Genomic DNA, 144179 nt, shown 5'->3' with positions numbered 1-144179 from the left:
AGAAAATACATCAAGATTAAGAACATTAAAGAGTCGAGTCTCCTTTTAAAATGTCTGCTATCCCATAATTTTGTAATCTCTAGAATTCATCTCAAAACAATCTTTTGTATGGGAGAATGAGTGAGGTTAGAGGTGAATTGAGAGATAACATCTATCAGTTGGTCATTGCTGAAGCTGAGTATAACCTGTCATCTAAACTGGCACAATTTGTGGGGTGGAAGGAGGTGTTGGTCATGATTATATTGGAACAGGAGGCATCACCTGAATCTCCAAGACAAACTGTAGTCTACTCCAAAGATACTAGGTAATGGGTCCTTGTGGTTTAATGTAGTATGTTCTTTAATTTTGTATATTTTCCATTACAAATGTCTACTGTTTTGTAGTGTTGCTATTTTATTAAAATAGGAGGCTTTCACATTAAACATTGATGTTCACCATTAGTCAACTTCAAACACAAAATAAAAACAGAGAATATCGCTGAAGGATAAATCTATTGAGTTGACTTATAATAATGAGATAAAAATCCTAGATTCTGCCACTGGCACATCCAGCAAATGGCATTTCAGTTGACAATGTTATAAGCAGATTTATAGTTTCAGTTTATGCAAAGAAGACTGGTTCTTATTGTGAATTAAATCTAGAGATGGTATGGGTGAGTGGAAGTAGCCCTGGAAAGAGCAGGTCTGCTGAAAAATGAGTAGGACCAAGAAAGCAGAGCTTCTGTTTGCAGAGCAAGTCCACAGACTCACCTGTAACTGTCCTGGTACCTCTCCTAATGAGGTCCTCTATGACCTTTCACCTGCCAAAATGTTTTTTTTTTAAGTGCGTCTGATTTTGAGAAAAAAAGGTTTCTATTCCCACTCTGTAATTCCCATGGTACAGTTATCACAGGATTTAGTGACGTATTTTGCTACTGAACCTGCAAGATGGCGTGGGGAGGCGCTTAGACACTGCTGCAAGGTCTTTCAGATGTCAGTCATTTTGATTCTTCCAATCAGAGGACATTGGTGGCTGTGGATCGGGAGTGAGGTTCTTTGTGCCCTGTTCAGGGTGAGGCCGAGGTGGATGAGTGCCCAGCTCCGATGGCAGGCAGCTAGATGGTACCTGGAAATGAACCTGGGCTGCCAGGGAAGGTGCTTAATCATTAGGTGGGTACTTTCAAGGCTAGAGTAGGATCAGATACCAATTTTTTAAAAGATGATTCGTTCTGATGCTGTGCTGCTGATACTCTTCATTACTGCATCCCCCTCGGTGTTTAATAGAACGCTGTTTTATTTTATTTACTTGTATTTTTAAAGTCAAGCTCATTTAGATATAATCTGCATACAGTATATATTTTTTCTTCCCTAAATAAAAGTTCTATGACTTTTGAAAATATGTAGTCATGTAGCCATCACTACAATCAAAACTGAAAAAAAGTCTCCTGATGACCCTTTGTAGTGAACTCAGCAACCACCCATCTGGCTTCAGTTTTGCCTTTAGTTCTGACTTTTGCATAAAGCCATGTAAATGGGCTCATACTATGTAGCCTTTTGCACCAGGCTTTTTTCATGTTGCATATTTTGTTTTGAGATTTATCCTTGCTGTTACAAATATTAATAGTTCCTTTTGACTTCTGATTAGTATGCCTAATAGATGGATATACAATTTGTTGTTCATCCATTAAAAGATATTGGGTTGTTCCCAGTTTGGGGCAATTATGTCTCTCGAGCCATACCATACATTGGCACATAGTTTTGTATGTGTGTGAATGTAAGATTTCAGATCTCTTGGGTAAATCTCTAGGAGTGGAATGACAGTGTAGTGTGATAAGCCAGTGCTTAGTTTAGTAAACAATTACCAAACTGTTACCGCAGTGACTGCGCCAATTTGCATTCCTAACCAGCAGTATAAGAGAGTACTAGTTACTCTACTCTTTGTCTTATCAGTCTGTGTTTTAAAATTCTAGCCTTCTTAGTAGATATAGTAGCGTATGCTTTCAGTTTGCTTTCCCACAGTGATCAGTGGTGCGGAGCATCTTTTCATATGCCTGTCACAGCATCTCTCTTTGGGTTGTGTGCTTGTCTTTTGAATATCAACAAGGCTCTGCCATTCTCAGACAAACCATGTGGATGCTTCCTTGATCTCAGAAGCCTGCAAAGTGAGGCGTATGTGGCGGCACATGCCCGTCATCCCAGTACTTGGGATGTAGTGTCAGGATTACAGGTTCAAGGTTGGACTCAGAAACTTAGTGAGACTCTGTCTCAAAAAATAAAAAAGGAGCCAGGTGTGGTGGCACACGCTTGTAATCCCAGTACATGTGAGGCTGAGACAGGAGGACCCAGGTTTGTAGCTGGCCTCAGCTACTTAGTGAGGCCCTTTGCAACTTAGTGAGACCTTGTTTCAAAATAAAGAATAAAAAATTGGGCTATGGGTATAGCTGGGGGTAGAATGCCTCTGGGTTCAATTCCCAGCACCACAAATAAAATAAATAAATAAATAAATAAATAAATAAATAAATAAATAGGGTCAGAGATGTAGCTTAGCAGTTGAGTGCTTCTGGGTTCAGTGTTTAGTTCTAGTAAAACACATATGCCCATCCCCACGCCGCTGGCAGCACTGTACCAGGGGGCCTGTGGCAGGCTGTGGGGTGTTTCCTAAGAGGAACTTGACATTCCAGGATGAGGTGGGGCTGTGGGTTGTGAAGCTTCCCTCCCACACAGGCTGCTTCCCCTGCTCCTCCCTGGAGGATCTGTGCTTTGCATTCTGAGGGGCTTGGTGTCCCCTAGGGAGGGAGAGGGGAAAGAGGAATACAAGCTGCAATACTGATTCCATTTTGTTTTATTTGCTTACTCCACGTTCTAGTTTTTATGCCTTTAGATTGGTAAATATTTTTTAAACTTAGATAAGTATCTCAGATAGCCTCACTATTTTTTTTTGGGGGGGGGTGGCGGGGAGGTAGGGGAAGAGAAGGGAGAGATAAGTGAATAGATGTTTGAGAAAATGTATATTCAAGTTTGCTGGCGGTCTACTAGCAACAATAACAGTAAGGAGAGACAGAAGCTAAACACTCAAATGAGTAAACAGGACCAAGGTTGTGCAGAGGAGAAATCAGGCAGTCAGAAGGAGTGACAGGAGGTGGTTCTGCCAGCCACGGTCCCAGGGGAGGCTGGTGGGTTAGTGGGGAGGTGAGCGGTACGGGCAGATTGAGGGCGTTCTCATTGTGTTATTCGAGGCTCGAGGGGATGAGTGGGTGGGAAATGATGCTGTAGAACATCATGTAAGCCAGGCAAGGGCCGACTGCCTGGCCATGGTAAGAAATCGCTTGAGGAGGGTGCGGAGCCTTCAGAGGGAGTCTGTTCTATGCAGTGCTATGCAAAGGTCAAGTGCCCAGGCACAGGCCAGCAGCAGGGCTTTAACCAGCCCAGGATCTGAGAGGTGAGCAGTGGGGGGAGTGAGGGGCAGAGGAGCTTGGGGTCACTGCGAGGCAGTGGTCACCCATCTGGACTGATTTAACCCGAACAAGGAGAGACGAGACGAGAAGACCAGAGTTTGGGGGATTGTGAAACGTGAGTAGGAGGTCTCAGAGATGTCGCATAATTGTAGAGGGGAATACCAGAGCAGGTGGGCTGGAAGGAGTGGCCAAGGAGTAGGGTATTGACATCCAGACGTTGGAGGTAGTGATCTTGCTGGTGATGGCAAGATCCGGGGCATGGCCATGGGAGGAGGTGGCTGGTGTTAGATGCCATGGACCTGCAAGGCTGGTGTTAAGTGGATTGCTGGGTGGGTGTGGGAGCTATTGGGAATGAGCTAGGATAGTGACAGAGAAGAGCATGGTCAGCCAGGAGCTGATGTCCTCAGAGATTGAGAGGAGTGGCCAGAAGTGTGGAGAAGAGGCACAGGATGGGTGGCGGCATGTCAGTTGGAAGAGGTGCGCTTCCAAGGCATGGGGTTGGTGAAGGAGTGGAGACAGGCGGAGGTGGCTGTGGGGCACAGGGAGGGGGTCCCCCAGGGGTGGGGAGAGAGTGCTGTGGGCGCAGTGTGCTCAGTGGGGAGCCAGGCTTTAGCTCTTGATTTTCACATCACAGAAATGGGTCTTATGTCACAAGATTAGGGAGCACTGCAAAGAACTATGGGATTGTTTAATTCTGTTGGTTTTCAAGCAGAGGGAAAGTAACCAAGAGGGCATCACTGGCTTTGGGCTTGCTCAAAACTCAGTTAAGAGCAATTAGCAGTCTCTGGTGCTGTTTACCAAAGTCCTCGTCTCCTGAGGGATCTCCAGCAGCTCTTGTGAAGAGCAGTAACGGGAGGAAAAGCTCGCTCTCTGGAGGCCTCTTGTGTTTTCCTGTCTCTAATTCCTGCATCACCCACAGCCATAAATCTCATGGAGAGGACAGACGGCTGCTGTCCCTTTGTGTCACCATCTTGCTCTGCGATGACTCCCTTGTCTAGCCTTGCTCTGCCGATGGTGACCGTACAAAATGCTTACAGGAATAAGGAGAGTGGATGGGAAGGAGGCGCTTTCTCCTGTTTCATGCCTCTGCATCAGTAAAAGACATCTTTGGAGGAGCAAAGCATACTATGGAAGAGCGTGGGCAACTTTAAAAATACATGGCCACAAGTCTCAAAAAAGCACCCTGCGCTAGCTACCTGGCAATTCTGAGGCATTTACTGTCCCACTTCCCAAAATGACTAATCTCCTCCCTTTTCCTCTGAATCTCTTTCCCCCCCACCCCTCCCACTCTGGTGGGTTCCTCTGACTTCACTGAGAAACAGAAAATGAGCCGAGAGCTCCCCAGCTTCCCACCACCAGCCCCACCTCCCCAGCTGCTGCTCGGGGTGAGTGGTCCTGCTCTAGGGAGCATCCTTCCTCCTGGGCTGGGAGCCCCTTTCCCTCTCACCTCCAAAACGCCACTCTTACAATTGCCCTTTCTGCATCAGCAGCCGCTGCCTCGCTCCCATCTGCCTCTCTCAGTTGCCACGTCCCCATCCTTCCCATCCTCCCCATCGTGCTCTAGTTAATCTCCCACCGAGCATCTCCAGGCACAACTCCATTTAGGTTTTCTTTAGAGTCTCAGCAAGGTCCCTTGCACAAGTTGCCTTTGTTTCTTACCTCACATCCTATCCTCACCAAGTCTCCTGTGCACACTGAACTTCTGCCCCTTCTGTGCCACTGAGGCTACTTTCACTGAGGGCGCCGAAGATGAAGATGATGATGCCGATGTCCATGCTGGCAGGTGGAATGGCAGTCTTGTTCTTTTCTTTCTCCGCCTGTCAGCAGCATTCAGCTCAGCTGACCACTTCTTGCCAGTGGCCTCCTGGTTTGTCCTTTGCCTCACTGGTGCCTCCTCCTTCCCGTGCAGTTTCCTTTTCCTCCCTTCAGACCTCTAAGCGTGAGCGGGCCCAGACTCTGCCCGGGCCACCTCCCCTCCCTTACACACTCTCCCTAGGGGCGCTCACCCAGGCCTTAGCCTGAGGCTCCATGTGCATACAGTTAATTCCAAAGTCTCTGTCTCCCCAGAACTCCAGCTCAGTGCTTCTCAAAGTTTAATGTGCATACTGATCACCTGGGGAACCTGTGGGTTGTCGATTCCAGTTGCGCAGGTCTGGGGTGGGCCCGGGTCCTGCATGTCCCAGGCGCTGCTGATGCTGCTGGGCATGGGATATTACTTATTACTTGGGACTTTTAGTGTTGAGTAGCAGGGCAGCAGACTTCTAGACCGACTGCTTCCTTGACATCTCTACATGGGTGTCTTAGAGGCATCCCAGACAAACCTATCATGGCCCCTTTAGAGCTCTGTTTCTTTCCTCAAACTTACTTCTTTCTGTATTTTCCTTGTATCATCCATCAAGCCAAAAAATGTTGGAATTGTCCTTGGTTTCTCTCTCCACTTTCTCATTAATCCATCAGCAGATTCTTTTGGCTCAGTCCAGTATCCCAAATCTCAGTACGTATCCCAAATCTTTCCACTTAGCTCCAGAATAATAATAGTAGCTGATAATTATTCAGTGCTTTCAACATGTCAGACCGTGTTAATGATATACATTTATCTGTATGTGTGCGCGCGCGCGCGTGTGTGTGTGTGTGTGTGTTAGTTACTGGGGATTGAGTCTAAGAGCATCCTACCCCCGAGCAACAACCCCAGCCTCTTTATTTTTTGTCTTGAAACGGGGTCTTGTTAGGTTGCTGAGAGTATTGCTAAGTTGCTGAGGCTGGTCTTGAACCTGTGACCCTCCTGTCTCAGCCTCCCAAATACTGGGATTACAGGTGTGCACCACCATGTCCAGCTTATATTTATCTTTATTTATACTGAAAGTCTAATAATCACAATTACTTTAAATTATATTCATGAGTAAATTATATTAATCTCATTTTTTTTTTTTGCTGAGAAAAAGATCCAAAATGGGCAGTAAATCTTTATGGAATGAGTAAGTAAATAAATTTCTTTTTGGGGGGACACTAGGGATTGAACCCAGGGATGTTCCATCTCCAAGCCTTTTTTAATTTTTTTAAATTTTATTTTGATGTACCAGGGATGGGATCCAAGGGCATTGCACCTCCGTGCTACACCCTCAGCACTATTTTTTTAGTCTTTTATTTTGAAACAGGATCTCACTGAGTTGCAAAGGGCCTCGCTAAGTAGCTGAGGCTGTCCTCAAACTGCGATCCTCCAGTCTCCACCTCCTGAATGCTGGGATTACAAGCATGTGCCACCACACCTGGCTCCCTAGACCTTTAAAAAAAAATTTTATTGTTTGGAAACAGGGTCTGGCTAAGTTGCAGAGACTGGTCTGGAACCTGTAATCCTCCTGTCTCAGCCTCCCAAGTACTGGGATTACAGGTGTGCAACTCCATGCCCAGCCGTGAATACATTTTATAACATAATTAAGTAACTCTATATAGTCCTGTAGTTTATGACTTTAAAAAACCCAATTAATTTTTTGTTTTATTCTTATTCTTCATTGTAAATACAATAATGATACTATTGATATATAGTAAGAGAATTAGGGAAACGGTCTCTTATTTTAAAATTCCTATGCCCTTGCTAGGCACAAATGACACTGCAAATGCCAGTAGGGAAATGTCCAGAGGGTTTGAGTGTTATAGAATTTATAATCTTTTTGGTTTCACCGAGCTGTTTTTGACAAGGACTGCATGCATTTAAGGTACTAAAACTACTTACGTCTGCTAATTACAATATTTCGATGCCCCTTACTAAGACATGACTTCTGTGTCCTTGCGAAAAGCAGGGATTCTTCTATTTTTCATGACATCACTGCATTTTCTGAGGCCTGTGTGATATATTAAGAAAATGACATCCAAGCTCCAAGCTATGGTGCTTTCCTATGTGTCCAATGTGTTCATCCATTTGGAGAATACTGTGCTGTGTGCTAGTCAGCCCATTTAGAAAGTATGACGAGAAATGGTTCAGGAAAAAGCAACTTCTGTGGTCATGTGGGTGGAACACAGTTCATATGATGAGAAATTCTAAACTCTTGTCATTTAGGTTAAGAGCCTGAGTCAAGCCATTGCTTTGTCATGCCATTTATTTTAAAGGAAATCCTTAGTAAACTTGTTTATACAATAAAGACATCTTTGGTAATGTGACAATTTTCCTAGTTTTATAACTGTAAACTTTCTCCTAAGAGTGGGGAAGGAAGACACATTTATTTTGGTCCTAGAAATTTTGATTCTACCCCTCTCTAAAGAATTACTCCTCTTTATTAGGGCTTCTAATATGCCAGTGCAAACTTAACCCCAAGCATAACAGTGCATTCCTTCTAGATCAGCTCTAAGAGATACCCTAGGAAGTAAGACTCAAAAGAAATTCTTTTTTTTTTTTACTTTATGATAGTGTAAAAGACATACACAATTGGTAGAAAATTCCCTTTGGAGCGCCATCTTTTCCTGGGCTTGCAGCACATGGTTCTGTACTCTCCCGAGATGCTGGGTAGAAGTAGGCAGCTGCGGCTCCTGACCGGCTGTGTGTTCACAGCAGGGAACAACTGACACTACTCTCTGTAGTGTCTCTATTCAACAAATTATATGATTATAAGTCTCATATAAGTTAAATTATATGAGACAAAGAACACCTTACTATAAAATAGGCTTTGTGTTATGTGGTTTTTAGCCAACTGGAGCACATTTCAGGCAGGTTGGGCTAAGCTATGATGTTTGGTAGGTTATAGGCATGAAATGCATTCTTGACATAATGATATTTTAAAATTCTGACGAGCCTGTTAGGATGTGACCCCACTATAAAGGGGGGCACATCTGTAAGGAGTAAGCTCCAAGGGAGGCTAGCATTAGCCAGGGCTGGTTGCTCAGACTTGGCATCCCAACCAGCCCTGCCCCTCTTTATGTTTCTAACTAACAGGCATCAAATGTCAGGCATGTGAAACATTCCCAGTAGACTTCCAGATGTCAAAGCGGAAGGGGCCATCAAATGTGCCCATCCAACCCTTAGTTGTAGAGATCAGACAAATGAAGCCAAGAAAACCGAAGGCATTGACCCAAGGCAAGGCAGATAATTAATGGCAAACCCAGGGCTCCCGGAAAGCTGTTCTTCAAGGCATTATTATTTAAAGTCAACTTTCCCATTCTTAATGTCAGAGTTTTCAAGATGCACTTTGATCTCAAGATAAAGTGACAACAAGAATATATATTCCTTGCAAGAATCTAAATTCTGATGGAGGAGCAGGGTGGGGAAGGCTGGCTCTCTAGATGGCCAGGCCTCAACACTGACCTTTAATTCTCCTTCCTGGACACAGGAGAAATTTACATCAACTTAGACTTTGTAAGGTGTTATAAAATGTATTAGTTTCTTGCAGCTGCCGTAACAAAGTATCACAAACTAGAGGGCTGAAAACAACAGAATTCTATCTCTCACCATTCTGAAGGCTACAAGCCTAAAATCCAGATGTTGGCATAGACATGCTCCCTTTGGGGGTGTAGGGGAGAATCCTTCCCTGGATCTCCCTACCTTCAGGTTTTGCCAGCTTCTAGGCATTCTTTTCCTTACAGCTGCACCATTCCAGTTTCTGCCTTTTTTTTTTTTTTTTTTTTTTTTTTTTTTTTTTTACCACATGGTTTGCTTCTCTGTGGCTTTGTATGTTCAGGTCTCCTTCTAAGGATGCTGGCCATTCAATTTAGGACTCACCCTAATCCACTATGACCTCATCTTAACTCGATCATCTCTGCATAGAGCACATTTCTAAATAAGGATAAATTCATAGGTATCAGGTGGACATAAGTTTTTGGCAGACACTCTTTAACCCCGTTGTATGCAGTCACAATGGTTGTATGTTTCATTTCTGACTAAGAATTTACATTTGTAGGTTCTAGAAAAACACATCATTTCTTTGGCTGAGGAAAGAAGAGAGAAAGAGAGAGAGAGAGAGAGAGAGAGAGAGAGAGAGAGAGAGAGAGGGAGGGAGGGAGGGAGGGAGGGAGGGAGGGAGGGAGGGAGAGAGAAGAACACATGCACACTTGAAGCACTATTTCCCAATGTTTGGTAACACTATTTCCAAGAGATGTAACGTGAAATAAAGGTTTCTGTGGTTAAAAGAGTTTGAGAGACATTACCCTCTATCCCTGGAGTATCACCAGGTGGCTAGGACATAAAAGGCTCAGAAGGGTCTGTGACAAGAACCTGTATTTACCCTGCTGAATCTAAAGCGTGTTGTGTCACCAGAGAAGAGATGTTACCACCTGAAGAGGGTCCTGAAGAATTCTCAGAGAAGGGGGGACTCAGGACAAGTGGGGTCCTTGACATATGTAGCAGAAAAGAACTTCAGCATGTGTTAGTACAGGCACAGAGATTTATTGGGGGATGTAAGAAATACACATTCAAGTGAGAATGCGGACTGTCTCAAGAGTGCAAAATGTGCTCGGGGCTCCCAGCTTCTCTTTTAAAGGAAACTTGGTGAGGTTGGGTATGAGAAGGTATGTGATAATAGCATGAGTCTGGCTATACTTAAAATCCTTAGGCTGATGTGATCTCCTTTACCTGATTCAGTAGCTAACTTGGAAAGTCCCCTAAAATGATAGGCTTCCAAAAATATCCTATCTCTCTTTGAGCAAATATTTATTGGTGGATTGGTGAACAGGACACAAGGTGATTTTCTTAAGTAGGTGAATATACAGGAACTTTTTGATTTACAGATTTTCTAGGAATTTGGGAATAACAAGACTGGAATAGAGACTGCCTTGGGAAGTGACAGGCTTGAAAAGTTATGTGGGACTTGAAATTAAAATTATATTTCATTGTCCTTCTTTTACATCCCCTTCCTACTTATTTTTAAAATTTCTGTATCCTGCCTCAGTTGGACAGGGAAACTCTTTGTCTGTTTAACACTCTGTATTGGCTAAGACTTTCCTCCAGCTGAAACCCAGCCATAGTGGCTTAGCCAAGTAAGGGTTTATTTTAGTCACCTAGAAAGTCAGCTGCCAGGGGCTAAGGAGAGTGCTAACATGCAGGGCTGCTATCTCTCTGCTCCGTCATGATCAGCAGGCGGTGATCTTCCTCTTGGAGGTTTGCAAACCAACTACTCCATTTCCAGCTTCCCATTTACCTCCCAGACAAAGAGAAGGAGGAGGCTACAGCAAGAAGGGATAGTATTTCCATCAGAAAATTAGACTTTCTCAGAAATTCTCAGCAGATTTCTGCTTGTATGTGACTGAATCAGGACTATATTAACTGGGTGCACCTAGCTTAGGGAAGGGCAGGAAATGCAGTTTTTGTTTTAGTGTGCATATTGCTCCCTGTACAAAGCCGAGGTTCTGTTAGGGAGGAAGAAGGGGAGGTGAATGTTACTTAAGCTTGTGCCTAGATGCTAACCTGCAGCCCCAAGCATACACACAGTTAGGCCTGGCACCAGGGACCAGGAGGCTGCCCTTGCTAAACATTTGTCCTGGCTGACCTTCACAAGAGAGTACTTCTTCTCGAATTCTATTTTTCTAGCATCAGCCTCCAGGTTTAATCCTGCCAAACATTTGAGCTTAGTACATCTCAAGTAGTCCAAGGGTGCCCATGTTTGTATGGATCCATGCTATACTAAGAACTATTTAAATTATTTAATGTTTTGATGTGTGTTGCACTCCTAAGCTAATTTGGTTTTCTTTAACGTGCTCTAATGGAATTTGGAAATGGACTCTCTACAATCCCTCCAAATCTCTTTACCACAGTGCCACCATGTTCAAAGTAATGCATTTGGAATGCATTATAGAAGCAACATGGTTTCTGTTGGTCAACATTTAAAGCAGGGAAAAGACAGAGGCTCCCATCTGCTCACACGGCGGATGCTTCAGCATGGCTCAGGAGACCTTGTCGGTGGCAGAGTCTCCGGTGATCACTCCTGGACCACACATCATAATTACCAGGAGAGTCAAAGGGCAAGCCTTCATACCCAGACAGGAAATACTTTGTTATGGGTCCAAAGTGGACCCACAGTGAGGAGCCTATCATGGTAGGAGGAGCCTTTTCCATTTGCCACTTCCCTTTTAAATTTTTGTGCAGTCCGGGAAGCCATACAAGACCGAGAAGAAGGAAGCTGGTTATTGTAGCGTAACTAAGCTTCCCTTAACCAATAATAATGCCGAAGAGGATGATACAGAGGCATAGAACAGATTCAAAAACTGACTTCCTTTTTTATCTGTGTACAAGTAGCTGACATTTTTCTGTGCAGCTCTGGAGACTTGAGTGAGGACGAGGGCAGGACCCAGGTGATAATCATGTCATTAACCTGGAGGGTGGAGATGTTCTCCCCAAGTGAGGGCGTGGTGCCTCCAGGGGGACCATCCTGGGATTGTGCCACTCTCCATACCTCGCTTGCTTTACAAGCTCTTTCCTTGGATGTGGGTGGAGGTAAATGAGCAGGGGCAACAAAATATCTGCTTTTCCTATCAATATACTATGTCGAGATTTTTAAAAAGCTATTGAAATTTCACGCCATTATGAATTTCTAGGAGAGCACAGATCACACAGGCCTCACCTCCACAGGCAGTAGCTGGAAAGACCAAATGCCCTATTATTGTTTTGATAGTTGATTTGCTATAGAAAATCAAATAATTTTCAAATGGTAATCCCACTGAGCACAGAAAAAACAATTTGTTTATCACTGAGTTATGTTTTAAAAAAAGTCAGTCTGAAATTGTAAGTAGTTCCCAAGACACTAACCCATAAAAACATACTATCCCTGGAACATAAAATATGTGTAGAAGATACAAAGAAAAGGATAATGCGGTAGAAGATAGGGTGAATTTACTTCTCTTGCCTGTGTCTGTGCTATGGCATGATGGGAAAGTGTTTGGCACAATAGAGCACAGGGCATGAAGGGAGGGCACAAAGCATGATGGGAGAGCACAGGGCATGATGGGAGGGAATTTACCATACAGCTCTGCACTGTAGTCTTGAGGTCTGGCTTCCCATTTGAACCAGTGGTTGGACTCTCAGCTCCTGGAATGCAGGCGCTGTTTGCTAAATTGTTTCTGTCTCTCAGTTCTTAACTTAGAGCCTTGTTGGTCTTCAAAAATGGTGAGGTAAAACATTAGGAAAGCAACGATGCCCAAGTAAATCCATCCAAAAACATTTGTCTCATCAAAAACATTTGGCTCAGCTGCTAATCTGGCTGCCCCAGGCTGTGGGTCAGTGGTGGGAGCCCAGGCGGGGGCTGTCGCCATCTTACCAGTGAGCACAGATGAGACCTGGCAGGGAAATCCCAGAGGCCGGGGGACTGGGTGAGTATCCCAGGATGACACAGCCCATTCAGGACCCCAGGTACTTTGCCTCCTAGGCCAGTGTTTTCCCTCCTTCCCACGTGGGGGTGGCAGAGTCAGACTGCCTCAGAAGCCAGCTGTCCCCAGTTACTAGCCATGTGACTCTGGACTTGTCTTCTCCCCTCTCTTGCTCCGATTCCCTCATTGCAGTGGTCCCTACTTGAGCAAGGCAATTGTGACAACCACCAGGTTAGTGCACGCAGTGTGTGCACCGTTCCCTGGTGCCAGTGGCTGCAAGCTTCACTAGTACCGGTGCTTTTATATTTGCATCTCCTTCAGAGCTTCAGAATAAAAAGGAAGCCCAGTGAGTGGCATGCTAGGTACTGTAATCAAAGACAGCCGCCCGAGAAACTTACCAGGATAAATAATTCCCACCAAAGAGCGCCCTAAGAGCTCAGAGGAGGAGGCCTGTTAATTCTGCTCCAGAGATCAGAGAAAACTTCACAAAGGGGCTGGCATTTGAGCCGGGCCTGACAAAGCAAGATGCACTGTTCCTGCTCACTTCTGTTCCTTCGTGGGAGAATCCTGTCGGCCTCAAAAACCATTTCATTTCTCAGGCGTAATTTTATAAGTGGTAATCACAGCTGCAGGCTCACGAGCTCATTACTATTTGGGTTCTGAAAAGAGGATATCTACCATTTACAGCCTTTCCCCAGTCATTTACATAACCTCATAGTTGGTTTCACAATAAATTTAGGTGAGACTCGTCTTTATTTTGGATCAAAATATAATCTATAGCAAGAGATGCTTAGGTAATACACACAGTTACTTGTCTCTCTAAACATTTGCTACCCGGGTTGGATTCAGTTTTTCTGCTCTCTGCAGGGTCTTTTCGTCGTCCTTGGATACTCACCTCACATATGTCCCCGAGTACGTGCAACTGATTAATCATAAGAACTGTGACATTCCTTGGGGGTAATTGGACATTATATAAAAAGCATCTGCTGTGCTTTCTCGAGAAAGGGACAGGCAATCTACCAGTTAGCACAGACAGCTGCTCTCCTGGGAGGCTGTGCCGTGTGCGGCTGGAGTCTGCCTTTGCATGGGGATCTGGTCCCCGCCCCCCTTCCCTACCCAGGCAGATGGCGTTTTCCTGCTTTGTGCCGGGATGTTGAAACTCTGTGCAAACCTCAAAGATGCAGCCTGGGTCTCAGGAGGAGACCAGCCCTTTTGCATCTAAGGATGATTTCTAAATGCTGAAACCCCATCCAGTTCCCCAGTGTAGATGTGCGCCGTCTCTGATTCTGTACATTGTGTCACGGCTCAGAAAGGAGTTCGGGAATAAGAAACGAGTAAAAACAACAACGCTCGCGTCAGGGTGGGGTGGGAGTGCTTTAGTAGTTCACCTTGAAGTCACAGGCTCAGTTCCATTCACTGAGCCAAAGCTTGAGGGAAGAGAACCAGAGAGCACATCCAGGTCACCACCAAGACCCGCTGGGATTTTTGTCTCAACCCACCGTCCTCCATCGCCCCTGTGCCCCAAGTCCAAGCCCCATCACCCCACACTTGTATTTTTCATACTGCAGCCAGTGTGAACTTTCAGTATGCAGATTGGACCTTGCCATCCTCCTGGTTAAAGATCATTAGTAGTTTCTTAGAAACGCATTAGTTATTCTTAGAATAAAAGGCAAAATTCCTCTCTGCCACTTGACTCCTGGCGACTCAGCTTCAGGCACACTGGGTTTCCTTCTCATTCAACTCAGCAAGTGCTTCCTGGCCCCGGCACCATTGCGCATGCAGTTCCCTCTGTCTGAAATCTTTTTACATGGGGTCTTCCTTGACTAGGTCGTTTTTGTCCTTTATTTCTCAACCTTTTACCTCTTCAGAGGGCTTTCTTGCTTGTACTCTCAATGTTTCTATATGCATTATACATCATGCATATATGTGTATATATATGATAGATGAGATCACATATATATTACATATGCTTGTATATATGTATGCACATTATTTATGCCTATACATACATAGACACACCTCTGTATACACACACATACACAATATTTCCTGAACTGTTTCAGTGAAATGCACATATAATGCCACTCAACCCTGAAGACTTTAATGTGTTTCCTAAAAAACAAAGATATTCTCATATAATTTTTGATCATTGTAATCCAAGCAATTAACATTGGTACAATCCTATTATCTAATCCAAACTACCTTAATAATTTGCCAGTTCCACTAATATTCATAGCAAAATAAAATGACTTTTTTAAAATCTGGTCTGTTCCTTCTGAGATTATGCCTCTCTGCTTGAGCCTGGAGCAATTCTTAGTCTTCCTTTATCTTTCATAATCTTGGAGTTTTGTTTTGTTTTGTTTTTTTTTTGTTTGCAGTACTGGGGATGGAACCCAGGGGCATTTTACCTCTGAGTGACACCCCCAGCCCTATTTTTTTAAATTTTAAAACAGGGTCTCACTGAGTTGCAAAGGGCCTCACTAAGTAGCTGAGGCTGTCCGCAAACCACGATCTTCTTGTTTCAGCCTCCCAAATGCTAGGATTACAAGCGTGCCCACCACGCCCAGCTCCCTTGGAGCTCTTTAAGGCACCCAGGCAGTTCTTCTGCTGCGTGGCTTTTGCTTTGGGTTTGTCTGGTGGATTCTCACGAGTCTGGTAGACTCAGAGGGCATGCTCTGGGTGGAGGTGCAAGAGAGGGATGCTGCTCTCTTCTCTGTGTGTTCTGTCTCGGGCACGTGTTGGCTTTACTTGGCTAGCGCGGTGTCTGCCAGAGTGTTCCACAGTTAAGTTACTCTTGACCTCTTGTGGGGAAACGCTTTGAGACTGTGCAGTTATCCTGCTGGTCATCATAGTTCTGTCCACTAGTTTTTGTATTCCATGATGCTTCTTGCTTGAATTAGTTATTGCCCTGGTAGTTGCTAAGTAGTGAATCCATCATCCTGCTATTCCCTGTATAGCAGCTCTTATCATGCTGAGTTTTCAAAAGTCTGATGTTGATTATTCGTAACTCTGGAAAACCAGCTCCTTACCTGTTGCGTTCACTACCAACCTCCCCTAGTATTGGAGTAGTGATTGACACATACAAAGTTGTAAGTAGATATTTGATTCATGAACGAGTAAATGGCCGGATGACCCAATATGGTTTGGCTTCCGTGTGTTGCTGTCCTGGCTCCTGTAGGCTCCTTGGCTCTGCTGTGTCTTCCTCTGACTCCTCACACCCACCACACTCTCATCCACATCGGGGCCTTTGCATATGCCAGTGTCCAGGCCTGGAACACTCTTTTCTTCCAGTTTCATTATTGACTCTTACTCTTCCCTGCAACATCAACTCAAGTGTCACTTTCTCAAAGACACTGTTTCTGACCCCTTAGCAGGGAGGCCAGACTCCAATGACAGCATAACATTACTGATCAACAGCAGATCCCCATTTGCCATGTGGCCTTGGCGTGCAGTGGGCTTTACTCAGCGTGTGTAAGCGCACTCCATGATGTTTGCACAATGACAGCATCACCTAATGACACATCTCAGTGTATCTCATTGTTAAGAGATGCGTGACTGTGTAGGCATTCTGGGTGCAGATGCCCAAACCAAGCTGGACCTCTCATGCTCGCTGGGCTCTTGCCCGGTTCTACTTGCCATTGTACTTTCTGCATAGCGCTCTGCCAAATGCCTTTCCCCTCTCAGTTAAATCCCTGGAAACATCTGATAACAGCTTTCATTTCTTTTTATGCAAGTGTCCAGTCTGGGTGTAGTTGATTGAATGAGTTTCTCAGCCAATTAAATCATCAGTATTTGGTAAAAGGTTCTTTTCCATATGCTTTTATTACTTCAAAATGTTCAACAGTGCTATTAAATTTTTTCTTAGCCTTTGCTCAGATATTTACCCAGGGTTTGCAGTTATCAAATGGATTGTGTTTGGAATGTTAAGTCTAAAGATTTCATTGTTGATGCTGGCTGAACTCATGAACAGGTAATACTGTGACCCTAAATTGCCAAATTATGCTCATTTGGCTTATTAAAAATAGCAGCATGGTGTACAAGCCAGTGTACTCTGTATGTTCAGAGATACTTAGCTAAGAGGTTCTCATCAGGAAAATGAATTCAGAATGGGCAATTAATTTTATAATGGAAAATAAGTATTTTGGAATTCGCTGCCCAAAGCAGTACAAGCAGTTCTGAGAAGCAAATCATTTAAAGCCCATGTCTGAACTTGCTTGGCAAGTTAAAACTCTTGATTTGAAAGACACGGTCACCTTCCTGATAGGTGTGCTTGTCTTTATTTTTTGTTTTCTGTACTAGGGATTGAACCAAGGGTGGCTGTACTATAAAGGTACATCCCCATTTCTTTTTTATTTTTTGAGACAGGATCTCATTAAGTTGCTGGGGCAGGCCTTGAATTTGTGATCCTCCTGTCTCAGCCTTCCAAGTCACCGGAATCAGGCGAGTGACACTGGGCCCAGCTCATGCTTGTCTTTAAGGGAGACATAGACACAACTTCCAGAAAGCTGGTACTCCTGAGGTTATTTAAAAATCTTTCAGAATTTACCATCTTATTTGAAATTTTACACAGTTACTGAGAGGAAGAAAGCATTTTCTTCTCTTCCTGTATCAGCGTTAAGTGTTTGGAGGCAGGTGTCGTAACCTTGCGAATGGTTGATCATAATGTACAAAACGGTAGCATGGAGAGAACCACAATCTTAAGAACATTTCACTAAGTTGTGGAGCAGAGGTACCTTCTGCTTACACTCCTCATGGCAATCCAACTCCCAGAGAAATGTAGAAAAATACAACCAGATTCTATTTTGTACATGTCCTCTTGTGTGTCAGATGGTAAAGCACACATTATGTAATCTCTCTCTCTCTCTCTCTCTCTCTCTCTCACACACACACACACACACACACACACACACACACACACACCTGTGTAGGATGAAACATACACAGCCATACTCCATTCTTCATGGACATTGAGATGTTCCAGGATTATTCTGACCACAGTCAATTTGACCTAGTTGGGACTTTGGACTTTAACCCATCATAAGATGTGACTTTGCTATAATAATTTTGACTTAGTTAATTCATTAGACACACAGCCTTTGATCTCAGGTTGATTGTATCTGAAAACAGTCCTAGTATTTTCAAAGCAGGCTTTTCACTTACATGCATAACAAGGTCTGTAGATAGGATTTAATAAGCTGTTCAAAAAAAAGCATGTGTTTTACATGCATGGGCAAAGTTAAACATACACTGGCAAACTTTAATAATATATTTAAAAATAACATTAAAATGTTTGTTTTTGTATACTAGATATAACCAAAGACCTAATTTTTAGGTTCCATAGGTCTATTCAAATGATACTTGATGATGATCAAATGAAGAACTTTTTGGGGGGGGCATTACTAGGGATTGAGCCCATGGGCATTCATTCCACCTCTGAGCTACACCTTAGCCCTTTTCATTTTGAAACAGGGTCTCACCAAGTTGCTGAGGCTGGTCTCGAACCTGCCATCCATCCTCAGCCTTTTGTGTACTGGGATTACAGGTGTATGCCACCACACCCAGAACATAGAACTATTTTGCTAGATTTCTTTACACAAAGTCCTCCAAGGGCTTGAGTGGATTTTGTTGCTCTAAGAGGAGAGCCCAGAGATACATAACAGGTGCATATTTTCTTGTTTTTGAGTTTTTATGGCATTCCTCTCCTGCCTTTCACTGTTCTATAAACAACAGTTGAAGACCAATAGACCACTGGAGTCTGACTTTGACCTTGATAACTTTGATCAAGTTCATCACCGCATTTTCTTTCAAAATTTCCACTCTTTAACCTGTCTCTGTCCTTTCTCTTCTCTTCTCTTCTCTTCTCTTCTCTTCTCTTCTCTTCTCTTCTCTTCTCTTCTCTTCTCTTCTCTTCTCTTCCCTTCCCTTCCCTTCCCTTCCCTTCCCTTCCCTTCCCTCCCCTCCCCTTCCCCTCGTACTGGGGATTTAACCCAGGGACATTTCTACCTCTGAGCTACACCCTTAGCCCTATTTTTTATTCTTTAGTTTTGCAATAGGATCTCACTAAGTTGTGGAGGGCCTCACTAAGTAGCTCAGGCTAGCCACAAACCTGCAGTCCTCCTGTCTCAGGCTCCCAAACACCGGGATTACAAGCATATGCCACCATACCTGGCCTTTTTTTTTTTTTTTTTTTTTTGTACTAGGGATTGAATGCAGAGGAATTATACCTCCAAGCTACACTCCAGCCCTATTTTGTTTTTATTTTGAAACAGAGTGTTACTAGGTTGATGAGATTCTCACTGCTTGCTGAGGCTTTTCTCAAACCTGCAATCCTCCTGTCTTAGCTTTCCAAGTACTGGGATTGCAAGCATGCACCACCACGCCTGGCTCCATTTCTCTTTTTAAAGATCATTATTTCACTTTACCTGAAAGATTCTATATGCATAAGCATTAAAATCAGATAACACCTAAGACCTAGTTCACCCATGCCTAGTTCAGGCTCTGAGTAGATAGCCTGGCTGTTCACGGTGCTCCCTGGGCAGGCCGTGTATTCTCCTGTGATGGACTTGCTTATAAAGTTTCATGTGAGCAGACAGGAGGAAGTTTATATTTGTAGAAAAGAACCAGTTCAGAGATAGAACTTTCTTAACCAAGGTTTTCGAACCTGTAGAGGGAGGAAAGGAAACTTTTTCTGAAGTCAGAGGAAAGAGGAATTAGCACTAGGGATTGGTAGTTTCAAATGTACTTGAATTAGGAATATTAAAGGTGGGGTTTATTATGGTCTTTCTAATGGTTAAAACAGATTGAACCAAATGCTTTTAAATCCCCTAATGTACTTTTTGGGAACCTTGAGTGTTCTTGGAACATAGTTTGTAAACTTCCAATCCAACATCTTCGTTTTATTGCCAATTATAGAGAGATCAAACTTGGTTAATGGATTTGTCTGGGAAGCCAGGGCTGGGTGAGGTGTGTGCCCTTGGTTCTATCTATAATTGATCCGGGTCTCCTAGCCTGAGGGGCAAGGGAAGGGAGAAAGTGGGAGAAGCCATGCAAAAATAGGAAGGAGGAGGGATGGGAGAAGAGAGAGGGATGTGGAGTAGAGGCCGCATAATTTTAGTTTGAGCTGCAAATGATGTTTACTAGTTGGATTTTAAACAAGGGTTCAACTTGGAAGAAGGGCTTGACCTGACCAGTCACTAGAGGAAGAATTAGGGCCTAAATCTAGACCCTCCGCAGAGGGCTAGCGCATCCCTATAGTACCATCCAAGGGGCAGGTGTCCCAGGGGGGCTGTGGCTGGGGGTACTTTGTAAACCAGTTCTAGCATGAGGAGGTTGTCCTGATCCAAGCCAACGTGGTGTGTGATGAACCAGTCATAAAAACGTTTGTTTCTTTCCTGCCCAATAACTGCAAAAGCAGAACTGGATTATTTTTTTTTCTAGATTTAGAATTTTTCTCCTTATAGGCTTATTATGTTTGGGGCTTATAAAAATTCTGACCCTCTAGAAGTTGCCGGATTAAATGTTAACATCTGGTGCATTTTTCTAAGGTAAGACATCATCTAGTAACCTCTCCTGTTACAGATGCCTCCTCCTGTGCCCTTTCCTTACCTTTCCCAGCCCTCAGAGATATTTTGTTTCATGTATGTATACTTATTTATTCTCATTCCCATTTAACATATTTGCTACTTTTTATTGATTTGCTAAGATTATTTCTATTTGTTTATTATTATTATTATTATTATTATTATTATTATTATTTTTGGTGGTACTGGGGTTCCTGGAAACCCTTCTACCTCCGGGCTACACTCCCAGACCTATTTTATATTTTTATTTGGAAACGGGGTCTCTTATGAACCAGCGCGATCCTCCTGTCTCTTCCTCCCAAGCGCGGGGATTATAAGCATGCACCACCAAGCCTGGCGATTATTTCTATTTATAATCAGCTCCTAGGTTTATTAGTTTCTTCTTTTGATTTTTCATTAATTACTATTATCTTAATTAATTACTTACCTCTTTCCTTAGGTTTGTTCTGTTTTGTCTAATTTTAAAAATTGAAGCCAGGCATGGTGGCACATGTTTGTAATCCCAGTACTTGGGGGGCTGAGACAGGAGGATCACAGGTTTGTAGCCAGCCTCAGCTACTTTGTGAGTCCCTTCACAACTTACTGAGACCCTTTTTAAAAAATAAAGAATAAAAAATAAAAGCTGGGGATGTAGCCTCTGAGCTACATTGAAACTTGGGTTCAATCTTGGTATATAAAAAGGAATGTTTAGATACTTTTATCTTGTTAATAAAAGCACTAACGATTGTAAGTTTGTTTCTAAATATAATTTTAGCAGCAGCCCCTAATTGTTGATGTATTGTGTCCCCTTCATTATTTGCAGTTTAGATCTCCTTTCTGAACAAACATTACTTAGGGGAACGTTTTAAGATTTCTAGGTGGCAGATTTTGTTTGTTCTGGTTAGAACATATTACGTAGTTTCAATGTATTGTAGTCAGCAAATATATCTTTTCTCAGTTTTTAGGGTTAATGAAAGAGTACTTTGTAGTCTTATTTGCAATAATCGTTATCAATGCTTCATTAACGTGTGACCCAAATAGATCTGAGACCTCCATTCTGTTTTTAATATATAATTTTCTTTTTCTTTTCTTGCGGGTCTGGGGATGGAACCCAGGGGCATTCGACCTCCAAGCTATACCCCCTGCCCTACTTTTTTTTCTTTATTTTGAAACAGGGTCTCACTAAGTTACGGAGGACCTCACTAAGTAGCTGAAGTTGTCTGTGAACCGTGATCCTCCCGTCTCAGCCTCTGAAGGCTGGGATTACAAGCATGCGCCACCACGCCCGGCTTCTTTTTCTTTTAATATGCAGTTAAAATGGCTCACACCCCTCTTCTGTGAACTGTGAGGAGACGGGCACCTGTCAGATTCTTGGTTAAGGATGAAGGGGCTTGCACTGCTCAGGTAGCTCTCAATAGTTATATTTATTTTTGAGTCAAGATCTTGCTCTGTTGCTCAGACTGGTGCAGAACTGCTCCCTGAGTGATCCTCCGACCTCCTAAGCAGCTAAGACCACAGTCTCACAGCATTATGTCCATCCTTACCTCTTACGCGGTTACTGCTGCAGCTCACCGTGACCTCGCCCAGGCTGTTGGCCGTGACGCACTGGATTACAGTGCTCTACCAGGCCACCCTGTGATCTCCATGGCTCAACACAACACATGTGCTCCCGCGGCGTGTCTCTTGAGTTCGGATGAGGGTCCTGTCCCAGCGTTTTCTTCCTGACACTTAGCTGATGTAGTTGTCAGCCTCTGGAATTTGCTCGTGGCTAATGCAGGGGGAAGGGCTCGAAAGTGCTTCTTCCCAGCAGAACTTCTGTTCATATTTCATCTGTCACAAAAAGACATGTGGCGATGCCAAACTGGGAGGGGATGGGGAGATATCCTCCTCCCTACAGGATAAAGTAGAGAGGGAGCGGAAGCTGGTGAACAATACTGTCTGCAGTTCAGAGCTTGCTCGCAGCCAGGCTGCCCTCTTTGTTAACGCATTTGTCCTTTCTCCTCAGAGAAAGGTTCTTCTGCATGCCAGCCATTTTCCCCCCCAGTACTGGGGATTGAACCTTGGGGTATTCTACCTTTGAACCATACCCCAGTCCTATTTTTTATTCTTTGTTTTTGAAATAAGGTCTCACTAAGTTGCAGAGAGCCTCAGTAAGTAGCTGAGGCTGGCTCCAAACCTGTGATCCTCCTGGCTCAGCCTCTCAAGTGCTGGGATTACAAGTGTGCACCAACATGTCTAGCAACATGTCAGACTTTTAATCACAGGATAGGGCATAACAGAAGGTAGTTACACACATTATTGTTATTATTATTAATTATTATTATTATATAATTATTATTATTTGTGGGGTCACTGAGGATTGAACCCAGAGACCTTCTACCTCAAAGCTAGTACAAGGCCATTAACATTTAAGTTAAATGTCAGATATCAATGGTTCTCCAGGTTTATTGAGTATTCTCCATCACAAAAATTTCGTACCGGCTGTTCCTTTCTGTGAGACTGAATTTTGACATGTTCTTGTCTGGATGCCCTCGTTGTTCTTCCCTTTTCCATTGTTTTCCTGTTTGTCCTTGGTACCCTACATTATTTTTTTTGTGTGGTTGTTGCTACTTTTTTGAAGGGCAATCTGTCCCTTTGTTTCATCTTCTTCCACATCAAGGCTGCTGAGGGTTTGCAAAGGAGGCAGAAATGCGCTGTTCATATTTTAAATGGCTCATTAAAAAAAAAACCCAAAAAACAAATAAAACCAAACCAAAGCAAAATAAAACCTCCACCATCTCTCCCTGAACAAATACTGCTTTTTTTATATAAGAAAAGTTTTGCTGAAGTATTTAACTGGCATTTTGCTTTGTCCTAGGCTCTTGCAGTGAAATTGCTTACTATGTTGTAAGTGTTCAGTATATCCCTTCATCTCTAATCTGTGAGGTTCCTGATTTTGTATCATGAGAATGTGTAAAATGAACAATACTTTTAAATATAACTAATGAATCTATTAGGGTTCTTTATACCCTCCCCCCTTAAACCTCTTTAATCTGTGAAGGACTGAGAACCATATTAATGTCACCCATTATATTATGATCCTACTATTTTCTCAGTGAGTTCTGTAGTTTTTCTTTATATATAATACAGCCTATGCAGGTAAATAATTATTCTATTTAATTATATAATTATTCTATCAAATTAGATAGGTACAGAATTACTCCGTGATAGTTTTTGTGGAGGATTTACTATTTTTCTAGATAATCTATAGCTGTATTTTACCTTGAATAATAATAAAATAACACCTAATTTTTTTTTTTTTAGCTACTATCTATCCAGCTGATTTTTTTTTAATGGGGTACTGCAGCTGGAACCCAGGGCCATTCTACCTCCAAGCTACACCCCCCCAGCCCTATTTTTTTTATTTATTTTTTTACTTTGAAACAGGGTCTCACTGATTTGCAAAGGGCCTCACTAAGTATCTGAGAATCTCAATCCTCCTTTCTCAGCCTTCCAACAGCTGACTGTTTTTAATCATATTATATGACTTCATCACAGAAATAGCTCTTTATTAGCGGCCGGAGGTGGATATTTGTCCAGTTCTTACAGCCACCCTGGCACAGCCAGTTCACATTTGTGTCTTTGAATCTCTGGCTGCAACACAGCACTGGAGTCCCTTTCTGTCGCTGACTACGTCGCATGACCACCACTGCGGCCCTGGTACTGATGAAGCACAAGAGACGCACACAGGGGTGGTGTGGGTGTAGAATGGTCTGGCCTTGCAAAGAGTGGCTTCTGCATGGAGGTGGGGTGCTGGCTGAGGGTCCTGGGGTACCGCCCATGAGCCAGGAGGAAGGCGACCAGCAGGAGTGCAGCATCCGAGGCCTCGCTCCTCCACGCAGCTGCTTCGGTCACTAGTCACGCCCCTCCCATCAGCCTCACGGGTCTGGGGATGAGTCATTGTTCATCCATCATCTGGCTCCAAGAAAATTACCAGCCACCATTTTTGGAGCTCTTGTGAGCTCTGCTTGGATTTTGCGTGCTAGTCGATTGACATTGGTTTTTACCGAACAGGTGTGTAGGATGGTGAGTCACAGATGGCCGGCCGCATATCACCTGGAACCAAAATGTATTGTGATATTTGTGATCGTTTTAAAGATTTGGATCATTTCTCACTGGATATTTGTTTTTGCTCATTGATAAGCCTCTTAAGTAGTGTTTAACTTACCTAAAAAAAAAAAACAAACACAAGTTTTTAGAAACATCTGGGGTCCTCCTAGGAGACTGGGTTTCAGCATCAGATGCACCCAGGTCCAGGGCTCAACTCTCCTGCAGACAAGCTGCGTGTTCCTGAGCAAGTTCCCTTTCTATAAAATGGGAATATAAATTGAACTCTGAAGAGTGGTAGTGAAGACCAGAGGCAATTCATGGTGTGAGAGATAGGACTTGCTCTTTTTTTTTTTTTTTTTGCCTAGCAGAGATGTGAGAAGCTGCATCACAAGCGAGAATTCTGAGGGAGAAGGAACCAGGATGGGGAGACTGGCTGAATGAATGCTTCATACTGTACCGGGGGCGTTTGTAGCAGGGATGACCTTCCTCACTCCTGAGCTGTGCTTTTATGGGCATCCTAGGTGGACTGCTGATTCCACCTCCAAGTGGATATTATTTCAGTATTTATTCACTGTTTCTAAAGGCGAGAGTGTGGAGAAACAGATTTTCTTCATATCTAAAATGAGGAAAACTTTAATAAGATTTTCTGAACTGGTAGCTTCTTCAAAGGCATATGAAAAGTTCCAGGAGTTATATAATAGTCTAAATAGCTTATCTCGTTACGTAGAACTGTGTCAAGGCTTAATTTGGTGTAAAACTGTCAACCAGATATGGTGACAGACTTCAGAGGACTGTCATGCTTAGACCATGAAACCGGGAGAAGGGGTAGCATTTTGCAAAAATACTTAAAAATTCTGGGTCAGCACAGGCAGGGAGGTTCTTTGTCTCCGCAATAGGAGCAGAACCAGCTGGATTTCACCACCATGTGAGGAGTCCTGCAGAGAACCCAGAGCTGACTGGTGCTGTTTCTGCCTCACACTGATGTTTTAGTGCTGCTCCCCGACTAGAGTTCCAGGTCCTTTTGTCCACCTTCCCCTCACTCCCCACCTCTTTAATCCAGCTCCAGTCCAATCTCTGCCCCTCTGACAGTCTTTCCTGCCTGTCCAGTTCTTCTTCCTTTTGACACAGTATGAGAGGGGACGAAGGTCACCATCACCTCGTGACCGTGTCCTGCCCCTGGGCTCTCCCGCACTCAGAGACTTGAGTTTTGTGTGTGTGGCTGCGGCCTCCCACAGGTGTTCTACCCTCCTGAAGGGGGAGGCTGCGTGCCCGTGTGCTGGAAAGTGGGGACAGACAGGGCCTGGGAGGAAGGTGGGCGTGGTGGGGAAGGAAGGAGAAACTTTACATTTGCATAGTGATATCAAGATTGTCAGGAAAGAGTGAGGGGAAGGAGGGAGGATGGTAGTTTAAGGAGGTGGAACTGGCTGGGGAGTTTAGGGAGGAGAGATGGAGGCTGGAGGGAAAGACCTGTGGGTAACTGTGCATGGTACGCAGCAAGTAGAGAAGAAAAGGGGAACTTTGAAAGGCACGGTGGCCCTTTTTATTTTTCATGGCGTTTGAGAAATTCTAGCAAAGAATTTGAAATGTTGCATGAACTATGTCCCCGTGTCTACAACATCCCTCCCTCTAGGACTGACCCAGGTGTGTGTCTGCCTAATTAAAGTCTAGCCCTGCTGGCCAAGGAGTCATTTTCTCTTCAGTTAATTGTTATGCAAAGCTCTGCCCCGGAGCATCATGTCTGTTTGGGCTGGCAGGATTTCAGAGGGCACTCGGAGCCCCTTCATTTTCTGTTCAGGTGTCTCACGGAACTTCCCTGCGCGGACAGAAATGATCACTGTCAACCACTACAGTAATAGTGACCATAAGGTGAGAGCTGTCATTGGGATAGTTGAATAAAACTCCAGTAGAAATGAAAGTGTTCACCCAGCTAACACTGTGAATTCTAGAGACGGAACTCTTGCAATTCTTTCCCACAATCACCTCAAAATTCTGAGCACTTTTCTGTAGGTGATTTCACAGCATCTACATAAGAATTCATCCTCCACCCGCCCTAGCATGTGCAAACTTCCAGGGCTACAGAGGGTGAAAAGATGGGCCATCCCAAGGTTCCTCAGGCCCTTTGGCTCAAAAGGACAGATAACAGACATATTCAAGTAGGAATAATACAAGGTGGGGGCATCTGAAAAGGGCAGAGACACACGTTGGGTCCGGGAGTTTAGAGAATCATGTAGAGGCATATGTTGCTTAATGGGGGGACAGGTTCTGAGAAACACTTTTAGATGATTTCATCATTGTGTGAACACAGTCATTGTGTGAACACATCACTGTGTGGGTTTGCACAAACCTGGGGGTATCCTGCTGTACACCGAGCGTGCATGGTGCCACCTGTTGCTCCCAAGCTATCAATCTGGGTAGCATATCACTACTGAATACTGTGGGCAGGGGTCACACAATGCTATTTGTGTATCTACACATAGAAAAGCTACAGGAGATAGACCAGCTGTTAGCTTTGTTTCTTTTCTTTTTTTTTTTTTTAAGCTCCATTCTAATCTTATAGGACTACTTTTGTACACATAGTTTGTTGTTAATGGAAATGGTACACAGAACGTGGATATAGGTGGCTCAGGAGTTCAGTGGCTCAAACTCATGGGTCATATTTTGGGGCAAGACTGTTCTCAGCAGATGTTATCTCCGTGCAGCCTTAAATTCATTTCCTACCCATCGATCCCGTAGAGCAAACCCACAGAGACACGGGTCACCTTGTCCCCCCTCCTGCCCGCAGCTGGCTTCCTCCTGTGTCTGTGGTTTCCCTTCTATCTGGACCCTCCCTTCCTTGGTGGTAGTGGCATTGGGTCGCTCTCTCTCCATCCCCCAAACCCTTGTATTACTTGTGGCTCTCTAAATATCCCTCGCTTGAGGACTTTTTTTTTTTTTTTTTTTTTTTTTTTTTATCCCAAAGGCTTCTCTGGGTCACATTTCCTGCCTCAGATCTTGGCAGCAGGTCTGGCCCATGGGTGGCTGCCAGTGGGCTGAGGCTCCTATTTGGAGACTCGAGGGGGCAGATTTTTTTTGGGGGGGGAAGTGCTGGGCCTGCACTGTGTCGCTAATTGGGCTTCTCTAAGCCATTCCCAGTAACATGGGTCAATCACTGGTCCTAGACCCTCGCCAGTTCTTTTCTTTCCTGTATAAAGTCATTTCCCACCATGGGTATGTTTTTGTGACCTGTGTACCTGTCCCCTGGTTGGTTTGGGCCATCTATGGAGCCACCACATTATGTTATTGGTTGGCTAGAGGTTTTGCTAGAGAAAGGGACTGGTGCATCCAGGGTGTGTGTGGGGAGGGTGGGGAAGAGATGCAGGCTCTATCAGGAGGAGTGGGTGGCAGGCTCTGCGGAGGCCAGGCCCAGCCTTTCTAATTCTAGAGCTAAGAACAGACTGGTTTCCTTGACAACAGAGATGAAGTCTGCTCGTCTGCTGCTCAGGGTGGGCTTTTTGTGTGTCTGTGGAAAGCTCTGGGACTTGGGGACAAGAAAGGCAATCCTTTTTTTTTTTAAATCAGTGCAGCAAGCCATTTCTGAAAACATGCCAACCCTTTACTGTCTTATTAACGATATTAAAACCTTCCCAGGTAGCACAGTGACATCAGTTATGTAATTCACAAATTGGGAGTCCAGATATAGAATCTTCCATTTCTTTCAGCTACCTCCTGGATGTAGTTTTACCAGACCCGCAACACTTTTTTGATAACATAATTTAGCATGTCAGTCAAATATATACTCAGCCCTACTGCTTGGGAAGGCTAAATCAAAAGCATCTTTTCCTTCCTCAGCTAGTAATGACTTGTGTGGCCAGGCTGCTGGGAGAAATTAAAATTAGCACTTGACAAGCCGACATTGGCTCGAACCTGCTCTTGTCAGATGGTAGCCTCAGAAAAGGTTTTGGGATCCAAACCCTCATTCTTGATGTAAACCAGAAGACTGTAGCTAAAAGCTGGCCCCTTCGTTTTAACCACCAGGCTTGATTTCAAGGCAGCACGTCTTGGTAGTGGCTTGGTGTTTTATTCATGCCCCCCCTTCCCTTCCTATGCATTATTAAAGCCTCCTTTAAAAGCAGCCTGGGGATCACTGGGGAGAAGATGGGCCAGCAGTGATTGCACGTTTCCTTGCAAGAAGCAACATCTGCTACTGGAAAAACTCAGAGAAAAGATTTTGCAAAATTGTAACCTATGGCAAATCCAACAGAGAGGGCCCCTGGACCTTTGGCTTAGGAAAGCGGCTAATTTGATCAAACGTGTCTCTCTCCTCTGTGTCTGTGTCAGTGTACTGGATTCTTGAGTGCTAAATAATATAGATGAGACGCTGGGAGCAGGATGTATGTGCCAAGAACGGCTGAGATGAGATGAGAAGTGATTAGCAGGGAAGATGAATCAGACAGATGTGTGAGCAGACACACAGAGCCATTTCAACAATTTGGGCATTCCAACAATTCTTCTTGTGATGGTCATAGAATAAGGGCTCAAATTTAGCTCCTGGATGTCCTCCTGTCCCCGGTAATCAGGGGTGAACTGTGGCATTCTAAAGCCCTCCACACAGATCCTTTGTTTCCTTCCCGTCCCCAGAGCAGAGCCACTGACTCCCCAGGCACACGGCGGGCTCAGCCTGGAGGCAGCTTCAGTCTGCTGAGCTCTTTGTCTGCGACCACCTCCCTCCCCTGGGAATCTGCTGCTCTGACTCTAGACAGACAGGATCTTCCTCTCAGTCCCACTGCCCCCGCCCCCGGTGCCATCTGAGGATGAGTCCTGGGGATCCAGGACCAGACTCCGTTCTTGTGAGTCTGTCTGGTGCCCCCAGAATGCCCGCTTAGTGTCCCTGCTTCCCTGTGTGGTGTGTGGTTCCATTACATACCCAGCGATAGAGAAAGCTTCTGCTTTATACATATACTATCTCCACGGGTCCAGATATGCATGGCAATAAAATGTTTCTTATTTGGACAGAAATTAATGGATGACTTTGTAGGGTCTTTGTAGAGGGGCCTTTAGGAAGGAATGTCACTGGGTAAACCCAGAGCTGCTTCTGGTTGGTTGACAAGTGGCCTTGTGAACTATAAAGATGCAAAGGCCTCGTAGCACACATTTCATACGACTCCAAGGTTTGGTTACACATCGCTGCCTTGCTCCACCTTCCTACAGAGTCATGGCTGCCTCTCACGGCTGCCTGGTGCCATTCAATGCCATGAACTCTATGGAGCTATGACCTGCTCTCCCACGGCCATATCTCACGGCCATGGGAAAATACGACCATAAACATCACCTAGAAGTGTTGGGTCCGACAGTTTCATTTTGCCTGTGACAACTCAAAGACGAAGGGTGGAAAATTCCCTAAAGAGTTTCTCTTAAGTGTCTTCCAGAGCAAAGCCTGCTGCCTTTTGAATGATAGAAAGGTCGGGTTCAGGGAAACTTATGGTTGGTAGTGCACAGGATAGACACCTCCATCACCTGATGTGGCCCGTGTGGACTGGCCCTTGTGCACACGCTGCCTAATGAAGGCAGCACCCAGGGAAGTAGCAAAAAGCTGGTGATGGCCTCCTGCAGGGACTGCATAAGGCTCTGTCTCCCCAGCAAGGGACTAACCCCGGAAAGGACTGCGCAGCCATAAATATCTGGTGGACGCTGAAGGATGACAGTGTGATTACAGGGGCTTTAGGGTGCCACCTCATTGCAGTTTGTGTGTACCACACTCTTCATGAGCCGATTGTCACTGAGAAACAGTGATGAGGAACGCCAGGCGAGGCTCTTCCGTCTCAGAACTTTCAGTCTAGTGACCGTGAGAGCCTCCTGTAGTTTTTCGTATATTTAGAATTTTAAGAAGCACCTGTACAATCAACTTTCCCCCAGTTACACACCGTCTCTTGCAGTTACTTTTGTCCCCTGCTTTAACACCAGTCTTATTGCTTTCATCACCTTCTCCCCCCACAAAAAAAGAGGAAGCAGTCCTACAGTGGTAGTAGGTGTGGATAGTGGCACCCTGCCCAGGCAGGCGGTCCCAAGCAGATCCTGGGTTAGGAGAGTTTTTCTTTTCCCTCCATCTTTGGTGCCCATCAATCTCTAAGGACCCTGGTTTCTCAACTGCCCGAGGCCCCACCTGTTATAATAAGTAAGGCATCCTTGGTCCTTTTTACATTCCCAGCTTGTCAGTCTTAGCTATCTGCAAAGCACTAGGAAGATCTCGGTCTTATGTCATGTTGGTGTCAGAAGGATTAACAAATATCTGATAGACTCTCCCAGGAGTGCTCACTTAAAAAAAAAAAAAAATAGAGGGAGCCAGGCGTAGTGGCGCACACTTGTAATCCAAGCATTTGGGAGGCTTAGACCGGAGGATCTCAGCTCATGGACAGCCTCAGCTACTTAGTAAGGCCCTTTGCAACTCAGTGAGACCCTGTTCAAAATAGAGAATAAAAAATAGGTCTGGGGGTATAGCTTGGAGGTAGAATGCCCCTGGGTTCCATTCCCAGTAACACACACACACACACACACACACACACACACACACACACACACGAAGAGATATATTAGCCAAATAAATCTCCAGAGGCTTAAACTTCAGGCAAAGAGGAGTTGGGGAGGATGTTTAGGTAGCATGGTGACCTTCTGGGCAGGATGCTCCAGCTCCCCCTCCACTGCTGTGGCCAGCTTGCCTGGCTTCTCAGGCTCACATAGACCACATCCATATTGCCTCCACACACACAATATGTGCATGCATGAGCTCATGTGTACGCACACACCTTTTTGTTAGGTGATTCCATAATGTATCTTGACCTATGTAGGCCAGGGGTAGGGGGCCTGCCCTTGAAGAGCATCAGCATTCATGGGCTCCATGTGATATGCCCCCCTCCAATTCCAGGGAGTCACATTCAACATTTATCACCACTCCGTCCACAGGAGGGGGAGAGATAAGATGTTTCACATATACTATCCCAGGGCTGCTATTTGGGAAAGAAATAGGATTCATTTTCTTGACACTATCTTTCACCAGTTATAAGCAGTAACAATTGCCTATGGGACTCTTGAGAAATTATGAAGTGTTAATTAGCAGAAGCTCTGTGTATTTAAAATATATGGCATACTTAAATAACTATGAAATTCAATCTACTTTGCAAAGTTGCAAAACCATCTGGTCCCAAAATGTGAGGACTTGAATTTTTGCTGCATATATTAAGAGATATTTTTAAATGCTTCTGGAAGTGATTATTTTATATTACTTTTGTTCCCTTAGATAAGGAAACCCAGGCCTGGAATCAGGGACCTGGTTACTATGGCCGTAGCCTGGAACACTCGGATTGATCCTATTGGTCACTGGATCTGTTCAGACAGTGAAGGGACTAGAATGAAGGCTGCAGTTGTTGCGAAGACAATCAAAATTCTTGATTCCAATGACTCTGTACTCTTTTGATTTCAAAGTAAGAAGAAATGTTTCCTGCCATATTTTGCAGAGGTGTAGAGGACAGAAACCAAGAGGCCCAGTCCTGTCAATGATAGCTATTTTTTTTAAATCACATCTCTATTGGCCTTTATTTCTTCATAAGTTTAATGAAGAGGCAGGAGGAGGTTGGACTATATGTCAGCCAGAATCTAATAACTGAAACAGAAACTTCTTCAAGTATCTCAACAGAGGGAATTGAATGCAGGGAGTTTTCCCAGGTAATGGAAAAGCTAAAAACATACAGTATGTAGGGTATGGTGAGGTAGCCCAGAGACATCTTCTCTAAACTCCAAGAAGAGCCTCTTTGCCTTGGTGGTTCTTACAGTCTTTCTAATGCAGAATTGATGGGCAAGGGCGATGGGGAGAGAATAGGAGGCTGGGACCTTCAAGGAAGTACATGGGTCCTTGTGTGAGAGAGGAGAAGCTTTGTGAGGTTTGAGGACACCAGGTGACAAAGAACTCATCCTTTTTTTTTTTTTTTTAAATCAGAAACTAACTCCTGGGATAACTAACCCACTTCTAAAATAATGGCCTTAATGTATTCATGAGATCAGAGTCCTCAGGACCTAATCAATCACTCCTTAAAGGGCCCACCCCTTAACAGTATTACAATAGCAGTGACATTTCAACACAAGTTTAAATTTTTATTTAGTTACTTATTTTTAATTTTGAGACAGCGTCTTGCTATGTTGTCCAGGCTGGCCTCTAACTCGGGATCCTCCTGACTCAGACTTCTGAGTAGTTGGGATTACAGACATGGGCCACTATGCCTGGCTTCACCATAAGTTTTTGTAAGAGACATTCAACCATGGCAGAGGAGAAGGGTCTGAAGAGAGTGGACGAAATGGAAATATTCACACACTAATCATTTTTGTCCTGACTCACAGGTGGGTAATTGCAGAAAAAGAATGCAGTGTGGTGATGGTGAGAGGTCTTATGTCTGAGGAGGGGAGAGAAAATTGGGCACTGGGGATTGGAAAGGCCTTGGCCAGGGGAAGAAGACAGGCTGGAGCTGAGGCCAGCCGCACAGGCATTGCTGGCACCTTGGGGAGTGTTGGAGCTGGTATGGGGGAGGGGAGGTGGATCCCCTTTGTTTGGAATGTTTCATGTAGAAGAATGGAAGATTGGTACCGAGGAAAAACCTAAATAAACTTTCTTGCTTCATTTGCTTTTAATGGACTTAAAAATCACTGATTTTGGAGGTCACACAGGTGGCTAATACGTTATTAGTCCTCTGCTGGCTTTGCTATAGCTCACACCTCTGATGTGTGGACTACGATGATAACGGTTGCCTAGGTTACTCTTCAGGGACACAAATGCCACTTATTTTATTTTTAAATTGTTTTTTAGAGCCGGGCGTGGTGGCGCACGCTTGTAATCCCCGCGCTTGGGAGGCGGAGACAGGAGGATCGCGCAGGTTCGAAGCCAGCCGTGCTGGTGTAAGAGACCCTGTTTCAAAAATATAAAATAGGTCTGGGAGTGTAGCCCGGAGGAAGAAGGGCTTTCAGGAACCCCAGTACCACCAAAAAAATTGTTTTTTATTGGTCATGGTAATTGTACATCATATTGAGATTCATAGTGATATATTTACATACATCCACCAGATCATTTGGTCTGTTTTCCTCCTCCCTGTCTCCCCCCACACACATGATACTGAGTCATAGAGATACATTTTATATATATATATATATAATGTACTCATATATATGCATTTATATATATATGTATATATATGAATTAATGTTATACATAGCATTATTTGGTCTATTCGAAGACAACTGTGTGTGTGTGTGTGTGTGTGTGTGTGTGTGTGTGTGTGTTACTGGGGATTGAACCTAGAGGCATTTTCTCTAAGCTATAACCCCAGCCCTATTTTACTTTTATTTTTATTCTGAAATAGGTTCTCTCTAGGTTGATGAGCCTTACTACTTGCTGAGGCTGTCCTCAAGCCTGTGATCTTCCTGTCTCGGCCTCCAAGTACTGGGATTGTAAGCATGCACCTCCATATCAGCTCAAACGCCATTTTTGCTGACCACAATGAGTCTCCCCGTGGGCCTGCAGATGTTCCCTGGGTGCCTGGAGGGGGATGAGAGGGCTCAGCATCTCTGTCTTAACATGTGTCTGTCTCATTTGCTGTCTTAACCTTGGGACAGATTCTGCTCAGCACTGAATGTAGATGTAGTGATCATCTGAGATATGTTTTGTCCAAAACTATAATAAAGGGTTAACTTGATCTATATTTGCCTAGTCTCTCCTCTCCCCATTTAAGGCTAAAAACACCTGCCAGCCATCATGATCAGAAAGACCAGACCCTGAAAGAAATTCCTCCCTTTGTTAGCCTCTCCTCTCCCTCATTATTCCCTTCTTATACCTGTAACCCCTTGACTCCCTGGCATTGAGAAGCCGGTGTGTGCAACTCCCACTCCTCTGTTCTTTGGGCACGGAATAAAGCCTGGCTTCCCCTCAACATTCATTTCTTAGATGTTATTTTTTTTCCCCCATGGGACGAGCCTCCAAACCTGGGTTTGGTAACAAGATGACAGGAGCTTGAAAGCCAAGATAAAGACATCATTTTCTGCTGTCCAGAAAGCAGAGGCCATGTGCCATCCTCCCTGCTCTGAGCCCATTGGGACGATCTTGATTATGGACAACAAGAAGTCATGGTGATGCTTTGTGAGGCACTTTAGAAATGAAACCATGTGTGTGGGATGGAGGAGGGCATGGGTGTGGTTGGAGAAAGAGACCAGTGGGGAAGTGCAGTGAGAATTTGGGCTAAGGGATACCTGAATCTTCTGCTGATTCTGCCCTGGCTCTGGGGGACCAATGTTTTATTTTGTTTTCCTTAAACATAGGTTCTGTTGGTATATTAAGCTACTGGTTCCCATCCTCATCCTGGGGCATTTATGACAGTGGCCCCTCCTCCCTCGTTTGTCTACTGAGCTGAGTTTCTCAGCACCCACTCACATAAGAACCCAGCCCATGTTAGAGGCAAACTCCATCTTCTTTTCAGATCAAGTGATTTTCTCCCCCAAGAGACATTATGGCAAAGATAACGGTTTATTGTTTCTGTCAAGTTCACTGAGACTAGGAAAGTAGGATTCTATCACTAAAGTGTTCATTTTCTTAGAAACCGTCCTAACCTCTGTACATCAGGGATGAAGAAGTCTTTTTTTCCCCCCTTCTGTCAAAAAGGATGAGGCTGTTCTTGGTTGACCCTGTTAGAGAGTGATGAACTGGAGCAGTCAGACCCCATTAGCGCTGCCCGAGTGAGCTGCTGTTCAATTCAGAAGCATTGATTGAACCCAGAGACAAATGCCACTAAAGGTCAATGACTTGCATCCACTCTTTATCCCACAGCTAAAAGCTGAGCTTCCACCCACTATCTCAGGGGCCCAGCATTAGGGCTGATTGGATCTACAACCTCTGCCCCTTTGTTTCGTGGGCCCCTTCATCGTCACGAAGCTGCTGATGACAGTAGGCTCTTAAGCCCTTGGTACCCAAAGTGGGGTGTGGACCAGCAGCATCAGCATCATTGAGAGCCTCTGAGGAATGTAGGATCTCAGGCCCCACCCAGATCTGCTCAATCAGAATCTGCAGTTAGCAGGTGCTCAGGGCATCTGTGTACATGTTAAGGCCGGAGAAGCATCATGGCACTCTGGAGGGCAGAAATCTGAAATCACAGCACTGGCAGGGCTGCACTCCCTCCAGAAGTCCAGGAGAGGTCTTTCTGACACTTCCCGTCTCTGGTGGCCCCAGTTCCTTGGCTTGGAGTTTTAGCACTTCAATCTCTGCCTTCGCCTCTGAGCAGCAGTTTCTGCTGTGCTTATGTCTTACAAGGACACATGTGGTAGGACTTAGGGCTCATCTAGATAATTCAGGACAATTTTGTCTTGAGATTCTTAATTATGTTTGTAAAAGTTAGTTTTCTAAATAAGGTCATGCTCATTGGCTCTGGGAATTAGAAGATGAATGCTTTTTTTTTTCTTTTCTTTTTTTTAGTGGGTATCACCATTTAACCCATCATAGACCCCCCCCCCCTTAGAACATTTCAGATGGGGTTCTTCCCAGCCTTTGCCAGTCCAGTCATTTTTTGACTTACCCTCATTTGGGTAAAACTGCCCAAATAAGTTGCCGAGTACTTCTGTGACAGGTGTGGTCCTAAATGTTTTACGTGGATGAACCCACTTGATTGCTACAACACCTTGGGGTGGCCACCATAATTCTCATCCCTACTTTATAGATGAGGAAGCTGAAGCACAGGGACTCCTGTGGGGTGAACCTGGGCTACAGATTTGACAGTCTGCACGGTCTTCATTTTTTGCCGTTATATAACGATGCTTTTGAAATGTGAAGGGTTCAAAAGGTCATCTTCCAGGCAGGAAGGGGAGGAGATGGGGGTGAGAAATGACATCAGAGGCCTTTGTGCTACTTCCCAGGGATATTTGTACACAAAGAAGGCCAAGATGTGCTGTGATCAGCTGTCCTGCCCATTTCTGTCACTCCCCAGAGGTTGGATGGCCCTTATTCTGTTTGCACCTGGAGGATGCAGAGCGCAGCCCACTCGCCAGTGAGTGGCCAGCACCGTACAGTGCCTCCTGTCTGTGACAAAGAAAGACGTGGTTGGATAGGAGATGGCAAGGGACTCTCCACCACCCAGCCGCGGGTGGATGCATGGGGCTTCTGAGGATACAAAGCTGAGTCCTACAACCAAGTAAGAAACAAAACAACAAAAACCCTAAAAACTAAGATAGCTCAACAGTGAAACCAAAGGGAGATAGCACAGGCCACCTCCTGGTGTGCTCATGTGAACAGCTCAGTGATCCACACAACCTGGTTTGAGCTCTGAAAGGCCCACATACAGGGGTGTTGGACTGGGGTGGAGGCCAGAGACACACTGACCCCGGACAGGTACACGGCCTCCTGGGGAAGCTGGCAGATGAGTCTGATTCTGAATCCCTTGTGAAGAGTCCACCAAGAAATACAGATGGGAGTTTCTCAGTGACCGGTACTGTTGTGGCCACCACATATAAATGCACCCAGTGATGGAGGGACTTGCCCAAGACCACACAGCTACTAAGTCCCCTACCCCACAGGCTGAGCGGGCTCGGGACTAGCAGGCTCATGGCAGGACAGTGCCTAGTATACTGGCTCGGCATAGCAGGCACTCAAAAGTATCTAAGATTACTTCATCCCAGGAGCTTTTTCACTTAACACAGTGTAGGTTCACGTTTCCATGAGATGGCGTTTAATGGTTTAGTGCCATGGCTGCTGGTCATCAAAGAAGGTTGTTAGATGAGTATTTAACGTGTCTCTATCACTGGCATGTTTGATCTGTTCCCTCCCTGGGCATAACACATTGCATTTGTTAACCAATCAGTATGTGATGCTTCATGAAAATGCCCTTATTTTGAGTGGTGAGAGGTGGGGTCTCTCTTGCATTGACCTTTTGTATACCATTCATGATTTTCAGCCTTCGTTTGTAGACCTTTGCTGCTTTTATTTTACTCACACTGTAAATCCCCTTCCTCTTGACTTCCAAGTTTGACTTCTGAGAAGAGCCAGATGCCCTTCCCATGGCACAAAGGTGTCATGAGATGGCCAGGAGCAGCTTTTGTGCCTATGGTAAGTGGTCAGGCCACAGGAGCCATGGAATTAGCTGGAGATCCCTGTCGCCCAGCACAGGGATTCTCTCTGGTGACTCAAGCAGCATCACAGCCAGCACTGGAACGCTAGGTTACCTACTCTTCTCCATTTTCTGCTGCTATAAAGAATATCAGAAGTGGAGTAATTTATCAAGAATGCAGATCTATTTGGCTTTTATTTCTGAAACCTGGGAAATTCAAGAGCATGGTGCTTATATCCAGTGAAGGCCTTCTGGCTGCATCGTAGCACGGTAGAGAGGGAACAGGTGCAAAAAAGAAATTAGCCAAATCCATCCTTTTATAAAGAACCCACTCCTGAGATAATAGCCTTCAGCTGTTCATGACGGTGGTGCCCTCATGACATATTGTTATGATGACAATTAAATGTCAACATGAGGAGTGGACATTCAAACAAGGGCAAATGCCAACAAGGAAAAGTGGAATGAACCATTTAAAATGCATAGTGGCCAAAAATCTATCTGTGGCTTCAGTATAGAAATTCAGCAGCAGGCATAACCTGCCTAATTTTATTGCACTCAGTCTCATAGATTCATTGATGCTCCCTTGAGAATATTGATGGGGCAGTCAGCACAGATGTATGCTTTCTGGCAAGATGGAATCCAGTCAGCTTTTAAAATTTTTTTAATTTGTTGGCATGTGTCAATAAAGCATAGGAGAGATGATTTAATAGTAGTACCCAACAGCTCTTGAGTCCTTAGTATTTGTCAAGCCCTGTGCAAAGTCTGTGCTTTCACAAATTATCTCATTTAATCCTCTAAGGAAGGACTGTTCTCCACAGTGTACAAACAAAGAAAGTGAGGTCTAGAGAAATTAAGTAATGTTCTCAAGATTGTAACTAGGAAGATGCAGAGCTGGCACTCAATCCTGGATCTTCAGTGCTTGGATTTTCAGCCATAGTGCTGTGTGGTACAACCAATTCCGTGTGCCTTTTGGGAACCTAAAACTATTACCATTCCTCCATAGTTCTTAATTTTCTCTGCTCTCTCTCTCTGTATTCCCAACATTGGGAAAATACAGGGCAGAATCGAATGGCAGATCTGGGAGGGTTTGGCAAGGGAGAATCCAGGGATAGGAACTACTATCAACGGAGCATCTACCATGCACTAATCCCTCTGGAGAACATTCTAGTCATTATAATATATATGTTTATATATATTTTATATATATTAATATATGTGTTTATATATTATATATAATATATATAATATGTATTATATATATATTATATATATATAAACTATACATAGTATAATATATATGTTTATTAGTTCAGCAAACCAGAAATCCGAATAGTGGATTCATCTCCACTTCCATCCTGTCTCGTCTTCTCATTTGACCTTCTCATGCTAGTCTAGTTTAGCCTTATGACATCGTGCTGCTGCTTCATTGAGCAGGAGGAGGCCTCCTCATCAGAACATCACAGTGAAACCTGTTTGGGAGCTGTGTGTGCATCAGTCTGCCTGTTATCTTGGATCTCAGAACACAGAACTGGACAGAAGTAAAGACAGACAGCTAGCAAACCTTGTCTTCTGATAAGGGAGCTGAGGGGCTCTCCTGAAGCCCTCATGGTCTGTTTCTCCTGGGTCATCCCTTGATTCTCTCACCTAGCAGAGGATGCACTGCCCATTGTGTGAAGGATAGCCCCAAAGTTTATGACATCAACTTCTTTTTTAATTTTTATTTATTTATTTTTGGTGGTACTGGGGTTCCTGGAAGCCCTTCTACCTCCGGGCTACACTCCCAGACCTATTTTTACATTTTTTTATTTGGAAACAGGCTCTCCTAAGTCAGCGCACACGGCTGGCTTTAAACCTGCGCAATCCTCCTGTCTCTGCCTCCCAAGCGCGGGGATTACAAGCGTGCGCCACCACGCCCGGCAGATGACATCAACTTCTAACATGGGTTCTCATATGGTTTAGATCTGGCGTGTCTCCCCCAGGGATCATATATTGAAAGCACGGTGCTCAGTGTGGCAAGCTTCAGAGGTGGGGCTTTCAGGTGATGATCAGGTCAAAAGGGTTTTCACCTTATCAGTGTTTTAAGCCATCAAACAGATGAATCCATTGATAGCCAAATGGACTAGTGGGAAGTGGAACTTAGCTAGAGGAAGTAGGTCACTGAAACTGTGTCCTGGAAGGGTTTGTCTTCCCAGCCCATGTTTTTCCCAGCTGCCATGAGCTGAGCAACTCTCCTCTGCTACACCCTTCAGCTATGATGCCTAACCTCAGGCCCAGAGAAATGGAGCTGGCTGACCATGCACTAAAATCTCTGAAACTGTGAGCCAAAACCTCTCCTCTTAAGCTGTGCTTGTCAGGTATTTTGGTCATCACAACAAAAAGGTGACTATTACAGGTTCTCATACTTTATCAGTTACATACTATATATGTTCCCCACATTTTAACATCTCTGACCTTGGGCTATGTCTTCCAATAACCGATGACATGTAATTGTCAGTGTTTTTTCTTTCTTAGTAATACACACACACAACACACACACACACACACACACACACACACACACACACACACACACAGTGGTACTGGGGTTTCTGGAAGCTCTTCTACCTCCGGGCTACACTCCCAGACCTATTTTATATTTTTGAAACAGGGTCTCTTAAACCAGCACGGCTGGCTATGAACCTGTGCGATCCTCCTGTCTCCGCCTCCCAAGCGCAGGGATTACAAGCGTGCGCCACCACGCCCAGCTCTTTCTTAGTAATATCTTAATTACTGGTATATCAGTGGCTCTGTGTCTTAGATTTGAAGAAACATGTTGGTGTTAATGTTTATTTTACTCCTCACTATCCAACCAGTCCCTGGTTTGGTGCCTTTCTCACTGCTGAGACAGTGTCAAGGTCTTCCTTGTGCTCTTGTGTAACTCACCTTCAATGTCATTGTCTCAAGCAGATGTCCTGGAAGTGAGGCTGACTTGAGTCACCAGTATCTGACAGCCCTCACATTGTTCCTTGATGTTGATCTTTCATTCCCTCCTTTTTATATCTACTGGTAGTTGCGTAGCATCTCAGGAAGTTGTGAATCAGAAGTTGTGAATCAGATAATATTTTGAGATTTGTGGGTTCACCTAATGATTTCATTGAGTCTGATGTTAGAGGCCCAGGCACTCTATCACCTGTAAATGAGTTTGCTTGAATCTTATTAAGTTTTCTATAAAAAGAACACCCATTTTACAACCTGGATGTGGGACTGGGCTGGTTTCCTTGACAGTTGTCTCTTTGTCTCTAATCTTAAATGGTCTAGTCATTAAAGTAATTGCTATAGCCATTATAGTGCAGAAATTGCCTGGAGGCATAAAAAGTCACCATTAATCACGTATGCACCACGCTTGATTTCCAGAAAACACATGGCTTCCTGATCACCTTTTGCTAGAAGCTAATTTATTTTTCTTTTCCCCCTTCCTCCCTTCCTCTTTTCCTCCCTTCCATCCTTCCTCCATGGCCAGCCAGCTCCTCCTCTCCCTCACAGAGTACTCTACCACCTAACTATATTCCCAGACCTTTAAATTTTTTTTAAATTTTGATATAGGGTTCTTGCTAAGTTTCCTAGGCTGTCCTTGAACTTGCAATCCTCCTACCCCAGCTTCCTTAGTAGCTGGGACTCTCCAGTTTCATGCTACTATGCCTACTATAGAAGCTTTTTTCCCTGAAGACTATAGCTTAGGGGACTTGATTTCACCTAATCTGAATAATAAGTAAGAGAAAAACAATTAGAAATGTCTTGAGAAAGGACACATTAGAGGAAAATAAATGATCTGGATGATGAAAAAGAATCACTTACCTCTGATAATAATTTGTTAAGGCAACCAGAAGAAAAATGTCAGAAAAATATTTGGTATCTCTAGTATTGTTAAAAGAAAAGACATAGCTTCTAAGACAGAAAGGTCTGAGGTTAAAAAATAATGAAGATAAAGTTGGCAAAGTACTCAAAGAATAAAATGTTAAATATCAGAATTAAAAATCACATTAATTTTGCTGAATCAAAACCATCAAAGCTGGTCATAACAATGACAAACTATCAGAATACAAGGAAAGTGTCAACAAAACTAGTGAGAGGAGAAATGATTGGAGGACAGAGATCCAACACATACATAAGTGGTGATTCTGAAGGAGACACTAGAATAAGTGGAGTGAAAGCAATAACCACAGGGTTAATAGGAGACTATCTTGAGCTGAAGTAAAGATGTGAGTGTTTTTGAGGGCAGGCTCCCTGCTGGAACTACAGCCTCAGAAGCTCCAATCTGGTACTCAGTGGGCTGCCTTATTCCCTAGGGTGGGAGTTTCCACTGAGTTCTCTCATCCATCAAGCAGGCAAGGACCAAGAAAGCGTGAAGAAGATACCTTGGCTCTTAGTTGCTGTGCTAGTCAGCTTCCCATTACTGTAGCAAATATCCTGAGATAAATACACTAAAAAAGAGGAAAGGTGTATTTTGACTCATAGTTTTGGAGTTTTCAAGTCCAGGACCAATTGGCACCATTTCTTTCATCCTATAGTGACCAAGTACATCATAGTGGGAGTGCATGGGAGATGGGTCTGTTCACCTCGTGACTGGGTATAAAGAAAGAGAGAGATGGGGAAGACACTGACACTCCTTTTCAAGCACATACTCCAATATCCCAACAAGCTAAGAACCAAGCCTTTAGTGTCCTTTGGGGGACATTTCCAATCCAAACTATAGCAATTGCCTAGGCTGCAGGTGATGCCCATCACTTTTGTGTGCATTTGATGGAAATACATTCCATATGGTCCTGCCCAGAGAGAGGGGAGGGTAGAAAATGTAGGTGCCTAGGTTGAGGATAGAGAGGATTTGGGAGCACATGGCATTGTCTCTGACATGTGGATATGCAAATACAGCACTCAAAAATACACAGAAGTTGGAATAGTTCTTTATTTAATATCTTCATAATAAAAACCCAAACCCTACATAACCATCTGAGAGAGGAGTAAAAGTCAACAGCATACATCCTATTTTTATCATCTTGCTTATGAAATCCTGTGATGGGCTGAATTTCACTGCTCAGGCTTTTGGGATACCTCCATATGGGTACCATCTTCTCTTCCTGGGCTAACTCTCTTCCTCCCCTTCCACCAAGAACACCAAGTCCCAAATCTCACTTGAGCTGTGATGGGAATTTGCAGAGCTTCTCCGGTCTGGAGAGTAGAGGGATGATGTCAGATCCCTCTCCAGTCCTAGATGCCAGGTGTTCTTATAATTTTTTTCTTGGGCCCAAATAGTGAAAAAGGTAAATCCAAAATATCCCCAAGCCCTAATACAACAAAATAATTGTGACCTTAATGTGATAAAAAAAAGTATTCATTTCCACTGCTTGTGGCCTAGGATAATTTATTCTATTAGACACAGAGGATGAAAAATCCAGTAGTTACTTCCTGGCTCTCTTGGCTGGGAGTGGGGGTGGGGACGAGGGCAGTGCTGCCACCTGGTCCAGTGAGATATGCTTTGCTTCCCTATGGAAGAGCTAATGCTCCCAGACTGGGCCCAGTAGAAAAATCATGACTTAATGTTTGAACTTGATCAGGTGAAGCTTTTCAAAATGTAGCTTTGTTGGCTTTAGGTATAGTCTTGCCTGAAGGCTAAAGGTGGTAGGCAAGGCGATTGCTCAAAGGTATTGGTGACTGGATTCCCAGACAGCCAGAGGTGAGGAACAGTGAATCAGAGCGTGAGTCAGCTCCATAAGACCGCCTTTTTGATGAGCTTCTAAATGCATGGTCTGCAAGTTTGGCTGGCCCTTTCCCTGGAGGGACTGAGGTGTGAAGGCTGAGCCCAGCTGCCCAGTGGGTTCTGCTATGATTTTGCTTCCCATACACCCCTTCTTTTCCTTCCATGAAGGTACGAATCCACGTGGCTTTGTGATCAGTAGCAGAGGCATCTGATGAGGGGTTTAAGACCAGTGCTGGAGCCTGGAAGTTGGGAGGCACCTGGCCACCTTCCTGATCCTTCTCTGGAACGCCCTCCAACAGCTATTGCAATGATCTCTCCATGAGTCTCCCACCCCCATCCTGAGCCTTTTGAGAGCAGGGACTCTGAATATAACCCCTCACATCCCCAGTGCTGAGCCAGGTCCTGGCACAGGGTAGGTATTTAGTGGAAGGGTTGACCAGATCGAGCAGGTCTCAGAGGTGTGCTCTACATACAGTGCAGTGACCGGGGAGCCATGGGAGTGTGTGGAGGTGACCACTGCCACCTGTCTCTACTGTAGCCTGCATCTGTGTGTGGAGGTGTGGGTGCGGGGACAGCATCCTCAGTGCCCAAAGCCTTGGCTCACCTTGTCAGAGTGAGTATCAGGAGGGCCTATGCCCTCCCTTGCTTATTAAGGCCCATTTCCTTCTGAGTTGGGAAGAGCTCAGTTCTGAGCTCACATACCAGAAGCAGGGGGCAGAATCATCCTTTAAGGTGCTGATAAAATCCTCAGGGATTGGCCATTTTCAAATTTCCATGTCCCACCTTTCTACCAGGCCCCTGATATCTGCTCCGCTTCATCTGAAGACGGGAGGAAAATCCAGTGAAGTGGAAAGAGAAGAGGCTCTGGAACCAGATGAACCCAAACCCAGAATCTGCCTGTTACCAGCTCTGTGGCTGGATCAAGTCTCTTAGTTTCCTGGAGCCTAAATATCTCTACCTAGAAGCCAGGATGCTGGCTCTTCACTACAGGGCTAGAAGGAAGGCTTAGCACCATACGAGTACCTACTGGGAGCTCATAGCTTCTACCAATTCAATAATGTCTTTCTTTAAGACATTGGCTTTAATAGATGTGGGCCCAAGGTTTCCAGCATCTTGTCCCAAGCATTGAACACAATGTATTTCAGACCACTCCTGGCATTCCTTTTCAGGGCCCTGTATTGAGATGACCTTAACAGTTGGCTGTGTATCTGCATACATGTATCTATGTTTTGTTTGTATTCATATGTGAATACGAACATGACTGTAGATCTCTAGCAGGCAGGAGCTATGTCTCATTTATTTTAGGTGCCTTCCTTCTAGTGTCCAATTCCAGTTCTTACTCACTGCTGGGCGCCAATAGATATTCTACAAATAACTATTGTACTGGTAGGGAATGAAACAATTCCAAGTCTATTAGAAGGAACACCAGAAGCCAGGCGTGGTGGCGCACGCTTGTAACCCCAGCATTCAGGAAGCCGAGACAGGAGGACCATGGTTCATGAACAGCCTCGGCTACTTAGTGAAGTCCTTTGCAACTCAGTGAGACCCTGTTTCAAAACAAAGAATACAAAGAGGAATGGGAGTGTAGCTCAGAGGTAGAATGTCCTTGGGTTCCATTCCTATTACTGCAAAAAAAAAAAAAAAAGGAATCCCAGTCCAATCCTTCCACAATAGTGCAATATTCCTGCATAGTAGTATAAAGCAAAAAATTTGTTTATCAACCACTAGGTTTGAAGCCCTTGACTGGAAGGCTTTTAAAAAGTATATCTCAGAGCCGGGTGTGGTGGTGCACACTTATAATCCCAGCATTTGGGAGGCTAAGACCGGAGGATCGCAGTTCATGGACAGCCTCAGCTACTTAGTGAGGCCCCTGAAACTCAGTGAAACCCAGTTTCAAAATAAAGAATAAAAAAAATAGGGCAGGGGTTGTAGCTCTGAGGTTGAATGCCCCTGGGTTCCAACCCCAGCCCCCCCCCAAAAAAAAGTGTATCTCAGGAAACCCCAGAAATAAATATTTCTTGTGTTGGCAGCAATGGGGTTTTAAAGAGATCTTTCTAGCCAACAGGGCTTCTGAAGATGAGTGTGGACTTCGTTACCTCTGCCCTTCATCTGTTTCTTTATTTGGTTTTTGTCCCAAGTGATCTATACTGTTTTTTTGTCCCAAGTGATCACAGCAGTCCAGAGCTGATGTAGAACTTTGGTAAATTCAGAAGAGTGTGAAGAGATGATGATAAGCATCCCCTAAGATGCTGTCATGCAGAGACACGAGCTGCCTCTTTATCTGAACACACCAGGCAGGGTGTGGTCCAGTCCCTTACTCAACTGCTTCCATTTATTCTACAAAACAGCAGTGGCACGGCCATGACTGCCTCCATCTCACCTGAGGGGTCTCATGCGGGCATCGGTGAGTCTGGGCTCAGAGTGCCAGCTTTGGGCTTGCAGCAAATGCCACGCTGTCCTTGCCCGAAGCTGACATGTGGCATGGAGTCCTGAGCTCCCAGAGGCTGGCAGTGGGGGGCAGCTGAGAAATGGCAGCTTGCAGTGTCTTTCCTCTTTATGTCCTGGGTGAGAAGCTACATGACTGTCTGTTCTGGTCTGGAGACCCCTTCCCCTACTGAAGTGGCAGGAGACATTCACTGTCTCTCCTTGGGGTGCACAGAGCTAAAGCAGATTTTAGCAAAACGTCAGATGACATGGGCATCAGTTATTCCCCTTATAGACCTTGTGGATTTTTTACAGCCACATTGAGATTTCCGACTCCAGTGGGTACCTGTATGTGGTCTTACTGAGATGGGGAAGAAAGTGCTCCTGACTTGCACTCCAGCTGCCACCCTACCAGGGGGAATCGGAGGAGGGTCTTGCTGAGGAGGGGTCAGAGGTATGAGGATGCAAACTGGTGATGCTGAAAAGGAGCACCAGAGCTACTCCAAGTAGAGTGGAGAATCTAGAGTGGGGCAGGAGCATGGGTGCTGGAGGGAAGAGGTGAGAGGGGCAGAGGAGAGGGCAAGGCCCAACTCTGGAGAGCTGAGGGAGTTGCAGTGCCTACTGTGTGGTGTATGGTCATGCCTTCCTCTCTGTCTCTCTGTAACCAGTGTTGCCCTGTGGGTTTGGACTTGTTAGTTGCAAACAGTTGCTGGGATTCTGCTTCCAGACAGAAGAGCAGAGTGGCTGGAGGGACCCTGGCATTGGGTTCTGTGCCCAAAGAACGCTTTGCTTAAAAGAAGGTGATTTGCGCATTAGGCACCTGCTGTGTGCATGCCTCCATTAACACTTGACACCCATATACCCTGCAATGGGCTACTTAGGGTTCTGTTTCCCCACATTTCCATGAGCTCTCTCAGGCCTCCCTCGCCTCCAAGGCCCCAGGGTCTGTACAGGCTGCTTTGTTAGGCTGGCCTTACACTGATAGTTGCATTTGTTTGAGTTCAGTATGTCTCTCGCACCAGGCTCTGTGGCAATATGGGGACAGAGATACAGGCGGCACCTGCTAGGAGCTCCTGCTATGAGCTCAGGGTAATAGATTGTTGCTGTCAGGTTGCAAGAAATGAAAGATGTAAAAGTAATGTGACAACTTGGGGTGGGGGGAGCTCCCAGGAGGGAGAGGAGACCTGAGCCAAAGGAGGAAGGGAGGAAAAGGGGTTCCTGGCAGACACCAGTGCAGACAAAGGACCTGCCTTGGGCCCCATAGATGCTCCTGGAGCAGGACTGATTGGCAGGGAGGGCGGGGCTGGTGCTGAGAGGCCCAGAGGGTTTGGGTGTTAGTTCAGAGAGGGGGCCCCGCTGAGGTCCAGGTGGCTGTCCTCAAGGAAAGGGGAACCCCCTGGCTGGGAGACAAGGAGTTAGAATTTATTTTTTAACAAGGAACAGTCATTTGATTTGAAAACATAAATCCAGAATTAAAGTGTTGTATTTGGAAAAGGTGAAAAGAATACCGCCATTTTTGTAACAGAATCTAACATTGACCAAGTTTGGGGTAGAAGTTCAGAAATTATAAAGAAAAACAGAAAGGAGAAGGTGGGCAGGAATGTTGCCTCCGGTGAAGGGGACAGGGTTTTAGGGCAGTGGCAGAATTTGCAATTTGGGGTCCAGGTTTGCAATTTTAGATCAGTGACTCCGGCAACTGATTGGATGATGGGTAGGAGAGAGGAGGGACCACAGGCCAGAGTCCATGGAGCTGGGGGCGGCAGGGGATGGAGGTATTGGGCCTGTTCTCTCCCTCCTGAAAACTCGCTGATCTGGTGCCTGTCCAGGCCCAGCGCAGTCTGACTCTGCAGTCAGAGATTTGACAGTTTTGTTGTCACAGAATAATGGTTTACAAATAATGCATTTGCTTCTGGTACCTCTGAGGGCTGTTTTTATTTTAATCAGGGGATAATGTCACAACCCAAGAAATGGAGCACAGCAGAAGCTCAACATCAGTGGAGACTGGGGTGGGAGTTGTTCTGTTCATCTGGAGGACAGATGTTTGCCTTCTTACATCACTTCTGGGGACAGGGATTAATTCTACTCTTGCATACAAGAAATAGCTCAGACTTTGACCATCTAAAAGGGTGTGTGTGTGTGCGTGTGTGTGCACACACGTGCACAGTACTGGAGATTGAACTCAGGGGCGTTCTACCTCCCAGCTACACCCCCAGTCCTTTTTATTTTTTGTTTTAGCACAGGGTCTCATTAGGTTGTTGAGAGTCTCACTACGTTGCTAGGATGTCCTCTAACCTGCGATACTCCTGTTTAACCTCCCAAGTACTGGGATCATAGGCATGTGCCACTATACCTGATGATAATTTAAATCGTAGCCAGGGTGGCCACAGGACAGCCTCAGACCGCCATTGGAGGGGCTCCTGGGGAAGTGGGGAGCTGATGCTTGGGGTGAGACAACTTACCTGGTTACAGGGTTGGTCCTTTGAGAGAACAATTGGGGTGTGTCAGCAACCATGGCCTGGGGTCTGCCCTGGAACGGAGGGCTTCCATCTCGTTGGGCACTGGACAGACCCAATGTCACATGGCTGTTACCCTGTTCTAGCTAAAAATAAAACCACTGGAAGGAGGACACCCGCTGGTGCTGGATGTGCTGAGCCTTGCTTTTGAAAGCAGCCTCCAGCACCCTAACTAGAAAGGTGGACATCAGGACTGGCCTCAGGGACCCCGGGCACTGAAATATTGAACCATGGGCCCCTTGGCTGGTTGAGGAGGAGGCTGTGCCTCAGTGACATGCAGCTATGCTGGACTTCCACAGGCACGCCACACCCACCAAGTCTATTCTCCCAGCCTCTCATTGGTGGTCCATGCCTCTTATGGTTCTGTTCAAGACAGCACTAGGTCGGGATGGAGCTGAGTTCAGCCACAGGGCGTTGGGTGGGGGGCACTCAGAGGCGCTCCCAGGCCTGGCTGAGACAGCCCAGCACCTCTGCAACTGAGCAAATGGGCAGCCAAGTGAGAAAGGTTAACGATTACTTGGTGCTGGATGTACTGAGACAGGATCCCTCTGAGTTATCCAGACTGACTTTGAACTTGTGATCCTCCTGCCTCTACCTCCTGCTTAGCTGGGATTACAGGTGTGTGCCACTGCACCGAGCACTTGTGTTTTTTTTCTTTTGATAATAATTTATATTATATGCCGAACATAGTGGCGTACGCCTGTAATCCCCGCGCTTGGGAGGCTGAGACAGGAGAATCGTGCAGGTTCAAAGCCAGCCTCAGCTACGTAGTGAGGCTCTCAACTTGGTGAGACCCTGTTTCCAAATAAAATATTAAAAAATAGGTCTGGGAGAGTAGCCCGGAGGTAGAAGGCCTCTGGGTTCTATCCCCAGTATCCCCAGTACCACCACCAATAATAATAATAATAATAATAATAATAATAATAATAATAAATTATATTAGATTATCATTGATTTTTCAAAAAATGTAATATTCTATGCCCAGAATATTTTAGTGTACTACAGGTAAAAAGCATAGATGCATGTTGCACACCTTTATAAATACCGTTATTTATAAATACACCTATTTATAAATATTTATTTCCAAATATGTATCATAATTGGTTTACTTAGTTATCCTTTAAGTTAGGAGTTGAATAATTTCATGTGATGGGAAATAATGAAAAGGTAAGAGCTGAGTAAATATAGATATATAGTTATATTATGATGACAATGGCTTGTGGGTTTTTGAAAAAGTATTATGATGGTTGATCCTATGAAGACCTCAGCCCCCAGGATCTGGGGAGTAGTAACCTGCTCGGTATGAGCTGGGTGCCTTCCTTCCCTTTGAATTCTAGGTGAAACTCGTGTGTGTGTGTGTGTGTGTGTGTGTGTGTGTGTGTGTGTTACTGGGGGTGGAACCCAGGGCCTTCTTCCTCAGGGTTATACCCCCAGTCCTATTTTAATTTTTATTTGGAAACAGGGTCTTGCTAAGTTGCTGAGGCTGACTTCGAACCTGCAATCCTGTCTCAGCTGCCCAAGTACTGGGGTTACAGGTGTGTACTATCATGGCTGCAATTAAATTGTTTATAATCCACCAATTCATGACCAGTGTGAATCTGCTCTCCTAAAGAATATTTTTCAGGTTGTTTTTGACTTTGGGGCTATATCCAAAAATTACTCTCACCAGCATCTGGGTTTAGTAGCTGTTAGTGATGTGTTTTGACCCCTTCCAGCCTAGGTGCTTGCCAGCCCCCGCCCCTTGCAGGAATTCCACAGGTCCCTCCAGCAGGCAGAGCAGCCTCCTTCCCCTGAGGTCACTAGCCAGCACTCAGCAAAGGGATTTGCCAGTTCCCCTTGTGAAAAGAAATTGTGATCCTAATTTTAATGGTAGTGCTTTCGTTGCCTTTTTATAGACATAATTTGCTTTTAAAATAAAGATTTCCAAGCCGGGCGTGGTGGCGGTGGTGCATGCTTGTAATCCCAGCATTTGGGAGGCTGAGACCAGAGGATCGCGGTTCACGCACAGCCTCAGCAACTTAGTGAGACCCTGTTTCAAAATAAAGAATAAAAAACAGGGCAGGAAGTGTAGCTTGGAGGTAGGATGCCCCTGGGTTCCATCCCCAGACCCACAAAATAGAAAATAAAATAAAATGAAATAAAGATTCCCTTCAAGTTCCTTTTTAAGAGCTTCCCAGAAGTCTGTAAAATAAATCAAATTAAAAGTCACAATGGTGCAGGTGAACACTGATGTTCGCTGTGTTTCTGTTTTCCAGTTTCCACCGGATGTCTGAGGTTGTGTAGATGTGGCCGGTACCCCTGAGAGCAGAGCACGGGGTGCAGACCCAGCCCTGAGAGGAGGGAGCCTTGGACAGGCCTGGGCCAGCTTTGCGGTGAGTAGCTGTGGCTTTTGGAATCACCTGTAAAGGGTGGGGTGGTGCACAGTTTATAGTTGGGTCCCAGGGATGAGGACGAGCTTCCAGATACTCAGGTCATTGCTCTGGACTCAAGAGCTATGAAGAATCTGTGGAGTAGAGATGCTAGTCGCCCAGGACCCACCCCTACCCCAGCAAGGGCGGGAACCCCTGTAGCATGCAGAGGGAGGGCTGACTTCAAGAGAGTGGCTTACCCCTGACAAGCTCCCCCACCTTCCCATTGCTGAGCTGCTCCTGCTGTTAGCAGTTTCTATCTCAGCCTCAGTAAAATCTGCCTGTCTACAGCGACCCAGGTTAGGCCCCCTAGACTCTAGGGAATCAGCCCATTTCCTCTTTCTCGAGGTGACCCACAGATGTTTGGGGACAATATTATAGAGTGGAGAATGAGGATCTGGAGCCAGGGACAGTGCTTTGTGGCATGGGGCAAGTCAGTTAACTTCTTGGTGATTCAGTTTCTTTATCTGAAAAGCTGGGACAATAATACCTACCTGCAATCCTAATAATTGAGACGCTGAGACAGGAGAATTGCTGGTTTGAGGCCAGCCTCAGCAACTTAGTAAGACCTTGTTTCAAAATTAAAAAGGAATGGGAGTATAGTTTGGTGGTAGAATGCCCTGGGTTCAGTGTCCTCAGTGCCCCCTCAAAGAGAGAGAGAGAGAGAGAGAGAGAGAGAGAGAGAGAGAGAGAGAGAGAGAGAGAGAGAGGTAGATAGATTAGCAAACATAGGTGATTAAATTATTTGCTCTTGATTGAACCCAGTCTCCAGCCCCTCTTTCCTCCTCAGAGGGGCAAAGCTGAAGTTCCAACCTTCTAATCTTGTGCTTGGTTTTTCTGGGGTGGTCGCCTCCTCTCCTGAAGCTATCTAAGGGCCTACTGTTAGTCATCTCATTAGCATAAACTGGGGTTTGGTTGAAAGGGGCTCATTTTAGATAGCAAAAGACATTTCCTACATTTTGGACATTACAAAAATCCCAAGGGTTTTAAAGCTCTGTACCAGAAACTGGGGACAAAGACCAAGGTATTTTCTTTTTTCCATCACTCCTGGCCCAACAAATGCTGTGTTCCATGGCTCTTCAACACCCCCTTCACCTCTCTCTTGGCATCTCCAAGTTGACATGTTCCCATTATCTAGTCAGAAAACTAGGCATTTTCCTGGCTGTTCTCTTTGTTAATAAAGCTGAACACTGAATTTAGTTTCTTTTTTTGGACAAAACCACATCATTACATTTATTTAGTATGCACCTGTTTAGAGTTGAATCACACACACCTCTCATTACTTGAGTTCCTAATGCTAAAACGATTTCTGGACCCTACATGGCACCTGGTCAGAGTAGAGAGAGTGCTTCCTGTGCGCCAGGCCCTGTTTAAAATACTTCATACACATCAGCTCTGCTAATGCTTACACTCACCTTTTGAGGCAGTTCAATGATTACAACCCTCATTTTTTTTTTTTTTTTGCAGTACTGGGGTTTACACCCAGGTACATTCTACCTCCAAGCTCCATCCCACAGCCCTATTTTTTATTCTTTATTTTGAAACAGGGTCTCACTAAGTTGCAGAGGGCCTCACAAGTTGCTGAGACTGGCCTCAAACCTGTGATCCTCCTGTCTCAGTTTCTCAAGTACTGGGGTTACAAATACGTGCCGCCATGCCTGGCTACAACTCTCGTTTATATATGATGAGATTAAGTTATCTAGCCCAAGGTCGCACAGCTCATAAAGGGCACAGCTGATTCCCCACACCACATAATAATCAAGATGACTAACACAGAGGACGAGGAAAGAATCTTAAAAGCAGCAAGAACAAAAGAACAGGTGAGCTGGGCGTGGTGGAGCACGCTTGTAATCCCCGCGCTTGGGAGGTGGAGACAGGAGGATAGCGCAGGTTCAAAGCCAGCCAAGCTGGTTTAAGAGACCCTGTTTCCAAATAAAAAAAAGTATAAAAGTAGGTCTGGGAGTGTATCCCGGAGGTAGAAGGGTTTTCAGGAACCCCAGTACCACCAAAAAAAAAAAAAAAAAGTAAAAGAACAGGTGACATTCAGGGATAAAATGATAAGAATCACTCGAGATTTCTCAACCCAAGACATGAAAGCCAGGAGAAACTGGTATGGTGTACTTTAGACCCTGGAAGAAAACAACTTCCAACCAAGACACCTATATCCAGCAAAGATATCATGCAAAATTGATGGAGAAGCCAGGCGTGGTGGCGCTCACTTGTAATCCCAGCATTTGGGAGGCTGAGACAGGAGGATCACGGTTCACAGCCAGCCTCAGCTACTTAGTGAGGCTCTTTGCAACTCGGTGAGACCCTGTTTCCAAAAGAATAAAAAATAGGGCTGGGATGTAGCTCAGAAAAAGAATGCCCCTGGGCTCCATCCTCAGTACTGAAAAAAAAATTTGATGGAGAAATAAAAATGTTCCAAGACAAGCAGAAACTAAAAGAATTCATGACTATTAAGCCAGCATCAGAGAAAATACCTAAAGAAATAAAACACAAAGAGTTAAAAAGAAGCAAATGCCAGAACCAGAGGAGGGGCGAACTCCACTAGATAGGCAACTAAGCAAAGGAGAAATAACATTACATTAAACAGAAAATAGAACTCAAGATGACATGGCATAGCTGAGATTTGGGCCCAGCGACTCCTTTTCTAGAGTCTGTATCTTTTTTTTTTTTTTTGGAAACAAGGGTCTCACTAAGTTGCTGAAGGCCTCAGTAAGTAGCTGAGGCTGGCTTCGAACCTGTGTGATCCTCCTGTCTTAGCCTCCCAAGTGTGGGGATTACAAGTGTGCGTCACCACACCTGGCAGAGTCTGTGTCTTTAACCACTAAGCCACATGCACATGACCTTGGCCCTATATAGCACCTGGGAGGGAAGGAAGGAGCACAAAGGGATGGCTCTGGTTCACCAAGCCCAAGGGTCTGCCCAGGGCCCTGTTGCCATGGTGATGGAGTCAGGGCTCCACATCCTATACCACCCTCATAGGAACACTTCTGGAACAGCCTGTGGGGCTGGACTCTAAGAAGCGAGGGTGGCCGGGCACATGGCACGAGCTCTTCTCCCTTATCTTCGTCATCAGGGGTGAGCTACTTTACAACCTTCCCTGAGCCATTCCTGGGAAGGAGAAAGGACTCATCTTTCCCTGCCTGGATGGGCAGGATTGAGGCAGAGAGGCTCAGTCAGTACCAGGCTACGCTGGCCCAAACCACTCAGGTCCCAGAGAAGCTGAAAGGCAAGTGGTTCTGGAGCTGATGGGCCTGAAAACTGAAGGGACACAGGCAGCTTCTGTTCCCACCCACATCCAGTGTACTCATTGGAGGGTTGCTTGTTGCTGTTTTAAAAATAATATCCAAGGTTCAGGGCTTTGAAAGTCCCCCAAAGAATTATTTACCATGATGAGTCACCGAGCAGAGAAGTGAGGTTGAACAGGGTGACGCCTCTGGAAGAATTTTGGTCTGTAGTGCTGCCTGCCTAGGAGGATCTGGCTTGAGCTGAGTGGGGCAAGATGGAGGCAAAGTATTCTGAACTAGCCCTGTGCACATGGGACTGGCAGGAGGCCACGGGCCACTGTTGCTGCTCATGTGCATCTTTGCAGATGTTTTTCATCTGGCATCTGGCTTGAGCGACAGGCCCTGGGGGGCAGCAGGTAGATCTCTTGTCCCCAAATGCCCAAATCCTCTACCTTTCCGCCTTTTCTGCACAGATCTGTCTGTGTCTAGCTCTGATAAACCACATGATGTCAGAGCTGGAAGGGAGCCCTACAGGACATTCTGTTCCCTTCTTCTTTTAGAGATGGGCAAAGTGAGACCCAGAGAGGGGAGACGATTTGCCCAAGCTCGTGCAGCTAGTGAGCGACTAAACCAGGGTGAGATTTCAGGCTTCTGACTTCTAGTCCAGAGTTAATTCTATCAGAAATGTCCCTGACAGACACAGCCATTCTTTCCCTATTTAGATAAAAAGGAAAGGTCTGGATACAAATTGTACTAAGAACAACCTACAGTTGTTCTGCCAATGCCAAATCTGTTTCAAAAAGTCTTTAGAGAGAAGCCGGGCGTGGTGGTGCACGCTTGTAATCCCAGCACTTGGGAGGCTGAGACAGGAAGATCGCACAGGTTTTGAAGCCAGCCTCAAATAGGTGAGGCTCTCAGCAACTTAATGAGACCCTTGTTTCCAAATAAAATATAAAATAGGTCTGGGAGTATAGCTCGGAGGTCCAAAAAAAAAAAAAAAGTCTTTAGAGATATTTTTTCTTTTTGGTTATCACTTCCAGCAGACTCCTCCCCCACCTCAGTTCCTCATGCCCATTATTTGCCAAATATCTCATCCACATGCCTGGTACAGGTGGTGCTGGTTGGGGGAAACAATGAAAGAATTATGATCGGAGGCCACAGCTTGGTGTCCTTGCAGAAGTGGACCATGGTGGCATATGAACAACTTCTGCTGCCCCAGGCCAAGAGGACCATGGTAGGTGACGGTCTGAATGGGCCCAGACAGGTATGGGAAGTGGCATGTGGTATGAGTTGAGAAACATGAGCCTTGTGTCAACTTTGCCAGGCTTGCTAGAAATGGCTGACACCTGGAGTGCATGGTACATAGCCTGTTACAACCAGTAACTTTATAGGCTGTCATCTTTCAACCTTGGCTGCTTATTAGAATCAACCACAGAGGTTTGAAAAGTTGTAACGTCCAGGTCATACCCCAGACTAATTGTACTGGAATCTCTGACATCAGTAGTTTGTAAAGACACCCTGTGATTCCAGTGTGCAAACCAGGTTGAGAATACTGCTCTGGGCAAGGACTCAGGCCATCTCCAACACTTGAGGCACTCTGCCCCTGTGCTTACCTTGGAACCTGCTAGTCACCTTTCTCTAAAAGGAAATATGCAGGTGACAGCGCCCACAAGCCATTCTGGGTAGATGGGCTGGATTCCCACTTGTCCTCTCTAAACTAAACTATAGTATCATCCGCTACCCACTCCACCCAGAGAGACTGCAAGGGTCGAGTCCTGAAAGAAGATGGAAGAGAAGGTCACAGGCAGCTCAGGGGCAACATGAGTTCCAGCTGGTGGCCGGAATGAAGGCTAAGGCTGGGGCCCACGGCTGCTGGAGCAGGGATGGAGGGTCAAGTGCAGGTGAGGACCTGGGAGGTCGGGAGCATCCTTCCAGAGAAGGCGCTCTGTCTCCTTGTGGAGAGAAAGCACGGGAGAGGCAGATGATGGAGGAGAACTTGGGGTCTCAATCACATTCAAGGCTTTTTGTATCTCACATGTATGTCTGAAAACTAAGTATGGTTCAGCCAAGGAGTGTGCCTTTTTTGCTGAGAGGGGAACGAGCCAGCAGGGAGACAGCTAAAACACTGGCTGTTGAAGGGCCTGAAAGACTTAAGGGCTGGTGGAGCTGACACAAAGGGAGACTGGCTTAGCCAAAGTCCTACAGCTGGGAAGTGAAGGCTGGACCTGCAGCCTTAGTCCTCAGAAGGGTTCTAACATAGCATCCCAAAACATTCCCTCCTCCTTCATTCATGTGCTTAAAAAAGGCATGCTTGACTAGAAAACTCAGCTTTTCTCCTGCTTGACTCTCCAGGGTTGCCTTGGTCCTCACTGCAGGAGCCAGGCTTCAGTATGTGAGTCTCTGGCCACCTTGCAGAAAGGCTCCCTTCAAACAGCATCGGTTCTTTGTTTCTCAATTTATATTTACTGGGGTGTGGGAGAGAACAACTTTTCCTTTAATAAAAATTATAGACCTCCTTTAAAACTTGGACTAAGAATCCGATTCTGCATTAAGAAACATTTTATTAAAACAAACTCACCCCAGATTCCTTCCCAGGGATCAGAAAACTGAGCAAAGTATTTCCCATGTTTTAGTAGTAGTGCTTTTTTGTGAATTTCCCCACCATGATTTTGAGAAAGCTTTTAAGAAGGTTTTCATTTATTTATTTACTTTCTTTTTGCAGTGCTGGTGATGAAAGCCAGGGCTTCCTGCATGCTAGGCAAACGCTCTACCACTGAGCTGCACCCCACTCCCATTGGGAGTTTATATTTTAGATGAAGTACTGAGTTTCAGTAAATAGCTTCCACTATGTGGGCACACATCACAGAAATGCTGAAAAAGATGTGCAGGTCATGTTTCCAATGGAGAGCTATTTTAAGCCAAGTGTGCCCATGTTTTTATTGGGCCCCACAATGCATTAGCGCCCCCTGTCGGTCAGTACACTGGGCAGCATCTGCACCTTACCTCCTGCAGCAAGGCTTACACCCCCTGGACTAGCCCCAGCCCACTGCCAATCCCACTGATCAGGCTTTAGGAAGCGTGTTCCTAGACTGAGAGCATCAACCCACGGCTCACCCTGACCTTTCTCTGCAGGGTTTCAGAAGCAGATTGCAGCCCCAGCAAGAAAATGAGTGAAGAGACAGTCCCCGAGGCCACCTCCCCGCCACCCTCCCAGGGGCAACATTACTTTGACCGCTTCTCTGAGGAAGACCCTGAGTACCTGCGCCTCCGCAACCGTGCAGCTGACCTGCGGCAGGACTTCAACCTCATGGAGCAGAAAAAACGTGTCACCATGATCCTGCAGAGCCCGGTGAGTGGTGTCTGACCCAGCTGTGCTGGTGGGAGAGGGCAAAGGAGGTGGGGCGAGGCGGGATGATTCTCCAGCGGACCTGAAAGACCAGTAACTCCTCTTCCCTTGCTCAGGGTTGTGGCAGTTTAGTTCTGCTGAGCATGATGGGTCTGACCACATGCATGGTAGATTCTACCCCTAGTCAATGGTGGATGGCGAAAGCTGAGTTTGTACAGGTGATTTAGCTCAGAAATGGGAGAGACAGGAGTCCGACCTCAGTTTCTGGTACCCCTTATGGGCCTCAGTTTTAAGTTTTCCTCTTTCTTGCCATTAAAAGCTGTAACAATGAAAAGACAAATTCATTTGAACTGAGGCCAGCAGAAGGCATTAAGGAGAAGGTTTGAGGCTCCCTTACCTGCCGCAAAGGAAGGACTCACTGTCCCTTATATGGGGCCTGGGGCAGGGGTAGAGAGGGTCTGAAGGCCCCAGGAGGTAGGGGGAATGGAGGGTTCCAGAGGTCACACAAGGGCTGTGGGACAGAAACCAGTCCAGATCACCCAGATCTCTCTGGTCTTTAGGTTGGGTGCGCCTGCCTGGCATGGCCACAGAACTCGCCTTCAAGGTGGGTGGTGTGTCGAGAAGGACACGGGGCTGATGGACACTGAAGAGGAGGGGCTGCAGGCCTGTTGGGAGGAAGAGCAGCATGGAAGGCAGCAAGGGGGAGTCTTGGGGTGGGGAGTAGAGCGTGATGCTCCTTAGGAAATAGTGCATGGTCCTAAGGACTAGGAACCCCAGGGCTAGAGCTGGCATCTCTGTAGGATGGACTCCGGAGGGCGCACCCAGCTCTGCCTAGTGCCCCTGGGCTTCAGGGATCCAGGACACCTATGTGGACTGTGTGTGACCCTGGCAGAGAGCGTGGAAGGAATGGGCCTGAGGTCTTGGTGGCACTGCGTGAGGGGCCTGGAGGAAAGCAGCAGGTGCAAAAAGCATCGGGGTGTGAAGTGCCTCCGAGGACCCTAGAGCGTGACTTGGAGGGGTGGCAGAATGAGACAATTCCCGCCCATGGTCAGGCCTTAGCAGGAGGAGGTGGGGCCTGGGGAGTGGCGCTTGCCGTCCTTTTATAGGATCACCAACAACAAACAGCTCCCAGTCCCTCCAAGTGTTTTCTGCTGCCACCTGGTGGTCAAGGAGCCAAGTTAATGGCCTGGTGATCTTAAAAACCAGGCTTACAGCAGGGTATTAGAAGTGGAAGTGACTCCCAAAGTCATCAAATCCTCCTGCCCTTCTCCTACCCTTTCCTTAAGTATAAGAGGAAACTGAGGCCCATAAGAGCCATAGGCCTGGCGAATGGAAAGGGAAGGTGGGGCCCTTTCTCATTCAGTTCTGCTTTGAAAATACGTCCTCAATTACTAAAGTGAAGTCCTACCATGGTGGGGGAGAGAGTACTGGCCACCATGCATGGGCCTGGAATCTGGGGTCTCTGCCCTAAGGAAAAAGGGAACTCAGGCTCCATTCCCAGCATCTTCTGAGGCTCCTGAGGGCCTCATGGAATTGCCCTTGGTGCCCAAGGATCCCAAGAATGTCCCCCGTCTAGCAGACCCAGCAGCTGGGAGTGAGCACTTGGCTACCTTGAGGGTCCCTCGGCCTCCTGTGTGGAGGCTCTGGGCGGACCAGCACCTGGGGCCTGCTTCAGTCTTTCAGGGAGGAGCTGGAAGGCCTCATCCAGGAGCAGATGAAGAAGGGCAACAATTCCTCCAATATCTGGGCCCTGCGGCAGATCGCGGACTTCATGGCCAGCACCTCCCACGCAGTCTTCCCAACATCTTCCATGAGTACGTGGGTGTCTGGGGAGCTGCCAGGAGCAGCAGAGGAGGGGTGGGATGGGGAAGAGGGGCAGGAGCAGCAAGAAGCAGCTTGGTTGCCAGGCAACCGCATCAGCGAGCAGCAGTTGCATTAGCAGGCCTGAGGGAGTTCAGCAGAAGCCAGGGCGGAGCCAGGTTCTGCTTTTGATATTGCTACAAATTAAAGACCCACAAAAGAATTGTCTCATGCCCGGAAAGGGAGGGGCAGAGGTAACTTCAGGATGAGAAGAAGCAAATGAAGCCAGTGTCTCCCTGAGAATTCATAGATGAGATCTGATGGGAGACAGGACTATGCAGGAACCACCTTCCTGGGCTATGAAGCTCGGCCCACACCTTTAAAAATGAAACATCAAAAAAGCTCTCCTTCAACACGATTAATATGGGATAGTGAATCAAAGTCAGGAAAATAATCAAGAAAGGGAAGTAAAAACCATTCTACTGTATTAAGACCTGGAAATAATTATTACCAATATTTTGATATATATCCTCTCAATATTTTTCTCCTAATATATATGTTATACAAATATAATCACATTATATATAATAATTTTGAGAGAGAGAGAGAAAGAGAGAGAGAGCGTGTGTGTGTGTGTGTGTGTGTGTGTGTGTGTGTGTGTGTGTTTTACCAAGATTGAACCCAAGGTCATTATACCCCTAAGCTGTACCCCTGGTCCTTTCTTTTTTTTATTATTATTTTTAAACAGTCTTTCTAGATTGCTAAGGCTATCCTTAAACCTGGCAATCCTCCTATCTCAGCCTCCAAAATAACTATGATTAAAGTAGTATACCACCAAACCCTGGCAGAGAGCATAATAACTTTAATAACACAGTTGGTTTTTCACATAATAAAATATAGCTCTGAATATAATTTTTGGTGGATACATACTATTTACTCCATTTTCCATTGCTGGACTTTTAGATTTTTCAACTTTTTTGCTATTATTAACAACAATGCAGTAACAGCCTGATAGATAAATCTGAGACTGTATCCATGACTATTTTTTAAGATAAATTATAAGAAGTAGAATTGCATGTTTAAATACCTTCATATGTAATGGAAAATTACATTTTTTTCTCTATCCTGGAGAAAGAAAGATAGAACTTAATTTATGTTCCCAACAGCAATATAATAGCTTGCTCATTCCTCTGCCCTGACCCATGGCATATATTACCATTTGCTTCATCTCCGGACATGACAAACGATAAATAGAACTTTATTTGTATTTTAATATACATTTACTTTATTACCTATGGGATTGGATATATTATGCACTTTTTTTTGGTAGTACTGGGGTTCTTGGAAGCTCTTCTACCTCCGGGCTACACTCCCAGACCTATTTTTTTTTTTTTTTGAAAACAGGGTCTCCTAAGCCAGCGCAGCTGGCTTCAAACCTGCGCGATCCTCCTGTCTCTGCCTCCCAAGCGCGGGGATTACAAGCGTGCGCCACCACGCCCGGCCTATATATTATGCATTTTAATATACACGTTGGTCGTGATTTTTTTGTAGTAAATTGCCTATTCACATCCTTTGCCAGCGTCCCTAATAGTGTATTTTTCTTGTAGATTTTCAAATTATTATAATTAACTTGATTTCTCTATGACATGTCAAATTATTGCAATTTTTCCAGATTCTTCTTTGCATTTTAAATTTGATCATGGTGATCTTTTTGTCTTGTAGAATTCTTCAATTTGCATGTGGTTGAATCCATTGTTATTTCCTTTGTGTATTGTTTTCAGTGGTATGCTTAGAAACACCTTTCCCATGTTTTATCATTCAGTGGGACAAATACCCTTAATTATTCATCTGTCAATTTTGCTCAGCTCTTTGTACTAGTTTATTCCTTAAAATAACTTTGGAATTATTTTATGAAGCCCTTCACCCCATCTACCTTTTTGGATGGGATTACATTAAAAAGACAGATAGATTTGGTTGGCAATTTACCAATTTATAACTGCATATTAGGATAAAAGATGGATAGGGGAAATTTGTATGTTTGGCTACAGAATACCATATCCTAGAATGGTGTCCTGTATTTAAAATAGCAGAGGGGAGGTATTTTTAAATATTTTTATAAATACATTAAATCTTTTCAGAAATGATTTTTTTTATTTGTCTTTTTCTATTCACTGGAAAAGTTCAGGAGCTATATTCATATATCCCAGAGGTCTAAAACTAATCCAGGAAAATTTGTCACTTTATTATTTTAAATGAATCTTTATTCAATTTTCCTTTTGGTTATAGCTCATATGTAGGGTAATCATTGCATAAATAGGATAATATAAATTTTCTTCAGTGTTATATGTAGACAATCACATAATCTGCAAAGAATGCTTCTTTTCGCCAATATTATTCCGATATGTACCCTTTGGTTTATTTTCCCAGTGTTCTCATTTCATCCATCAGATCTTTCAGAACAATGTTGAATAATAGATTAGAGGGTAATCATCTGTGTCTTGTTTCTGACTTTAATGGAAATTCTTTTTACCACAGAGTTTGAGGTAATTATTCTTTAAGATGCTGAAGATCTATCTTTTTATTCTAGTTCATTATAGGTCTTTCTCAGAAATGGATGTGGAATTTCATAAGGTGCATTTGGGGCATTTATTGATTTTCCTTTCCTTGAACAGTTGTCAGGATAAATTATAGTAATAGATTTCTGACTACTAAACTCTTTTTTCATTCCTGAATTAAATCATTCTTGGTCTTGATGGCTTTTTTCTTTTTTCTTTTTCTTCTTCTTCTTCTTTTTTTTTTTTTTTTTTTTGTGTGTGTGGCATTAGGGGGATTGAATCCAAAGGCATTCTACCTCTGAGCTACACCCCAGTCCTATTTATTTATTATTATTTTTTTATTTTGGAACAGGATCTCACTATGTGGCAGAGGGCATCACTAACTTGCTGAGGCTGGCCATGAACCTGCCATCTTCCTGTCTTAGCCTCTCAAGTACTGGATTACAGGCGTGTTCCACCACCCCTGGCTTGACACAGTCTTTTTAAAACACCCTTTTGGATTAGATTTGCTAGAATTTTGTTAAGGCTTTCTGCATCCTTATTCACATGTGAGGTTGATCAGCAGTTCTTTCTGGGGGGGGGGCATCTCCATCTGGTTTTGGTATCAAAGCTGCTGAGTTCATAACGTGAAAGATGATCCCACCTTTCTTTTGGTCCTCATGGAGTTTGAGTAATGTAGAAATCTCTGCTCCTTCAAGATATATTGCTGACTTGCCACGCCATCCAGACCTGGAACATTTTTAGAGACTTTTGGCCATTTTCCCCCTTAAGTTTCATCTTAATTTTTCTGCTTCTTGAGTAAAATTTAGTCATATAATTTGTATAAAATAATCTATTTCATGGATGTCTTCAAGATTATGAAACTGATTCATAATATTGTTTTTGTCATTTAAATTTTGTGCTGTGGGTGAGATGAGATAGCTTTCTCGTTCCTCCTGCTGTGTATCTCCATTTCTCTTTATTGACCATTTCAGGTGTTTATTTATCCTTAGATCTTCTCACATACACCAATTCTTGGATTTACTTATTGGTTCTACTACTTTCACTGATTTACAGTTTATTTCTTTTGTTTTTATATGTATTAATTCTTTTCCATATATTTTGTTTGGTTTATTCTGTTCTAATTTTTCTAGAACAGAATAAAATGGATTTGACTTATTTTCATATTTAATTCAATGATAAAGAAATTTAAGGCTGAACATAGGTTTGGCCTTTTCCTATAAATTTTGACACATACCATTTCCTTTATTGTTAATTTCTAGATAGTGTGAAGTTGCTATTTTGATGTTATTTACTTTTTGTGGTACTGGGGAATCTAGGGCCTTATACATGCTAAGTACGCACTCTATCACTGAGCCACAGTCCCAGCCTACTTATTTTCCTTTTAATTCTAAAAGCTATTAAGGAGTATGTTTTCTCATTTCCAAGTGGTTGAATCTGTATTATTTTAGAGATTTATTAACAATTTGAAACTTCATTGGAAAATATGATCTAATTTGTGTTGTGGATTTATTGAGGTTTTTTTTGTGGCCTAATATGATTTTTTTTTTCTGTCCTGGGGATTGAACCCGGGGCATTCTACCTCCAAGCTACATCCTCAGCCCTATATTTTATTTTTTGTTTTGAAACAGGATCTCACTAAGTTGTAGAGAGCCTTACAAGTTTGCTGAGGCTGGCTATGAACCTGTGATCCTCCTACTTCAGCCTCCCAAGTGCGGGGATTACAAGTGTGTACCACCATGCCCAGCCTAATATTATTTTTAAGCAAAATATGGTTATAGAAGATCTACAGGGCCTAGAATTTAATCTGTTTCCATTTTCATTTGATTTTTATAAAAAATGAAAGCTGCATTGCCTTCCACTGTATTTGATTTCTATTCATTTCTCAGTGTACTTATGTCAGTTTTTGCTTTATATATCTTGATGAAATACTATCCAGAGTATAAACCTTCATTATAGCAACTGTGTCATTGTGACCTACAAAATGGTTCTCTTTGTACGAGAGAATATTGGTTTTGCTTGCCTTCTACTTTGATGATAACATCATGACTTCAGTTTTTGTTTTTATTTGCCTTGTGTACTTAAGATTTTATTTTTCCTTGTTTTGTGTCACTTCCATGTTCTTTTGCTTTCGTTTTTTAAACTTCCTGTAACATTGTCTTCTGCCCTTCTATGGTTATAACAGAGAAAACTGAGAAAGCATGCTTTTGTTTCCTTGTAGGTAACCCCCACATTTTTAGCTCCTTTTAGATTTTCCCTTTATTCTTGTTTTTCAGAAATATTGTCAGGAAGCATGTGATTTTAAGGGAGTTTCTTTGCCTTGAAATGTAGCAATGCCTTACAATTTGTATATACAGGTCTTTATTGCAGTTCAGAAAATTCTCTTCTCTAATATCAATACCGACCATTTATATGCCGGCTCTCTGGTCTTTGTCTCTTGTATCATCACATCCTCTATCATTGTTTTTGTGTCTCTGTCCTTACACTTTTGCTTTTGAGCAAGACATTCTAGTTGCCTCACCAATTAGTCTTGGCTAGGAAGAAAGATGGATATCTGAAAATTGGATTAATAAATGTCCAGGGTATCGGAGGTGGGGGATGTGGAGAGGGAAATTTCCCAGTGTCACGAGTTCAAGCATTTGCATTAGAATTCTTGTAATTGTTAGTGTGTCCTTCACTGTTAGATTTTAGGGAGGTTAGTGAGTTTTCATGTCTTTCTGTGTTTTCTTAGGTACTTTGAATAAATGGCCCAGTCAGCTCTGTGTCATAAACATAGTGTTCGGTCCTCTTAGCCTCCATGAAGCTGGTGAGAGTAGGCATTTTTATATTAAGATTCTGAGAGCAGAGGGTTGAGAACTCCTGTAGAGCCCCCTGTTCCTGGCTCCTGCGGGCAGGGTCATCTTCATAGCTGAAGCTCCATGGGGAGGGGGAGATGGGGACTTTCTTTGAGACTAGACCAGAGAATGTGACAGAATGTTTTCAGCCCTCTTCAGGCCTCCTGGCTTTCTCTGGGCTCCATAGTTATTTGTAAGAGAAGGATTCAAAGAACTCCAGGTCTAACAACAGCTGCACCTACTTGGCTTCGTCTAAGGTCTCAGGCTTTTGATATGTCTTTCCTTCTTGCTGCTAGAGACAAAAGAAAGAGGTAATTTCTTGTGTGGAGGGACTCACAGAGAGGAGAGAGGAAGAGATCCAATTTGTATTAGAAATCTTTGACTCGATCTTTTTTAATTGCTATTGCTTGTCTGACTGGATCTTTGGAACAATGCTGTCTCTGTCAACACATGCCCAGGAGGGCATCGTATCTGGTTGGCATGGGCCTTTGGGTGCCCTTCTCTGACATGGGACCTCTCAAGGCATGCTTTACCTGCTGGACAGTGGCCCCGCAGCACCCATTCTGCCCTCAGACTTTCAGACCATCTCATCATTTCAACCAAAGACAAACCTGAGGCAGGACATACCTTACCTCATGCTGCAGGCAGGTGTACAGAGATAGTGGGAGCTTCCAAAGAGCCTCTGAATCCATAGTGGGGAGCTGGGAAAGGCAGCTTCAAGACGCTCTTAGCCAGGTGCCACTGTAGGCTGGAGTCCTTTCTTATTGATTCTTTTATTGGTTTCTAGACACTGACTAAACCAAATGCATGGGTTTCAGATGCCTTCTTCTGCCATCCCGAGTCAGGCATGGTCACCATGGTTAATGGAATAGATTAGACACCCAGTCTTGGACCCTTTGGGTGCCCTGAGAATGAGACTGTTGAACCTCCTAAGCTTATTTCCAAGTCCCTTCCCCAAATATTCCCAATAAACCCATCACATAACCAAGGGAGCCCGTGAGAGGAGCAGGCACGCCCGCGTGGACCCTCAAGCCCTTGGCCAATCCTGACTTCAGGGATTTAACTCTCAAAAATGAGTCAGGAAGTTAGAGAACTTACTTCCTGGCTGACTTGGCTTTCTATCTGCCCTGAAGTTTATTCTCACTTTTATTCAATGTCCATCTTCTTGGATTTACGGTAATTTTGACAGCAGAACCCTTCTTTTTGTGGACTGATTCTTACCATGATTTTTGACCAGAAGCAATGCCATATTTACTCAGATCAGCAAAGTAAATTAAATAAATGAATTTTCTCAAATTCATTAGGCACAATTATTCATTCTAGGGCTTTCTCCTCTGGGTAAGGGCCAAAGGGTGTTTAACTCCCCACCCAGAGATACTGTGCATCTGCAGAGGCAGTGAGAATTTGGAGAGGCCTAGGGCAAGGACTGAGGGGGCTGCTGGGAGCTCCTCACCCCGACAGCTGCACTGTCCCTGCTGTTGTCCCCACAGACTTCTCCATGATGACGCCCATCAACGACCTCCACACCGCTGACAACCTGAACCTGGCCAAGGGTGAGAGGCTCATGCGATGTAAGATCAGCAGTGTCTACAGACTCCTGGACCTCTACGGCTGGGCCCAGCTGAGCGACACCTACGTCACGGTAAGGAAGGCACCTTGGAATGTAGCCCCCGCAAAACCCAAAGGGAGAACTCCTGACCCTCGGCACTGCCCTGGCACTCTTGGTGGCCTGTGGCCCAAGTGTGTTCAACTCTTCCAAGATTTCTAACCACCGTGGTCACTGAAATAGACATCCTACCCAGTGGGAACTTTTTGGATAGGGAATCAGGAATTCTTGGATCTTTTATCTAGGGCTGTTCTCAAATGATGTGAAATTCAGCTTATAGTTCCATTTCCCCATCTCCAAATAAAGACTGAGTCCTCTTCATATTTTAACAGTGGGAAAGCGATAAGGGTTCATTGGAGGGAGACCTGGGTGTGGTAGATTCAGAAGAGGGGATTCTAACGGAGTGTCCTTGGAAATGTCCCCTTCCCTGTGTGCACCTGACAACGCGTGTCTCTCCTCCAGCTGAGAGTCAGCAAGGAGCAGGACCACTTCCTGATTAGCCCCAAGGGCGTTTCCTGCAGTGAAGTCACGGCATCCAGCCTGGTGAGTACTCCTTCCAGAGGGGACAGTGCCCCTTCTCTTTAAGTGGCAGGGCATGTCCACATTGGCCACTGTTGTCAGTCCCTCATGGGGCTCAAAACATAATGGGATAGAGAACACACGGACCAAACTGAGCATCCAGAGCATGACGTGACCCAGAGCCTAATGGAGGGAGGCAGGCTTGGAGCTCTCTGATCAGATGCTCAGGGACTCAGCCTGGGCTGGGGCCACAAGTCTGGGAGTGGGAGGGCTCTTCCCAGGGTGCATTAGAACAAGAGCCAAAGCAATGCAAGGCCCCTGTGGCCCTGGGGCTGTTATAGATTGCTTCTGGGTTCCTCTAGGTGCTCTGTCTTTTAGTAGGGTAGGAAAAGACTTCCAGAAGGTGGTAGAGATCAGGAAAGATTTCTGGGTGGGAGGAGGAAAGTAGTAGAAAGGACTGTTGTAGAAGCAGAAAGGGCCCGATCTTTCTCAGATGTGTGGGCTGTGGCTGCCGTGCCACGTGCCTGGGAGAGTAGGACAGGCTTGAGAGCTGCCCAGGTGCTCAGTCCAAAGTCCAGGCTGACAAAGCTACAGGACATCCAGGCAGGGCAAGCCCTCAAGGATGCCCAAGGCTACTTTATAGGCAGGAGAGGATACTGAAGACCAGAGAGGGCACATGGCCCAAGGAGGTGATGGCCAGATGGAGATTGGGACCACAGAGACAAGAACAACACAGGCTCTGTCTTTGAAGCCTTTGTGGTCTGGTTGGGGAGACTGGTGAGGCACTAAGTGATTAGAATTCAGAGCTCAGTTCTAGAGATACAGCAGGGAAGGGGTGGGGACCAGAGGATAAATGGCACAGAAGGGCTCACGGCAGCATCTGGCTTTATTCTATTAGATGTGCAGAGCCACTGAAGTGTTATCAGCAGGTAAGTGATGCAATCAAGTTTCCACTGTATAAAGAGCACTCTGACAGCCATGTGCATCAGGGAAACTGGGAGGTGCTAGTAGGCTGGGTAGAAAATTTTGGTCCTGTGTGCTCACTGGGTCTGGTGATCGACTGGGTTGTGAGTTAAGATTGAGTTTGAAGAGCTAGTAAGACATTTATAAGGAAAAGAAAGTTGTCATCTGGTGATCCTAGGTTTGGAAGAGACCTCACCCCAAGATACAGGCTCGGGAGTCATGAGTAGGAGATGCTCAGGGAGTAATGAGAAAGAGGAGAGGATGGAACTCAGCCTGTGGTCCACCAGGCATTGGCTTCTTTATATTCACACAGAAGCAACGTCTGTACATCAAGCCCTATGTTCTGGGAGCCATCCTCAGAAGGGTCTTGTTTAATTGTTTATACAGAGGCACCACCTGGGTCAGTGGCTGTTCTGTTAGAAGGTAGAGATTCTTGAGTGACAACAGATCACACCTTTGAGGATAAGAAACACATGAGATCCGAGGGAACTCTGAGTGGACCTTACATCTGAGGAAGTAGGGAGCGAGGCCAACAGGAGCCAGAGGCCATGGTGGACACTTGGGTTCAGAGTGCCTCAGGTGAGAGAGTGGCCACCACTTTGCAGGATCAGGTCACTTCAAAGCCATGTTCATTTTGCAAAATTCACTTAACATCGAACGTTATAAGAGGGTATTTGTTGAACATCTTACTGATACTTCTGCTAAAGCAGGTAATGTCAATAGCATGTACACACACACACACACACACACACACACACACACACACACACACACTGGGTCTGTCTCCTTCCTTCCTTTAGTCCCCTTCTTGTCTTCCAGGCCTCTCTGGAATGGAAGAAGTAGGTGGTTTATAGAATTACCTGTGTGCTAGAATCAGGATGTCATGGCTGCGGAAGTCTTAACAGCCAAAGTTGTTGTTACTTTTACAAACTACATCTAGCTTGTTAATATCCAAGAGACAACTAGTCAATTTGTTGACTACCAGCTGTAGAGAAATCGCACTTAGGGAACCAGGGCGTGTTTTCAGTAAAAGTGTTAGAAGGACCTTGTCTCGGGATTCCGGTTTGCTGGGTGTTGTGAGTCTCAGAGGGGGTGTGGCCTCGGAGCATGTGGTGTAAGGATGCAGGGGCAATTCTAAGACCAGATATTTTGTCAGTTTCTATCTAGGAGGCCCCAGGCATGGAGCGAGGCTTCAGCTATCATTGCTGAAGAAGAGCAATCCTTCCTGTTAGCCAGGAGAGGGGGTGTTGGCCATTTTTGTCCAGTGTTGTTTTTGTCTGTTTAGTCATTTGTCTGGTATCATAGTCACAGAGTGACCTTCTCTGATGCTGGTGCTCTGTGGAATTGTTTATGTTAAGTAGGGAACACCGCAGCCAGCTGCCACCGACCAGCCGCTCCCTGACTCCCTCTTGCTCTCTTGCACACATGTACACACACACACACACACAAACACACATGTACACACATGTACACACACACACACACACTCCCGTGAGCATGTGATTCTTTAGCCATAACACCTACTAGCCCCTTGGAGTCAAAAGCAGGTTATAATGCCAGTGACTTTTTTCCATTTGTCCTTCAAGAGCTGGTTTTTGACTGGTTAGTAAATGGTAAATGCCCATTATACTAGTCCCTTCACCTTTGTGTATGATTTTTAAATTTTTGAAAATTAAAAGGTCAGGTCTCAGCTTGGATGTGACCTTCTCTGAAAAGGCTTCTGATTTTCCTGCTCTGCTGAGATTCGAGACTCTTCTTACCTGTTTCTAGAGAATCTGTGATTGACACTCTCCTAGTTCCTCGCAATTCAAAGTGGGGTCCATGGATCACAGCATGGGCATCACCCGGGAAGGTGCTAGAAATGCAAGGTCTCCTGTGAGCAGAATCTGCATTTTGTTGGGCTTGCGGGTGATTCGGAAGCACCGTAAAGTCTGAGAGAGACTGCTTTAGCATTCTCCCTGCTGAATTAGAATCACCCGCGAGCCCTGAGGCTACCCACTCACCGAGGGTGGGACCCGGGACAGTGTTCCCCACAGCAGGCTCTGCTGTCACTCCTGGGGTCCGGGGAGAGTGGACACGGGTGGGTGGTGAGGGCTCAGCTCGCCTGGGAGTGGAGTGTGGGCCCCGCCCATGGCATTGCTGAGTTTCCTTTTCTCTGGCTCAGATCAAGGTGAACATCCTGGGAGAGGTGGTGGAGAAGGGCAGCAGCTGCTTCCCGGTGGACACCACGGGCTTCTGCCTGCACTCCGCCATCTACGCAGCCAGGCCCGATGTGCGGTGCGTCATCCACCTGCACACGCCGGCCACAGCAGCGGTGAGTGGACACCATCCTGCACCACCAGCTGTGTGTCCAGCGCGTCCCTGTGCAGCAGCCAGACTCAGGCCACAGGGGCTCGTCCTGAGGGGACACATAGCCATCTGAGGTAGTAGCACAGTGCTGGAAAGATCTAGAACTCAGTCCAAGGCGAGGAGAGAGAATTCTCAAGGTAGGAACCTTCATCCCCTGCCTCTTTCTAACTACCACCTCCTTGGTATAAGGTGAAGATGTGGGATTTTCATACCATTGCACCCCCCACACACTCTGCTACACACACGGGCCACCTGACTCTGGGGACCACACCTCCTGAGTTTGTGCGAGTCCTTCCCTCGGGGTCAGGGGCTGCACCTGCCCACATAGCCCAGGCTCTGGGAAGAGATATCTTAGTAGACTATGGCAACCTGGTGGGAACCTGGACCGCCCCCACTTCCCCACAGCTTGGGGTAGCTGAGAGCTGGGGACAGGAGCAAGTCAGACTGGAGAGAAGAGAAAGAATTACTCAAGGAACGGGTTGTCCCCCAGGGTTCTCTGGCCATTTCTCCCCTGTGTATCTAAGAAACTGTAGTGTCACTGGAAGAGATGGTAGACAGCTGGCTCTGGGCATCACCTCTAGTCTCACCCCATCCTCTGACCCAGCACTACAGGAGCAGACCCATCTCCAGCTGTTGTTTTCTCAGAATTTGGACTAAGACTGGATGATGGGTTTGTGCCAGGCAAGCATCCCTGCAAGGCCCAAAGCTGGCTTGCGGGCAGTGTGGAGAGGAGGGCCGGGGCCCCTCTGAGCCTCTCTATGCTCCTTGCTTTTGACAGAGGTGGGGGTGAGGGTGACCCTGTTTTAACCCTATTTCTCACTAGTCTTCTCTGTTAGCAAGGAGTTGTGGCCATGTTCGCATGGAAACCAAGGCTGAGGGTCTCTACTGACCTATCCCCGGGGACCTGGACTCTGATTAATTCCAGCCTGGTACAAACTCCAGCATGTTCGCCTCATCCCAGAGTCACAGAGCAAAACTGGGGCAGGACAGCAGTAGCTCTCTTGAGTGCTTTTTCTCCAGCAGTTCTAACAGCTGGCACATTGGTGTGAAAATCATGATAGAAAACCCTGAGAGCCGGGTGTGGTGGTGCGTGCTTCTAATCCCAGGACTTGGGACGCTGAGATTGGTGGATCGCAGGTTTGTGACCAGCCTCAGCTACTTAGTGAAGCCCTCTGCAACTTGGTGAGACCCTGTTTCCAAATAAGGAATAAAAAAATAAGGCTGGGGTAGCTTGGAGGTGGAATGCCCCTAGGTTCAACCTTCAGTACGGCAAAAATGAAGAGGAGTCAGAGACCTTTCTCTGCCTGCTCTCCTCACCCCTCTGCAGACATGCAAGTGGGTCTGGGAGCCGCAGGTATTAGCCAGCCTGTTGTCTCCCTACAGGTGTCGGCCATGAAGTGGGGCCTCCTGCCTGTCTCCCACAATGCCCTGCTGGTGGGAGACATGGCCTATTACGACTTCAATGGGGAAATGGAGCAGGAAGCCGATCGCATCAACCTGCAGAAGTGCCTTGGCCCCACCTGCAAGGTTTGCTCAGCTCTTCTGGAAGCTGCTTTGTGGTGGCGTTGTCACAGCTGACATCACACAAGTGCATGCATGCATCAGAGAATGTTTAGATGTTGCAATTTAAAAGCATAAAGAAAAAGAAAAACCTATTACACTCTTTGAAGATTCTGGTGCATACCCTAAGTATATAAAACTGGAACCATAAAATAGGTTCTCCTTTCCCCCCTTAGCAAAGCATAGCAACATTTGTTGATGTCATTAAATATTTTCCCTGTCACTATTTTAAATTATTAAATTATATAAATGGCTGTGCCATCACTTACCTGAATAGTCCTAAATGGTTGGATCTTAAAAGGGTTGTCCTCCACTTCTGAAATTTCTCTTAATATAAACAACACTGTGTTGAAAATATTCCAGGTAAATCTTTGTGTACTTGAGTTCTCCTTAGGACACATCTCAAGAGAAGCACATTGTAGAATTCTTTCTTCATGTTGCCTAATTGCCCTCCACAACAATTATTAACTCCTTCCCTGTCCCATGTCTGATATATATATATTATTTCCATGTAGTCTCCCTAAACTTGAGTGTTACCTAAAGAGATAACCTGGCCATTCATTGCCAGCTCACTAGAGAAGAGTACATCCTCATTGCTTGACCTCAATCTAAGCCTTACCTTCTAACAGCACAAGCTGGAGGGTCATCAGCTAGGTAGGGAAGAGCTTTGACACTGAGCCTGGGCTGGTGGTTGCTTGCTGCTGTTCTGGCAAGAAACTCGCCGGCTGAGTCATTGTTCTCCCGAGTCCCTGTCTCCCCATCTCTATCTTAGGGGAGAAGTCTCTGCACTTTCCCAACATCCCCCAAAGTGTCAATGTCTGAAGAGGATGAGATGTCCACATCTATAAGGTGCTACAGGAATTTGAGAAAGAGGGTGTTCGTTGTTTGAAATTTTTTTTGTAGGCCAGAGTCATTGTCCTTTTTCATTTCTCTGGCACTTGAGAGGAATAATCTCCAGCCGTTTTTAGCAAGAGAAGATGTGATGTTTAGAGCCCCGAGGCCTCAGCCCAGGTTCTGCAAGGACATCTCTGACATGTGGACCTGTGTCTCAGCGCCACGTGGGCATCGTCTGGCTTCAGAGAGTTCTGGAGGGTAAAAAAAAAAAAAAAAAAAAAAAAAAAATCTGGCAAGAAAGGCGCACTTGTCCCTTGGGGAGTGGTGCTCTTGGTGTGAATTCATTTCTGCCTCATCCTTTCTAAGTCAGAAATACTGTACCAGTAGTGAGAAGCCCTGGGTTCTAGCTTATGTTCTGCCTCTAATCAACTGGGAGACTTTCAGTTCTCTTATACTTCTTTTTCTTCATCTGTAAATCAGTTATATTATAAGGCCACTATCAGCTGGGCTCCATGGTGCAGCATGCCTATAATTCCAGTAATTGGTAGGCTGAGACAGGAGAACTGCAAGTTCGAGGCCAGTGTGCAGTAACTTAATAAGACACTGTTTCAGATAAAAAATTAAAATGGCCTAGAGGTAGAATGAATGCCCCTGGGTTCAATCCTCAGTACCAAAAAAAAAAAAAAAAAGCTACCCTAGCCTCTCTCATAGAACTGTGGCCAGGGCTTTCCTGAGTTTATGGAGTGAAATCCTCAAGCCCAGGAGGTGGTTGACTCACCTATTTTGCTCCACCTCTCAGAGAACTGCCCCCTTGGATTCTGATCCCAACCATCCCAAATTAACTAAATCACAAGGACAAGATAATGCTTTTGAGATTGGACCCTTATATTAGACATTTCATTCACTAATAATCTCATTCACTTCAACACATACACACAAATTTTTTCAGACTTCTGGGTTCCCCAAGGCCTAAAAATTTCAAGGCATCGCCAAATAAATCCACCAAGCTATATAGTCACATTGTAAAAGTGCCTTTCAATTTCTTAGGGTAGGTACTTTGGATCAAAATCACACATAGGGTAGCACTGGGCATTTGACTAAGGAGACGGAACAAGTTGTGGGAGGGGCTCTGGGGTTGGACAAAGACACTGATCAAAATCTCTCCCTCTTAAGTTTCAAAGGTTTGAGGTTTAATTGGCTATTTCTTCCCCCACAGATCCTGGTGCTAAGAAACCATGGAGTGGTTGCTCTAGGCGACACCGTGGAGGAGGCGTTTTATAAGATCTTCCACCTGCAGGCTGCATGTGAGATACAGGTGAGTGAGTTCCTCTGGGAAGTGGGCCCAGGAGCTGGCTCTGCTGGGTCTGGAGGTAAAGGTAGTGGCCCTGCTGGCTGAGAGTCAGGGAGTCCTTTGACCCTGGCCTCATAAAGCATATGCCCTATTTCTCTGCTGTGGCACAGTCTTATATTTCTGAAATGTTATATTTACAGCTGGTTCTGTGACTTGGAAAAATCAGTCACCATTGTCTACTACCACTACTCAGCTCTTGGAGGTCAGAACCCAGAACTTTTTGGGATCATCAGCTAGAAAATGAACAAGCTGTCACAGAACATATACAAGTCTTTACCATGCTTCTTGTCTCATGGGTGCACCTGCTGTACATAGCTGTGCCCAGTAAATGTACATAGGTAGTTTTCTTCCTTCCTTCCTTCTTTCCTTCCTTCCTTCCTTCCTTCCTTCCTTCCTTCCTTCCTTCCTCCCTCCCTCCCTCCCTCCCTCCCTTCCTTCCTTCCTTTCTTCCTTCTTTTTTTTTCAAAGGAGACAGGTTGAGGTGGCAGTTTTGCAAAGACCAGGAACATAATCAATTCTAGAAAGAGAAGTGGGGAGCAGGCCAATTAGATTGTTGATATGGCAACCTGAAGAGCCAGGGGAGCCCTAGCTGATACCCAGGAAGCCCATCCTGCAGCCCCCAAAGGAGCAGGGATAAGGTGAATGGGGAGTGTCAGTGGTCATGGGACTCCCAGAGGACTAGGTGAAGTCAAACAGGAAAACTGATAAATGGTGGTCCTAGAGATGACAGGGTGGTGTTGGGTCAGCCAGGCACACATTTGTCAGTGTGATGAGTTGGTCAGGGGTGAGGAGAAGCCTTCCCCAGCCCAAGGAGGGCTGTTTGTCAGGCTGGCTGTGCTCCCTCATACCCTGTTCTGGCTGTGTGTCCTTGGGAAGGACACTGGCCTTAGTGAGCCTGCTTCCTCAGCTGCAGACGTGGAGCCCCGAGCATGTGTGAGGGCTTTGCAGACTCGGAGGTGTCATGGGTGGTATTCTTACTCAGTTGACAGAAGGGGAGGCTGGTTGCCCCGGGATGAGTCACCTGCTTGCAGGACTGCTTTTGGTGTCCCATCTGCCCCTTCTGGCTGGCCTGGCAGGACAGCGCATGTCTCTTAGGTGGGTGTTAGTGTGGTAAGAACAAGACTGGCCCTGAAGCATCAGTAGTGTAGGCTCCTAGCGTCACCCTTTCAGAAATATTTAGAGGACTGTGTTAAAAATATAGTTGTGAAACCGATAAGATAAAGAGGTATCAGAGAAAGTGGTGCGAGATGCACCTCCCCTCTTGTCCCCAACAGCAGTTGTCAGAGCCAGAGACCATGGGGAAGGGGGCACAGAACTTAGGCGATAGCTCTCTAATGTGGTGCCCTCTCTCACCCCCAGCCAAGGATGTTGGCCCAAGTTCTGACCACTGATTGGTGTCAGAATCTGGCAAAGCCTCTGCTAGAAAGGGAAGCCACTAGCTTTCCCCACACCTGAGCTCTCCAGGGTTCCCCATTTTTCCTTTGGAGGAGAAGCTTCCACGAGAAAAATAACTCATAGAAAAATCCCAGCTCTTTGCAAAGACAGCCCCTCCCTAAAAATGGATGGAGCAGATGCCCCTGTGTCCCCCTATGCAGTGAACACACGTCTTCCAATCTCAGACCCAAGAAGTGGCCACTGAGCTATTTCACCAAAGGCAGAATGGCCATCAAAGGACAGCGCTGCTGGCCACCTTCCCTGACAGCCCCTGGCAGCTGTCGCTTTCTGTTTAAGACTGCTTTGATGTGACCTTGTTGAAGGACCTCAGGCAGTGTGGGCAGCTGACCCCCAGAGAAACTCCAGTGGGTTTTTTTTTTTTTTAATGTGTGAGAGAAAGAGGTTTCTAGAGGGAGGAAGCTGGAAGAGGTGGGAGGAAACCAGAGGTAGTTAGAGCAGAGAGTGATGGATTAGGACAGGAGACACGGTAGCAGCCATCTGCTGGTGCTGTGAGGATCGAGCCTGGGCCATCTTCAGCCAGAACGGAAACTCTGTTTCCATCTTGGGCTTAGTTTTCTCCCTCAGTCACCTTGGCAAACAAGCAGACATGGCTGTGGTCATGCTTGGGGTTCAGGTCTCCTGCAGACAGTGTTCTCTTTGCTCCCCATCCATTTGGGGATTCAGGAAATTGGGTCATCTCTAGCTGAGAGAGGCAGTTCCCTCTCTACTGGCAGGCAGATGGAAGAAGTACAGACAATTCTTTTCCATCTGCTATCCATCACCATGGGAACCAGTGGAGGAAGACAGGTGGGAGGAGGCAGCTCCTGCAAGGTGGTGGGCAGTTCTCCCCGCTCTCCTCTCCATTAAGGACTGGTCCCAGGGTATGTCGCATCTCAGAATTTATTTATCAGCAACTTCCATGGGGCACTCCTTAGGTACCAGGGTCTGGTCCAAATACTTTATAACCATTATCTTAACAATTCCTCATGAGGTAGGTTGCTATTTTTATTTTAAAGATGAGGAAACTGAGCCACAGAGATGATAAGTAGCTCCCCAGAGTCACACATTAGGAAGTGACAGGGGTTTGGACACAGGCAGCTTGGGGCCCAAGGCTGTGCCCTTTAACACCGCCTTGCCCTGCCTCTCCAGTCACGTGGGCACGTGGACCTGGTGTCAGGTGACAAGGGCGAGAACATTCTTGTTCCTCCTCTTCCCAGGGTGATGGACTCATTGGCAAAAGCTGCCTGGCTGACTGCCAAGAAGTAGCACACATACTTCTGTTAACACATACTTTGGGGGCTGTTTAGATCCTCATAGGCTTAGAAGCCTGAATTTATTGGCACGATAAATAGATCCTTTTCTTATCTACTAAAAGAAAATCCACCTGGCTTACTTTCTTTCTAGCCAGACTTGTCCAGGAAGCCAATTCCTAATCAATTATATCTGAGTTGAGGGAATGTGGAGGCCCATAGAATTGGGAAATAAGATTAGTTAAATAAATGAACACTTTTCAGGCCTACACTTGCCTGCTGTATACACTTACGTCTTGTCCTGATGCTCCAAGTCCAACACTGGCAGCCCCCTGGATCATCCTCTCTAACCACCATCACCATCCCCTCTCGATGGACCGTGACAGGTGAATGCTGTCTCCCCTACACAGTCAGGGCAGCCTGGCAGTGCACTGCCAACACTTTATCTATCTCCTTTTACTGGGTTTCCTTGGCTGGCTGGTCCTGTCACAGAGGATGTGTTCTTGTGTAGACCTGTTAATCCTTCCCATTAGATTACATTCAAATTTTATTGGCCTAGAAGTCACCCTGAATCTTAAAAAAAAAAAAAAAACAGAGACAGACAGACAGACAGACAGACATAGACAGGTAGAGAGATTGATTTCAAACATAGAAAAATATAGACAATAATATAATAGACTCCAACTCAGATTTAGCAGAGAATTTTTGTGTATGTGTTACTAGGGATTGAACCTACAGGTGCTATACTACTGAAAATATCCCCAGCTTTTTCTATATTTTACTATAAGACAGAATCTCACTAAGTCGTCCAGGCTTGGTCTTGAACTTTTAATCCTTCTGTCTCAGCCTTCAGAGTAGCAGGGATTTCAGGTGTGCACCACTGTACCTGGCAGGTTGAACAAATATTAATAGGCTTTGTGCTTCAAGTATTTTCTACTTGAAGAAACAAAATATTACAGATAAGAATTGAAGCCCCCTATAAAGTCTTTCCATTCTCGTCCTCCTTCCCCGGAAATACATTTCTAAACTGGCCTGTATCCCAAGTTAACTTTTCTATTTCCCTGTATCATTTTATTTCTGAGGTTTAACACTAGCTATTTCTTTCTTCTTCTTTAGGGTCTCTAAGAACTATTATCAGGGAAGGGGTAACTAATATCTCAATTATCTAGAAGTGGGTATATGCCTGATCAACTTTTAGGCAGTTTTTCCTTCATTTCCTAGCCATTTTTCTTTCTTTCTTTCTTTCTTTCTTTCTTTCTTTCTTTCTTTCTTTCTCTCTCTCTCTCTCTCTCTCTCTCTCTCTCTCTCTCTCTCTCTCTTTCTTTCTTTCTTTCTTTCTTTCTCCTTTATTTTTTTTGTGGGTCTGGGGATAGAACCCAGGATCATTCAGCCTGCAAGCTACACCCCCTGCCCTATTTTGTATTCTTTATTTTGAAACAGGGTCTCGCTAAGTTGCGGAGGGCCTCACTAAGTAGCTGCGGCTGTCCGCGAACCTGGATCCTCCGGTCTCAGCCTCCTGAATGCTGGGATTACAAGCCTGTGCCACCACACCCAGCTTCTTTTCTGGTTTCTAAGTTCTCCTCTCTGCCCCCGCCCCCATCCCCGTGCAGGAGCATAGGCAAATGGCGGTCCCTGTATACACGCGGGCTGAGGGATCTCTGCTTCTTGTTGCAGGTGTCTGCTCTGTCCAGCGCTGGGGGAGTGGAGAATCTCATCCTCCTGGAGCAGGAGAAGCACCGGCCACATGAGGTGGGGTCCGTGCAGTGGGCCGGGAGCACCTTCGGGCCCATGCAGAAGAGCCGGCTGGGGGAGCACGAGTTTGAGGCCCTCATGAGGATGCTGGACAACCTGGTGAGTCCCTTGCGTTGTCCTTCCAAGCCCTTCCATGGTAGCTGTACCAGGCAGTACCAGACATTAGGTGGATACAAAGGTGCCAGCATGATGGTTAAGTGGTTGAAGGTCTCACTGATGGACAATTTGAGTTAAATTTGTGGTTATTCTAATAGTGTGCAAGTTTTCTTAAATGATGGCCTTTGCCACCCTCTACTAAGTGCTGTGAATGTCATTGTAGCTGCATCGTACTATGAGAAGTAGCAATCCAGCAAAAAACAGAACAGCTCTTCTTGTGTTCAGAGCCTCTCTTATATTGGAACTTAGTTCACACCTTTAGGTAGTTAGTTCTGCCTTCCAGTCTCATGACTTTAACGCAGAAACCACGCAATACTACACATTTCCTTATTTCTGGTCAGTAGCTTTATAATAATAATCTATTGCAATGAATGAATGAATCAGTCAATCATATAAGAAATTAAATCAGTATGTGTCTAGAAATGGGCTGGTTCATTAAAGGATGCCAAAAAAAATTGTTTCAGACATTTTCCTTCTTCTAAGAGATAGCAATTTAGTTGATACGGTGGCAATTCGAGAACAAGAGGGGAGCCTATACAGTGAGAAGCTGATTGCAGACATTAAGACTGTAAAGTCCTAGATTGCTCAGAGAAATGGAAGAAGAAATCTCTCTTTGTAGCACTTCTGTCTGGTTCATTTTCCCCATCCTCACTGAGTGGATCCCCTTTGTCACGTCAAGGTCGTCGCAAGAATTGATATTTTTCCCCTGCCTTTGTTTCCTCCAAGTCATCTCTCCCTTATTACCAGGCTGACCGCGAGGGTCGCCTTAATAATGGAAGGTGCATCCACAATGAAGATGCAGTGTCATTAGTGTGAGTCGTCCATGCCTCAGTAAGTCACCAGGACCAGGTGGTTTCCTGCGAGAATTCTTTCAAACCTTTAAGAAACAGACAATTCTTAGGAGCCTGTTTAAGCTATGTCAGAGAAGAGTGAAATAAAGGTACTAGACCACAGCTATTATAATATATTCAGACCAATCTTACTTTGAATGTTGATGAAAAATACTGCCTGAGCTCACTAGTAGTATCCAGCATAACGTTAGAATGATAATACGTGATAACTGAGGGCTCGTTTCTAGAATTCAAAGATAGTTTAATATTATGAATCTTGTAAATATATTTCATGATATTAAAGAATGAAAAATAAAAACTTTTGATCATTTTAATAAATATCAAAAGAGATTTGATGAAATTTTAACATTGATTTATATGAATAATGGCTGTCAACTAGAACAAGAGGATACTTTTTTTTTTTTTTTTTTTTTGCAGTACTGGGGATTAAATCCAAGGGCATTCTGTCTCCAGGCTATGTCCCCACCTCTATTTTTTATTCTTTATTTTTAAACAGGGTCTCACTAAGTTGTAGAGGACCTCACTAAGTAGCTGAGGCTGGCTGTGCCTGTGGTCCTCCTATCTCAGCCTCCCAAGTAACACCACACCCTGCCAAGGACATTCACCTAATGTGATTAAAGTGATTTTTTCCCCAAAATAAGAGCCATTTTATGGTGCAACACATGAAGTACTTTCCATTAAACTTTGAAACAAAACAATAATTTATAATATACTTAATATTATTCTGAAATAATATTTAAGCTCAATCCCAAGCAGTGGGATATAAGAAGAAGAGGTATAAATATTATAAAAGAAATAAAATTGCTATTCTTAACATATAATATGGTTACATCCCTATAAAATACCCCCCCAAAATCAACTAAAAATTAAGCAATCTAGGTATTTTAATGTGACCAATTATGAAAATTTATATAAAAATCTACAAAATTCAATAGTTTTATACCATATATTAATTTTTTTTGGTGGTACTAAGGTTCCTGGAAGCCCTTCTACCTCCTGGGCTACACTCCCAGACCTATTTTTTTTTTTTTTTGAAACAGGGTCTCCTAAGCCAGCGCAGCTCCTGTGCGATCCTCCTGTCTCTGCCTCCCAAGCGCGGGGATTACAAGTGTGCACCACCACGCCCGGCTTATTTTTTTTTTTAAATAAAATGGGGGGCCAGGCGTGGTGGCGCACGCTTGTAATCCTTTTGCTTGGGAGGCAGAGACAGGAGGATCACGCTGGTTCGAAGTCAGCCGGCTGGCTTAAGAGACCCTGATTCCAAATTTTAAAAAGTATAAAAAAGGTCTGGGAGTGTAGCCCAGAGGTAGAAGGGCTTCCAGGAACCCCAGTACCACCAAAAAATAAAAAAATTAAAAATAAATAAATAAATAAAATGGGGGTTACGAATATATAGCTCAGTGGTAGAGCACTTTCCTAGCATGCATGATGTATGAGACCCTAGGTTTGATTTGTAGCACAGCAAACACAAAACCAATTAATAATAATAATAATAATAGAGATATAATCCCACTTTTAAGTGCAACAAAATTATTAACATTAAACAGAACTGATTTGAAAGAAAACATAAAACTTGGCCAATAGATTCCAGAGAAAACTTGAAATCTGTGCAGAGATGTAACTAATTCTTGGTTAGAAAGCTTCAGTAGGGTAAAGAGGTCATGTCTTAAAATTAATCTAAAAACCCATTACCATTCTTTCAAAGAAAAGGAAAAGTATAAGGACTTAGCAAAATGTATTTTCAACATGAAATTCAGAATGGTTAAGAAAAATGCTATAAAAAGAAAATGATTAGGAGTACTAGTCCCACCCCGTGATAAAGTGTGATGAAGCTTTGGTAACTCAGTCATGTGGCCCCAGCAGAACAGATGAGCAAACCTGTGCAAAGTTCAGAGGATCCAGAAATGGGCCCTCGATACATGCAAATTTATAAATCAGCGTGAAAACGAATTCTAGCCATTTGACAAAGAAAATGAAGGCATATTGCTCCTTTGTTTCTTTCAACCAGATAAAATCACAAGGAATCAAAAATTTAATACAAAAAAATGAACACTTGCCGGGCATGGGGCGCACACTTGTAATCCCTGCGCTTGGGAGGCGGAGAGAGGAGAATCACACAGGTTCGAAGCCAGCCTTGCTGGCTTAAGAGACCCTATTTCCAAATAAAAATATAGAATAGGTCTGGGAGTGTAGCCCGGAGGTAGAAAGGTTTCCAGGAACCCCAGTACCACCAAAAACAAAACAAAAAAATGAACACTCAGAGATATTAAAGTAATGGATTTATGTTTGTGATGCTCTTGTGTTAAGGAAAACCTCTTCAAGTATGGCCAAAGAGTCTAAAATCAGGATGATAAATAATGACAGGTGTGATTACATTTAAAAAACTTAAATTTGCATTCCCATAAATCACTTCCCTACCATAAGCAAAGTCAAAAGACAAATTATGAGGAGAAATATTTGCAATATCAGTTGACAGCCAAAGATTAATGTTTTTAATGTAAAAAGAGGTATTATATATCAATAGTAAAAGAAAAACATCTCAATATAAAAATGGGCTCAGAACATAAATAATTTATGAGGGAAGAGATTCAAGTGGCCACTATATATAATTAAAAGTATCTAATTATACAAATAACTGTATAATTAGTGCCTAATTATACAAATAAAAGTAATAATTAAATGTACATGCACACACATAGGTATATAAAGACGACTAGAAAAAATTTTAGTGGCTGTCTCTACAAGATTGTCTTTTCCAATAAGTTCACTTTCTTCCTTGTGTTTTTCTATATTGCTTAATTTTTCTACGTGGATCTGGCATTTTATTTTATCTTAATGTCATTTTATTTTGTTTTGTTTTTATTTTACTGGAAATCGAACTGAGGGGCGCTCTAATACTAGTACCCTTAGCCTTTTTATTTTTTATTTTGAGATTGGATTGGGTCTCACTAAGTTGCCCAAGCCTGTGATTGTCTCTCAGCCTTCTAGGTCAAGTACTGCGATTACAGGCCTATCCCACCACGACTGGCTCCTTAATGCCATTGTAATTTTAAAAATAAGAAGATGAAGGCAGAGAGAGCTAAGCATTTCTCTGCCAGGTGCCAACACTCATGCACTTTTGTTCTCTCTGAGCCTCCCTCAGTCGGCTCCGTCTCTAGACATGGTCTCGCTTAGAAGACAAGGATGTTCTAGAGGTAGAGCTCAATAGTTTCAGGAGGGAAAGAGTTTAGAAGCTTCAGAGTCAAGGAAGGGCGCGGTGGCTGCTAGAATGAGCAGGGAAGCTTCTGAGGTCCTGCAGCCCAGGCCAGGCCATCGCCTACTTAAGTTGGCAGCTCAGAAGCAGGGCCCGGGCATTGGTATTTCCCAAAGATTTTCTGATGATGCCAGGGTTGAGGACCACAGGGCCAGATGAATTTGGGGCTCTGTGTGAGTTAAGGAGCTTGTCTATGTCCACAAGGTTCTAGGAATTTTCTCAGTCTTAATCAGAGGCTTGTTGACAAGTAGGAGGAAAAAATCCTGCAAGATTCCAGCAGAGTGGCCAGGCCTAGGCTGTCATACGGAGACTTCTGTGAGTGACGCAGGCAAAGTAAGGGTGTGCACGCCATTTCCCTCCACAATAAATGGTTCTCTTTTTTTGTCCTGTTTAGGGCTACAGAACAGGCTACACTTACCGCCACCCCTTTGTCCAAGAGAAAACCAAACACAAAAGTGAGGTGGAGATCCCAGCTACGGTCACGGCCTTCGTGTTTGAGGAGGACGGCGCGCTGGTCCCCGCCCTGCGGCAGCACGCCCAGAAACAGCAGAAGGAGAAGACCCGCTGGCTCAACACACCCAACACCTACCTGCGGGTCAACGTGGCCGACGAGGTCCAGAGGAGCATGGGCAGCCCCCGGCCCAAGACCACAGTAAGGGGGGAGCCAGAATGGGCCTGGGGTAGACAGGGGCAGGCTGCATTTGTGGGGGTTAGCAGCTTTACATGGGGAAAGAACAAATCGCCCCTGTGCCCGAGTTTGTGCAGTTTCCTCTTAGGGTTTCTTGTTGGGGTTCTGGGGGGGCCCTCTGAGCCCCTGACCACCTCTGTGTTGAGAGAGCAGCCAGGCCATGTCACTCCAAGCCCCAAGAAGACTCCGGAACAGTTGGATTTTGTTTCTTCCTCCCATGTCCGAAGGGGCTCTGGAGACATTCCAGGGAGGAATAGCCAACATTTCAACTGCAGATCTGATGCAAACCCAGGAGATGGGCAGTAGTATTACGTTGCCTTCCATCTCTCTCCCCCTCTCTCTCTCTCTCTCTCTCTCTCTCTCTCTCTCTCTCTCTCTCTCTCTCTCTCTCTCTCTCTCTCACACACACACACACACACACACACACACACACACATATACATATATACATACATACACACAGACTCTCAATTTGCTTTTTCGTTAACATAAAAATAGCTGGCAGCCATGTAGAATAGTTTTCCATGAAACAATATTAAGCCCTCAAAACTCAAATAGTCACTTGATACTGAAGCCCAAGTGGTCACCTGTCTGAGCTGCTAGCCAACTTCTGAGCCCTGAGCTCTCCAGGGCGCTTTATGGCTAAAGGCCTTCTTTGACAGCTGGGTCACCTGTCACTCATCTCTGCTCTGAGAGACAGACCTCAAAGAGGCCCAAGAAGAGCGAGCACCTATGGATAGCCTTGACCTGCCCTGGGGCTGGCGGGCCCAGCTCTCCCAGGGTGGACCACCAGGGAGGCCTGCAGGTTTGTGCCTCCATCTTACCCATCTGGCCTTGTATTGTGCAGTGGATGAAGGCGGATGAGGTGGAGAAATCCAGCAGCGGCATGCCCATAAGGATTGAAAACCCAAACCAATTTGTGCCTCTCTACACCGACCCCCAAGAAGTGCTGGACATGAGGAACAAGGTAAGATGGCGGTGGCTTGTCTTTCTCCTCCCACAAGGGGACCTCAGGTCCCAGGCTATTCCCGACTCACCAGCACCTCTGTCATGTCACAGGAGAAAGAAACTACCATATAAGGACCATGTTCCAGGCATCATGCAAAGTATTGTTATTTATACAGTTCTAGCCAACCCCTTTACATAGTGGGATGTCCGCTTTCCACGTTATCTGTGCCTGCAAGACCTGCCTACAAAATGGGTTTTATTTTGTATTAGGAATTGAACCCAGGGGATTTCTCCCTCTGAGCCACTCCCCAGCCCTATTTTATTTTTTTATTTTGAAATAAGGTCTTGCTAAGTTGCTAAAACTGGCCTCAGACTAGCAATTCTCCTGTCCCAGGCTCCCAAGTACCAGGATTATAGCTGTGAACCACCACACCTGACCAAAATGAGTTTTTGCAAATTTCGTACCGTTTTTGTTTTGGCTTCTTTTTAAGGTTTCAAGAACATTTATATTTATTTCTGGACTTTTTCCTGACAGTTCATTCACTTAGATTTCTAATGTTACTAAAAAATTGGAATTGGGCAGACCACCTCCAGTGAGACCATGGCTCCTAGAACAGCATCCAGTCTGTGGCCCAGGCCCCCCCACAGCACTGGCTTCCCATTCCTGGGTCACTGCCCTTGCCCCCTCCCCAGGATTCAGACTCAGTAGGTGTGGAGTGGCCCCAGGAATGTGTATTTTGTTGTTGTTGTTGTTGTTGTTGTTGTTGTTGTTGTTGTTGTTCTGGAGATTTAACCCAGGAACATTCTACCTCCAAGCTATATCTTTTAAGAAAATTATTTTTTGTTTTGAAACAGGATCTCACTATGTTGCTGAGGCTGCCCTCCAACCTGTGATCTTCCTGTCTCCCCTTCCCAAGTACTGGGATTACAGGTGTGCACTCCCACACTTGGACAGGAATGTATACTTAAGAGAAATTCATCAGGGGCTTCTTAAAATATTAAAATTTGAGAGTCCCCCTGAAGCATCTATTTTCCTTCTTCCCTCTTCACCCCTTATAACTAATTCTCGGGGTTGATGAAAATCTGAATTCTCTCCAAAGTGCACATGACGACCGTCTCCTAGAGGACATGCCCCCTGCCCAACTCCACACTCTGACTAAACCTTCCCTCTCCACTTTCTACACAGATTCGAGAACAAAACCGACAAGATGTGAAGTCAGCCGGGCCTCAGTCCCAGCTCCTGGCGAGCGTCATCGCAGAGAAGAGCCGGAGCCCGGTACAGCAGAGGCCGCCACTGGCCACAGGGGAAATGTGTCTGCCTTCGGGGTCTTCGGTGCCTGAGCCTGGGCAGCAGGACCCCTGAGTCCTCACTGCCCACACTCCCCTGGGTGCCTGTGCCCTTGCTGCAAAATGAAGGTCCACCTCACCAGGGGGCTGCGAGGTCCTGGGGGGACAATGTCTAATTGTCCAAGACAGGCAGTGGGCAGCCTGCCTCTGTGAGTGCTGCTGGCCAGCTCCATGCTGTCCACTGTGGAACTCCACATGGCCCTCTATGAGTACTCTGAGGAGGGCTGGTGGCTTCAGGAGCCCCCGGCTTGCCCCGACCTGGGTGTTTCTGACCTCTGCCTGTGGATGTGTTATCATCTGGCCAGAGCTCTGGGAAGATGCTGCTGACCACAGAGAAGGGCAGAGCACAGGACGGGTGCTCCTCCAGGAAAGGAAGGGGACCTAGTTGTCCACACAGATCCACTTAGAGTTAGAAAGCATAGTGTCATTGTTTTTGTGCTTGAGATAGAACGGCGTCTTGTCTAGTGCTTAGTGATGGGGATGAAGTTCAGAATCCCGGCTTCTGTTTGAAATTGTTGCTGCTCCTGGCAAGGTAGCAGTGGGCATCACATCTTCCTTAGCAGTGCAAAGTGGGGAAGTACAGGAAGTGTTCTTCTCTACAGAGAAAAGTAAGATGCTGTGATGGTTTCAGATCTTGCTGTAGCTCATGGGAGGGGTCCACTGACCTGAGTGTGAACATCCTACCCTCACACCACCTTCCGCCAACCCTGCTCAGCCAAGACCAGGGACACTGGACACTCCACAGGGCCAGGGATAGAAACGGTCCATGGTTCTGGGGGAGGTGAAAGGTCACTTCAGTGAGCAAAGCTGTCAGAAACAACTCTGTTGCATATACCAGGTGCTCTCCTTAGAGACCCTGTTCTTGGCCTTGGATTCCCCTCTGACTCCACAACTCCTTACAATAGGCCTGTGGCTGCCTCCCTTTAGGAAGGAGCCCGTGGGCCTATTATTAGAAGACCTGGTGCTCTCAACTTGCCTGCCCTCAGTTCATGTTCCTCTGTCCCTCCCTAAGCTTCAGAGCACAGCATCCTCAAAGGCCACGGTGAGGATGCTCAGCTAGGAAAAGGGCTGTGGAGTCTGAATTTGAGTCCCTGTCATGGGCTGAAGGGGCCAAAGGATTCTCAATGCTTACAGTGTCTGGCTGGTCAGCTCCCCGGAGCCAAGGGCCAACAGAGGTGGTAAAATGGACTGATTTTTGACAATGTCCCTTTGGGGATCCGTAGTACAGACAGGTTGAAGATCCGAGATTCAGGACCTTGGCCCCTTTGCAAAATCAAACTAATTGCTTGGACTGAGGATGCTGCAGCTGCTTTTCTGCATATGATTTAATGCTGTATGTTGTGGCTTGCACTGCTGCTGGGGACAGGGAGGGGCACTGGTGGGGAATGGCTGGCATGAAGCCTGCGGGAGCCAATGCTATGCTTGCTGGGCTTGGGCTGACTGACTTTGGGCCACCAACTGTATTTGCATAGTACTGGCTTGCAAGTGTCCACAGAAGGGATTGCAATAAAGGTGTGTCTTCCTTCTGCTTGGGAGCATCTTTTGGTGTTATTTCAGGGGCAATGGGTAGACCCCCTGCATTCATCCAGGCAGTTGCAAAATCTGGGTCTAAGGGTGAGGTAGCAATGGGGAGAATGTGCAAGCTCTACCCCGAGGCCCTGAGCTGTTTCCAAGGAGCTGCATGGTATGCTGTTCCTAGCAAGACTGCTGGCAGCCACCTGAATCTGAAAGGAAGCTTGGGCCTGGGCCCCCACCGCAGAGTTCAGAGAGCGACACGCACTCTCTGGTTAACTTTCAGTCAACAGATAGCCAGCTGGGTGGCGCAGACACCAAAGATGACTCAGAGGAGACGGTGCCCAACCCCTTCAGCCAACTCACTGACCAGGAGCTGGAGGAGTACAAGAAAGAGGTGGAGAGGAAGAAACTAGAACTGGACGGTAAATAGCCCTGGGCACCATGGCTTCAGAATCTCCCTGGGTGGAGGGGGAGCTCAGGCCCACCCAGAGAGGACTTGCTGGCCCACCAAATAACATTCCTATCAGCAGAATGCTGTTAATCCTAATGTCTCATGTTGTTCTGTGCCTCACAGTTTCACGGTGCCTTCATGATGCAACTTACCCTCTCACCTGTGTGTAGAATTAGTATTTGTAAAGTGTTTAGAAGAGTGCCTGTAAATATGGCTTAGGTTAGTAAACATCAGATAAATGTTGACTATACTAAGATAGGTATAATTGTCATAATTATTATGAGTGACCTATCTAGTCTGGTGTAAGCTGGTTAGCCTGGCAATCAGAACTCTCTACTGGTTGACACTTTTATGTCTTTTTTCACTGCTTTATTTCAGAACCTTCAGTCAAACCCATTTTTTCAAAGCCACTGCAAATGTTCACCCTCAGGATGGCCTTATGTTCTGCTTCATGGTTTTGTCCCTTGCCCACACTCTCTCCCTTCTCAGGTAGCCTGGTCCAAGGTCATAAAGACTGCAGGCTCCATCTCAAATCCCCCTCCAGCTGGGAAGGCCCCCTGTCACCCTCTCTGCTCCACCCAAATCGAGTTGTTCCTTCTCTGTGCTTCAAGAGCACCTAGGGCTGAGACACATAACTCATCCTTGTCTGTGTCTGTCTACGAGGGTAAGCTGCCATTCCCTCGGGGCAGGGTCTTTCTATGCCACCTCTCCCCACACACGTCAGCCATCTTCCTCGGCACAAACTAAGATCCTTCCCAGATTGCCTGGAATTCTAATGGGCCAATTGGAAAATTAGAAAACATGGTACTTCGGGAGTATAGTGGTGTATGCCTGTAATCCCAACATTTGGGGGGCCATGGCAGGAGGATTGCAAGCTAAAGGCCAACCTGAGTAACTTAGGAAGACCCTGTCTCAAATGGGGTAGTGGGGCTCAGTGGCAGACCACCCAGTTTAATCCCCAGCATACAAAACAAAACAGACCCCCAAAAACCAAAACGAACAAAAAATGGTGGTTTTTTTTTTTAATCCTTAGAACAGAAAATGTAAATTAACTAAGTTAACTAATAAATTAGCAGCATGCAAACAAATCATGTGTGTTTTTAAGGGCGAGTCAGTGGTTGTCTGGGGCTTCATGGTCACACACTGAGGTGTTCATCTGGCTGGTCTTTTCCAGGGACAGGAGAACCAGGCTCTGTTCTAGCCACGTGGCATTCTCCTGCCATTTTGGCAAGCATCTTCCATTGGTAGACCTGCTTTAATGAAGAGAAAAAAATCACTCTTATTTCTCTCATTTTCTTCCCCAAGGAAGCAACAAAAATAAAAGCCTAGGGGGAGTGTCTGCCTTTAGCCAGAAGGCATTTTCAGCCAGGAAAAATGGTACCTGAGTAGAAGAAAGGAACGTTTTCATGTCCTCTCTGCCCAGCTCACTGCCATTTGACCTCTGTGCTGAGCAGGACTTCTGTGTTTTCAGCAGAGAAGGATGCTGCCACAGAAGAGCCCGGCTCACCTGGGAAGTCCACACCTGCTTCCCCAGTGAAGAGCCCAGCGAAGACAGAGACGAAGAGCCCCGTGGTCTCTCCTTCCAAGTCGGCAGAGGGTGAGTGGGGCTGAACAGGCCGAGGCAGGAGGGTCTGTAAGCTGGAAAGTTGGCCGCATGGGAGGCAGGGCAGGTACGCATACTGTGGGTACCTGCCTTTCAACAGGTGTTGCCAACCCATTTGAAAAGCCTCCCCTATGCTATTTCTAGGGAATCCAAACCATTTTCACCTTGTTTCATTCATAAACTATGATGATACACCTTCCAACATAAGCCTGCTTCGCAAAGCTGAAAGAGTCGTGACCGGCCCGCAGCGTCCTCACCTCCAGTGGTGACTGTGGGCCTTTCCAGATGTGCCAGCTCAGTCCTCAGACTTTAATGTGCATAAGGACCACCTGGGGGTGGGAATCTTGCCAAAATAGAGTCTGACTCATTTGGTGTGGGGCAAGGCCCGAGGCTCTGTGTTTCCCAGGGCAAGGCTAATGAGGTTATTCTCAACCTTAGCTGTACACTTCGGTGCTTTAAAGTTCCAGATGCCTGGAGCCCACCCCAAGCAGTTCTGAGTTAGATGGACTGCGGCGGGGAGGGCGGTTAGAGTGCAGGGGCATCTGAAGTATAAACCGGGTTGAAATCAGCTTCATTAGGGACAGTAGTTTAGAGAACCAAGTTCTAGACTCAACTAAGATGCTAACTAATAACAACTGAGATGCTCATTTTATCAAATTAGATAACCGCTGGTGCCTCAGTTTCCTTGACTGTCCAATGGGGCTACTAATATTTTTCCTTAAGTTTTTATATGTATGAGGGAAGTATAGATAAAAGCATACTTTGAAAGAGTAAAAGCATGATTTAAACGTAAGGGCTAATCATGGTTATGATTAAGAATATACATATGGTAGACACTGGTATTATTATAGTCCCTAAATCATAAAGGTGGCTCTAATGAGCTCCTGAAATCACTCCAAGCCATGAGTGCTCCTCCCCGAGCCCCCAGAGGTCCCACCAGAGAGGACTGCCCCACCACCCAAAAGTGGCAAGTGGGTGGCTTCTGGAATCTTCTCCTTCCTGGGTAGAATGGCCATGTATATGGTTTCCGGTAGAATCTCTGCCCCAAGCTCCTTCTCTAAGCTAGCTGTTCCTGCGAACACAGGACCTGCATTGCCAGAGGAAACCATCTGCTTGAGGCCAGGGCCCCAAGTAGATGTCCTCTGACCCTTTGTGATCATTGTGTCTCACTGTGGTGTCGTGTTGTCAACCTGTCTCCACATTGTCTTCCTTTCTCTTCCCATTTGTGCCTTCATCGAAGGAGTTTCCTCTGAGTCTGAATACTTGTCTCTGTAGTAAGTATAGAAAGGCCGTTTACTAACTCACCCTGACACTTGCAATGGGGGAGGGAGGAGTTTTCCAAAAGAAATAATATTTCTCCCATTTTTTTCTTTTGCATCTACAACCCCACCTTCAAGAGGTTTCCTGCATGTAAATTCATGACCGATGCCAGCTGCATAATGTGTGAACTAGGCTTCCCCATGAGAGACAGAGATGTGCCCATGCAGGGCACACACATCCAGAAGCAACAAGGGCAGTGGGCAGCTCTCAGTGCTCCCTGCAGTAGAGTGTTCAGCCTTCAGAAGCTCACCGTCATCCCTATCCCAATGCACCGGCACCTCTAAGGAGCCCCTGACCTCTTCTAGGGCTGTGGCCCAGAGCCAGAATGCTCATGGAAACCAGCTGCCTCAGTGGGAGGCACAGAGGGCCTGGCCTCACTAGGGCCCTCTGCATCTGTTAGGACAGGTGCACCAACTGCAGGAAGGAGATCCAGGGCTGGAGAGGAGGCTCATGGCAAGCGTGGGTCAAGGTTGGTAGTTTGTTATTGGCCCCTGGAAGGGACCCAGGGCAGGTGCAATGTGTTATGGGCAGAAACACCGTTTACCCATCATCTGAGATTGCGTCTACTATGACAGGCTTTCTCATGCTCTGGAGGAGCTCACTGTTAGAAAGCCACCATCTTCCCTGAAGACACATTCTGGGCGTGGATAGAGCCATCTCACACCACTCACCCACACCACTGCAGCTCATGCCCTCATCACGCATGGCCTGCTCCGAGGGAGCCATGCTCCCCGGCTCTCTCCACGCCCAGAATGTGTCTTCAGGGAAGATGGTGGCTCCTTGGGGCTGACCTGCAGGCAGTGTCTGCATGCTCAGTTAGCTCACCCATCAGATCAGGGCTGGCTTTTCTAACCCATTTGTTACTATGCCCTCAAGTCCTTGCAGGCTGAGTCACCTCAGTGTCACTCCTCATCTGTGACCCTGATGCCTGCTCCATCAGCCTCTCTGTGGGAGACTTTCCCACCCTCTTTCTGCACATCTGACCATCTGTGCCATCTTCTCTTTGACTGTTCCATGTCTGATCCCTGTCCCTGCTGACTCCATCTGCCAGCAAACCCTCAGGGTTACTGATGGAGCCTGCAAAGAAATGGCCCTGTATTTGACATCAGACAATCAGCTCTTCCACTTAATTAATTTATCCATCAATATTATGGTTCTTACGCCGGGCGTGGTGGCGCACGCTTGTAATCCCCGCGCTTGGGAGGCAGAGACAGGAGGATCGCGCAGGTTTGATGCCAGCCGCGCTGGCGTAAGAGACCCTGTTTCAAAAATATAAAAATAGGTCTAGGAGTGTAGCCTGGAGGTAGAAGGGCTTCCAGGAACCCCAGTACCACCAAAATAATAATAATAATAATAATAATAATAATAATAATAATAATAACAATATGGTTCTTAAAAACATGGCAGAATGGAGAACAGCACAAATCCTTGTTCTTCCTAACTCACAGCACTGTCATCAGGATAAAATATGCCAAGAAATATAAAAGTTCTCTGTAATGTGCTTACATAAGTTAGAATGTGTGCCATGCTCTCTGTACTGTGAGAACTAATGCACCCCTTGATGTTTTAAGCCTCTAGGTGCTGGGGCGGTTTGTTAGGCCACCCTAGATAATTATTAAGTTATGATGCATAATAAGAACAGTTTAATGGAATTAGTTCTTCTGTGGGTTGGCTGAAGTCAGCTGGGTTTAGCTTGAGGGTTCTGCTCTATGTGAGGGCAGCAGGGTCTGCGGTCACGTGGGAGCTTGACCAAGCTGAAACTTGACCAAGCTGAGTGAGATGGCTCACTCAGATGTCTGGCACCGTGGCAGGGAGCAGAGAGACTGATGCTGGGTTTGGCTGGGACACTGGAGCAACTTGGTCTCGGTTTCTTTCTCTCTCTCTCTCTCTCTCTCTCTCTCCTCTCCACATGTTTCTATCAGCATACTTGGATTTTATACATGGCAGCATTAGCCTTCCAAAATGTTTGTAAAAGCAGAAGTCCCTAGGCCTTCTCAAGCCTTTGGTGTGAGGATGGCTCTAACAGCTTCATTCTGGTGGTCCTGGTGAGCAGTGGGGCCAGCCTGGATTCAGAGCAGAGGGGCTTACATGGCAAATGGCTATTGGAGGCATTGCACATAGGGCCGATAGTTCCACACTAGCTACACTGCACACTGGGTGTCTATCTGGGAGATCAGGATGAGAGTTACAGAGAATCCACCTGTACCTGGTTACAAGGCGCTCTACTTTCTTTCCTATAGTTGGTGCTGTTTCCATCCCTGGGGGAGTAAATATGGGAAGAAACATGTCATTTTAAAAACCCACATTTTCCAATGTGAGGCAAATGAGCCTTTTGTATCAGAATTACCTGAAAACTTGTTAAAAAAATAAAAATGTCTGGGCTCCCTGTCTGTTTCAAAGCCTACTATGGAGATAGTACTGAAAGGTTCTACTCTTACAAGCTTCCTAGGTGATTCTTTGAGACACTGAGGCTTGAAAATTTAAACCAGGACAGAAACTCTGTTGCAGACCTCTCTGCCTGTCAGCATTCAGTTCATTGATCAGCCAGGAGACAGTTGTGTTTGCTGGTCTTCTGCTCCCCAGCTGTCTTTTGAGCCCCATGCGGGCCTTTTTGATGGTTGCTGCATGATCACCCAGCCCTGTGTCAGCCCAGGTCACAGATGTTTTTACAAGGCCTTTAATGAACCTTTCTTTGACTTCTCTGTGCAGTGGCGTAGATTTTCCTTTCAGCAGGGAAGTTAAAAACAGTACATGGCAGCCACCAGTTCTCTGTGCATTTAAGATATGGGTCATGATCTGTCTGGTTGAACTTGAGTTCAGAAGCAAGTCAGCAGCTTCTGGTTCTAGAGTCGTCCCTAGTGTCTCCCCTGCTGCAAAGAGAGGGTCTTTCCATGGGGGAAAGCAGCAGTCATGTGTTTGACCCTGAGATGTTAGCAGGCCAGCTCCACTGGGCCAGGAAGAAAGACAGCCTTGCTCCCGAGATTAAGCATGGCTCATATCCTTCCCCGTGTCCTCACGCCAGTGTGTGGACGCAGCAAAGCCAGCTGCTAAGGACAAGCAAAGCCTGCTCTGTCAGTCTTCATCTGGCCTCACTGGAATAAAGGCTCAAGCATATTATCGCTGAGCTGAGTCATAGTTGTCAGAGAGGTAAAAGACAGAAGTTCTGTCCTGAATAGTCCATTTGAGTGACAGATGGACTCTTTAAATGACACATGCAAGTGTAAAGTGAGTCTGTGAGTGGTGGTTCAGGGGAGGCAAGATCATTGTCAAATGTCAAGGAGGCTTGAGTCAGACCTTGGAGAGATGTGCACTTGGACTGGCAGATAGGAATGGGGTGGCCTCTCCAGGGATAGGGGCCAGGAAGCGGGGGGAAAATGGGCATTCTTGGAAGATGACTATATTAGGGTTCTAATAGGATTCTAATTAGATTAATAGGGCATCTGTAGACAAATGAAAGGAGACTTATTGAGGGATGATTATGGAGGCAGAGAAGTCCAGTGATACAGTGTCTGCAAGCTAGCAAACCAGCAAAGCCAGTGGTATTACTCACCCTCAGTCTCGGGGCCTAGGGACCAGAATCTCCAGTGTATGAGGGCTGAAGATGGATGTCCTGCCCGAGAAAGAGTTGGGCTTCCTCCACCTTCTTGTTCTGTTTGGACCTCAACAAATTAGACAATGCCCAACCATGCTGATGAGGACAGATCTTCCTTATTCAGTCTACAGATTCAAGTGCTAATCTTTTCCAGAAATACCTTTACAGACACACCCAGAAATAATGCTTTACTGCTATCTGAGTATCCCTTAACTCAGTCAAGTTGACTTGTAAAATTAAGCATCACAGGAACACTAGCAGACCAAGAGAGAAGAGAGAATAATGGTTGGAGGCTGTGAGATAGTGAGAAATTGAGTCGGAGAGGGAGCGTGTCCAAGCAAGCTGTGCACCACGCTACGAAGCCTCCCTCTCCAGCCTCTGGAAGCCTTTCAGCCCTTGTGTCCCAACCCACAGGGCCTGGGAGTGGACCCAGCTCTCCCAAGTCAGTCTTGTCCCAGGCATCTCCTCTCCATATTCACCCTCACCCTTAGCTTTCTTGTTACCATTCTGGGTAGAGCCTCAGATTTCCAGCCTCTGCCTCATTTCTCTCACTCCCACTGTCCCCTATTCCCAGAACCCCAAGCACCCCACGCTCGAGAGAAAGCCTGCTTCTTCTTAGAGTAAGCGGGAAGGTGAGCTGCCACCTGCACCTCCATCTCGGGGCCCGTCCCAGCCTTTTCTTCAACCGAACTCTCCCGGGCCATTAGCAGAGGAGGGGTCCAGACTCCCAGAGCCAGTCTTTCCAGGCCCCAATATTTGTTTCTTTCTAGAGTCCTGGCCGACTGCTCCTCTCTGTCTTGGTCCCTACATTTGAGGGAGCGGTGATCTCAGATTGGAATCTGATTCCTCCAGCCCCAGACTCTACTTGCCACTACCCCGAGACAGTTTCCTGTCGGGGGAGCTGAGGTCACCATCCGTGCACTGGGTGTGACTCATTTTCTACTTGGTGAAAAGAACCCTAAGTGTTGCTCTTCTCCACCAAACCATGAGTTCACTAAGAAAGAAATTCAGAAAATGATTCCATTCACAATAACCTAAAAAAAAAAAAAAAACTTAGGAAGAAATCTAACTAAGGAAGTAAAAGACCTCTACAATAGCCGGGCGTGGTGGCGCACGCTTGTAATCCCAGCATTCGGGAGGCTGAGACCAGAGGATCACGGTTCACGGACAGCCTCAGCTACTTAGTGAGGCTCTCTGCAACTCAGTGAGACCCGGTTTCAAAATAAAGAATAAAAAATAGTGCAGGGGGGTGTAGCTCGGAGGTAAAATGCCCCTGGGTTCCATCTCCAAACTCGCAAAAAAAAAAAAAAAAAAAAGACCCTACAATGAAAATTATAGCGCACTAAAGAAATAAATTGAACAAGACTTCCCATATTTTGGATAGGCAGAATAAAGGTCAAAATGGCCATGCTACAAAAAGTGACCGATGGACCTATAGATTCAATACGGTCTCTATCAAAATACCAATGACATTCTTCACGGACCTAGAATAAAAATTCCTAAAATTCATATGAAAGAACAAAAGTCCCAGAAAAGCCAAAGCAGTTCTGAGCGCTAAGAACCAAGCTGGGGCATCACAAGCTGATCTCCTCTGCGTTAGCACGCCAGGGCCTGCGGCTGTTGATAAGGCCAGCGGCAGCCAGATGCGGGTGAAGGCTGCAGACGGAGACATGGATGAAGGACACGGAGTGAGGGTCCTCACCACCAGGCAGGACGTGACATTCAGACAAAACATGGGAGCCCTGCTGGTCCGCAGTAGTCCTTGTGGAGCCAGAGGGAGAGCGCCAGGGGCCACGCTTGAGAGGCGTCCCAGTGTGTCATCCCAGCACGGTGCCCGCAGTGAGCATCTGGACTGCTGCTGCAGAGCCCAGGCCGAGGGAGCAGGTACAGGAAGCCAGAGCGGGGTGGTGCCTGTTCACATGGCCAGGTCTAGTTCAGCTTAGAAGGCTCAAGCTGGGCGAGACAGGAAATAAGATGAGGGGATGGTGTTCCCTGGGTTAGCGTCAGTCCATTACAAGTTCACTCGTTCGCTCGTGCATCAACCATTCCTGCATTTCACAGACATTTTCTGAGTGCCTTCTAGGAGCCAGTCACACAGATAATCCAGTGTTTCCCTGCTTTATTTTAAGCTTAGGAGGAAAAAAAAAAAAAGCAGGTTTGATATTTCACAGTTGCTGGGATAGATTTTCATGCAGTGGAGGCATAAAGGACAGAGTGAGCTGTTCTACCTGGAGGTGGGAATGGGGATCAGGGCAGGGAGAGCAAACACTCAAGATGATTCACTGTATGAGGTGGAGGCTGGGATACAGGGTGAGGAACTGGACAGGACGAGGAGGGCAGTGGGGACATCCAGAGACCAGAAGCTTGAGGAGGCTAAACAGTAGGCAAAGTGGAAAGAAGAGAATAGACAGAGATGACTGTGTCCAAGCAGATATAGGGCTTTCAGGAGTATCCAGGTGACAGCCACAGGGACATATGGTGGAGGTGGGGGATCCGAGTAAGGGTGCTGGAGTCAGGGCGCTAGAGTCGGGGCACTGGAGTCGGGGCATTGGAGTCAGGGTGCTGGGGACCCTGGGGGCTGGATGATGACGAGACATGGGCCAGGCAGGGTAAGAACCGAGCCCGCGGCCAGAGTCTCTAGTGCTGAGAGGGGGCGGCCCTCAGACAGGTCTGGGAGAGGCTTTGACTTGCCAGCCTCAGAAGCTCTTAAAGGCCTTACTATAAGAAGGGCTGGAGGACATTTCTTCACCTACTGCCAAACATTGACCATACCTGCCCCACTGCCGACATTCCCTGTGGCAGGGCACGCTGCGGGTCCTACTCATGATGTGCTAACATGCCCATGTCCACCACACACACTCACACACTCACCTCCACACACACTCCCTATACCGATCACTCATACACTCACAACACACACACTCATACACTTACACACACACTCCAACACACACACATAGACTCATACCACACATACTTACTTACACACTCCCACACACACCACACGTACGGCTCACTTAGACACTCACATACTCACATGTACTCACGCACACACACTGACACTTCCTCTAGCTCACACGAGAGGAGCAGTGGCCTGGAAATCAGTGAACCGAGGGCTGCCCACCCTCTTGGTGGACTCAGCTGAGCGGTGAGGTGAGGAGGGGTGGTGACCTGCACAGTCTTCTCCTCCAGGTCTGTGCCTTGACAGTCTTCCCCTCCCTCTTCACCCAGGTGTTCCAAAGCCTGTGGAAACCCACGGAGAGCGACAGGGAGGGAGAGAGTGGCCGGAGGGGATGGTTCCTGGGGTCGGGGCGGCTGTGCCCTTGAACATGGTGCCCGGCCATCCACAGGCAGAGTGAAGTCCTGGCACCCTGGCGGCTACTCGAGTGGACTGACCTTGTTTGGCTAGCCCTTCCATCACAGAGATAGGGGTCCATTTGTGGCCTCGCTCTGCGTACCCCATCTGCATCCCAGGAAGATGCTTTCCGGGTTCCTCTGAGTTCCTCACTGGTGTAGGAGATGAAGCGGGGGTGGCAGCGAGTGATCTCCGTGTCTCTGCTGGTGGAACTGAACTGCTCACGGCAATGCTAGACGCCTCCACAGAGGCATGCATGTCTCGCTCTCCCCCTTCCACCAGCCTCTCTCCTCCCCCTGTGTGCACCCTCATTCTGTGCCTATAAATACCCTGAATGGAGGCCCTGCAGGGCCCGGCCACATCCAGATACTGTTCAGATGTGGTGATGAGAGCCTGGAGTTCTTGAATGCGGAGGACGCGTGCTCCGGGGCAGGCCACGTGGAAGGGGGCACAGCGTCTGGATTAGAGCCCTGCCCCCACCCTGTGCCAGCCTGCCCCCCTCCCCCAAATGCTCTAGACTTAGCCCAATAGAATCGCCTGGAAGCGGTCCTCTCTAGGTAGACACGGTCACCTGAGTGGAATTTTATGGGTCATGTCTTTTGATCTCTTTCTAGAAGATGCTAAGAAGACAGAAACCGGCAAGGCCACCACAGAGCCTGAAACAGCCCAACCAGAAGGCGTGGTGGTCAACGGGAGGGAGGACGATCAGACGGCGGAGGAAATCCTCAGCAGGGGCTTGAGCCAGATGACCACCAACGCCGACACGGACGTCGACGCGTCCAAGGACAAAACTGAGTCAGTCACCAGCGGCCCCATGTCCCCGGAGGGCTCACCTTCCAAGTCTCCCTCCAAGAAGAAAAAGAAATTCCGAACCCCCTCCTTCCTGAAAAAGAGCAAAAAGAAGGAGAAAGTGGAGTCCTGATTTGTGGCACGTGTGGACTCCCATTCACATCCTCTTCCCTCCTCCCCTCCCTTCTCCCAACTCTGTCCCTGCAAACACAGGGTCAAGGAGGGATAGAATAGGACCCTGGATGACACTCAGAGGGGCACTTAGAGATCACCGACCAACCTCTCACTTTACAGTTATACCAGAAAAACCAGGCGACCTGCTCAAGGTCACACAGATAGTTCGCTGCAGAACCGCACTAGAGTTCAGGTCTCCGGACCCCCGTCTAGTGTGCTGTCCACTACACAACACTGCCTAGTCGTGGGCCACCTTTGTTAGGATGCTGCCCACCAATCTGAGCCCAGGGCAGGAAGGCCAGAAATGGGCCATGAGCTCTCAAAGGCTCAGACTAATTCGGACAGACCGAGGCTCCCCTGAGTAAGGTCCATTTCTTCCCAGGAATCCTATCTCCTGCGATGGCGCTATCTCCACATTGAGAAATCTCGCTTCTCTTTTCCATTCTGGGTCCCTGACCTGCTGCTCAAGCAGCTAGACAAATTGACCTGTCCTCCCCAATAGAAGTTAATCTTTGTTCCCAAGGCTGCTGGCTTGGCTTGTCCTTCCCCAGACACTAACCCTGAGCTTTCTTCATGGAACCCCTTAAATGATGAGTAGAGGAGTCGTAAGAGTTGGCAGACGAAGGGCCAGCCACGTCAGCCTGACGATCGGGGATGGTTTAATCAACTTAAGGAGCCAGGAGCGTGACCTTTTCGTATTGTGCATTCTGAACTAAAGCCAAATTTAGCATAAGAAAATGTTGCCTCATGCTCAGGGCAGAAATCTGGGGAGATTTCAATCCTCTGTTGGCTTTGAGTTATACTAGGAGGATCAGAATAGCGCGAGCAACACTATGCCTTTCCAGCTTTGCATGACCCTCTGAGCGCTGCGGCCCACCTGCCTCAGTCCTGTCCAGTGGCCAGGTGTCCCCTGGCCTTCCCTCAGTCCCAGGAGCACCTGCTCACAGGCCGATCCTGGTGTCTAACTCCCGGCGCCGTCACCGGCGCTCCTTTAGGGTTCCAACTCTGAGTCACCCTGGGTCCAGCAGAGGAAAATCAGAAATGTATCCTTAGGTTTAATCCTCTTGGCCCAGCATTCAGAGAAAGGCTTTGGTCTGGCCAGCCCTGTCACCGTCTGTCTGTCCATCCCGGGGCCTGGTGGTAGCTACACCTGTTGTTTTAAATGCCAGCATGTCTTTCATCGTCCTCCCTGGTGCATTGATTAACGAGCATCGTTGGCTCCTTAGACAATCCATTCTTTTTAAAGCAGTGTCTTCAAAAAATATTTCTCCTTTTTGTCCCAATTATTGTAAAACATTTTTGGAAGTCCTTAATCCTATTTTTCCATTTTCAAGCACTTATTATCTATAGGCACTGTGCAGGCCTCACATATCTCCTCTCTCCTTCAGTTTAATCCTGTGAGGTGGGTAAGAGTAGTCCGGTCTTATCATGAGGGCACTGAACTCCTGAAAACTGACATCCTCAGAAAGGTCTGGAGTTTGGATTGATTTGAACCCAGGTCAGTCTGAGTCCTGAGCCCTCGCTCTTAACAGCTATGATGAATGGACAGCTTTAATCCCTAAGGGCAATTGTTTGAGTCCATGAACCATTTCTGTGACTGGTCTCCAGTGCATACTGTTAGCATGTGAAATGTGTTCACGCCGGCTGACGCATGTCAGGCTCCTGGTGTACAGGGACTGTGGCTTTGGGAATGTGGACCTCCAGCAAAGGAGAGGCCAGAGCCTTCTGGTTGGGGGCAGGCAATACCATCCATAGTTGGCCATTTCTTGAGAAGGAAGAAAGCTGACATATGACCAAGGAAAACCCCATGCTCAAAACCTAGTGCAGATTCCCAACTGTGACCCTCACTCCCTGTTCCACTTCCTGCTTGGGGTTCTGATGGACGACCCCACTGGTCAGGGGCACAGATGCCTCAGAGAAATCTGTCCTGTGAGAAATGCCTTGAAAAGCGAATCCTTTGATGCCTTCTTTTAAAATAGTAGACTTCACACTTATTCATTCATCTCCCATAACGTTTGTTAAGCACCCACTTAGTGTCAAGCATTATGCTGACGCTAAAGAAAGCAATCCTAGCCAAGCAATGTGGCAAGGATGCTGAGCGAGGGGGGAGGGAACGCGGCCTCTCTGCGGCTTCCCGTGTGCGAGCGGTCAGGGCTCAGAGGTGGTGTCAATCAAGTCTGTCTGCGCTCAGCAAATTCTCCTTATTCCCTTTCCAACTCTCTAAGGCCCCACTTAGGTGAAAATGTCGGAGCCTTACTGGAGTGCCACCCTTGGGATTTATACCAGGCGTCCACCCGAAGCTTACCAGTTTGTTCATTCCTCGTGTGTTCAGAAAACAGGTCCTGGGCAGGCCCGAGGGTGGCACATATTTCCTTCCAGCCTTCAAGAAGTTCAAGAGGACAGAAGGCATGTGGACACACTATAGATCAGGCAGAGGACAGAGGTGGTATAAGGATGCAAATCTTGACTATTTTGGAGCCAGAGGAACCTTCCTGGAAGGATTGTTAGCTAAGTTTTCAAAGCAAAAAGAAATTTGCCAGAAAAATAAGAGTTGGCATGGTATTCCATGGAGAGGAGGACTGTGCACAAAACCATGGAAACATGAAACTCCACCGTGTGGTCCAGAGCAGTGCCGTGTTCAGTGCGAAGTCTGAAGTGGAAGGCAGGGGCTGGTTTTCATCACCAGGAAACAGAGCTGGGTCCTAAGGGATCGTGTGGAAAGCGTGGAGGATCTAGATCTTCTGGAAGGAGTTAGGAAGCAGGTCAGGTGAGCGTCAGACTTCCATGGTTAGAGAATCCCTTTTGGTGGTGACCAAGTGGCCAGTGGGCGGGAGGTGGGGGAGATTGTGGAGGCTTCTCTGGAAGGTCAGTACTGAAACACGCTTGATGGCTGATGGCCTGCCTCCTACTGCGCTCATTCTTATAGGGGTTTATTCAAAGAATTGTGTGAGAAGGAGCTCCAGGCTAGAAACCCACGATTTGATAAAGAGGAATGAAGCGTCTCAAGGGAAATTTTTGACAAAGAGAAATATTTAAGGGGCTGATTCAAGTGCACAGTTTCCAGTTCTTTTTCATCTTGGTTGTAGAATTGCTGGGAAAGGTATTGAGTGATTTTGTTAGTTTTCTTCTTCCCTTATACTCAAAGAATGTGGTGTGTGTAGCTCCAGGCGTGAGGACAAAATCATAGGCTGTGGATGAGCGGAGGGGCATTTTTTTTCTTTCTTTTTTTTTGGCATTTTCTTGAGTTGTACACAAAGTTTGGTTAAAAGTTTGGTACTGGACTGGAGACAGTGACCCTGAGCTCAGAGTGTATGAGCAGTGGGCTCATTTCGAGTGGAGCTGCTGTGCTTGGCTCTGCCACTGGAAGATGATAAGGGAATTGGAACTGCTCTGCTGCACTGTGAGGGGCTGATGTGGAAAGCAGAGAGGTTTCTCAACCTGTTTCCATGGGAAGGCAGGCAGGTGGGAACAGGGTGATTAAACGGCTGTGCCGAGGCAAGCTTGGCTCTGATGACTTTTTGCACACTGGTAGGTGGTGCCCAGTCACGGTATGGGAGAATCATCCCTACCACGTGACCTTCCCCTAGACTGCAAGAAGCACTACCAAGAAGGACCCCCACTCACCCAGCTCTCAGATCCTCCTGGCTTGCAGCTGAGCCAAATTACTTTTCTTCCCCCTCAGTAGAGATTAAACACAGGGGCATTCTACCTCCAAGCTATACCCCCACATCTATTTTTTTTTTTTTTTTGAGATATTGGGGATGGAACCCAGGGGCATTATGCCTCTGAGATACAACCCCAGCCTGATTTTTTAGTCTTTTTATTTTTGAAACAGGGTCTCATTGAGTTGTGAAGGGCCTCGCTAAGTAGCTGAGGCTGTCCGCGACCCACGATCCTCTGGTCTCAGCCTCGCAAATGCTGGGATTACAAGCGTGTGCCACCACGCCCAGCCCCCCCACCTCTATTTTATTTTTATTTTGAAACAGGGTCTCATAAGATTGATGAGAGTCTCACTATAGTCAAGGCCTTTTTTAAAGGGCTTGGGGAGGTTTGGATGAGAAGCTATAGGTTATTTTTTCTTATTTTTTCTTATATATACTGAGAATTGAACTTATATACTGAGTTCTAAGTTTGAGCTATACCCCCAGCCCTTTTTATTTTCTCGTTTGGAAATGGGTTCTCCCTAGGTTGCTGGGAGTCTCGCTTTCTTGCTGAGGCTATCCTTGACCCGGTGACCCTCCTGTCTCAGATTTCCAAGTACTGGGATTATAGGTGTGTACCACTGGGCCTGGCTAGAAATGTAGTTTCTTAAAGGAAGAACCTGCCGTAAAGCACTGCCTTATACCACCAACTCACCAAGACTGAGCCCTGAATCCTGTCCCCATGGGACAACACTGTCACCACTCATGGGTATCCAGAGGTAGTTTTCATAACAGGGTCACTGCCCTTGTCAACACAGGCAGAAATGCTATAAATCCGCTTCTCTGGTTCCCGTGGATCTGAAGGAGGCACTCAACCAATGGCATGGTTTACTTTTGAAAGTCACAAAGTTTAAACCTAAGTTTGAATTTTTCCATGTGAGAAGGACACATAGCTGACCGTAGGCCCGTATGCCATGTTTATTCCTAAGTGTGAATTTAAGTCCTACTTCTGGGCTGAGAGGAATCAGTTCTTGACTGTTGAACAGAGGAGGAAGTGTTCACCTCTTACTCATTTTAGACCTGTGAGTTCACAGAAGCCCCACTTGGCACAGTAGCAGTTGACCATGAGTAGCTGACCCATTTTCCCTCATCACTGAGCCCATAAATTTCAAAAAGTTTGAGAAGGAATAAGGCAAATCTATGCACTTCACTCCCACAGAGAGGACAGGGCACCCCATACTCAAAACCTGGCAAGACCTCAGATCTGTACCACCTCTGCTCTCCCAGGGGCAACTCAATACAAACTCAATACAAGGGGCCCAGGCGAGTTTAAGGTCATGGAATATGCTCAGGAGTGACCTGCGCACACTGCTGCCTGTGCCATGGTATGATAAATCACACTCTGTAGTATAATTATTTCCCGAGGCCCTGTCTAGCCAGCATATCCATACCCACATAGATGGTACGGCTACACTTTTGTCGGGAATGAGAGATCACATGTAGAGCTGTCACCAACGCATGCCCGACTCCCTTTTGCCCCTCAGGGTGAGAAGCCACACTCGGCCAGGAGTGTGTGGGGACCCCAGGTGGGGTGTCCGTTAGTGGAGAAAGTACCCTTCGTTGTTTTTATGTAGGCAGTTTCCTGGAGCCTCCAGGCTTCTTGGGAACCATTGGGAAGAATCCCCAGTTGGGGGTGTTCTTAAAAGCTATGGAAGCACTGGCTGGCACGCCTAGGTGGCAGGAGGTTTTGGCCAAGTTGATATTTGGTGCCGTTTGCCTTCAAAATTGTCTCCAGAGTTGGGTCATCGCTATGAGTGACCGGGGCCTGGGGATGGACAAGGGGATTGTGACTGACGCGGGGAGCAGCTGGAGCCAGCCTCGGCCTGGGAAGGTGCCGGTTGTCTTTCTAGTAGCACCAGGCCCCTGGCCCCTTCTCAACCTCTTTCCCAGGCGTTAGGATGAGGCTGGCTGGGGAGAGGTCACTTTTCTTGTCTCTGAACAGGACAAAGAAGACATTGCCAGAGTTGGGAGGGAGGGTGGAGGGTAACTGTAGAGAGACCCTAAGCTCTTCTCCCCTCCTGCAAATCATCTTCTATAAGTTTTAGGAGTAAATAAGAAGGAGGATGACAATTGAACCCAGGTCAGAAGGCCACACTTGGAAAATAGCGCAACACCTTATACAATGAGAATATGTTTTGGGGAATCCCGTCCCCTCTTTTCAACTCTACCTTATGCCTATTGGGCCCTGCTTTTGTGGGTGATTATTTTTGATACCCTGAGACTGCCCACCTTTAAATCCCTGTGATCGACTGTGACTACTAGGTCCCAATATCTGTCCTCTCCCAAAAAGAGGCTATGGTGGGTTGGGGGGGGGGGACCACCAGAGCCTAGGATGGCCTGACTGGGGGCAGGGTAGCAGGAACCCGGTCTAGGTAGGGAGTGCCGTGTTCTCTAAAACTGTGGATGGTTTAAGTGAATTGTGTGTGTCTGACAATCGTCACGCGAGAGTACTACTTACTGTCTTCCCTTGTACATACATTGTCTGTGTTCAGCTTTTCCTCGTATTGTAAGGTTTCACATAGGGGTTCCATGTAAATACTCTTTCTGCTACTGAAACGCCAGCCCCCTGGATCATGCCCCATTCCCCAAAATGGTTCTGCCTTTCTCTGTGCTAACACCGTTTAAGCCACTGGTGTGCAGATGGATGGTCCGTCTCTTGGGCTTTTATTTTGCAATTTTATATATATACACACACACATATATATATAATATATATATTTATGGGTTGGTTTTGTATGGTTTTCTGTTTGAATCTCTGAGCACCAAAGCTGCCCTTTGATTTCCACGAGAACTTTCCAAAGCCACTTCTTAAGCCCTTCTGCTGCTTTGGTATCTGACTGTGTCGCTGGGACGGTATCTCTGCCGTGGGTTTCTGTATGTATGTGCTGTTATCTCACCTGCAGATATTTCCCTAGTAAATCTAACGTGCTTGGCTTCCCGGTGTGTGTGACCTATCTCTGTTGGTGACTCAGTCCTCCCAGCGCCCAGGGAAGCAGAAGTCAGAAAGGGGTTCTGTTGACAGAAACATTGCCCGCTCAAGAAGAAGCTTTCGCCCTTGCAACTTTTTCTCACATCTAGACAGCTGCCCACATGCATCATTGACGCTGATGTGGGGGGGCCATAGAGCGCTAGGTGCTCTGAAAAGGCGCAAGCCCTGTGGATGGGGAGATACATCCGTGGAGGGAGATTGGTGCGGGCAGACTGAGATGAGGGCCACAAAAACTGACATGTGGATGTTCATGTGACAACAGACTTGGGGGCCGGACAGGAACGGGGTGTTGAGCTAGACTCAGAGGGCTGGGGAAAGTAAGAAGTCACCCCAAAGTGGGAAAGGGAAATGGGGCCTCCAGGAGGGAAGGATGGCAGAGAGAGAGATAGAGATAGATAGATAGATAGATAGATAGATAGATAGATAGATAGAGAAAGAGAGAGAGAGAGAGAGAGAGAGAGAGAGAGAGAGAGAGAGAGAGAGAGAGAAAGAAAGAGAAAAACAGACAGACAGGAGGGGAGAGTCCGCCCGGCCCCCTCCCAGGTCTTCTTTTATGCTCGGTGTTCATTGAGCATCCGTACACATATGCCAAGTACTGTTTAAGCATCATACACATAACACCTTGTTTATTTTTATTTTATGTTTATTTCATTAATATACTTTTATTGGTGCATTATGGTCTCACACCATAGTGTAAATCATGTTGATAGTGGCGCACACTCACACAGCACTGTGGACTTTCTCCAGCTCCCTCACTCCCTTCCCCATACAGAGTACTGACATGGACATTGGTATTCTCACATGTGTACATAAAGCTCTAAAAGCTGATGGTAGTAATTCCTTCGTTGATCCTCCCTCTTCTCCACCCCCCTTCCCCTAAATCACCTCCCTGGCGCCACTGAAGTTTCTTCATTATTTGGAGTCCCTCTGGTATCCTAATCGCTAGTTTCTGCATATTAGAAAAAAACATATGACCCTTCACTTTCTGTGACTGGCTAATTTCACTTAACATAATATTCTCTAGGTCCTTCCATTTTCCTGCAAATGATATAATTTTGTTCTTCTTTATTGCTGAGTAGAATTCCATTCTGTGGATATCCCATGATTTTGCAATCCATCCATCTATTGATGGACACCTAGGTTGGGTCCATAATTTGGCTATTGTGAATTGACAGCACTTCATTTAACTACCACAAACCCTACAGGTGGCTCTATTATTATGATTCACTTTATAGATGAGAACACAGACTCCAAAACTAGGAGATTTCCTAGGCCATAAGTTCATAATAAGCGTTGGAGCCCAAATTCAAAGCTGAGTAATCAAGCCCTGGCCCAAGTGCCCCATGCAATGCTCCTCCCTTGCTGTCCTCTCCTCCAGGCCCTGGCTCCAAGCAGATCTATCTTCCATAAGTCACCTGCATCCCAGGTCAGAACCCCACCTTCCTTCTTCTTGCATTCAGATAGTCTTAAGCTCCCCTGGGCACTTGTGGACTTAGAAGCAAAGAAGCCAGGCCCTGCCTGCCCAAAGTCATCAGCTGCTCCTCTACTAAAGTCACCAAGGGAACCATCTGTGAGGAGCGTGCTTCTGTGCTCCCATAGCCGAGCCCATGTGGTGACTCCGCTTTGCAAAGCTTGCTGCAATTTACGTTGCAATCGAACCCACAAGCAGAATTCTTCCTTTTCCTCCTTCTCCTAGGTGTCCACTGCAGTGATTAAAGGCACTTTAATTTAGCTTAAAGACATTTAAAATAGTAGAGGAGAGTGCCCTCCACTTGCCAGAGATGCTAAGTGTAGGATAAAGAGATTAAATATATAGCCAGCCAGCCCACAATGCATGTGCAGGAAAGGTCTGCCTGGCGAGGTCCCACTGTGAGGGGCAGGTCCCACTTGAAGGTATCAGTGAGGATAGCCCAGAGAGGGGTCAGGGGACACTGGGGAATGTGGTGGGGCCAATTCTGGCCTCGAGAACAGCTGTCAGAACTGCATTGCGAGGTCTAAGGAGGGGGACAGTCCAGTGCTAACACAGGGTCGGGGATAGAGCCTATTCCTAATGAGAAGATGGAAAAATCTTATGATTCACTGGGTGTTGAACGAAATACACAGAAGGACACTCTGTCTTGCCTCAGTAGTGAGGAATACTTAGCCCTAGAAGAAATTCTGCTTTGGTTCTGTTTGGCAAATCATATACTCAAGGCCTGAAAAGATTAAACCGTTTCTAAGCAACTTAACTGCATGCTGAAACAAAGGTCAAGATTGTTTATAAGCAGACATAACTGTCCAGTACCCAGCAAGGAAATTTCACACTGGTTTCTGATAAGACTACTGGACACGAAAAGGGGCAGCAAAATATGACTCTATAAAGAAGATTAAACCAACCTATAACTCACTGAGATATTAGACTCATCAACTTAAGATAGCTCTATCTTAAGATAGCTATCTCTTATCCATGTGTTCAAAAAGTGAAGACATCGAAGGTATCAAAAAAGCATGCAACTTCTGAAAGAGAAGAAAACTACAACATAGGAGATGAAAAATACACTGGGATTAACAGCAGATTCGATATTGAAGAAGAAAGATTAGTGAGCCAGGTGTGATGGCACACTCTTGTAATCCTAGTACTTGTGAGACAGGAGACTCACAGATTTGAGAGCAGCCTCAGCCATTCAGTGAGATGCTGAGCAACAGGCTGGTGTGTAGCTTGAAGGTGTAACACCCGGAGTTTAATCCCTAGTACCACCAAAAAAAGCTGAAATGAATAGGGGTGTAAAAATAGACAGACCGCAGTTATAGACGAGAGAGTTTAAGACTCCTCTCTTTTCTTCACAACCCAGTAAACAAATATGTACGCGCACCCACATATACAAAGGATTTGAAGAATGTAATTAAAAACATTGTGATTTCATAGAAAAACATAAAGCCTATGTAGAATGCATATTCCTTTCAAATGACCATGGCATAGTTACAAACAAAACAACAACAACAACAACAACAACAACACAACAACAACAACAACAACAACAACAACAACAACAACAACACAACAGCAACCAGGACAATGACCCATACTCAAGGCTGGTAGTGTTCCACTGCCACTACCAAAAAGTCCCACCAGGGGGCGACAGTTCCCTTCTCTGATTTTGCTTTGCAGAAAGGGTCCTGTTTTCTGGCTAGCAGGTGGGTGATGAAGCTTGATATCTCTCTCTCTCTCTCTCTCTCTCTCTCTCTCTCTCTCTCTCTCTCTCGATGAAACCCAGGGACATTCTACCTCCGAGCTACATCCCCTGCCCTACTTTTTATTCTTTATTTTGAAACAGGGTCTCACTGAGTTGCAGAGCCTCACTAAGTAGCTTAGGCTGTCCAAAAACCCTGATCCCCTGGTCTCAGCCTCCCGAATGCTGGGATTACAAGCATGCGCCACCATGCGCACACTTGGTCTTTTTATCATCAGCAAGGAGATTATGGTTGAGTTTCCTTACTCATGCAAGAGTTCAGAACTGACAACCATGTCTGAGTAGCTCTCAGCACTTACTTAGATGTAGTACTCTCTGCTACCTTCCTAAGACCCCATCTTTTGGGCAGCCACCCCAGTGGGCAAAGCTCAGTCCCGTCTGTTTTCTCAGCTCAGAGACCATGTAGAATAGTGAATAAAAGCCTGGGGATCTGCCTCTGCTCTTGGAAGTGAGCCCTATCGCTCACACTCATTAGCTCTGTGCTCGCCAGTCAGACCCTGACCTTATGCTACTGTCCCTCAGCTATAAAATGAGAAATAATCATTATAGGAGGAAACTTGGTAACTTTTTAACATTTAATGTAATTTTAAGCTGGGCGTGGTGGCACACACTTGTAATCCAGTACTTGGGAAGCTGAGATAGACAGATCACAGGTTCATGGCCAGCCTCCGCTACATAGTGAGGCCCTCTGCAACTTAGTGAGACCCTGTTTCAAAATAAAGAACAAAAAATAGGGTTGGGTGTACCTCGGAGGTAGAATGCCCCTGAGTTCCATCCCCAATACTGCAAAAAATTATTTTAATTCTGAATTTTTGGGGGGAGGACACCAAAACATCTCTACTGCTTCAGACATCTGCAGGTTGGCTTCCTCCAGTCTTCAAACTAGTGCAGGATCATGCACACAGCCACATGTGCAGGCTCCCCACAAACACACACCACTACACCCTCACTCCCCTGGTATCCCTCTAAAACAAATAGAGCTGATCATCTCAACCTACATTGTTGTTTCTGTTCAAACTCTTCTGATTTCATAGAATGGCAGATCTGACAGCCCAGGGATGAAGATGCCCACCTCCAAGGCAGGTCTCTGTCCTGTACAACCTCGGCATGACAGATCATCTCCAACCAACCAAACTGCCCTGAGCATTGAGGGGACAGGGCTGGAATATCACTGGACGCTCACAGTGATAGCTAACCACGAAGACATTTTAAATCAAGATAAACAAGTTAAATATATTCTATCTTTCTACTTTTAAAATACCCATTCGAAGCTATGCATGATTACACCTGCCTGAAATGCCAATAGTTGGGAGTCTGAGACAGAAGGATTGTAGGTTTGGGGTCAGAATCAGCAATTTAGCAAGACCCTGTTACAAAATAAACATAAAATAGGGCTGGCGGTGCAGCTCAGAAGTCAAATGTTCCTGGGTTCATTCTCAGTATCAAAACACACACACACACACACACACACACACACACACACACTCATAATGAGCCGAAAGGCTTGGTTCAAAGTTAGGATTCTCAGAAGGCTGACCACCAGTTATGAGCCCCTCGCCTGAGGCTCGTCACCCTGTCTGCCCAAGTCTAGGTCTAGCCTGTGTCTCAGTGGCCTTGTCTCCAGGCTCTGTCCATACCCTAATGTAGAGAGCTGCCCCTGGCCACACACTGAATCTTGGGAAATGGACTCTGGAATGAACCCGTGCAGACACGCGCAATGGGTAGGACTGTTCGGGCAGGGACTTTGGGGTCCTGGACACCCAGAGCATGGCGGACGTTGTTCTAGGTGGGCAGTGTCTCCTTGGCCTTGCAGACTCTGCCCCTGTATATCCAGAGAAGGGTGAGGCAGGGCCCTTGGAAGTGCAGGAACCTGGGCTGGAGTCTCTGATCAGTATCGCTGCCCAAGTCCCAAGCAGAGGTCAGGAACGGAGGTGGCCCTCTGTGACATTCCCAAGAAGACAGTGCGACACCCTTGCATTCCAAACAAAACAGATGGGAAGTGTGTTATAATAAGGGAAGACAGACACCAGAGAAGAGCTGGCTTAGGGTTCTGGCTAAGGAGCCACGGGAGTGAGGGCTGAAAACCAGAGCCCCTCTGCCTTCTTGAGATCTATATGCACGAGGCCTTCCCTCGCAGCGATGCTGAGACGCAGTGGGACCTGCATTTCAGTTCTCTCTCTCCCATTGTGACTACTGCTGTGTGATAAATACAGGCAGGAAACTGGGCACGGTGGTGCCTGTAAGTCCCATGCTTGAAAGGCTGAGATAGGAGGTTTGCAGGTTCAAGACCAGCCTCAGCAACTTAGTGAGACCCTGTTTCAAAAAAGAAAGAAAAAACACTAAAAAACAAAAAAGCCTGAGGGTGTAGCTCCCAGGTGGAATGCTCTGGGTTCAAGTTGCAGTACCAACGTACATCTATATACCTACATGCATACGGGCAGGAAGGCGTCCTGGCCTATTGGCTAGGTCACTGCCGTTGTGTCTCTCCTCTTTGAAGGCCCAGGAAACAGACTTTATCAGATCGCAGAGGGATGACGGAGCTCGGGATTACAACTTGTTTTCCACAGGTTGCATTTTTGGGTGGCTGCTTCCTGGTGACCTGTAGGGAGGTACCTTCGCCTTATCAGTTAGGCATCTCCCAAACACTGCAGCTGCTTCTGGGAGACCATTGGCATCCCTGCCCTGCAGGAAGCGGCCTTTGCTGACCTGGCTTCTTTCTCTGGCCCTCTACCTTGGCCATACTTATACATATTTATATATACATATTTACATTGCCTATAAATATTACCGCGGCTCACAACCCAGCTTGGGGTACAGATGGGGTCATGTTTCCTATTTTCCTCCCATTGTTGATCATGGGGCCCTATTGGCAGGACAGCCAGCCTTTTCCTCTTGAGGTCTCACAGACACCTGTAGATTGCCCTCGTACCCAAGGGAGAGTGGATCCGAGGCCCCATTCACCGCAGCCTGGGGCAGAGGTCTCTACCTCTGCAGGCTCAGTGGCCACCACGGTCCTAAGAGGGGGCCCTGCTGCCTCTGTCGCCACACGGTGCTGCACCCACATCATGCTCGGAGCTCTCCCATCCCCAACTGTCCCAGAGGAAGATGGGACCTAGTGGCTATTTTCCCATCAGGGAAGTCAGCTCCTTGGAAGTGCAGGCTGGTCTTTTTCCTCCCTGCAGTCCCAGCAAAGCCCAGCACCTTGGCCCACACATGCTAAATCGCGCTAACTCAAAGCAGTAGGCTAGTAGAGCTGGAAGAAGTCACGGAGATCACACAGCTTTCTTCTCTCCCCCATCCTGCAGATGAAGAAACCGAAGCATAGAGAGCTCGCTCAAGGGCACACTGCCCCTCACTGCGCAGCAGGGCTACCTTGGGGCAGAGGCAGGGCCACGGCTCCTGCTGCGGTCGCTTCTGCACCTTTCAGGTCAAGAAGGCGACCCAGCCAAAGGCTTTCTCTCCAGAGGGATACACATGCCACAAACCCTCGCATGTACGCCTCAGGTGAAGACCCACCTGCGTCTTGGAGTGCGGGGCACTAGGTATTCCCGGGCACATTACATGATGGGGGGGGGCAGGTAAAGCGCTGTGGGGGCCCCGGAGCCAGGCTGCTGGGCCCGAGCCCCAGCTCAGCGCTGACAAGCTGCCTGGTCAGTCAGCGTCCTCGCCTGTAAGGTAGAACCATAATGGCGCTCGGCTCACCAGGCTGCTGTCCCACTAAACTGTCTCTGTTCAGAGATCTTAGCCCTGGGGAAGAGCTGTGTACATCTTAGTTCTCATTATTATCACCACCACCAAGAGAACCATCCCCTAAAGAAAGAACAACCGCAGCGGCAACAACTCAAAAGGAAGAGGATTCCAAAAGCCCCTGACGAGTATTCAATTTGATCTGTTAAGAGTTGTGCTCAGACTCTGCACACCAATTGCAAAACAAAGACTTTGAAGGAAATCTTGCTTTCTGTCTAAATTCTCACTAGCTACATAGACTATTCAAGACAGCTTTTTTTTTTTTTTTTTTTTTTTAAAGAAAGTTGACATTAGGGTTAAAAGTAACAGGTGCCCGGCGAATTGCAAATTGCTTTGGGGAAAGGCCAGCCCCTCCCGGTCTCGCTGCGCGGCCCCGTGGCCTCCAGAGGGCGCTCCGCACAGGAATCCGATCCCTTGGCATCCTTACTTCTAACCCTTCAAACACCGCCCACTCCCTGTCCCGCACACCCCAGCTAACATGCCTTGCCACGATACCTTTGGGATCTGGCCCTATTGCACATCCAGCCTCACCCGCAGGGCCGGGACATCACGCTGCTTCCGCCTGGCCTACTAGCCAGCGCAGTGGGGTCATCCATTGGCTCCCCGCTGCAGCGCTGGTCTCCCCGCCCTCCAGGTAACTGCGGTGTCCAGCAACCTTGGGTGGAAAGAGAAAGACCTGGGACCACGGATTCCCGCAGAGGCTGCCTGTCGGGGTGGAGGGCACCGCACTTTCAGGAGGGCTACAGCCTTGGCGCTGCACTCCTGCTGGCCCTGAAGTGTACCATCATTAATTACAAAATCAACTTATGCAACCATAAAGGGATAAAAGACCCACCCCACCCCAATTTTTTTTCATCATCAAATAATGTTCCTTCAGCCCTGGGGACAGGCAGAAACCTACATACAGCAGATTATTTATTTATTTATTTATTTATTTATTTATTTATTATGTACTGGGAATTGAACCCAAGGACATTCTACCTCTGAGCCATACCCTCAACCCTATTTTATTATTTTGAAAAAGAATCTCTCACTAAGTTGCCTAGGGTCTTGCTAAGTTGCTGAAATTGGCCTTGAACCTCTGATCCTCCTGTCTCAGCCTCCCATGTCCTGGGATGGCAGGTGTACATCACCACACCCAGCTCAGAATACTATTTTTATTTTTATTTATTTTTTTTTTTTTTGCGGGTCTAGGGATGGAACTCAGGGGCATTCGATCTCTGAGCTACAACCCCTGCCCTATTTTTTATTCTTTATTTTGAAACAGGGCCTCACTAAGTTGTGGAGAGCCTCACTAAGTAGCCGAGGCTCCTCACTAAGTAGCCGAGGCAGTCTGCAAACCGCGATCCTCCAGTCTCAGCCTCCCAAATGCTGAGATTACAAGCATGCATCACCACGCCCGGCTCCAGAATACTATTTTTAAATGATTATTCTGGCTCCTGTGACATCCCAGAACAGACTACGGCTTGAACGAGTTGACTTTCATTAGACTGAAGGTGTCAGAAGCCTTCGAGGGGATTTTGAAAGGAGCAAGATAGCATTTTAACCTAGGACATCCTCTGCTGCTCCTTTCACACTATCAAGGCCCCAGAAACACAACTAAATCTTGGGCAAGCGCCAGCAGCAGGGAAGTTGGCCTAGAGATCCCAGCTCTGAGGCCTGGCATGGAGGGCTGGTCTCTTGGCTTCCTATTACTTGTATGTAAAGTGGAACTTTCTCTGGAGCATCCACATACTGTCTCCTTAGATTTTCTTATCAGCCAGTAGCCCTGGCTCTCAGGCCGCAGACCCACATTTATACACCAGCATCCCTCCGCACCAGCAACATCGATCATTCTCTCAAGGATTTGGTTTTCTGAGCTGCAAAATGGGTCCCATGGGAAGACGGGCCTCCTGAGGTACTGTGTGACCCTGCAGGAGACAGGAGGAACCCTCTCACAATGTCTGGCACCAGCAGATGCTTCACAAAGGTTACCCTTTATTATTTCTTCCATTTTTGACAAAATGAAATCAAGACTTGAATTAAGGGATTTGCCCACAGACCACTACATTGACGGGGCCGAGGCTAGAACTCACTCGACTTCTGTCCGGTGCACCTTCCCGGGGAGCTGACATGTCCTGCCCTAGTGACAACCACACGGTCCCTCCTCCATCCCAGGGAGGAAGGTGTAATTAATGCCTTCAAGAGATTCCAGATGCTCAGATGAAAGGGAGCTCCAGTCTATCATTACCCAGCGTGTTTGTCTTATCAGTGCTTCTGAAGTTTATTTTGGTGGGAGAACATGATGGTTTCCCCAGGTCTGGTCCAGGTGGCCAGCCACTGGGCCCTGGGCTTGCCTTCACCCTCGCCAGCACAGATGGGGATCCTGGCAAAAAGCCCACCACTCCCATCAGTTCCAAGCAGAGCCAGCGGAGGCACAGCTGGAGCCCTGTGTGCCTCCCCCACATCACCCTCTTTACGCAATCGGCGGTCTCTCTCTGCACCTCTTTCTGCTTTGCTCTTTAATAGTGTGAAGGCTCCCGGGAGGAGAGACCCAGTCAACACCAAGGCGTGGGCCATTGTTTTTGGAAGGACCAGTGCAACTCATGACAACTGATAGGAGAAGGGCAGAGAGGAGGGGGAAGTAGAGGCCTCAAGACAAATTTCTCCTCCCTCGCAATTACAGGGAAGGCTGAATCATTAAAGATGGGAATCAGATCTATTCTCGTGGCTTTTAAAGTAAACACCACAGGGCCAGCGTGACCCGACAGCCTGTTCTTATCCACCAAGGCCTGTGGTCTCGATTGAAAAAAGGAAAAGACGGCGCATTTCAGATCCAAAAGACGATGCCAACCTGATAGGGTGATAGGATGACACCATTGGCCCTTTTCTTCCATGACGAGAAAGAGACCCTGGCCCCTGGGATGCTGTCTCTGTGTCATCTGGGCCTGCATGGACCACTTGGCAACTGGAAGAGAACAGGCCATTGGATAGTAGGAAAAGCACATGTCTAAATTGCTGGAGGAAGGTGAATGTATGGAAACATTCTCTCTCTCTCTCTCTCTCTCTCTCTCTCTCTCTCTCTCTCTCTTTTAGTTTTTTCTTTTTCTTTCTTTTTTTTTTTTGCAGTACTAGGAATTGAACCCAGGGGCATTCTACCTCCAAGCTACACCCCCAGCCCCATTTTTTATTCTTTCTTTTTAAACAGGTTCTCATTGAGTTGCAAAGGGCCTCACTAAGTAGCTGAGGCTATCTTCGAACCAAATGCTGGGATTACAAGTGTGTGCCACCATGCTCAGCTCCTTTTTTTTTTTTTTTAATATTGAACCCAGAGGCATTCTACCCCTGAGCTACACCCCCAACCCTTTCTTCTTTCATTTGGAAGCAGGATCTCACTAAGTTGCTGAGGGCCTTGCTAAGTCATTGAGGCTGGACTCAAACCTGCAATCCTCCTGTCTCAGCCCTCCCAAGTAATGGGATGACAAGTGTGTACCATCACGCACAGCTCTCGTTATGGGAACAGTCTCACCACTTACTTTCCCCAAGCTTCCAGCCACACCAGGAACCCTGACATGTGAAGGATGCCAGGGGTGGGATGAGCATCACTACCCAGAATGCCCTGTGGTGTGCGAGCTAATGAGAGGAGGGTGGCAGTTCAGGAAGGGTGGTGCAGTGCTTCCAGGATGGACACTTGTTCAAATACCTCCTCCACGGTCTTTCTTTAAATTTGAAAATCTGTCACCTACCAATTATAATTTAGTTTATTTAGTTCTCAATGAAATCACTGACTTGGGGAGGGGATGGTACTGGGGATCGAACCCAGGGATATTCTAGCTTCAAGCTTCATGCCGTTATTTTTATTTCTTGTTTTGAAACAGGGCCTCCATAAGTTGCTGAGGGCCTCACTAAGTCTTTGAGGTTGGCCTCGAATCTGTGATCCTCCTGTCTCAGTATCCCTAGGGTTATAGGTGTGAGCCACTGAGCCTTCTGATTTTTAAGAGACTCTTCTAATGTGCAGACTTGAGTTTAAGCAGTATTATTGAAGCTCTCATATTAAGCTGGAAGAGCCATCACTATAGGGTTGGGTGCTGGGTGGATCGAGGCCTGGAAAGGGGGCAGCTGCACCACCTAGTGGTAAACCTGCTAGCTGGGCATGGTGGCACAAGCTTGTAATTCCAGTACTTGAGAGGTTGAAGATGGGAAGATTGTAGGTTTAAGGACAGCTTCAGAAAATAGTGAGACTTGCCGGGCGTGGTGGCGCACGCTTGTAATCCCCGCGCTTGGGAGGCAGAGACAGGAGGATCGCGCAGGTTCGAAGCCAGCCGTGCATGCTTGCTTAGGAGACCCTGTTTCCAAATAAAAATGTTAAAATAGGTCTGGGAGTGGAGCCCGGAGGTAGAAGGGCTTCCAGGAACCCCAGTACCACCAAAAAAAAAGAAAAAAAGAAAATAGTGAGACTCTTGTCAACCTAGTGAGACCCTATTTTATAATAAAAATTAAGCCGGGCGTGGTGGCGCACGCTTGTAATCTCCACACTTGGGAGGCGGAGACAGGAGGATCACACAGTTTCGAAGCCAGCTTCAGCTGGCTTTAGAGACCCTGTTTCCAAATAAAAAATATAAAATAGGTCTGGCAGTATAGCCCAGAGGTAGAAGTCCCCTGGGTTCCATCCCCAGTACCACCAAAACAAACAAAAAATAAATAAATAAAAAATAAAAATTAAGCCGGGCGTGGTGGCGCACACTTGTAATCCCCGCACTTGGGAGGCAGAGACAGGAGGATCACGCAGGTTCGAAGCCAGCCGCGCACGCTGGCTTAGGAGACCCTGTTTCCAAATGAAAATGCAAAAAAAATAGGTCTGGGAGTGTAGCCCGGAGGTAGAAGGGCTTCCAGGAACCCCAGTACCACCAAAAAATAAAATAAAATTAAATAAATAAATAAATAAATAAAAATTAAGAAATAAGGCTGAGAGTGTAGCTTGGAAGTAGAATGTCCCTAGATTTCATCCCCAGTACCACAAAAACAAAACAAACAAAACAAAAACAAAAACAAAAAAAAACAACCTACCATGCCAGGGACAGAAAACCTCTTTTCTATACTGTTATAGGTTAAATTGTGTCTCCTCCCAAAAAGGTATATTTGAGTCCTAATCCCCACTGTCTCAAAACCTGACTTATTTGCAAACAGGGTCATTGCAGACACAGCTATTTTGAGATGCAGTCATGCAGGAACAGGATGGGCTTTCAATCCAGCATGACTGATGTCTTCATCAAACAAAGATGTGAAGACACAGAGGAGAACACCATGGACAACACAGGCCGTCCAGCCACAGAGGGGACAGCTGTGCGAAGGTGAAAGCAGAGGTAGGAGTGATGTGGCCACAAGCCAACCACTACCCAGAGCCACTGGAAGCTGGAAGAGACAGGAAGCATCCTCCCCTGGAGCCCCCAGAGGGGACATGGCCATGCCGTGCCTTGATTTTGGACTTCTAGCCTCTAGAGCTGTCAGGGAACGAATTTCTGTGGTTGAAAGTCACCCATTTTGTGGGACTTTTTTTTAGCAGCCCTAGGAAATGAATGTACATATCCACCTACGCCTAACTTGCCATGTGACCCAAATCAATGTTGGTTTCCATGTGGGTTAGCTGGACCTGCTCTAAGTGACAAAAAAGGAAAGCAGTTTATTCATTCAACAAACAATCTTTGTTTACGTGTGCACGCTCTGCATCAGACTTGGGGTGATGAGCAGGACTCTGCTCTCAAGGAAGGTATTTTCTTGTCTCTCAAAGGGAAGATGAGCCTATTAGAAAGAATGGGACACAGAAGGACTGGAGAAGCATGGGTTTCCTTAGGTCCCTAGAGCAGGGTATAATGAACTTGAAGGCTATCGGTGGACCAAGGTCTGAACTTCTAAATCTAAAGATGTCTAGGTACAAGATAAATTGCATTGGTTGATGCTACAGTTTGGATCTGAAATGTACCCAAAGGCTCATGTGTTAAAGGCTTGATCCCACTCATAGCGCTCTCAGAAGGCGGTGGGATCTTTAAGAGGCAGAGCCTTGTTGAAGGATGTCATTAAGGGGGTCATTAAGGGGGTGCCCTTGAAGTGGATATTGGGCCCCATCCCCTCCTCCTCCTCTCAGTCTTCTTCCCCTCCGCCACGAGGCGAGCCTCTACCTTGAACTCTTACCATAATCCACTATGGCACCATAGGCCTAAAGCAACAGGGCCAAGTGATCATGGGCCAAATCCTCTGAAACTCTGAGCCAAAATAAGCCTTTTCTCTTCCAAGTTGATTATCTCAGGCATTTTATCACAGTAACGGAAAGCTGACTAGCATTTAAGAGTTTTCTGCCTGATTATAATTTTATTGCCCATACGCCACTTTCTTCATTATCCTAGATATTTGATACCAGACGTAGTTCTTTGAAATAATAACATGTTTAAAAAAATACATCTATAGAAAAAAAAATAGGAAATGTTTTGAGAGGAGGAGGGAGAGACTGTCATTATTTTCTAAACCTTACTTTTGAGCCAAGGCAGCCAGAAAAGGTATTGCAGCATACAGAGGCAGCCACAAGACTTCTTTTATTGGGAGGAATTAATTCGTCTTTTAAATTAAATCTTAAATCAGTGCACACAGCTCCAAGCATCAGGTTGAGCTAAAATACTTCTCACAAGATGCAACTCCCTGTTTTACCTCTCCCCTCTCCACCTGTCCCCTCCCTGGAGGTCACCACTTTGAATGGCTGCTTCCCTGAGCTCACACATGTTTTCCTAAAGAACACGTGTGTACTACACTATTTGATCTACTGACTTCCTGTGACAGCAGATGAGAATCTAGTTCTCTTCTACCACCATCTCAATTCCTCTGCTTTCGGTCCTCTCCTCTTCCACGTAGTTATTAGAGTTTACGTTACTTGTTTACATTACTATGCCTAGACAAATATGATTCCCAGCCAAGCATTACAGTCCACTGATTATGTTTCCCTCCTGAATTAATGATTACCTTTTTATTTACTTCATTTTTGATTGTTGGTTGACTACAGAATTCTAGATCAGAAAAAAATTTTTTTTAGTAATTTTACATAATTTAAGGGGCATTACTCCACCATGTCTGCTGTGGTTTAGATCTTTAATGTTACCTAAAGGCCCATGTATTAAAGATTTGGTCCCAGGATAGTACTGAGAGATCATGAAGCTGTTAAGAGCTGGGGTCTAATGGAGAATCTTTTGGTCATTAGGTATACTCCTTAAAGGTGGTTGTGGGATCCTGACCACTCCCTCTTTCTGCTCTGTGGCTTGTGATGTCAGTTGATTTTCTCTGCCACAGGCTCCCACCATGACCTGCGGCCTCACCACAGGCCTAAAGCAACTAACGGGCTAATTTATCCTGGACTGGAACCTCCAAAACTGTGGTCCAAAATAAATCTTCTCACTTTATAAGTTAATTATCCAAGGTATTTTGGTATAGTGATGAAAAGCTGACTAATACAACCTTTGTGTTTCAAGTGTTTCTATTTAGAAGCTTAGAACAATTCAGATTCCTCTTCCTTCTTAAAGAATATAGCTTTTCTCTAAAAGCTTGTAGGGCCTTCTCTTTGTCCCCAGAGTTTTATTTTTTAAGTAAATAGCACACTTTTTCCTTCATTGATGCAATCTCTTTTCTTTTAACTGAAATATCAACAGGATTTTAATAGAAATATTAATAAGCCTTTTCTTTTTTCTAAGTTTTAATTCCCCCTGCATTGACTTTTATTTCCTCTAGGGTGTGTGTGTGTGTGTGTGTGTGTGGTACTGGGGGTGGAACGCAGGGGCTTTTCTACCTCTGGGCTATACTCCCAGACCTGTTTTATACTTTATTTGGAAACAGGGTCTCACTGAGTTGCTGAGAGCCTCACTAAGTAGCTGAGGCTGGCTTCGAACCTGTGCGATCCTCCTGTCTCAGCCTCCCAAGCATGAAGATTACAAGCATGTGCTACAACGCCCGGCCTTCTCTAGGTTGTTTTTGATTGTTTGTTTTGCTTTATCTTTGTTGTTGTTCTTTTGTTTGTTTGGACCTCCTTATTCCACACTCGAGAACTTTAGCGATGTCTGACAAACCTTGGTTGTCTGCTCTTGATTAAAGTTGGGGTCAAAAAAGCTAAACCAGAAGTTCCAGCTATATGAAGACCTCAACAAATTGGAGCTGTACCGTGGAGGTAACCAGAAGGGTTTGTGTTGGGAACTTCTGGCTCAAGGTCTTTCTTTATAGGCTGGTTAGGTTCCTCAAGAAAGACTCTTCTCTTCTCCCAACTGAAGGGAAGGTTCTCAATGCTGACATTTTAGGAGATGGACGAGGGAAGTGGTCTGGAGCTGTTGGTGTTCCGTTGTATTTTCCCTGTTTTCTGTGCAGTACACACACACACACACACACACACACACACACACACACACACTTCTCTATAAAGGATTTCCCTCTTTATAGAAAATCCTTCCGTTTTCTTTCAGGGTAGGAAAAGGACAGTCACTAGGAGCATGGGATGTACAAGGGGATTCAGAAATCTGGTCCCTTGTCAACAGCTTTCACCCCCTTTTATTTGAGTCCCCTCTGGACCTGCCCCCATTCTAGAGGTGTCCAATGCTGCCCATTTCTAAACCCTTTGAGGAATAGACTCAGCTGGACCTTCACTTTATTAATATTGACGAGTTTCATTTTTATTGAGTCTGCCAACATTCACCTCTGCTTTCTACCTGTGAACATTCTGCAGCTGTTGTCTCTTACTATTTCTCTCCTTGTGATGTTGTATTTTTGTTCTATTTTAGAATTTCTTACCAGGGAGAGAGAGTAGATATACAATATTCAGTCAGGCATCTCCACTTCAAGGCAAAATTTCCAAACCCAATGAGAGCCGACATTTATTGGTTATTTATTTGTCCAAGCTACTAGTCACCTAGCTACTACATTAACTCATTTAATCCTCACGTTGATCATAGGAGATAAGTGTCATTGTCATTAAATGGAGAAACCGAGCACATAGAGGTCATGTAACTTGTCTAAGGTCTCCCAACTAGTAGGTGGGGAGCTGGGATTTCAGCCCCGCAACTACACACTGTCTCATCTAAGGAATGTCACTATTCTTCTCTCATCTTCTAAAAGTTGGTTATCTAAAGACAAGAGGAGCCGGGCGTGGTGGCGCACGCTTGTAATCCCCGCGCTTGGGAGGCTGAGACAGGAGGATCGCACAGGTTCAAAGCCAGCCTCAGCTACTGAGTGAGGCTCTCAGCAACTTAGTGAGACCCTGTTTCCAAATAAAGTATAAAATAGGTCTGGGGGTATAGCCCGGAGGTAGAAAAGCCCTTGGGTTTCACCCCCAGTACCAGAAAAAAAAAAAAAAGACAAAGAGGGATCTATCTGGGATTTTTTTTAATGGACATTTCTTGTCCATTTAAACAATACTTTCGTCCACTCTGCCTGCTATGTGTCAGGCACTCTGCACGATTCTCAATCCTCACAGCATTCTTCTGTGGCGGGTGTTAATGGGTGCTGGATTCTACAGATGAAAACGCCAGGGCTCAGAGACCTTAAATGACTTGCTAAGGTCTCTTATAGTCACTAGAAGAGTTCATGTTCAATGCAGGTCCATGTGGCTTCAAAGCCAAGGAGGACTCAGGTGTCAGAATTTGGAGAGATGTCTGTCAAAAGGGTGGCCCAGAGCGTGCATAGTCTCTGCTTTTCTTCATGTCCAAATAGAGAGTAAAGTGAATATGGATCATTATTTTAATTTTCTTCTTCAGAGATTCCAATTATATCCATGTTGGATCTCTTTCATCTGTATCCCTTACCTCCAGTTTTCTCCCTCATCCTTTTTAACATTCTGCTATTTTAATTTAGTATTTCTTGATTTTTTTAATTTCAATCATTTATGTATTTCTTATTCATGTTCCTTCATTTCACTCATGGTTTGTTTCTTTCATTTTGTGAACTCTGCTACTTCACATTGGTGTCTTGTTATCTTTTTCTCAAGTTGTGTTTCTCTCTCTCTCTCTCTCTCTCTCTCTCTCTCTCTCTCTCTCTCTCTCTCCCTCTCTCTCTCTCTCCCTCTCTCCCTCTCTCATATTGGGGTTTGAACCCTAGGACATTCTACTTCCAAAGTATACCCTTTTTATTTTTTTATTTTTTACTTTTAAACAGGGCCTCACTAAGATACTGAGGGTCTTACTAAGTTGCTGAGGGGGGCCTCAAATGTGCAATCCGCATGTCTCAGCTTCAGTACTGGGATTATAGGTGTGGGATTATAGGTGTGTTCTACTGTGCCTAGCTTACATCTCTCTCCTCCACCCCTTACTTTTGAAAATAACTGTCCTTTTGTATGTTTTAAAAATTCATTGTGAAAAATTTTCATCTGTTCATGGCAATGTTTCCAGCCTCTCATTTGTTTTTCCCATTTCTTTCCCCCACCACCTTTGTTCTATAGATTCCATGCCTCTTTGTTTTAAAATACTCACTTACTCATCATTGGTAAAGATAAATTTTCCCTGGACCAGCTATTTGACTGAGATTTCTGTGTTAATGGAGCCAGGCCCATGTCTTAGACTAACCTGAATCTGTGCTTGTTTACCATGTATTGCTTTCCAGCTAATGAAGAGCAACTGTGAAATGTGTTTGTTTTCAGGCAAAGGCCAGTTTCCCCTTACTGCGAAAGAAATAAACCTTTTTTTTTTTTTTTGTAATTATATGACTTCTTTTTCCTTCTCCTTTCCATCTTGGAACCAGACTAGATTCGGGGATGCTTCTGATTGTAGAATACTCTTTAAACATGGTTAGAAAATATATTTTGTCTTTGCCTGTCAACAGTTTTTAAGAAGAACGCCTTTCCTGGCTTCTTCCTAGTTCTGCAGTCACAGGGCCCTCTCTCTGCAACATCCGTTCTCTGCGCAGGCACCACCCCACATGCTCTCTGTTTATTCTGTCCTTTGGCTTGTCATGTGAACCAATGTTTTCGCTGTTTCTAAGTTGCTTTTTAAAATGGAGTTTGCATTTTTGGTTTCTCTTTCTCCTGTTGCTTTTGGATAGAGTCCAGGAAGAAAGAAAGAGAAAGGTAATTTTGAGCAACCATCTTCGAACCAGACATCCATCCTAATGGCTTTTTCAGATTTGTTGCACAACTTGCTGTTTACTGAACTCTGGTTAGCTCTGCCATTTATATCTCAGGTCTTGCTCATTCTGTTGTTTTGTTGTTTTCCACTCCCCCCCCCTTTTTTTACTTCTGTTTCTGCTAGTTTTTTTCCTCCAAGAAGTATGCAGAGGAGTCCACTGAGAAGTAGATTCCAAGACAGGTAACTGCAGGGCAGAGCAGAGAAGAAGCTGGATAAGGCTTGGAGAGCTGTCAGACTATGATGCAGGTTTGCTCTGAGTGGTGCAGAGAGGAAGAAAAGGTTGGATAGAAGCATTCCCGATTTCCATTCGGTCAAAGGGAAGGTTTGGCAGAGACGTTGGAGAGCTTTTTGTCTTTCAAGAATGGGGTCTTAGCGTCACAGCTACACTCAGTCATTGGCTAGGAACAGCTGTGGCACAAATGTACCAGTGGATTTCAGGAACACGAGTGGGACCCATGTCAGTTCCACTCCCCATAATCAGAGACGTGCAAGGTGAATTCTTCCTACAGCCACATTTATTTTGCTTTGCATTTCTGAAAATATTTTAGCCTAACATCTGATTGATTGATAGTTTAGCAGGATATAGAAGTGTGTGTGTGTGTGTGTGTGTGTGTGTGTGTGTGTGTGTGTAGTATTGGGGGAGAGCCTAGGGGCATTCTACCTCGAGCTACACCCTCAGCCCTGTTTTTTAAATTTTTTTATTTTTGAAATAGGGTTTCACTAAGTTGTGGAGGGCCTCACTCGGCAGCTGAGACTGGCAGTGAATCTGTAATTCTCCCATCTCAGCCTCCCAAGTACTGGGATTACAAGCGTGCACTACTATGCCCAGCTTCAGGATATAGAATTCTTGATTCAAAATAATTTCCCCATAAAACTTTGAAGCATTAAGTCCATTGTTTTCTAGCATCCAGTTGTTAGTAAGTTTGGTATCAATCTGACTTCTGATTTTTAAAGAATTCACTTCTTTTTCCTTCTCTGTCTTTGTCTCTCTCTTTCTGCTTTTAAGTGTACTTTATCATTAGTATATAGAACTTTATTAAAGATGAGTATTGTGTGTGACGACCAGAATTTTGTAAACTTTCTTTTTAAATTAGAAAATATTTGGGCTTTTTTTCAGCTCTGGGAAAGTTTCTTTGGTTATATATATGATCCACTTTCTCTGTTTTCTTGTAAAACTTCTATGAGTCAGATAATTGGCTTTCTGGGCTGATCCTTTAGGCCTTTTATTTTTTTTTTCTTAGGTTTCCATCTCTCTCTCTCTCTCTCTCTCTCTCTTTTTTTTTTTTTTTTTTTTTGGTGGTACTGGGGTTCCTGGAAGCCCTTTTACCTTAAGGCTACACTCCCAGACCTATCTTATATTTTTATTTGGAAACAGGGTCTCTTAAACCAGCGCGGCTGGCTTCGAACCTGCGCGATCCTCATGTCTCCGCCTCCCAAGCGCGAGGATTACAAGCGTGCGCCACCACGCCCGGCCTTAGGTTTCCATCTCTTTGACTTATGTTCTGGGAAAGTTCTTTGATTTGATTCTTCAATTGTTTTTTTCTAATTAATTTTCTGATTGTTTGTTTTAATAGCATCTCACTCTGGTTTTTACCCATATGCAAACAACATCTCAAAAACTCTGAGAATATGAATTAAAGGTTTGGGGGTTTTTTATGTTTTTTTCACTGAGTTACATGTTTCTTTTGGAGTGATTTGTTCTGTTTGTGTATCTTTGTCGTTTCATGCACAGGTGTTTGTCTTCTATCTCATGATCATCAGATCCTACTTAATAACAGGGAATGGTATTTGTTTTGCCCCATAACTGCCATAGCTTTCTTCTTATGTAGAGTATATGTTTTCCTCCCTAGGTCTCTCTTAGGAATGGGTATTGACCCAGAGCTCTGCAATGTTGAGGGGCTCGTTTGCAGGCCCACTGCCCTTTGAGATTAACATGTGGCCAGCCAGGCTTTGAGCCCAATGTGTAAACAGAGGGCTTTACTCCCAAGGGCTTTACCAGCTGTGGCATTTGGTAAAGGTGCACCTTGGATTCTAATGTACTCAACTGGAATTTCACTTCTGGGATTTGGCCTATAAAAGTTCAATATCTTTAGAGAATAATCTTATAGTTTTTGGTTTGCTTTTTTACCCGAATGTTTTGAAATTCTGGGCTTCCTCCAATCTATTTTGCAGAAATAGGGCTGAAAAGGGGGCACTTTGGATTAACCCTTCAATTCTGTTTGCTCCTTCTCACTCCTACCCTCGTTCTTAGCTGCCACAGATGGCTGATCCAGGAGCCCCTCTGGGGTGACCTGGGGCCCTTGGCTTTCTTCTTTGCCCGTGTTTCCTCCTGAGTATTTTGGACTCCTGTTTTACCTTGCATATTCATCAAGTCTTTGTGTGAGTGTGCTACTAGGGATTCTACCCATGGGCATTCTACCTTCAAGCTATATTCCTCATCCTTTTTTATTTTTTATTTTTTGTTTTGAGACAGTATCTCTCTAGGTTGCTGAGAGCTGGTCTCAAATCTGTGATCCTATCTCAGCCTCCCAAGTACTGGGATTACCTACCTGCACTACCATGCCCAGTTTATTCATGGTATATCGCATACTTTCTTTTCAGCTCTAAGAAGTTTGTTGAAACCTCTACCACTGGTCTCTTTCCCAGTTCTTCTATAGCATGAGTTTATTTTCTCATGTCATTTTTCTGGAGTCAGATAGAAAGAAATTGTGTGCTCAGCATGCCACTTTAATAAAAGTCCCACATTGAGCCGGGCGTGGTGGCACACATTTGTAATCCCAGCATTCTGGAGGCTGAGACCTGGAGGATCGCGGTTCACGGACAGCCTCAGCTACTTACTGAGGCCCTCTGCAACTCAGTGAGACCCGGTTTCAAAATAAAGAATAAAAAATAGGGCAGGGGGTGTAGCTTGGAGATCAAATGAACCTGGGTTCCATCCCCAGTACCACACACACACACACACACAAAAAAAAAGTCCCACATTGAGCCGGGCGTGGTGGCGCACGCTTGTAATCCCCATGCTTGGGAGGTTGAGACAGGAGGATCACACAGGTTTGAAGCCAGCCTCAGCTACTGAGTGAGGCTCTCAGCAACTTAGTGAGGCCCTGTTTCCAAATAAAGTATAAAATATGTCTGGGAATTATATTCTAGAGGTAGAAGATTCCTGTAGAAAAACCCCTGGGTTCTATCCCCAGTAACACACACACACACACACACACACACACACACACACACACAAATTAAAAAGTCCCACATGCTTTCCCTGTTCCACAATAAGGCAAGAACAGAATACCACTTAAGCTCACACCCTGGAGAACAGCACCCTCTCTGTGAAGACAGTCTCCTCTCACACCAGGCATCCTGGAGACTGGCAGGGCTTTGGGTGGCCTCTTCCATCCTCGGTGCTACTGTTAAACTGGTGTTCCCTCTCCACTGATAATCCCCCATGTCATCAGACCACACCACCCACTGCTCCTATTGGCAGCCTCTCCTACTACAGTCATTTCCCTTTATTTCTTGAAGATCCTGGCTCCAGGCTCACAGCCACTCTCTCCAGCGCCATTCCTGTTCGTAGCTTCACAGATGGATGGGGTTTCCTTCCTTGACCTCGCCTCTTTCAAGGATCATGTCCCCCATTGTACATCAGCTCCTCATTCCCACGGATCTACCTACCCTTGGCTTTGTCATCACCAGTCACAGCAACACCAGGCCCTCACTCTGTGTCTACCATGGTTTAAATAACCAGTTTCCCCCTTCCAGTACCCAACACCAAGTCTTAGTGGCTTTACCAGTCCATTGGCCCTACTACTATTTCGCTGTTCAAGTTCTTAACTTGTTTCTGACCTCGCTGAAATTTCACACTCCAATCCTATAATCTTTTTTAAAATTCCCTATCTCTCTCTCTTCACCTTAATGTACTAGAAAAATCCCAAACCTAGTTCAGTGCAGTTCTCACCGACGTTGTGCCTCAGTTTATGCAAGTGATTAGGGCTGGGTGCGAGTGTGTGCACATGCTGACTGGTTGGTTACCCTTTTATCATTCTGATTCTCTTACATTCATCCAGTTTGCTCTATGGCCTAGACTACGATTGGCAGATGTGCTGTGACGAGTGTTTCCTGGGCCCTCAGAATGAATGTGAGGAGAACCGTGGAGCGTTCCAGCAAAGCTACCAAGGCCAAGGGGTTGTTTGTATTGTTCAAGTCTTCTGCCGTGTTATTGATTTTTCTATTTACTTTATCAATGAATGAATGTGGAGTTTAGAAGTCTCCAACTGTAATTGCTGACTGATTTCTCCTTAAGCTTTTACTTTATTGACTTCAAAATTCTGTTGTTAGGTGAGTACACATTTAGAATTCTTATGTCTTTGCTGTGAATTGGTCATGATATTATATCTCTCTTTTCTTTTTAGTAACCTTTCTGTGAAGTCTGTGACATTTACATAGGCTTTTCAGCTTTCTTTTGATCAGTATTTTCCAGATAAATCTTTTCCCATCGTTTTACTTTATCTGATCTCTATATTCATATTTAAGGTGAGTCTGATAGATGGCATAAGGTTGAGCCTTTTAAAATTACAATTTACAATTTGCAGCTGGGCACAGTGGTGCTTGCCTATAACCCCAATACATGGGAGGCTGAACCAGAAGACTTACAAATTCAAGACCAGCATATGGTAACTTAGAGACCCTACTTCTAAATAAAAAATTAAAAGGGCTAAAAGCATGTCTCAGAGGTAGGTAGAATGCCCCTGGGTTCAATCCCCAGTATCCCCTTCTACCCAGGTACAAATTTAACAATTTCTGCCTTTAAAGGGGACATTTGGATTATTTATATCCAGTTGGTGCCTTGGCTGGGTTTAACTCTACCATCTTGGTAGTTGTTTTCCATTTGTTCCAGCTGTTTCTTACTCCTTCTCCCCCCCAACCCCTTTTCTGTCTGCTTTGGGAATGACTATATTTTATGATTTAATTGTATCTCCACTCTTGGCTTATTACTTAGGCCTCTTTAAAAAATATTTAATGGGTGCCCTAGCATTTAAAATGTACATTTTTAACTCATCATAGCCTGCCTTTAAATAATATTAGGTCACTTCACCAGTAGTATAAGAACCTTACAATAGTGTGCTCTCAATTTCTTCCTCTGGTCCTTTGGCTGTTTCTGTTTTACATTTTACTTTTACATATTTTGCAAACCTCACGATACATTTCTATCGTTTTTACTTTAGGTCGGCAAACCACGACACTCAGGTCAGCCAAATCTTTTTTATAATAAAGTTTTATTGGCACACAGCCATGCCCCTGTGTGTCCACGTTGTCATTGCCTGCACTGGCAGAGTAGTTGCAACAGAGACCATGTGTCCTGCAGGCCTGGAATATTTATTACCTGGCCCTTTAACAAAATATTTGACAGTCTTGCTTTAAAAAAATTATACTTTACAGCAATCAAGAAGAACTAATTTACCTTCATTTTTTAGTATTTCTGGAGCTCTTTCTTTCTTTATGTGGATTCACGTTTCTGTCTTTGGCCATATTCTTTCTGCCTGGAGAACACCTTCTATCATTTTTTTTTTTTGTATCACAAATTTGTTGGCAATGGGTTCTCTCAGTAATTTTTTTGCTGAAAAGATTTCATTTTCCCTTCATTTTTGAAATTTTCACTGCATGTGGAATTGTGGACCAAAAGCTTTTCTCTTTCAGTATTTTAAAGCGTCACTGCAGGTTACTTGCATAGTTTGCAAGGCCTGCAATTCTTTTGTAATTATTCTTCGTGGTTCTCTCCTTCTCTCCCCGTCTCCTCCCCACTGGCTGCTTTCAAGATGTTCTCTTTTGCCGGGCGTGGTGGCGCACGCCTGTAATCCCCGCGCTTGGGAGGCAGAGACAGGAGGATCGCGCAGGTTCCAAGCCAGCCGCGCGCGCTGGCTTAGGAGACCCTGTTTCCAAATAAAAAAAAATGTAAAAATAGGTCTGGGGGCTTCCAGGAACCCCAGTACCACCAAAAAAAAAAAAAAAAAAAAAAAAAAAAAAGATGTTCTCTTTAGCGTTGGTTTTCAACAGTTACACCATGTGTCTAGGCACATTTTGAGTTTGTTTTGTTTTGTCTTTTGGGTGTGTTTCCCTTCTTGGTTCTCTAAAATATTTTGGATCTATGACTTTATGTATTTTATTATTTTATAAACTTCTCAACCACTATGACTTAAAATGTTTCTTCCTAGCCAGGCATAGTGGTGCACACCTGTAATTCTAGTATTTGGGAGGCTGAGACAGGAGGGCCGTCTGCAACTTAGTGAGACCCTGTTTCAAAATTAAAAAAAAATAAAATAGGGTTAAGGGGTATAGTTCAGAGGTGGAATGCCTCTGGGCTCAACACACACACACACACACACACACACACACACACACACGCCCTCTATTCTCCCTTCTTCTAGGGAACCATCCCGTACAACCACTGGCTGCCTTTTCTTTCTTTCTTTTTTTTTTTTTGGTGGTACTGGGGTTCCTGGAAGCCCTTCTACCTCCGGGCTACACTCCCAGACCTATTTTTTACATTTTCGTTTTGGAAACAGGGTCTCCTAAACCAGCGCACTCGGCTGGCTTCGAACCTGCGCGATCCTCCTGTCTCTGCCTCCCAAGCGCGGGGATTACAAGCGTGCGCCACCACGCCCGGCACTGGCTGCCTTTTCGGTGCCTGCACAGAGGGAGGCTTCCTGCAGTCTCCATCCTTCCTCTGCTGCCAGGAGCCCCAGTGGAAGGCTGTGGGGAGAGGCTCGTGGCTGAGTGTCCTCCTCTCTGGTGTCGAGAGCCCCAGCTATTCTGGGCTGACATGCTCGCCCACGTGTTGGCAGCTGGTCTCAATTTTTTCTTATTTTTTCTTGCCTACTTGTTCCTGTTGAAGCTGCCCTGCCCCTGCCGGACCACAGGTGATGCAGTGAGTTCCTCCCCCTCCCCCCAGAAAGCTTTCTTTCTCTATGGAATTCTGTTTGTTGCCTTCTGACCTCCGTTCTCTGATAATTTCAAGAAAAAACATGATTGCGTAGCAGCTTCGGGTGGGTGGCTTTTTTTGTTGTGTTCTGTTTTTGCCATTTTCTAGTTCCTAATTGGAGGCGGAGTCTCCTTCACTGATTACACTTTAAATGCATGACCACATGCATTTTACGGCTGCTGGGCAATTCTACAATGGCTCCCTGGTATATTCATTGCCCAAATCTCTTAGACAGTTATTTCAAACATTCTCCTGCAAGCTCACTCTCAGGTAGTGATTTTGCTTTTCATTTCACTGAGAAAAAAAAAAAAAAAACTCCCACCAGCTCACACTCTGACATCTGTCCACCTGTGTCTGTTCACTCTGCTTTCCTACCAGCTCCTAGGATGGATGGCCGGTGAGCCTAGCAGAGGACAACGCCCTTCTATGTCCATGGGCCCCTGGTCTCTCAAATACACCATCTCTCCAATCTCCTGCTCTACGATTCTCCCCCTCCCTCTTCCTATTAGCTTGCTCCTTTTTTCTGAATCATTCCCAGTGGCATTTTTAACATAATTTCTTCAATTAAAAATCACCAGCTATCACTTTCCTGTCTCCCAGGCTCCTGTCTCTCTCTTCTTCCCCTACTTATAGCCAAATTTCTCAGAAGAGTTGCCTATATTCACACTCTCCCCATTTTTCTCTTAAACTCAATCCCATCGGACTAAACTCATCTCTCTTGTTCTCCAAAACTTCTCTCTGGGAAATGGGAAATGACCAGTGGCCACATCTCTTCACTTCTCTGGCCGCTCAGAGAACTGAGTTCCATCCTCAACTCTTTACCTGGTCACCCAGCTCAGTCCGCTCAGAACATCCCTCGTTTGACCAGTTGTCTCGCCGGAGTTACTTTGATCTTAAAAGTGCCCCACGTTGTACAGTGGAGCCTGCGATGTGTTAATTATTCTCTTTAGCACGTGATATGTTAATGATTCTCTCTTCCTTAGCACACTTTCTTCCTTCAGCCTCCGGACACCACTCTCTGAGACCTGATACTTGCAATATATAAGCAGCCCCTCCCTTGCCATTACCTGCCTGGTCTCATTTGCTCCTACATTTAATTGTGTGGTTATTTGATTGCTGTATTTGTCAGCAATTGCCCCAGTACTGCCTCACAAAGCATGATTATAAAATGTCATGCTTGCGACCACAGTCATTTATTTCCAAACTCACGGGTCTGTAGATTGGCTGTGGTTTGGGTGGGGCAGGCTGGTCTGCAGGCCTCCGGCTGGGCTCAGGACTGTTCTGCATGTCCCAGGCTGCACGGGCCTTGCTGGTGCTGCTCTGGGCACACCGGCCTCCCCATGCTCCTCCACAGGGCAGTGCTCCCCACCCCAACTCAATGCCTTTCCATTCCTGTGCCTTCGGACTTGAGAGCACTTTCCCCTCAGATACCTGCATGGTCCACTTCCTCACCTCCTTCTTTGACTAGGTGAGGGTGGACGGATTGTGAGGTTAATTTACTTGTAGATGTGTTAGCTAAGGTTGATGTTTGGCTGTTTACCTACTTATTGTCCAGCCATGATAAGCTACTTAGTCATAGTGGATATTGACAACCCATGTTGATGTTTTTACCCTCAACTTCATGACCTCTTTAGGCCTGATGGTATAAAAAAAAAGTATTTTTAAGTCACCAAATTAGATTTTGGTGAAAATTAATGCAAGCCTAACTTCTTTCTCTGCCAAATCCGGTGTAAATATTTTCATTTGGTCAACAACCCTTAATTAATACACAGCCATCTGTTAAGTAGAATGAGATAGGAACGTAGGCACCAAGTGAGGTACAATTTCTTCATCTGTCATCCTGGCAGCCACGAAAAGCAACCTCTGCTCCCTTCTAAAGGTTTCCAGGTATAGTATACAACAGAGGCCCGTTGTGTATTTTATCTTCGCATAATGGTGGTGTCGGTCGTTATTGTCATTTATAGAAATGAAAGTGGATCCTTTGAGCTCCTCGGTGCCAGCAGGTGGCGCCCTCCTCCCTCGCGCCTGGGCTCCTCCCAGGAACTAACTCTGGAGAAGGGACCTTTGGTCTGGGAAACATTTTGCCCCGGTTTCTGGTTATCGTATTTCCCCAACAGGCACCTGTTTGACTGGCATTTCCTGGCGTGCACCCATCTTAGCATATTTCTTTGTTGGATGAGTTTGGCTCGAAGGGAAGTTTCGGTAGTTTATTACTTCACAGCGTCAGGTAAGTTCAGACTTTCTTTCTTCAGAAATCAAGCTACACGGTGAAAACAAACACCGTCTTGAGTAACTCGACACGGATACTGTTGTTAGACTAATAGGGTGTTAATTAGGAAAGAGCACTTAACTTTTTTACTGCCAACCCAAACAAGCTGGCTTTGTGTTTGGCTGTGGGTCGTATAACTGCATCCCCAAGTGCTTTGCAAACACTAATTAAATACTTCAGTGCACATCCAAGCAGCAGGTGTCATCAAACTCCTTTCCAAGATGTAAAAAACAGATTTCCTAAGCCAGCTGTGATTTACTTAAGGCCAGGATCAAACCGGGGCTGGGTTTAGGATTCCGTAAACAGCCACCAAACCCTGCCCCCAGCCCATTCTCTAGCGCCTCTGCCCCAGCTAAGGTTCTTATGCTTTGGAGGGTAGTGCTGATTTCTTGTGCTCTTCTCCTTCATCCTTAGTAATACCCTCCCACCTGTGCATCTCCTAATTTCTGTTTCAAAAACGGATCTTCGCTAAGTTCAGTGGCACACACATATAATCCTAGTACTTGAGGGGCTGGGACAGGAGGATGCAGGTTTGAGGCGAGTGCAAAGCAACCTAACCAAAATTAAAAATAAAATGACTGGGGTGTAGCTCAGAGGTAGCGTATCCATGGGTTCAATCCAAAGTACCATAAAAACAATAATCTCAAGAGGCTGGTTCACATCACTTGACATACTGACTTGGCCTGGTGGGGGAACATTGTTCGGTAATCACTAAGCTGCAAGCATCCTTCCCACAGGGTTCTAGCATCCTCTCTGAAAGCCAGGCTTGTCTTCCTACCATGGTGGGACCCGGGTTCTGAGCCACAGGTCTTGGTGGACTTGGGTATGGGAATACCCCAGGACCTACAAGGAGGTAAGGCCCTCTTCTGTGACTCTTCTGTTCTCAGGCTGTTTCCCTCTGGCTCAAAGAAGCCAGAGAACACCCAGGGAGTTCTAAGACGGTGTACTCAAGACAAACTGTTCACGCTCTTCCCTGCCTGGGGAGCAGAGGCCAGAGGCAGCCTGGGTCACCTTCGTAGAGAGGGAGGTAGGAGGCCACGTCATTGGCCGCAGGAGCGAGCCCCTCCGAGTCTCAAGCCCAGCACTGGTGGTCCGTTCACCCCGGGCACGTGCCACAGATGCGAATCCAGAGGCTGCTACATTCCTGGGGCTTTACGGCTGGCTTCGAGAGGTGATATCAGGCTGACCTGTCCAGCTCTGACAGGCACCCGAGAGCAGGTTAGTCAGTCTACCCTGCTGAGCTAGTAGGATAGTCCCAGAAGAGGTTTCATGCCAGATGAATCACCTGAGCCCAGGATGTGGCTAACCTTATGTTGCCCCTCCCCCAGGACAGTGCTCCCAGAGGAGCCCTCGGCCTTTAGATAACTGAGCAAGGGGGTGGGGGAATCCTGACCTTCTGCAAGGACTGCCTAATTGGGGTCCGATTTGCCTGCATGGAGAGCTGGGCCACGGCTCTGAGCTTCCTTTCACCTGCTTTCCTTGCTGCCTTTACTTTCAAAGGCACAGCAGAACCCCATATGTAATTAACCCTTGGCAAGCTGAGTCACGGGGCTTCAGCTAACGTGGGATTAGAGGTTAGCTGATACAGCCCGGCTCTGCAAACACCGTGCTCCGTGGGTTCCTGGAGCCTTTGGCAATAGCCCGATGTATTTCCTGACTCATCTGTAGAACATGCAGGTAGGCAGGAGACTCCTAGGGTCTTTCCAGCCTCTGGATGTCCTGGCCTTGCTAGGGATGTGGGGTGGGTGGCACACTGTGTCTCTGTGGACGAGGCCGGACTGGAGTTCACCATGGGAATGACTCAGTGGTGCTCATTCATGGATGAGAAAGACTCTCCCCCTGCCCCAAAGTTCAGAAGTTACAATTCAATGCCTGAGGTGCTGGTGCTTTGGGAAGGTGATTAGGTTCTGAAGGTAGAGTCTCTGTAAATGGAATCTATGCTCGTATAAAGGGGCCCCAGAGGGCTTCCTTGCTCTGTCCACCCTGTGACGACAGCTAGGAGCCAGGAAGCCGGCCTCGGCAGACTCTGAATCTGCAGGCTTTCTCGTCTCGGTCTTTACACATCAGTGAGTAATAATCTCTGTTGTTTACAAGCTACCCAGTCTAGGGTGCTCTGCTATGGCAGCCCAGACAGACCAAGGCAGTAGAGGCGGTCACAGCAGCTCTTGGCCAAGACCTTCCTCTCACACAGATGTGAAGAGGGTTTTGGTAACACTGTGCCTTGGTCTCCATAACTACTCTGGGAGCTGGGGAGCTCTGAAGGCTGTCCACAGGGGTGGAATGTGTTCCCTCCACTCAGATAATGTGTATCGAGCTAAAAGGAAGGAGATAGAAGAGAGGAAGCAGCTCCTGGAATTTGCTTAAACCAGAATGCTGAAATTCTAAGATTGTCAGTCTCATGCTGGCAATAGAAGGAGACATTGACCCATCCAGGGACAGTCCCTGGATTTTTGCAGCTGTATGACTATGCGAATTAATTAATTTACAATCAAACTTACATATGCCATCATGCATAATGCATATTGGATTAAAGAGTATTTTCAAAGACATGCTGTCAGGAAAGTCTCTAGAGGCCTCAAGCAACCAGGAGCAGGAATCCAGAGAGGGTAGTAAGAAATGAAAGTTGGGAGTAGCCCTAGGGACTAGTGACAATTTCCTTTGACCTAGAACCAGTGGCAGGGCCCAGTTTCTTCCACTGCCAGATCTGCCTTTGAGCTTCTAAGGCCAACGCCACTCTCTCGAGCCCTGGAGGAGGGGTTTTGAATCTCTTCCCTCTGAGACCTGCCTCCCTGTCTCTCATTTCCTATCCCAGGGTAAAACTCTTCCCAAGCTGAATGGCAGTGGGAATTCTACCCCCTTTAGGGAAAAACATCATCTCACACCAAAAGGGAGTGGCCTTGTGCAACGCTCTCTACAGAAGGCAGTCACAGCGGAGCATAATGATCCAAAGCGGGGGCCATCCATGTTCTTCTGTCTGGGTGAATCCTGCAGTGATAGGCGGACCCCGGGGGAGCTAGTGTGGACGGGCACCCTTGGCTCACTTCTAAGCCCACTCCCTAGCACTTTGTGCTGGTCGATTTGCCTTGCCCCAGGGGAGTGACAACTGAGGGATGCGGGTGAGAAACCAGGGTTGACAGTTGTCTTCCCCGGGAGAATTTTGTCATGGCGCCGTCCTGGAGTGCGACTGCAGCGACATCAGCTGCCCGCAAGTCATCTGTAGAGGGAGGACACGGAGTGTTAAGGCCCAAGCCTGCTCCCCTCAGGCCTGCCCTTCACCTCTGCCCACGTGTCGGGGCTCCAAGGCCCAGCGCAGACTGAAGAGAAGGGCCGCATAATCGACCTCAAAGAGGAAACACCAGGACCCCTCTGGGTGGTGGGACACACTGGCCTGGGTCTACCCGAGCGGGCCCGAGGCCTGCTGACTGGACACCCGATGGTCGTGTTCAGGGACAGTGCCACGTCTGAGACCTGAGAGGCGGACCAGGGAGCATCATTTACTACGGCTAGGAAGGGGCGGTCACGGTGGCCGCCCCAGGAGCTGGCGCTGGCTGAACACTCCAGGACATGGCTGGGTGCTCTCTAGCGTGGTCTCCTTTGCTCTCCACAGCCCTCCAAGGAAGGCACCCTGCAGCTCCCGGGGTCAAGATTCCTAAGGGCCGGAGGGCAGAGGGCAGGCCTTGGCCCACTTCTGTCTGATTCCGAAGCCCTGGCTCTTCATCCTTGTTCTGTTCACTTGTTCAAACAACAACAACAACAAAAGGCAAAAACCACTAGAATGCTATTTATTTTTAGCTACCATATTTAGCAAAAATAAATAAACAAATAATTACTGCTACCAAGAATGCAGTGAAAAATGTAGGCACACATAATCATGTGAGGTTTTTATTTGTTTGTTTGTTTGTTTGTTTGTGTTTGGTACTGGGGATGGAACCGGGCATTCTACCTTCAAGCTACACCCCCAGTCCTATTTTTATTCTTTATTTTTGAGACAAGGTCTCACTAAGTTGCAAAGGGCCTCGCTGAGTCATAGCTGAGGCTGCCCCCGAACCGCGATCCTCTTGTCTTAGCCTCCCAAATGCTGGAATTACAAGTGTGTGACACCACACCTGGCTGGCTCACCTGTTTCGAGTCAGTAATAATGCTTTGGTGATAAAAACATTTAAAGCCACTAAAATTTACCTTTAAAAATAACTGAAATATGAACAAATATTTGTGCATAGTTTTTGTTCTTGGGGTTTACTTTTTTACAATAAAAGTAAAACTTATGCAAATCTTTAGAGTAGGTTGTTCAGTGATTTATGAATAAAACCTCTCTGTTCAGTCATTATGTCATCTCAGTGGGACATTATGCAGTTTTTCAAAATTATTATTATTATTATTATTTTGGTGGTACTGGGGTTCCTGGAAACCCTTCTACCTCCGAGCTACACTCCCAAATTTATTTTATACTTTTTATTTGGAAACAGGGTCTCCTAAGCCAGCGCGGCTGGCTGCGAACCTATGCGGCTGGCTTCGAACCTGCACGATCCTCCTTTCTCTGCCTCCCAAGCGTGCAAAATGATGTTTTAAAAGGACATTTACTGACTTGAAAAGTGCGTATGACATAATAATTTTTTTTAGTATTGAGGAATGAACCTAGAGGCATTCTACCTTTAAGATATATATTCCCAGCCCTTTCAAATACTTGGATTACATATATATGTCACCATGCCCAGCAGTATGATACAATTTTGTGTGTGTGTGTGTGTGTGTGTGTGTGTGTGTGTGTGTGTGTGTGTTACTGGGGATTAAACTCTGGGGATTTTTGCCTCTGAGGTATGCCCTCAACCCTATTTTATTTTTTATTTTGAAACAAGGTCTCACTAAACAGGACCCTCACTAAATTGCAGAAGGCCTGCCTAAGTTGCTGAGGGTGACTTTGAACTGGAGATCCTCCTGTCTCAGCCTTCCAAGTACTAGGATTACAGGCATGCACCACCATGCCCAGATTATGATACAATTCTTAAAATGTATGAGCATGTTTTTTTTTTTAATCTCTTTATACCACTTAATAGAGTTTGTAGTTTTCTTCTTTCAGGTTGTACAGATTTCACTACTAGGATTATTCCTGGGTGTTCTATACTTTGATGAATGAGACACTTTAACTTTATGTCTTTTTATCTTATTATTGCTGTTCTATAGCAAAATAATTGGTATTTATATCCTGTTCTAGTATAAAATTACTTAATTTATCACACATTTCTAGTTAATTCTCTCATGTATTCTAGCCACAGAGATGAATATTTCTCTCTCCTCTTTTCAAACACCCATGGCCCATGACTGGCTCATACTTATGGCTCATTTTGACCTTCCAAGTTTAATGATTGTCATTGTTATCAGCAACCCTGTCGCTTCTCTGCCAACTGGTCTACCCACACCCTTCCTATTTACTCCAAGAAGAAATGGCTAGTTCAGTTGGTCAGAATTAGAATGAGGCCTTTGTTAAAAGGCAAGGTCACTAAAGGGGCTGTCTGACACCTTCACGTAATGGACCAGAGTCACAGGTTGTACTGCACCCACCGGGGTGTACCACACCCACCGGGGATTGGCCTAAGAACAGCGCTTATGGCGTCAACCTCCTAAATCATGGAACCTAGGAGGGTTCAACCAGGAGGGAACAAGAGCCCAGGCTGAGGGCACACCGGAGCTGCCTGCTCCAAACAAGTGCCAGCCAGAAAGGTCTGCCCTGGAGGTTACCAGGCACTGTCGGCTGTCACAGGACCCTGAGTGCCCACCTGCTTTTGCTCCTTGGTTAAACAGCTGCCGAAGGAGCCCCAGAGGGAGATGTGAATGGTGAGATGGGATTCTGGCTCCCCTTGGATCTGTTAGCCAAATACCATCAGTTTCCACTAAACTCTCACCCACATTCTGCTCGTGTTGTTGGCCTGCGGGATTCACTCTCACCCCGAGCAGCAGGGTCAGAGGTGAAGCAGGGCCTCCTCTGAGCTACTTTCTTCTTCCATGGGCACCCCATGGGCAAAGGGCCTGAACTTTGGGAACCTCTCTCCATGTCCTTTCCCTCCCTCCACACTGAAGACTCTGCCGTGCAGGGGCTTCTAAGCTTAGGGCACTTTTGACTTCCGCCACCCTTTCTGCTTTTTCCCATTTTGTCCTGTTCTGGCAGGAATGGCCTGGTTTTTCCTCCCTCAGTTTTGTGCTCCAGATTCGTTTACAGGACTCAATCAAAGGACCAGTTGCCCCAGACCATCATATGGCTTGCAGCAGCTGGAGATGGCATTGTTCCTCTGTCCACCTGCTGAGCACAGGGGCTGGGGACAGCACTGCAGGGGGGTAGGTTTTTACTCATTTGATTTCCTAATCTGTTCCCGCAGGTGGTCGCACAGAAGTACCTAGCACAGCGTTCCAGGAGGGGTTGCAGAATGTCCATTCTGAGTGTCTCGTCACCCAATCCCACGGTGAACCAGATTATGAGGATAGGAGAAAAACTAAAGCTTAGCGGGAAAGTCCTTATGGGCTGTTTAGACAACATCAGGCAGCATAGGCCATTATGAACTTGTCTTTGATAGAAATTAGTTTTCTGGGACTCAGACAGCCCAGGTGTGCACTAAGGGCGCAGTGCCAGGGCCAGCCCCTCTTTTGCTCATCCAGCAACTGGCTTGCAAGAAGGTGAGTCAAAGCTTGAAACTTCAGAAAATGTGGGAATTGATCGCTATGGAAATTAATCTTTTGGTAAATTTGGTCTGCTTTGAAATGCAGCTAAGCCGGGAGTGGTGGCGCAGGCTTGTAAACACACTTGTAATCCCCACGCTTGGGAGGCGGAGACAGGAGGATCGCGCTGGTTCGGAGCCAGCCTCACTGGCTTAAGAGACCCTGTTTCCAAATAAAAAACTATAAAAAAATAGGTCTGGGAGTGTAGCCCGGAGGTAGAAGGGCTTCCAGGAACCCCAGTACCACCAAAAAAAAAAAAAAAAAAGAAAAGAAAAGAAAAAAAAAAAAGAAAAGAAAAACAAAAAGAAAGAAAAGAAAAGAAATGCAGCTAAAACATCTAAAAAATTTTAACAAAGGAATATTCTTGCTTTGTCCCAACTTTAGCAGGTCTGTCATTTTTTTTTTTTTTTCTGTTATTACAGTGGCGGTCAGTTTTTTTGTTATTTTTACTATATAAGGTACTCTTTTTTTTTCAGGTCTGGGGATAGAACCCAGGGGCATTCAACCCCCAAGTTATACCCCCAGCCCTAGTTTTTATTATTTATTTTGAAACAGGGTCTCACTAAGTTGCAGAGGGCCTCACTAAGTAGCTGAGGCTGTCCATGAACCATGATTCTCTGGTGTCAGCCTCCCGAATGCTGGGATTACAAGCGTGCACCAGCAGGCCCAGCAAGGTACTCTTTTTTTTAACCTAGATTTAAAAGCATTTTATTAGCATTTTAATTTTGAACAGTGTTTCTAGCTAAAGTTTTATCTCTCCAAGCCTATTAAAAGGATTCGTTCTAGCATTTCCCTCACTACCATCAGAGCTTTGCAAGTAAGTCTCCTGAGAGAAGATTAGGCATTTTATAATTTACACACCATTTGCTGGCTATATAAACCATGCAATCCAAAAAAAACCAGTTCTATACCTGTTATCTTTGATATACTCATCATAGATAGAAAATCCTAATAAGGAAAACAGTTCTTTTTTCTCTCTCCCCCTTAGAGTTAAATCTTAATTAGCTCTGATCTTGCAAGGGCACATTTTTTAATTTATTAATTCCCGTTGCCTAGGAAAATCAGAAAAATGCTATTCACATATGTAAGCTGTATAATGACTAGATTGCTGTTCTGACAGGTAACTAATTGAAATTCACTGTGAAGAAAAAATTCAAAAGAATAGCCATTTTCCCTTTCAATAGATTATGATGTGTAGTTGGCAAATCCATTGTACATGCTGATGGCACCAAGAGCCAGGCAGAATTGCCCAGAGATTCTAGACGGAAGACGACTTTTAAAAAATATTTGCATGTCCCCTCTTCCCTTTTTCTTTTAATGACCCCACACTAGAAAATACTTAAGAATTCCTTATTTTCTGTGATAGACTGTACAGATTCTATTCTCTTCTCCAAACATACAGTTATATTTCATCATCGTGGGTTATGTTCACTTGAAAATCATCATGGCTGCCCCCCCCTTTCTTTTGTTCAACCCTAAGCATCACACTATACCCACTCCTAGCAGGACCTCCCATCCCTGGAAGCCCAAAGAAATTGCTGCGAATATTAGAGTCTTCGACCAGAATTAACTATTCTGAGTATTACGTGTGAATGAAACCAAGTGGTTGCTTACCAGGTGTCATGATGCTTTGTTTGTGCTTCGTGTCTTTGGGATAAGTTCTGTTCTTTTGTTCTTTTTAAGGTGCACAGGCTTTTATGCAGCACATTAAAGCCTGAGGCTTAGTATTCCAAAGGCCAATCTGGCGTAATTTGAATCTGATTGTTTCCTCTACATTCTACTCTCTGTGGTTTCCAGGAATCTTAGTCCTACTAAGACTCTAGGATTGGGAAGTTTCCCCCTCTCTTGCCTGAAAGTAAGACTGTTAGCACATACTCCAGCCTTACACCACTCTCTCCTTTCCTCGGACAGCCGCTAGCAGATCCCCATTCCTCTCTGCATGCTAGTGACAGCTTCTAGTTGTCAGTGGAATCATAATCTCAGTCTTGATGATTTGAAATAATTTGCGATATTGGAATTAAAAATAGAGTCTTGTTCAAGAAGACTACCTTGCCGGGCGTGGTGGCACACGCTTGTAATCCCAACATTTGGGAGGCTGAGGCAGGAGGATCACGGTTCACAGACAGCCTCAGCTACTTAGTGAAGCCCTCTGCAACTCAGTGAGACCCAGTTTCAAAATAAAGAATAAAAAATAGGGCAGGGGGTGTAGCTTGGAGGTTGAATGCACCTGGGTTCCTTCCCCAGACCTGCAAAAATAAAATAAAATAAAATAAAAAATAAAAGAAGACTACCTAATATATCTCACATCACAGGCTATTAGACTTCATTTAATTTAACCCTAGAAACAAGTATACAGGAATTTGTTTTTCATAGAAGCATAAAGTAATGTTATAAAAAAATATTATGAACCTGGCAAAGTTCACTTGGAAAATTAACCATAGGTAGTTATAATAATAGAAACTATTGCAAGTAAGCTGGGTGTGGTGGCACACACCCATAATCCCAGTACCTGGAAGGCTGAGACAGGAAGATCACAGGTTCAAGACCAACCTTAGCAACTTAGCAAGACTCTTGGCAACCTGTCCCAAACAAAAAATAAAAAAGGGCTAGAGGTGTGACTCAGAGGTATAATGCCCCTGGGTTCAATTTCCGGTAACACACACACACACACACACACACACACACACTTACTGCAAGTAATAATAATCACAATCAATTATGTTATGTGTCAGGCACTGTGTTGAGTGTAACGTTGTAATCTCATTGTAGTATATATATATGTATATGAGTGTAGCCCAGAGATAGAAGGCCTGGGTTTCATCCCCAGCACCACAAAATAATAATAATAATAATAATAATAATAATAATAATAATAAACAATATAGTATCAATGCATCAAAAAGATATAACACTTGTAAGTATATATGAACCTAACCCCAAAATACATGAGAAAAAAAATGGACACAACTGAAGGAAGCAATAGAGAATCCAGTAATAATGGGTATTTCAATATTCCATTTGTAATCATGGATAGTACTAGACAGTAGATCATCAAGGAAGAAGATTCGAACAATGTTTTTAGCAAGCTAAACCTAACAGATATCCATAGAATATGCCACCCAACAACAGCAGAAGACACATTCTTCTCAAAGAAAAGACCATATTTTAGGGCCTAAAACAAGCTTCAATAAATTAGAAAGATTTGAAATCATACAAAGTATGTTATTTGGCCACAGTGGAATTAAATTAGAAATCGGTAACAAAAGGGAGCTTAGAAAATTCACAAATATATGAAAATTAAATATGCAATGGATTTTAAAAGAAAAATTAGAAACTACCTTTAGATAAATTAAAATGAGAATAAAATATACTAAAACTTACAGGATGTAGTAAAAAATTTGTTTAGAGAGATATTTATGGCTACCAATAGCTACATTAAGAGAGAAGAAATATCAACCGGCGAGGTGGTGCACCTTTGTAATCCCAGTAATTGGGAGGCTGAGACAGGAGGATTGCAGGTTCGTGGCCAGCTTCAGCTACTTAGGCCCTCTGCAACTGATGAGAAAAAATAAAGAATAAAAAATGGGGCTGAGGGCTGTAGCTCAGAGGTAGAATGCCACCGGGTTCAATCCCCAGTACCACAGAAAAAGAAAGAAGAAAGGAAGGAAGGACAGAAGGAAGGAAAGGAGAGAAAGAAAGAAAATCTTTTATCAGAAAGTAGAAAACAAAACTAAATCAAGCGTAAAACAAAATGGCGATTGGAATATAAAGAATCAACAAGATAAAAAATTGATTATTTTATTGGAAAAAATTTGTTAACAAAGTAACAAACCTTTAGCAAGACTGACCAAGATAAAAAAAAAAAACTCAAATTACTCAGTTCAGGCATGAAAGTGGGGACATTTAAAAATTTGAAAATAAAAAGATGACACGAGAATAGTTACAAGCAAGATAACTTAGATGCACTGGACAGAATCCTAGATCCTAGATAGACACAAACTACTAAAACTAGCTTTGGAATAAATTAAAAACCTGAACAGGCCTATCACAAGTAAAGAGATTGAACCTGTAACCAAAGCACTTCCTGTGAAGAAAGCCCCACCTTGCCCGCACCACACTGAGGGCACAGGTGATGCGAAATGGTTCTCAGCTCCACCCACCTGGCTGGCTCCCTCAGCCAAGAATCCAGCACTGCCATGTGGGAAGTGAGTCTTCTTTATGAAGATTTAACCCCCCAGATAGCACCCTAGGGTGCTAGGCTAGCTTTCCCTGAGAAGCCATGCAGGGAAGAGAGTAGAAGGAAAGTTCTAGGAAGAGCCTGAATACATGGGACACTGAGCAATGAACAAGTGTCACAAGATATCAGTATTGTATGAGGTTGTTCCTATTATTGGAACAGGTTCAAAAGAACAGGATCCATGGAAGAAAGGATGATGGGAAGAGTCATCATCACAGCGTGGTGTGGGAGGGATCATCAAGGCCATGGACAGGCCTGAGTAGCAGAGGCCTGCATGGTGAGGCGCACGGGCCAAGGTTCTGGGCAGCAGTGTGAAGTCTTGGCTAGGGTTACACACCGATCACAGAGGGCACGCCATTCTGATGCCTCAGTGAGATGTGGACACTGGAAGGCCATGTGCCAAGAGGACCCGTACCAGGGCTTGGGGACCGGGGAAGGAGGTTTGGTAGCTTCAAAGAGGTTCAGTTCCCAAGAGAATTAGTATGATTTCCAAAGGAAAATTTCTACCACATCACTCACTCTTTACTAGAAAGTTTTTAGACCTCCATCATTTGATTATAGGAGAGGCAGGAAGTTCACTCAGGAAGCTGGTAAGGCTGTGTCTGTGTGCCAGGCCACTGTGCCACTCAACTAAAATCAGTTCTGTGGAGCAAGGATGTCTTGGTGGGGGGGGGCTCACTCTCAGCACGATGCTGTCGCTGTCAGTTCAGCCACAACATCTCATAATTGTGAGCCTGCCCATAAAAATCACTTATTATGTAGGTAAATAAATGAGTTTTAGTTTGTATTCCTTTTACACATACATATTTATTTTTTATTTTTTATACACATATATATTTATATTTCAGACCCTGTATTTTGACTTTGGTTCCAAAAAGACAAGCAGCTCAAGTTTCTGTTCTATAAAGGATGTAGTGACCAGTCCATTCTCTCGGGGATCGCCTGTCCAGACAGGATCAAGTGTGAGATGATCGCTGTCTTCAGAGAGCACCCTCAGGTTCAAAGACAATGGGCTGCGCCCTTTCTAAACCCATAGAAGTGATACATGTCCCTCTTGACTTCTAGGCCATAGCGAAAGTGTCCGCTTGCCCTCTTAGGTCACTCAGTCTTGAGCTGCAAATTTTTAGGAGGTATAAATAGGCACCCAGAGTAGAAAGAGACAAAAGCATATTACTTTATACATTTCTTTGGATAGAATGAGAAAAACACTAATAGGCTTCTGTGTCACAAAAACT

At 45.7% G+C, this 144179-nt stretch overlaps 1 protein-coding gene across 2 annotated transcripts; it reads left to right on the top strand.

Moving 5' to 3' along the window:
- Positions 1-56941: 56941 nt before the first annotated feature.
- ADD2 (adducin 2) lies at positions 56942-97929 on the top strand (the record flags this gene model as incomplete). Of its 2 annotated transcripts, none has more annotated exons than XM_080711801.1 (14): positions 56942-57124; positions 58797-58935; positions 65801-65952; positions 66379-66459; positions 69563-69712; positions 71131-71274; positions 73358-73456; positions 77851-78027; positions 82583-82840; positions 83724-83843; positions 85011-85100; positions 86970-87108; positions 88609-88734; positions 97625-97929. In XM_080711801.1, 14 exons carry the CDS (start codon positions 56942-56944, stop codon positions 97927-97929), a joined length of 2163 nt encoding a protein of 720 aa, XP_080567927.1. The 2 variants fall into 2 exon arrangements, with proteins under 2 accessions (XP_080567927.1, XP_080567926.1); XM_080711800.1 differs by having other exon boundaries at positions 97622-97929.
- Between the last annotated feature and the right edge of the window lie 46250 nt (positions 97930-144179).

Source organism: Muscardinus avellanarius, assembly GCF_963383645.1.
Source record: "Muscardinus avellanarius genome assembly, chromosome: 15".
In the NCBI taxonomy this organism is placed as follows: domain Eukaryota; kingdom Metazoa; phylum Chordata; class Mammalia; order Rodentia; family Gliridae; genus Muscardinus; species Muscardinus avellanarius.
Note: the sequence above shows the minus strand (reverse complement) of the source record. Positions and strands in the feature narration are given on the sequence as shown.